General features: G+C 39.2%; 4 protein-coding genes across 8 annotated transcripts in view; 3 read left to right on the top strand and 1 right to left on the bottom strand.

Annotated features, from left to right (window-relative positions):
- The first annotated feature begins 5,515 nt into the window (after positions 1 to 5,515).
- Positions 5,516 to 33,195, top strand: LOC137291775 (15-hydroxyprostaglandin dehydrogenase [NAD(+)]-like). Of its 2 annotated transcripts, XR_010957281.1 has the most exons (8): positions 5,542 to 5,691; positions 8,288 to 8,411; positions 9,965 to 10,074; positions 14,323 to 14,419; positions 29,586 to 29,662; positions 30,106 to 30,251; positions 31,592 to 31,884; positions 32,761 to 33,193. XR_010957281.1 is itself a non-coding variant. In XM_067823297.1 (7 exons), the coding sequence occupies exons 1-7, from the start codon at positions 5,599 to 5,601 to the stop codon at positions 32,882 to 32,884; spliced, it is 771 nt and encodes a 256-aa protein (XP_067679398.1). In that variant the 5' UTR covers positions 5,516 to 5,598; the 3' UTR covers positions 32,885 to 33,195. The 2 variants fall into 2 exon arrangements, 1 of the variants encoding a protein (XP_067679398.1); XM_067823297.1 differs by lacking the exon at positions 31,592 to 31,884 and having other exon boundaries at positions 5,516 to 5,691; positions 32,761 to 33,195.
- Positions 33,196 to 43,319: 10,124 nt separating this feature from the next.
- On the top strand, positions 43,320 to 67,028 carry LOC137291793 (15-hydroxyprostaglandin dehydrogenase [NAD(+)]-like). Its single transcript, XM_067823325.1, has 7 exons — positions 43,320 to 43,507; positions 46,359 to 46,482; positions 47,626 to 47,735; positions 51,533 to 51,629; positions 63,824 to 63,900; positions 64,117 to 64,262; positions 66,590 to 67,028. The coding sequence occupies exons 1-7, from the start codon at positions 43,415 to 43,417 to the stop codon at positions 66,711 to 66,713; spliced, it is 771 nt and encodes a 256-aa protein (XP_067679426.1). The 5' UTR covers positions 43,320 to 43,414; the 3' UTR covers positions 66,714 to 67,028.
- A 7,087-nt stretch (positions 67,029 to 74,115) lies between these two features.
- Positions 74,116 to 101,606, bottom strand: LOC137291736 (upstream stimulatory factor 2-like). Of its 4 annotated transcripts, none has more exons than XM_067823243.1 (8): positions 101,434 to 101,606; positions 90,925 to 90,977; positions 83,956 to 84,066; positions 82,550 to 82,665; positions 81,822 to 81,984; positions 79,650 to 79,787; positions 78,556 to 78,662; positions 74,116 to 76,749 (listed from the first exon to the last, which is right to left on the bottom strand). In XM_067823243.1, the coding sequence occupies exons 1-8, from the start codon at positions 101,463 to 101,465 to the stop codon at positions 76,528 to 76,530; spliced, it is 942 nt and encodes a 313-aa protein (XP_067679344.1). In that variant the 5' UTR covers positions 101,466 to 101,606; the 3' UTR covers positions 74,116 to 76,527. The 4 variants fall into 4 exon arrangements, with proteins under 4 accessions (XP_067679344.1, XP_067679337.1, XP_067679362.1 ...); XM_067823236.1 differs by having other exon boundaries at positions 79,650 to 79,790; positions 101,434 to 101,600; XM_067823261.1 differs by lacking the exon at positions 83,956 to 84,066 and having other exon boundaries at positions 101,434 to 101,579.
- A 2,068-nt stretch (positions 101,607 to 103,674) lies between these two features.
- LOC137291730 (signal recognition particle receptor subunit alpha-like) overlaps positions 103,675 to 116,249 on the top strand; it is a 14,649-nt gene continuing 2,074 nt past the window's right edge. Inside the window, exons 1-14 of the mRNA XM_067823223.1 lie at positions 103,675 to 103,848; positions 105,683 to 105,766; positions 106,007 to 106,200; positions 106,336 to 106,451; positions 107,768 to 107,921; positions 110,202 to 110,352; positions 110,477 to 110,592; positions 112,303 to 112,421; positions 112,734 to 112,820; positions 113,214 to 113,386; positions 113,670 to 113,883; positions 114,546 to 114,631; positions 115,464 to 115,640; positions 115,973 to 116,249. The exon at positions 115,973 to 116,249 is cut by the window's right edge and continues 2,074 nt beyond it. Coding sequence (XP_067679324.1) covers positions 103,732 to 103,848; positions 105,683 to 105,766; positions 106,007 to 106,200; positions 106,336 to 106,451; positions 107,768 to 107,921; positions 110,202 to 110,352; positions 110,477 to 110,592; positions 112,303 to 112,421; positions 112,734 to 112,820; positions 113,214 to 113,386; positions 113,670 to 113,883; positions 114,546 to 114,631; positions 115,464 to 115,640; positions 115,973 to 116,098 — 1,914 coding nt within the window. The 5' untranslated portion in view covers positions 103,675 to 103,731 and the 3' untranslated portion in view covers positions 116,099 to 116,249. The remainder of the gene's footprint in view (positions 103,849 to 105,682; positions 105,767 to 106,006; positions 106,201 to 106,335; positions 106,452 to 107,767; positions 107,922 to 110,201; positions 110,353 to 110,476; positions 110,593 to 112,302; positions 112,422 to 112,733; positions 112,821 to 113,213; positions 113,387 to 113,669; positions 113,884 to 114,545; positions 114,632 to 115,463; positions 115,641 to 115,972) is intronic.

Genomic DNA, 116,249 nt, shown 5'->3' with positions numbered 1-116,249 from the left:
GGGTTCTAGTTCTAAAACAACATCAACCACAGGCTGCCAAACTACCTTGACTTGGGTCAATTGTGATTCTCCACAGCCTTTGTGCACTGCTATATCATCACAGACTGAGGAATCACTTCCTAGTACCTCAAAGTCGTCTTCTGATCACAAATCATCAGCATCTCAGTCACATTCAAAGTCTCAATCAACAGCTGATAGTCGACAAACGGTGAAAAGTAAACCGAAGCCAAAGCCTGATGCTTCAAAACAACAAAGTGGCAGAGCTCCCAAGGGGTCACAAAATAAAGTTCAATTGTTTAATAAATACGGGTCTCTTGAAGACATGGACGTTTCTGAAAACGTCCATTCTAGGGCACATAGCTTGTCGCCCTCCAAAAGAGTGCGGGGTAGATCCCCAATAAATCCCCCCAAAAGATAGTTTATTCCAACAATATTCTACAGTGGAACTGCAGAGGATTAAGGACTAATGTACATGAATTACAGCTATTAGTCCAAGATTTTACACCTTCAGCGATATGTCTCCAAGAGACATATTTAAAACAAACAGATATATTTGATCTTCGTCATTTTAATGCATATCATTGTTTTTCGCCTCCGGGTGATAGAGCCACTGGGGGATCTTCCATTCTAATCAAACACAACATTATCCAGAGCCCCGTTTCGCTAAATACTAATCTTCAGGCCGTTGCAGTACGACTAACTTTGCACGTTGCTTTTACATTATGCTCACTCTATATCTCTCCGTCTTTGACGTTTGCCAAAACTGATCTTCAAGCTCTGTATGACCAACTCCCGAAGCCCTGTGTTATAATGGGAGATCTGAATGGACACAACCCACTCTGGGGTAGTGTAACTACTAACGCTAAAGGCAAATTGTTGGAGGACTTTTGTTCTGACAATGATTTATGTATTTATAATGATGGTTCCAGCACATATTTACACCCTGGTACAGGGACTTATTCTGCTCTCGACTTGTCATTGACAAATTCCGAACTATTAAATGAATTCGAATGGTCCGTTCACGATGACCTCTGTGGAAGTGACCATTTTCCTACTATATTAAAAGCTGTAACTCCATCTGATGTTCCTCCATCATCAAGACGGAATTTTAAAAAGGCTAACTGGGCTTTATATGAAACACTGTGTGCTGAAAAACTTACACCTGAACGTTTTATTGACGTTCCTGATGCTATTAAATCTTTTTCTGATCAACTGAATTCCATAGCTGATGAGTGTATACCAAATTCCTCTGTAGTTCCACACATAAGAAAACCATGGTTCAACGATGAATGCAAACAAGCTAGGAAGGCAAGGAAAAAGGCAGAACATTATTTCCGTCGCCATCCTATGGTACATAATTTAAATAAATTTAAAATTTTAAATGCTAAAGCACGGCGTACTTTTAAACATAACAAACGCCAAACTTGGCAAAATTATGTGTCCAAAATAAATTCTCGGACACCCATGTCCAAGGTATGGAACATGGTCCAGAAAATCAAAGGTAAAGGTACTAAATCTACTGTCCATCATCTTAAAGATGGAGATCAATTGCTTACTGATAAATCAGATATTGCAAATAAACTAGGTGAAACCCTTGCTAAACACTCTTCCTCTTCCAATTATGTACCAAAATTCCAGCAATATCAAAAACAAGAAGAAAAGAAAACTATTAATTTCAATTCGGATAATGGGGAAGATTATAACGAAACTTTTTCTATTCATGAACTCCATACTGCTCTTGATCAGGCTCATGACACTGCTACTGGAGCTGATAACATACATTATCAACTCCTGAAGCACTTACCAGAATCCTGCATAGAAACTCTCCTGAATATTTTTGATGATATTTGGACATCGGGTAACTTTCCTCCGTCATGGCGTGACGCCATAGTAGTACCAATACCTAAACCTGGACGTGATCATACGGATCCATCCAATTATCGTCCGATTTCATTAACAAGCTGTGTTTGCAAGACCATGGAACGCATGATAAATAATCGACTTGTTTGGTACTTGGAAACTAATAACCTTATCACAGATATACAATGTGGTTTCCGGAAAAACAGAAGTACTGTCGATCACTTAGTGCGTTTAGAATCATTTGTAAAAAACGCACTGATTAACAAACAACACGCTGTGTCTATCTTTTTTGATCTTGAAAAAGCATATGACACTACTTGGAAATATGGCATTTTACGAGATTTACATGACTTTGGCTTGCGAGGTCGTTTACCTCAATTTATAGCCAACTTTTTAAATGATAGACAGTTTCAAGTTCGAGTGGGTTCTACCCTGTCTGACCATTACAATCAGGATCAGGGTGTTCCACAAGGCAGTATTCTGTCTGTCACTCTTTTTAGCATCAAGATCAACAGTTTATCAAAAGTTTTAAACGATTCAATTGATGGATCACTTTTCGTGGATGATTTTAATATTTCCTGTCGTGGTAAAAATATGCATACAATTGAACGGCAACTGCAGCTATGTTTAAACAAAATAAATAAATGGTGTCTTGAAAACGGCTTTAAATTTTCTAAATCCAAGACGAATTGTATACATTTTTGTAGACAATATAAGCCTCATAAGGACCCAGAATTATCTTTAAATGGCACCCCTATCAAAGTTGTAAAGGAGGCCAAGTTCTTGGGTTTAATTTTCGACTCTCATTTAACATTCTTACCACACATTAAATCCCTTAAAGCTAAATGCCTGAAGGCACTAGATTTGCTAAAAGTTGTTTCAAATTCAAAGTGGGGCGGGGATCAAGCTACCCTCCTTCACTTATACAGATCACTCATCCGCTCAAAACTTGATTATGGCTCCATCGTTTATGGTGGAGCATGTAAAAGCAACCTGAAACTTCTTGATTCTATCCACCACCAAGGTCTCAGACTTTGTCTTGGGTCCTTCAGAACCTCACCTGTTGACAGTCTCTATGTTGAGACTGATGAATCTTCTCTTACACAACGCCGTATAAAATTGTCTTTACAATATATCACAAAACTATGCTCTAACAAATCCAACCCTGCCTATAACTGTGTCTTCAATCCTCTTTATGAGGATCTGTATAGCAAAAAGACTTCACTTGTTCCACCTCTTGGGCTCAGAATAAAGCCGTTTATTGCTGCTGCTGGTATTGAGCTGGACAACGTAGCTCCTTTCCGTCTTCTTTCCTCTCCCCCTTGGCAGTTGGTCAGGCCACAGGTTGACCTAACTTTAACATCATTTAAAAAATCAGAAACGAATGAATTACAATATAAACAAGAATATAATCAATTGAAACATACATATAACAATTACAAATCCTTATTTACAGATGGGTCCAAGGACGGTGGCGCAGTTGCTTGTGCCACTGTCATTGGATCCAGAACAATATCTTCTAGATTACCAGATTGCAGCTCTATTTTTACAGCAGAAGCTAACGCCATATTAACAGCTCTTAAATATATTCAAAGACACCCTAAACGTAAACAGTATATAATATATTGCGACTCTCTTTCTTGCCTTCAGGCTATTAAAAATCTTTCTTGTAAACATCCACTTTTAATTGAAATTATTGAATTGTATAATACTCTTGCTACTGGCCAATACGACATCGTCTTCTGTTGGTTACCCAGCCATGTAGGCATTTCTGGGAATGTGATGGCCGATCTTGCTGCCAAGGCAGCACTCAACAAATCTGTGACACCACTTCTTATTCCATACTCAGATTATAAAGCCACAATAAGATCTTTTATCCGTGAACTGATGCAGAAGAAGTGGGACACACAAGTAGGTATCAATAAATTACATGCAATAAAACCTTTTATCGGTTATACTTACTTGGGTTGTCAGTCCAGATTTGAGGAGGTCATTATGCGACGATGTCGCATTGGCCATACGAGGTATACTCACGAATATCTATTAAAAGGTGAAGATCCTCCGTTTTGTATCCCTTGTGATGAAAGAATCACAGTCAAGCATGTCCTGCTTGACTGTATTGAATATTCCATCACAAGGGATAAATTTTTTAACTCACGAACCTTGAAAGATCTTTTTAATAATGTTAACTCTCATTTAATTATTGCATTTTTAAAAGACTTAGATTTGCTAAATGAATTGTAAATAGATAAATATTTTATTCTTGGAATTTTGAATTAGTAACTTAGAGTGTTAGTGGCCGTATCCTCGAGGGGGGTTAAAGCACTGTAAAATTATTGTCCTCCTGAGAGGGTACGTAAGTCCCAAAACATTTAAAGTACATCAAAATATTCCACTGTTTCTAATCGTAGAATACGTGTCCTTTTAATTTATGGCTAGATTTTCTGAATTGCTAACGGCTGAAGGGATGATGTAAATCCATCTAGGGTCCATGCAGGAAGCAAATGTACTGTAAGTCCCCATGGTCCCTAGCATGGTGATCTACCTTCTGTCGTTGGTGATATATAGCCCGTATTTTATATTGTGTTGTCCTAATAGTGATCTTAGTTTTAACTTTCAAGACTAGTTTTAAATTATAACTGTGATATTCTAGTTGTTTTACTGTCCTTTGCTGACAGGCTTATTTATGAAATATATATCATCCATTTCAGTGTTACATGTTCTCGTCACGATATGGCTGAAATATTGCCGATGTGACGTTAAATATTAACTCACTCACTCACTCACTCAACATCCGTGCCTGATTTAAATGTAGAATTGAGTGGGTGAGTGAGTTTAGTTTTACGCCACACTCAGCAATATTCCGGCTATAGGGCACCAGTCAGTAAATAATCGAGTCTGGACCAGAAAGCCAGTGATCAACGGGACGAGCATCGATCTCCGCAGTTGGGAACCGATGACATGTGTCAACCAAGTGTGCGAGCCTTACCACCCGATCCCGTTAGTCGCTGGAATTGATTGAATGTGTTTTGTGTCATAAAAACAAAAGACGAAAAAAACAAATTCCAACTATTTTTTCTTACCTAAAAGTCTCGTGCAAAATACAATATTGCCATGAGTTGTTTAACATTTTACCCAGTTGTCATCAAGAAATGAAACCCGGACATATGAAATGATATGTCTCATTCATTTTACACAGTGTATTGATGTGAAAGAAAATAGAAACATTGAATACTGATAATAAAAGAGAATATGTTATTGATTATAACAAAAAGGTACAGAAATATATAAAAGTCAATATGAGAAAATGAATATCGGAAAATAGTAACATAAAATACATATTGACATCTTATGACATGGAAGAAATAGCCTAAGGTCACATCACTGGACACCTCTCATGCTGGGCTAATTGCCTCCCAACAGTCTCAACACAAAAATGGCCTTACGTCTGTCAATTGGGGCGATTGTTCCACAACAGATTCGTTACATAGCAGCACAAGCACACATCTCGGGACACCTCACAACCAGGGGCGATTGTAACACAACAGCCTCAGGACACATCTCGGGACATCTTTCAACCTGAACTGATAGTTACATAACAGTATCGGGTCATCTCACAACCTAAATAGATGGTTACGTAACCGTCTAATCTCACAAACTGGGTCAGTTGTGTCGCAACAGCCTTAGCACACATCTCGTAACTTCTCATTCCACTGCACACCTGACCATTGAGGGACCATGCACATCAAAGGAAAAGTTGCCATTGTTACCGGTGGTGCAGGTGGGCTTGGCCAAGCAATGGTCAGAGCTTTGTTGGAGAAAGAAGCCAAGGTAAGGCAACAGTGATCAGTTTAATAACTGCCTTTTCAGGGTACTGTTTTTCACACTGTGTTCAAATGTGCAGTTTGAGTTACCGATGGCCTCGTTCAGTGGCGTCGCCACAGCTGTATCGTTTGTAGTTTTGCATCGTATATGCATTTCTCTTTTGGGAAGAGGTGTTTATCAATGCGTATTTTTCATATAACACGGACAACATTCAATTATTGAACTTCTATAAGACGTAGACGTTATTTAACATAAGTGAACGTTCCTCATTTTTCGTCAGGAGAACAGCGTTATCATGCTAAAGTACTGATATCACCGAAACACAGTCCAATGGTTCAACGAGACGTTGATCTAGAGCAATTACCCTGGACCCCGAAAACCGGGATGTCCTAGAATAGTTGACTGGGTTGCGATGATAGTTTTATGCAAAGATGATATATAGTTTCGTCTTGGTAATAAATAGAAAAATATAGTTATCTTTTAGCAATTAAAATTTCAGTTTATTGAGATGTATCAGTGTTTCACCACAAACACACCACTTTAATACAATCATTTAACAAACTTTCACACCTTTCTATGAATACGTTCAAGGTTGTTCTGATAGCGTTCAGTGATACGTTCCCATACTAGCGTATACCTTTGCAGGGCAATTTCAGACAAGAGAGTCGGTATTGTTGTTTATGATTGGTTGCGGATACTGATAGTTATTCAGATTGTTTTATCTGTCTCTGTCATAGACACTATCTTGCCGCTATTCTGATGTCGAGAGATCCTGCTCCCCGTGGAATGGTTGAAATGACATTTACTGGTTGAAATGACATGTAAATGCAAAAGTCAGCGTGCCAGCAGGGAGATGCATATCAGTGCAGGCAGAATGATCTAGTATCCACAGAGCCATGTCTTTATGTATGGCAGTTGATTGTTGACCTGTGCCTCATTACCAGTATATTATTCTAACACGAAGGAACATATGATATAAAACAGAAACAGAACCCAAAATAACGTACAATAGGGTCAAACAAAATCAGTGATTGGGAGGCTACGATTTCAAATTGCCTCCTCCTGGACTATTACCACTGGTCCGTCTGTGTCGGTGACTGTCGTTTCGAATGTCAAATGATACCTGTGAAATACTTTTTATAAACATGAACAAGTTTATGTCCTTTAGTCATATCTTGTGACCTTTTCCCCACAAACATCTATATGTGTGTGTTTTATACCTCAACAAATAAGCAATATTAAAGAAGTAATTAATTATCATGTAAAGTAGAATTGGACTCAGTGGTCATTACTTACTACGTAGCTGTCAAATCAGGCAAATCCTCAAAGATAATAGTATCGAATATATTGCATCGTGCCTTATAGATGAACAGATAGCAACAATTGGTTCACACTGGGAATAATGATATGTGGATCCAATGGTTTTCAAATCATGTAGGATAGATAAAGTATAAGGTAAAGAATAGTCTCACTGGCTGGTTTATACGGAAGTGGTACTCTGATTTAGAAGTATCATCTAACTAGAGATTCTATGAATCTATTAAACTTAACACTGATACTGAATCATACCTACAACATTTACCTGATAGACAAAACATTATTTTACATATCATGTCATCGATTACAGATTGAGACCGGTAGGTGGTATAAAACTGATATTTTTTTCACTATGTGTTTCAAATGATATTGGAGATGAACACCACTACTTGTAATTGTAATTGTAGTTATTTCAACGATCTGAGAAGGAAACTGCTCCCAACACTGTATATCAAAAGACTATCTGTATTTTAAATGAGTTTATTTCAAAGTAAGAAATGTGACGGATTTGATAATCTTGTCAACATGTTGTCGTTTTGTGTTATGCATTTTAATAGACTTTATGTCGCTATTACGTTCTTTATCTATTGACGTCTATAAACAATCATAATGCCATGTTGTAGCCTTCAGAGAAATAAAGTTCATTTCAGTCAAGGTGGCTACCATTCTTCAAAAACTTCAGTCAGTGTATGGCATGTACATGTACCTCCATCGCAATAAACGTCTCTCAGCATTTCCAAACTTCTTCGTCAGATTTCAGTTCTCCCGCCTTGAATTTACATTCTATGATGTGATACAAAATACTTATACCCTTTTCACATTCGTGAAAACAAGTCATTCATATGACCAAACGCTTCAAAAGCAGAGTGTGTAAGGCCACGTTTCTGATACTTCTCTGTAATGCAGAAGGCTGTAGTGTTGGGGAGCTCTCATATTCTCCAGAAATTTCTTGGTGGGTTTGGCTAGGCGGTGTTTCATTACAGAAGTCACATTCGCTATCTAGGCAGCGTGGCGAGGGGTCAATGTTTTAGAGCAGATGGAGAGCCTTACCAGCTTGACCATACCAGAATCACCCGAACCCACTCAGCTGTATTTTACTTCTATAACGCATACCAATTAATAGGAGGAAGGCCCAAATGACAGTCCTGTTGTCCATTGAAAGACCACTGCCAGGCAAAGCACCAAAAGTACCTCTGTTTGACACCTCTCCAGCAGGACCTATTCTAACCAAAATGTTAATTCTAAAACATCATAAAATTCTCGATATATCATTTGATTAACACAGGTGTGTATCTTTGACATCCATGCTGACAGAGGTGCTGAGATAGAGTCTTCTCTACAGAGTCAGTTTGGAGGAGACAACCTGTCCTTCTGGCTGTGTGATGTAACTAACGAAAAGGGTTTTAAAGGTATGGAGCGAAATAATCTTAATTCTTCACGTTATTTCCCGTGTCAGTGAAGTAAAGGGCGAGAATTAAAGTACGGTCAAACATTTCTGTGAATTTATCCACAAAACTATAATAAACATTCATAAATTATGGGATCAGTGAAAATGGACTTCAGGTTACCAGGGTGTTTACTTCTTGTCTACATGACCGATTCTCTTCATTCACAGTTGGGAACGAATACAGATTCACCGCTCTAAGGTTGTTGGTTTTAATGAATGTAAAGCTGTTATCTTGATGACATCGCCATACATGTTAATCGATCCAATGATTTCGTCCTGTTTGGTCAACCACATTTGGATTACATACTTCCACAGATACCTTCCATGTAAATGATGGTTTGGTTTTCAGAACTGACACGTCCTTCACCCAATTGCAAGAATAGATATTGATGCTTGATATTTGCTTAATGGCTCGTGGCCATAATTTATTTGCCTCTAAAATTATCGTGAGTTGCCAGTACTACAGTCATCGGATCCAGGACTGTCTCCTCAAGAATTCCCGACAATAGTTCCATTTTCACTGTGGAGGGCAAAACTATATTCACAGTACAGTTTTATGACCTATATGAAACAGCAGAAGTATTACCATGATTACTGTCATCATTTTTACAGACTTATTATCCTGCTGGGTCACGTCGGCATAGCAGGTAACACAAAGGCCGATGCTGCAGTTAAGGCACCTCTTTATAAAAATTAATCCTCAGCTTCACTGCTGATCCTGTACAGCAACATAAACCCACTATCAAACGTTATAGTCGGGGAGTAGTATACGTATTAGTGGGACGAGACCAGTTCAAACAATGCCACTATTACTTATACTACCGAGGCCTTATGTTAAAAAGGTGAACACACAAATAGGAAGAAATAGACTTCATGAATGGAAACCAACAGTTATATACCTACTTGGGTTGTCAGTCAAGACACGATAAGGTATTTTCATGACGATGTCGTATTGGCCACAGTCCATTTACCGATGGCTATTTTTGCTCAAAACGGATAGAGATGGGCTTCCCATCTTGCGATGCAGTGTTCAGAAAGGCTCATACACTGCAAGGGCTCACATTATGAGGTGATAAATCTGAAAGATCTGTATTTCCGCGTCAGCGGACATCTCATTGTTAGCTACCTGATGGAAGTTGATCTGTACCATAAATTGTAACTACATAAAGTGAATGACAGATTGCTTGCTTTTGAATTTGGTACTACGGCATTTCCTTTTCCCTCGTAATAATGTAATGACTATATAAGTTAATTTGCTTGTTGTCTACAAAACAACAACTCTTTTGGGACGATGTATTTAAATGTGTATGAATACAAACTTTATCTTATTACTATATGGCTGGTATAATGCTGATGTGACGTAAAACACAACTGAACTAAACTCAAAAGGTACAATTAACATTACAGATTACGTTGTTACTTTGACATGACTTAAAGAGGTTTGTTGCATGTATTGATACAGTACTGTTCTATCTGGTTTTCTGTCTTCAATACGTGTTCTTCTTTGTTTCTCAGAGGCATTTGACGGTGTCGTGGCGCGCCATGGACAGGTGGACATCATGGTCAATAATGTTGGTATCGTCAGTGAAAAGATAGATATTGACAAGATGCTTCTGGTCAACCTGGTAAGAGACCACAGTTGATTCAATATGACCCATAAATGATGGTCAAAGACATGAAAATGTATTTGTGCCTTATCCAATATTCCAACTTTATGACCGTGCTCTGTAAATAATGTTAAAGAAGCCGATGACTGGTGTAAAGGTCAGATAGCTTCTTCCTTTGTCATCTTGATGGCTGGAAACCAGCTCTTAGCAACATTTTCAAGGTTTATGCAGTGTTGTAATGCAGATAGTATATATGAAGATGTGCCTGGGACATTTTACTGCCCAACCAACTCATCACATGGACATCAGTTATTGAAAGTCCAGAGGATCAGTCGTGTTATCAAATGATTAAGAAAACCAAATAGTCTCCAAGCAGCCTTTAAACAAACAGCCACCAATATCTGAGATGGGGTGGCAGAAACTAAATTGCTGTCCTGTCACGCCGATGAAGGATTCCATGTAGCAGCTGTTGGGAGAAATTGAGGAAGAATCTCATCCATGTCCTTCTATTAACGATTACCAGTTGTGTTCTCTCGTGTCCACAAATTCCTCCCTACACAATAACACGGTTCCAACCAAAATGCATGACATCTTGAAAAACGTTCTGTTTCCCTTTCTGAAGTGAACACGCTGTTTCCATCAACTCTGTGATGCAAAAAGTGATGCTGGCCTCTTTTGTGAGGTCTGTAAATCTAAATATTGTTCATGACAGTGTAGACAAAGACTAGAGAGTGAAATATTGATGTATCAGATACTCATTCACCGTCCAATGATGTAATAGTGGTGTATTTTTAACTTCAGCCATTCAACAGATGATTTCATAGGCGAGATCTTCTTTTAAACATGCTTTTCCTGAATAAATGAGTTCATTTGCTTTATCAAGAAGGAAAAGAATATGTTTTGTTGGCTGAAATTCTTTTGATATTGTATGTGGTCCTATTCAAAATACGTTTTAAAGCATGATCTTCCATGATGCAATATTCCGGGTCATAACATGGATTGACCTCTGAGTCAGAGTCAAAGACATGGTGAGGATGGTTAGTTGAAGCATAGAGTCCTGCCTCCGTGTCTGTTTGACGTTTGTTTAAGAATCACTTAGTTATTATTGTAGATAAGAAAATTAGAAGTGATTGGTGCTGGGCAGCGCAAAGAAAGGCAAAGGATCAGTTGGATTTCTGGTCTGTTCCGCACACTGCATGTGCATGCAATGCAATGGTTTCTCAGGATGTTTCTTCACAAATGACTGACTCTGGGCAGGCTTCATGAATAACTTGTCCTGGTTTACTCCCATCGCTGTACTGTCCAGCAGAACACCAACAAAACAGACCTCAAATTTGAGATTCTGTGCAACAGTCGGCAATCGGTATCAATCACAATAATAAGGTGAAAAATCACCAAGTCACCACTGAGTGCCGCCAATCAAAACATCACCTTTGCCCACATTTGAACATGGGAGTCGTAAGATGCGCTTGCTCGACATTTCAACAGTCATCAGAGCACCGTAACTCGCTTTGAGTCCACATCCTGCAGGCCAATTTCATCAGAGATGCAGCCGTCCAAGAGTCACCACTCAGGTCTGCCACAACCCTGGTATGAGAAGAACGTTAGGAATCGACTGTGTGAAGTGTTGATTCGACCAAGAAGGAAGGCTGTTCCCCCTGTTTGAGAGACTTCAATTGAGACAATCACGTGCAGTGGTGTTGTAGTCAAGAACTGGAACCTTAGAAGCTGGAAGCGAGTCTGGTTCATAGGAAAGCAAGATACTTTATGTGTAACAACTTTTTATTAACTATATAATGCGACGTTAAGGTATAGATTGCTTACCTTTATCAAGCAAGAGTGAAGTACCGCAGCACAGACTGGACCTATATACACCAGTTTAGTGGGATTAAGTAATAACAACATGTAGGTATGAATTATGGGGATAACAAATATTAGACAATCCAGTGATCAGCAGGATGATCATCGATCTGCGCAATTGAAGATCGATGACCAAGTCAACCAAATCAGCGAGTCTGAATACCCGATCCCATTTGTTGCCTCTTACAACAAGCACAGTCGCCTTTTGTGGCAAGCATAGGTTGGTGCAGACTGTAAATAATGTCATTAGAGTGAGTTATTTAAAATTTATAGTTACATTGGCAATATTTCAACCACTTGAAATAGTGACTTCAAAGTTATAAAGTCATGATAGACACAATTAGATTTGCTTCGGCTATAAAAAATAAAGCTGCTCTCCGGTGTTCTTGATGATAATGTTCTGAATCCAAGCTACTGCGCCCCCGTCCTTGGACCCCTCTGTAAATAAGGGTTTGTAATTTCTATATATACTTTTTAATTAAAGATATTCTTGTTTATATTGTAATTCATTAGTTTCGGATTTTTGGTCAATGTGGTCAATGTTAGGTTGACGTGTGGCCTCGCCAGTTGTCAAGGAGGAGAAAGAAGACCGGAGAGAGATATATTGTCAAGATCAGTGCCAGCAGCAGAAATGAATGTCTGAATTCTACCACAAGAGGAGGGACAAGTGAAGACTTTTTATTATACAGATCCTCGTAATGAGGATTGAACATGCAGTTGTAAGAAGGATTGGATGCATTAGAATATTGCTTGTAATATTTATATGCAATATATTGTACAGACGATTCGATACGGCGGAGATTTTAAAATGACTCCTCTCCCTTGACGTAGAGACTGTCTACGGGAGAGGTTCTGAACGATGTAAGACAGAGTCTTAGACCCTGTTGATGGACAGAATCAAGTACTTTGAGGTTGCATTTAAGGGCCCCTCCATTTACGATGGGGCCGTAATCAAGTTTTGATCAAAAAGTGAGCTGTACAAATGAACGAAGGTAGTTTGGTCACTTTTTCACTTTGAATGAGAAACAACTACTCGACTGCCTTCAGGAAATTGGCTTTAAGATATTTAATATGACGCAAAAAGGTTAAATGTGAGTCAGGAATTCAGGACCCAGGAATTCAGCTTTCTTCACAACATTGATAGTTGTGCCATTTAATGATAGTTATTGGGTTTGTATTATCCACTAAAATGGATACTAAGTAGTTGGTTTTGGACTTAAACCCAGTTTTCAGACGCCATCTATGAATTTTGTAACTGTCTCCCACTAGTTAGCGTATTTTCACCACGACATGAAATATTAAGATCATCCACGAAAAGGGATCCATCAATTCAATCACTTATACGTTTTTGAAAGATTATATATTTATTACTAAAGAGCGTAAGAGACAAAACCGATTGATTGAGTTCGGGCCCATTCAAGCACCTGTCTAGGTGAAGTAAGGGCCGAATTGTTCTGTAGACAGCAGGAACACATGATCCTTGTTCTAGTGCCCTCAACCACCAGGATCTCGTCCTCCACTGACAAAGGGGCGCAACCCACGGCAAACAGGTTGGTGGATCAAATATGCCCCCGGGTCCAACAGGGGTTGACAAGCTGTTAGCGTTATACCAGCACCCACCTCGAGGAGGTGGCCTTTCACGGGTGCCTATATCGTCAGAGGAGCAATACGCTAACAAAAGTTTTGTCAAACACTCCGTGAATATTTTTTGTTGAGTATTCAAACATCTGATCATGCAGAAGTTTGGGATGGAGTATTGTGCGACGTTTGCAGAGCCATGAAGGAACATCACCCGTCTCCACGAGAGTATTGAAACAGTGGAGTAATGGTGTTTGGACATAATTTCCGCTCCCGGCTTTGAATGCCAACATCATTATAGTGCTTTACAGATTAAGATGAAAATGCAACAGAGAGGGTTTGGGAGATTCAAGTCCTTATCTTTTTCACACGCAGCCCAGACACAGAATAGAACTTGTCCCAGGAAATGCTGCAGAGTCCAACCGACCAAGAAATTTCCAGAGTGTATGAAGACTTCCCAACACTCCATCCCTCTGTATTATACAGACTGTTAGAAAGACTGTGCTCTCGGTGGAGAACCCAGGCACTCTCCTGCTATGATAGATGGAGGAAGTACCAAACAAGGGCACCGAGAACAAGCGGAGCCTGGCGACAGTGTACTTGGCTGTAAGCGAGACATTCCAATTGCGAGGCATGTTTAGCATACATTTGCTAATGATACGATAATGATATGACAATGACAAAATAGTGTGCTTTCGTGCATGTTATTGACAGACAGACAGACAGACAGACAGACAATTTTGTTCAGTAAACATCATTAGATTTCACTGAGCATATTTTAAGTTTTCGTGCATATTATTGAAACATATGAAACTGTCTCGGTCACAGGGTAGCATCATCAGAGGTTCGAATCTTGCCATCAAGCACATGAGGAAGGATGAAGGTGGAGCAGGTGGTGTGATCGTCAACGTGTCCTCCATTGCAGGTAGGTGGTGTTGTCTACGTGCGTCGAGATACATATGGACAAGGAAAATGATGAAGAACTACCAACAATATACTTCTGCATTGTATCGTTTTTGTTCTGTTGATATGGTTCAAGTGGTTTAAATCAGCCTTTTTGAGCGGTACAAGAAACTGAAGTGTTTTGATGAAGTTGAGGTGATGTTTTAAACATAAGGTGATGAGGTGATGTTTTAAAATATGACGTAACGGTGATATCTTGGACATTTGTCGAAGGGTGGCCAACTTGCTGGATTAACAATATATTATCTAAAACTGTGGGCTGTGAGGAGCATCACTTCACATCTCAAGAATGCAACATTCTCTTTTTTTCAAATATTTCACTACCCAGGCGTACGTTAGGGAAACATTAAAAGGCTATTTAAAATTGCTCTGAATTTTTTAGTAACAATCTGAAAATTTCAAGCTAATTTCAAGATAATTACCTACCTTGGTATATGTTATAGAGTTTACTCATTTCGTTAGTTCATAATATTAACTTTTCTCCTGTTTTACCTGCAAAATTACCTCTCAAGGTTCAAAACATGAAGAAACCCAAAGAAAGAAATGGCTCACAAAGGTTTATATTCTGAACCACGAAAGAAACGTTGCACCGATAAAGGTTTCTTAAAGGTCACATGCAACGTAAAACACAACTTTGCAGATTCTGGTACCTTTCGGTATGCACTTACCGAAACAAATCATTAAAAAATGCCAATTCAACCTATAAAGTTGAAAAAACACGATGAAAGAAAAGCCCGAAATCGGTGTTCAAACGTTTCACTAAATTCCGCCCAGTGCTGGGGGGAAAACTGGTTTCAGCAGCTGTGCTGCGCTGCGTTCATAACGCAAGCGCAGTGAAAAGGGTCGCGGAGCTTGACACAGTATGACCTGGAAGTCTGAGGTCGTGAGCAGTAGTCTAATCTTGGTTTTGTACACAAACATGTAAATAATCTACTCGTTACGTCACAAAAGCCTTGTTGATTGTGGCAAGCAGTCTCTGTCTCAGTGAAAGCTCAGTGTCTGGTTTATTCACACCTATATGTCTGCCTGTCTGTCTGTTAAAGACAACATGCAGTACACAGCTTCAACCATTGACCACGTGCAATTTGAACTTAACGCCTATCAGAATATACGACATAAAGAAAATAAGTTGATTTATGACTCGTGCACCCGAGTCCCGTCTCTGCCACATTATGTAATTAGGCACGTGTGATACACATGTCATGTTTTTTCGGATGAGTGGATCTGACGGAAACTGGTGCAAACTCTTGTCAGTTTCAAGTCCTGCTTTGTACTTGGACGAATGACAGATTCCAGCCACGCAGTAGTTTACCATCTCTACTGAGATGTTTTTTGATTGGATCGAGCGCAAATTCAGAGAACATGTATTTTCAAAACCTAACATCTCTATATACATTCTTCATGGATAACGACATCTTTTACTGTATATGATTTTGCCTCACAACAGTATATGAAGCCATACTTAAACGACGCATGAAGTATACAAACAAAAGGTGTTATCCATAAAGAATCTTACTTTCTTGTGACTCGCCATACTTCTAAAATGCCCATCAAACAGATCATCTTTCTGTACACACTATAAGTCCTCAGCATATCAGTAAATGCCAATCGGAAGCCGTCGTTACACTTGAGTGCACATCCACCCTCTACGACTGGGTTCGGTCTCCGGAGGGCTTCGTTTCGGGGGAAGTAAGCCCAAGTACAAAATATTGCACTTTTGAATCACGATTGTACGCTTATAATTTTGTTTATTTGTTTTTTTTTTAAAGAAGCAATGTATATTGTATATCACGAATAAGTGATAAATGTGTTTTAATTGTGTTTGATTTTTTGCTTGCATGTGATCTTTAAAGCACGCACTTTCATTCACTCTAATTAACAAGTCAGTATCACCTGAACATGGAATGAAACAGTTGGTGAAGGCCATAGGCACTTGGATACATACTCTGCAGAATGCTTGATCGAGTCCAGATGTCGGCCTTGATTGGAGGTTATTCAACCTTCTTTGAATCTCGCCCCAAAGGTGTTCTGTTGGTCTTAATTAATTCCGGACTGAATGCAGGCCATTGTAGGATTTGGATGTCTTGTTGTCTTAGGAAAACCAATGATGCTCTGGGCAGTGTGGGCACGAGGGTTGTCTTGCAGGAAGATTTCTGTGACGTCCTAAATATTGTACAACGTGGGGTCTTATGACTTGGTCAGTATAGCGAGTCACTTTCTCATCCTGGGTCGAGATTCTGGAACACCACGATGCCAACGTTCGGGTTCTCCATGATGCTTGAACCATCCCAAGTGTCTCTGTCAACAATACACTCACTGGGAAACGGTTCCCCATGCCTTCGCCATAGTCTCACTCTGCCACCGGCTGTCGAAACACAATGTCGGCTTTCATCAGTGAGCGAGTGAGTGAGTGAGTTAATATTAACGTCACATCGGCAGTGTTGCAGCCATATCGTGACGAGAGCATTCTTAAAAAAAGAACCTATGTATATGATAAAAACCTGTCGACGAAGGACAGTAAAACCACTAGATTATCACAATAAGAAACAAAACTAGTGTGGAAAGTTAAAACTAATATCCCTATTTAGACAATACAATATAAAAACAGGCTATATAGATCACCAACAACTGAAGGTAGATCACCATATTAGGGGCCATGGGGACTTACAGTACTTCTGCTACCTGCATGGTCCCTAGCTGGATTTACACCATCCCCTCAGCTGCTGGTGATTGTATGCAAGATTAGCCACAAATTAAAATAACAGAAATACTACAGCTAAAAAAATGGAAGATCAAATCTGACTTCAAATGTTTTGGGACTTACGTACCCTCTCATGAGGACAATGATTTTACAGTACTTTAACCCCCCTCGAGGATACAGCCACTAACACTTTAAGTTACTAATTCAAACTTCCAAGAATAAAATATTTATCTCTTTACAATTCATTTAGCAAATATAATTCTTTTAAAAATGCAATAATTAAATGAGAGCTAACATTATTAAAAAGATCCTTCAAAGTTCGTGACTTAAAAAAATTATCCCTTGTGATGGAATATTCAACACAGTCAAGCAGGACATGCTTGACTGTGATTCTTTCATCACAAGGGATACAAAACGGAGGATCCTCACCTTTTAATAGATAATCGTTAGTATACCTCGTGTGGCCAACGTGACATCGTCGTAGAATGACCTCCTCAAATCTGGACTGAGAGCCCAAGTAGGTGTAACCGATATAAGGTTTTATTTCATGTAATTTATTTGTACCTACCTGAGTGTCCCACTTCTTTTGCATCAGATCACCGATATAAGATCTTATTGTAGCTTTATAATCAGAGTATGGAATAAGAAGTGGTGTCACAGATTTGTTGAGTGATGTCTTAGCCTTCGGCCATTGTGTTACCAGAAATGCCAACGTGACTAGGTAACCAACATAATACGATGTCGCACTGGCCAGTAGCAAGATTATTGTACAATTCGATTATTTCTATTAAAAGTGGATGTTTACAAGAAATATTGTTAGTAGCCTGAAGACAAGAAAGAGAATCTGAATAGATTATATACTGTTTATGTTTAGGGTGTCTTTGAATATATTTAAGAGCTGTTAGTATGGCGTTAGCTTCTGCTGTAAAAATAGAACTGTTATCTGGTAATCTAGAAGATAATGTTCTGGATCCAATGACAGTGGCACAGGCCACTGCTCCACCGTCCTTGGACCCATCTGTAAATAAGGATTTGTAATTGCTATACTTATGTTTTAATTGATTGTATTTTTGTTTATATTGTAATTCATTAGTTTCTGATTTTTTAAATGTGGTCAATGTTAGGTCCACTTGGGGCCTGACCAACTGCCAAGGAGGAGAAGAAAGAAGACGGGAGGGAGCTATGTTTTCCAGCTCAATGCCGGCCGAAGAAAGAAATGGTTCAATTCTATGTCCTAGGGGCGGAACAAGAGAAGATTTCTTGTTGTATAAATCCTCATAAAGGGGATTGAAAATGCAGTTACATGCAGGGTTAGATTCATTAGAGAATAATTTAGTAATGTACTGTAAAGCTAACTTTATACGGCGCTGCTCAGGAGATGGTTCATCAGCCTCAACGTAGAGACTGTCAATAGGTGAAGTTCTAAAACAAAGTCTTAAACCTTGGTGATGGACAGAATCAAGAAGTTTAAGGTTGCTGTTGCAAGCTCCACCATATACGATGGAGCCGTAATCAAGTTTTGAACGTACAAGCGATCTGTATAGGTGTAGGAGAGTAACTTGATCCCCTCCCCACTTTGAGTTGGATACCACTTCCAGTAAATTCAGTGTCTTCAAGCATTTTGTTTTTAGTGATTTGATATGCGGCAAAAAGGTTGAGTGGGAGTCGAAAATTAGACCCAAGAACTTGGCCTCCTTAACAACTTTGATGGGAGAGCCATTTAAAAATAGTTCTGGGTCTTTATGCGGCTTATATTTTCTACAAAAATGTATACAATTAGTTTTTGACTTAGAAAATTTAAAACTGTTTTCTAGACACCATTTAATTATTTTGTTTAAACACAATTGTAATTGCCGTTCGATTGTATGCATATTTTTACCACGACAGGAAATATCAAAATCATCCACAAATAATGATCCATCAACTGAATCATTTAAAACCTTGGATTAACTGTTTATGTTAATACTAACAAGTGTTACAGACAAAATACTGCCTTTTGGGACACCCTGATCCTGATTGTAATGGTCAGACAGGGTTGAACCCACTCGGACTTGAAACTGCTTGTCTTATAAAAATTGTGATATAAAAAGAGGCAACCGACCCCTTAAACCGAAGTCATGTATATCCTTTAAAATGCCATGCTTCCAAGTGGTATCATATGCTTTCTCCAAATCAAAGAATATCGATACTGCATGTTGTTTATTTACTATTGCATTTTTGACAAAGGATTCTAGACGTACCAAATTGTCAATGGTACTACGATTTTTCCTGAAACCACATTGAATATTTGTTATAAGGTTATTGGTTTCCAGATACCAAGTTAATCTATTGTTTACCATTCGTTCCATAGTTTTACAGACACAACTCGTTAAAGAGATTGGTCTATAATTTGATGGATCAGTATGATCCCGGCCAGGTTTTGGAATGGGGACTACAATGGCATCACGCCAGGAAGATGGGAACTTCCGTGAAGTCCATATTGAATCAAAAATATTTAGCAGTGTTTCCAGACACGATTCAGGCAAGTGCTTCAGGAGGTGATAGTGGATATTGTCAGCCCCTGTTGCTGTATCATGAGCTTGCTCAAGGGCAGCATGGAGCTCATGCAACGAAAATAATTCGTTATAATCCTCACCGTTTTCTGAGTTAAAATTTAATCTTTTCCTCTCCTGATGTTTCTGAAACTTTTGAAACTGTGGGACATAATTTGATGAAGATGAATGCTTGGCGAGAGTTTCACCAAGTTTATTGGCAATGTCAGATTTATTTGTTAATAAATTATCACCATCTTTCAGATAGTGAACAGTAGATTTGGAACCTTTGCCCTTTATTCTTTGAATCATGTTCCACAATTTTAACATAGGCGTGCGTGAATTGATTTTCGATACATAATTTCGCCAAGTCTGACGCTTATTTTGTTTAAAAGAACGTCTAGCCTTGGCATTTAAAATTTTAACTTTGTCAAGATTATGTACGGTAGGGTGTCAGCGAAAATACTTTTCACCCTTCTTCCTACACTTCCTGACCTGTTTACATTCATTGTTGAACCATGGCTTACGGATATGTGGAACTGCAGAAGACTTAGGTATGGTTTGGTCAGCAATGTCATTCAATAAATCGGAAAACAACTGTACTGGATCTTCGCTGTTCACAAAAACATCAGGTTTTAAGTTATCATTACACAATATTGTATATAACGAGCAGTCAGCCTTGGCAAAGTTCCGTCTAGATATCGGTAGAAATGATCACTCCCACATAGGTCATCATGGACCGTCCATTCAAATTCATTATATAAAATGGGGTCAGCAAGTGATAGATCCAGGGACGAATATGTTCCCGTGGCTGAATCATCATTGAAAATACATAAATTGTTATTTGAAATGAATTCCTCCAGGAGTTTACCTTTGGTGTTAGTATGGACACCTCCCCAAAGTGGGTTGTGCCCGTTAAGGTCACCCATGATAAGACATGGCTTCAGAAGTTGATCAAAGAGTTTTTGAAGATCTGATTGTTGAATACTGGAAGAGGGAGGTATATACAAACTGCACAATGTCAGCACAAAGTGCAGAGTCAGACGAACAGCAACAGCTTGAAGATCCGTTTTTAGAGTAAGAGGGCTATGAGTGACGCTCTGATGGACTAAAATAGAAGAGCCTCCAGTAGCCTTATCCCCTCGGGGAGAGAAAGAATGATAATCAGTGTATCGCCTTAAGGTAACATTATCAGTATTTTTAAGATAAGTTTCTTGAAGACATAATGCTGACGGTTGAGGGTCTTGAATGAGTAATTGTATTTCAATGAAGTTATTTTTAAGCCCTCTGCAATTCCACTGAATTATATTATCCAACTGAGTCATGGTGGCTCAATTGGGGATCGTTCACGGGTACTTGAGGAGGAGCTGTTCCCCCGACTGCCTTGTGAGGAAGGAGTAACCTCCATATCCAGAGGTTCAAACGAGTTTTGTAGAGGGACCTCTGAAGGTGATGGGGCAATAAGTGGATAGTTTCTATTTAACCTTTTTCTTTTCTTCTTTCCTGTTTGGTCAGTAGCTGTTTTTGAATGAGCTGGCTGTGAAGGAGACGTCTTTGATGTCGAAGGCTGAATTTCAGTCTGAGACCCGGTAGTAGACTGAGTGACTGCTGAAGTAAGTGTTTTTCCTGAATTAACAGGTCTTTCTGACTGAACCCAGGTCAAGTCACTCTGACAAGCAGTCGAGGATGAAGCTACAGTGCGGGTGACTGCCGCAGAATAAGATATATTCAACGCAGTTGAAGTTTGACTTGTAAACAGTTTCTTGGCATCAAGGTATGAAATGTTCTTTTCGCATTTGATTTTCATTATTTTAGAATTCACGTATATAAACAGGACAGGACCTGGATGTAGCTGCATGTGGGCCTTCACAGTTTGCGCATTTTATGTCATGCTCACAGTCTGCACCCTCATGATGGTCACCACAGGGTTTCGACATGAGTTAGACCCATGACCGAAATGCTGACACTTATAACACCGTAGTGGATTGGGGACATACACATCCACCCCGATGTTAACATACCCTGCTTTTATTGACTGTGGAAGAGAAGATCGCGAAAAGGTTAAGAGGTAAGTATTAGTTGGAGTGATATTACCATCTTTCTTGAAAGTGAAACGTTTCACCGCAGTAACTCCTTGGTCCTCAAGTTCAAGAGCTATATCCTCCTCTGACATATCACAGAGACAACGAGCCTTGTCCCATATGATGCCACGGCAAGAATTCAATGTCCTGTGCACAGACACAGCAACCTCGATATTGGCAAAGTTCTTGACAGACAGCAGATTGAGAGATTGCTGTCTCCGTACACACTCAACCAAAAGCGAGCCACTACGAAGACGGGTAACGTTCTTTACCTCACCACAAATTCCAGAGATAGCTTTTGAAATTGCGAAGGGATTGAGTTTGATCGGTAGAAAGTCCTTAGACTCAATCACTAAAAATGGAGCCCAAGAATCGACATTTACAGGAATAGTTTCAGGTGTACAATCTGTTTCAACCAGACGTCTCTTTTTTTCATAGCGAGATGAACCAGCTTGTTGTCATGAAAGGAAGAGTATTCAGCACCCCTGCTCCCCACCCACCATGGAGTGTCAACAAGGACGGTGTCAAATAGCACCGGATCTCCAAGATGCAACACCAGGGATACTGGGATGTTATACTCCAGCAATTATGACGCAAATAGCAATACTTGTATACCAAAATTAAATGCCGGGGTGGTTCTGCCCTTGACGAGTAATTGGACACATATTGAATTTTGAGGAGGAGGTGGCTCGCCACGGATGCCGGCTTTCATCAGTAAAAGCACAGTTCTCCATTGTTAATAACGTCAATTTTGATGCTGAGTTGCCCATTGCAGTCAGCTTCAGTTGTGAGGACAGGACAAGACAACTATATGGTCTGTGACAGCAGAGGTTTCTTCCCAGCTAAAGTCTGCACTGTATGCAATGATGGGTCAGTAAGTCCCAATGGTCTGGAGTGCTGATTCCGTCGCTCTGTTTTAGCTATCCTGCAGTTAGTTGCCCACAATCTGTTGGTGTTGATGTGATTTTACTGGAGTCGCCTACTGCGTGTCTTGTCTACGGTCTTGGATTCAGTTAGTGCCCAGATACCGCTCCTACAGTCGGTAGATTGTCTTAACATGAACATTAAGATGATTGGCTACTCCCAGTGCAATCTTGCCAATTTGCAATCGTCCCTAGGCTTGGTTCCTCTGATCTCTCGTAAGTCATGGCATCGCGATTTTATCAAAACAAACATGACTTCACGCGAGTTTGCCCTCGCTTTCGTTGGAAGGGTTGCCACGGAATGTCATTTTCGACACTCATAGGCGCGAGCCACCTCCTCGTGGTGGGTGCTGGGTAATGCTAAGAGCTCGCCGACACCCCCGTTGTGGACCCGGGGGTGATCTTGGTTCAACCAACCCGTTTGCCGTGGGTTGCGCCCCTGTGTCGGTGGAGGACGGGAGTCTGGGGGTTGAGGACACTGGGGGCCTGTAATCGTGTTCCTTTTGCTCAACACACCCCTTCGACCCTTTCTTCACCTAGACGGGAGGGTGAATGGGCCCGGTTCAACCAATCGGCTGGTGATTCAAAGCCTTGTGCATAGACTATAAATTTAGTATGATTTGGAACTGATTTTGATTGATTTTGGTCTTGGCTTTAATGTCTAAAACATGTTTGATGTTGAATTATGTTGCTTTGAACTTTGCCTAGAGTCTTATGCTAGAAGGCGATGGCTCATGTGCCAATCTGGTAGACTACTTATTTCTAATTCTTCTACTGGAGTATATCATCCGGGTATCCTTGGTGTTGCAAGTTGGAGACCCACTTGTTTATAGCATTGTCCTTGTGATACTCCGTGGTGGGTGGGGAGCTCGGATGATGTACCTTCTACACTAACTATGGAATACAAAACCCCCAAAAAACGAAACAAACGTCAACTGGACAGTGATGATGATGACCAACGACCTTCTAACTCAACTGAATACTGGCCACGATTTTTAGTTCTTGAGACACTTGACAAGTCACCTTTAAAATTAAACCCGTTTGCAGTGTCAAAAGGTATACAAGGTATTGCAGGTGAAGTCCCAAACATCAAACGACTGCGATCAGGCTCTTTGCTCATCGAATGCAGCAGGAAACAACAAACAACAAATTTGATGTCAACACAGCTTTTGGTTGGAATACCGGTTTCGGTATCTCCATATAGAACTTTGAACACTAGGATATTGTCATCTCAATGTTGATACTTATATTCCTAACCCGTTGAGATGTTTCAAATGCCAAAGGTATGGTCATGGTGTTACGAACTGCACAAATGCTATTACATGCGCTCACTGCAGCGAAAAAACTCATGTTACTGAAGACTGTGACAGCAACTTTAAAAAATGCACCAACTGCTCTGGAACACATTCATCTTTTTCCAAAAGAATGCCCGATCTGGAAACAACAAATGGAAATTAATAAAATCAAATTCACAAGGAATCTTAATTTTGCTGGCGCAAAGAATCTTCTTGTTCACACATCAGAACCAAACGAGTCCTATGCTTCAGTTTCGAGAACATCAACAAATCAAACTGTAACTTCAACAGTGTCCACTTCATCAACGCAATGCCAAACTGATTTGACATGGGTTGACACTGTTGCACCCGAAATCTACTGTCCTGACCAGTCAACGCAAACTGTTGTATCTACATCAACAACTGTTAGAGAAGAAGTTCAGTCTCGGCCATCTTCCCAGGAACAATCATCATCACAGCCCATTTCCAAACCTTCCTCTGGGAATAATGGGCAGCAACTACCAAAACAAAAAATCAAACCAATAAATGAGTCTGCAAAAAATGCCATAAGGGCAGAACCTCAAAAGCGGCAGAAAATACAATCCAAATTTATAATAAGTTTAGATCTCTTGAAGATATGGATGTTTCTGACAACATCCTGTGTAGAGCTCGTAGCTTGTCACCCACAAAAAACACAAGGGGTAGATCCCCAATCAATCCCCCATAGAAACAGTTTCTCCATGTATTGTCAAGTGGAATTGTAGAGGACTAAAAACCAACTTTAATGAATTACAGCTGTTGATTCAGGATTTACAACCATCAGCTTTCTGCTTACAGGAAACTTACCTGAAGCAGGCAGACAATTTTAACTTACGTCAGTTCATCGGATATCATTCTCTTTCTCCTCCAGGTGATAGGGCCACTGGAGGATCTTCAATCCTTGTAAATCAGAATGTTATACACAGCCCTGTCTCACTTACAACTAATCTTCAAGCCGTTGCAGTGAGACTTACTCTTCATGTTGCCTTCACAGTATGCTCTTTGTATATTCCGCCTTCTTCAACACTTCAACTGTCTGATTTGCAAGCTCTCTATGACCAACTTCCAAAACCCTGTATAATAATGGGTGATCTCAATGGTCATAATCCACAGTGGGGTGGTACAAATATAAACACTAAAGGTAAAACACTGGAAGATTTTATTTTCAATACTGATTTGTGTATATGTAATGATGATTCGAGCATATATCTGCATCCTGCAACCGGCACCTACTCTTCTCTGGATCTGTCTCTTGCAGACTCTAATCTACTTAATGAATTTGAATGGTCAGTCCACGATGACCTCTGTGGAAGTGACCGTTTCCCTACTATACTAAAATCTGCCACTCCATCTGCTGTTCCTCCATCATCAAGGCGGAATTTTAAAAAAGCTAACTGGGCTTTATATGAAACACTGTGTGATGAAAAACTTAAACCCGAACGTTTTACTGACGTTCCCGATGCTATTAAGTGCTTTTCTGATGAATTGAACTCCATAGCTGATGAGTGTATTCCAAAGTCCTCTGCAGTTCGACATATTCGAAAACCATGGTTCAACGATGAATGGAAACAAGCTAGGAAGGCAAGGAAAAAAGCAGAACATTATTTCCGTCGCCATCCTATGGTGCATAATTTAAATAAATTTCAATTTTTAAATGCTAAAGCACGGCGTACTTTTAAACAGAACAAACGCCAATCTTGGCAAAATTATGATCTAAAATAAAGTCTCGGACACCCATGTCCAAGGTATGGAACATGGTCCAGAAAATCAAAGGTAAAGGTACTAAATCTACTATCCATCATCTTAAACATGGAGATCAATTACTTACTGATAAATCAGATATTGCGAATAAACTGGGCGAAACTCTCGCTAAACATTCTTCCTCTTCTAATTATATACCTAAATTTCAGCAGTATCAAAAGCAACAAGAAAAGAAAACTATTAATTTCAATTCTGATAATGGGGAAGATTATAATGAAAAGTTTTCCATTCACGAACTCCATACTGCTCTTGATCAAGCTCATGACACTGCTACAGGAGCTGATAACATACATTATCAACTCCTGAAGCATTTACCAGAATCCTGTTTAGAGACGCTCTCATCAATTTTTTATGATATTTGGACTTCCGGGAAATTTCCTTCATCATGGCGTGATGCCATAGTAGTACCAATACCTAAACCTGGACGTGATCATACGGATCCATCCAATTATCGTCCGATTTCACTAACTGGCTGTGTTTGCAAGACCATGGAACGCATGATAAATAATCGACTTGTTTGGTTCTTGGAAACTAATAACCTCATAACAGATATACAATGTAGTTTCCGTAAAAATAGAAGTACAGTCGATCACTTAGTGCGTTTAGAATCATTTGTTAAAAACGCACTAATTCATACACAACATGTTGTGTCTATCTTTTTTGATCTTGAAAAAAGCATATGACACAGCCTGGAAATATGGCATTTTGAGAGATTTACATGATTTCGGTTTGCGAGGTCGTTTGCCTGAATTCATAGCCAACTTTTTAAATGACAGACAATTTCAAGTCCGCGTGGGTTCTACCCTGTCTGATCATTACAATCAGGATCAGGGTGTTCCACAAGGCAGTATTTTGTCAGTCACACTTGTTAGTATCAAGATAAATAGTTTGTCAAAAGTTTTAAACGATTCAATTGATGGATCGTTATTTGTGGATGATTTTGATATTTCTTCTCGTGGTAAAAATATGCATACTTTTGAACGGCAACTGCAGCTGTGCTTACATAAAATAAATAAATGGTGTCTTGAAAACGGCTGTAAATTTTCTAAATCCAAAACTAATTGTATACACTTTTGTAGAAAATATAAACCGCATAAAGATCCTGAACTGTTTCTAAATGGATCTCCCATCAAAGTTGTAAAGGAGGCCAAGTTCTTGGGAATAATTTTTGACTCGCATTTAACGTTTCTACCACATATCAAATCCCTCAAAACTAAATGCCTGAAGGCACTTGACTTGTTGAAAGTCGTTTCAAATTCTAAGTGGGGAGGGGATCAAGCTACCCTCCTGCAGCTCTATCGATCACTGATCCGGTCAAAACTTGATTATGGCTCCATTGTATATGGTGGAGCCTGTAAAAGCAACCTAAAACTTTTAGATTCTGTTCACCACCAAGGTCTAAGACTTTGTCTTGGCTCATTTCGAACTTCACCTGTTGACAGCCTGTACGTTGAGGCTGATGAGCCATCTCTTGAGCGGCGACGTGTAAAACTAGCTTTACAGTATGTAACAAAATTATACTCCAGTGAGTCAAACCCTGCATATAACTGTGTTTTCAGTTCTCTGTATGAGGATATATACAAAAAGAAATCTTCTCTTGTTCCGCCTCTTGGTTTAACAATTAAACCATTTCTTTCTTCAGCCGGCATTGAGCTGGAATATATAGCTCCCTCCCGTCTTCTTTCTTCTCCTCCTTGGCAATTGGTTCGACCACAGGTTGACCTAACATTAACATCATTTAAAAAATCAGAAACTAATGAATTACAATACAAACAAGAATATCATCAATTGAAACATAAATATAACAACTATAAATCCTTATTTACAGATAGGTCCAAGGACGGTGGCGCAGTTGCTTGTGCTACTGTCATTGGATCCAGAACAATATCTTCTAGATTACCAGATAACGGTTCTATTTTTACAGCAGAAGCTAACGCCATATTAACAGCTCTTAAATATATTCAAAGGCACCCTAAACGTAAACAATATATAATCTATTCAGACTCTCTTTCTTGTCTTCAGGCGATTAAATATTTATCATGTAAACATCCACTTTTAATTGACATTATTGAATTGTACTGGCCAATACGATATCGTCTTCTGTTGGTTACCCAGCCATGTAGGCATTTCAGGGAACACAATGGCCGATCTTGCTGCCAAGGCAGCACTCAATCTGTGACACCACGTCTTATTCCATACTCAGATTACAAAGCGAACATTAGAACTTATATACGTGATCTGATGCAAAAGAAGTGGGACACCCAAGTAGGTATAAATAAATTACATGAAATAAAACCGCATATTGGTTACACCTACTTGGGCTGTCAGTCCAGATTTGAAGAGGCCATCATGCGACGATGTCGTATTGGTCACACCAGATATACGCATAAATACCTTTTGAAAGGTGAGGATCCTCCATTTTGTATCCTTTGTGATGAAAGAATCACGGTGAAGCATGTCTTGCTTGACTGCGTGGAATATTCCATCACGAGGGATACCTATCTTAAATCACGTAGTATGAAGGACCTTTTTACTAATATCAGTTCTCATTTAATTATTGAATTTTTAAAAGAATTAGATTTATTAAATGAATTGTAAATAGATACTTTTTTTATTATCGGAAGTTTAAATTGGTAACTGTGCTTGTTAGTGGCTATATCCTCAAAGGGGGTTGAAGTACTGTAAAACTATTGTCCTCCTGAGAGGGTACGTAAGTCCACAAACATTCAAAGTAAATTCAAACTTTCCATGTTTTTAATCGTAGAATAAGTTTCTTTTTACTGAATGGCTAGATTTCCCGAATTGCTGACTCCTGAGGGGATGATGTAAATCCAACTAGGGTCCATGCAGGTAGCCAAGGTACTGTAAGTCCCCATGGTCCCTAATATGGCGATCTACCTTCAGTTGTTAACAATCTATAGCCCATTTTTATCTTGTATTGTCCTCTATAGATAAATTGTTTTAGGTATAGGTACTAGTTTTATATTCTACTCTGTGATATTCTAGTTGTTTTACTGTCCTTCGTTGACAGGTTTTATAATAGGCATATATTTCGTTTCAGAATTAAATGTTCTCGTCACGATATGGCTGAGATACTGCCGATGTGACGTTAAATGTTAACTCACTCACTCTTAGACGCGATGTGTGTTTTTCTTCAGACAATGCACAGTTGTTTGTAAAAACTGTCCATTTGGATTGAAGATTATGTTAACAGAATGGTACATGTACAATCATAATACAAAAACGCCATCTTGTACGAACAAAATGTCCATCTAGGTTTGGGCATCCGTGGCGAGCCACCTCCTCGTGGTCATACCTTTTTAGGTGCGTTTAGTCGATATGGGTTTAGTTTCATAAAAATATGCACTGATGTTTGTAATAACTGTCAATTTGGATTGAAAAACGTGTCAACAAATTGGTAAAAAAACAACATCATGAAAGAAGAAAATTTGTACATGTATTTAGTTTTGAAATGTGGCGTCTTCTTGTGGTTCGGTATATTATCCAAAATTGTACTCTGCTTATATTTCACAGAAAATATTTCAGCAGAATTTAAACAATATTCACAAAATATGATAATACATATGCCCTGTTCAGCATCAGGCATGTACTGTACATGGTGATAACGACAATAACCGTCAGTGATAATCATAATTCCATCACAAAGATTATCAAGAATCGAAGAATAAATATTAGAGTAGAAATTGATGTACCTTGAGTTATGTGACAAAACCATAACTTTGGTGTGGTGTAGTACAGTATAATGATAATTTCTTATACGTGCTGATTTTAGAAAAAGCATTCTGACGGTTTTCTAGGTTTAGAGCCTTTCTTCACTGCCCCGGGATATGTAGCCGCAAAGACAGGGATAATTGGATTCACAAGATCATGGGCAGTAAGTATAGTCGTGAGACATCATCAAGGACTGCTTTTAAAACATTAAACAAAGTGTGCACATTTCATTCCGTCCTGAAATAAATTAACAGTACTAGCTTTGCATCCATCTTATTCAATTATTAATACAAAATAAACTGGAAGTAAAACAAAGTCGGGGACATTTTTAGCGCAACCCCCGCACAATTATCAGTTAATCAGAAAAACAGAAATCACATTGTAGACGGATATATAGACGAAAATATTGGTTAGCTGAGCATCATCTTTACGAATCGGTAAGGACTTGTTTACAGGATAAAGTACCTTCATATCATGATATCAAAACAAGCAACACAAAAACATATTAGGCCAACGGTCTAAAGCATGCCAACAAGTTTGACAACAACAACAGAGACAGTGGGCACCTGCCGAACAGATGCATTGTGAGAACGTTAAATGTTCCAGAGAAATCCCTATGTGAAAGACCTGGGCTTGAGGTTCTGCATAGTGTGCCCTACAGCCTTCATGTCGTTTATAATTCCTGATCCAGCGTCACAAGCGTTGTACGCTGAGGACTTGAAGAAAATTCATGGAAAGGATGGCTTCGAGGAGTAAGTATCCTCAGTACATGGTATTAATATGGTTGCCAGAAGCGTCTGGAATGTTGCAGAAATAGAAATATTTAATCTGGATTCAACTTACAATAACTTTTGACATGAAAGAAGTATTAGAAACGTGTCTCCAAAGCTTAGCTTTCTTTGTGATTGCAGTGGGCGTTTTAGTTTTTCACTCTACCAGAACGGACCAAAGACAATTTGAGAATCTCTCTAAAGAGATCGTTGTGATCTGAAAGACTCCAGAAGGACAAAGGTTCGCGATTCACGTTTCAAGGGCAGACAGCTAAAATTGATTCACTGAACAGCTTTTGCCAGGAACTATCTGGTCTGATTCCTTCCGTATTACAAATGTGGACCATGGGCCAGTGACAGCAGCGGTCAGGGACAGGAGGTCAGGGACAGGTCAGGGACAGGTCCACACACAAGTTGACTGTTCACCGAGTGGTTTACAACCGAGTGACCGCAGAATGACGAGAGAAGGACTCTTGAAAGGTTCTTAAGTACCCTCCTAAATTCCAGTAGAAGACTCCCATAAACTAACACCGTGAAAGATACTGCAACAAACAAGCGTTTTTCCACCAAGTGGCCACAAGATAACAAGAAACGATGACATATCTGACACCTGGTTGACCGGCCATGGGTATGTGATGTTTACCCATCAAGAGACCACAAGATAACAGAGGAGAAACGATGACTTCTGCTTGACCCCTGGTTTACCGGTTAAGGGACATGAAGCACAATTAACCCTAGACTCCGAGCCTAGAAGAGACGGACGGAGACAGACACAGTCTCGGCAGCAGTCCAGTGCACTCCCCAGCCAGTTTGGAATTAGACCTGGTCCTAAAGTCACTCTGAGCCCATGATGCGACAGATGTCCTGCTTGGAATAGAATATCCATCTCCTTGTACTTCTGGTGTTGTCTCTTACTTTGTTATACAATTAGTTTCAATTCAGTGACATCGAAGGAGATTATTGTAAGATTTTCACCTGCATTTTACCATTTTTCTTGATAGTTTTCAACTAAAATCTGCTCATTTCACATTTTGTAAATAAATGTCAATGCTTTCAAACTTACCATACCATACTTAGCAAAACTGAAAACTTGAGACTCGGGGTGTTTGGACTATGTTTTCATTTTTAGGTTAAAGACAATATTTTAGTTGTACGGTGTGACCTTGTCATCAAAGGGAAAAACAAAAGTCTCTTTAACAATTATAACATTCATGATGTAAAGGTACCGTCCAATATGAAGTTCGACTAATGTCTTCAGTGAGGTTTCTGACCTCCTTTAGCGTCTCCTATGCCTATGCCTAGATATGCTTGATTTTTCATAGGTCGCCGGCTGATGTGCGTGTACCACTGTCTTTTACTGACGTTAAGGTAGGGACAGATTTTCTCCAACATCTGTGTCTGTGCGGGCTCCTTTAAAAGCAAGTGGAACCCGGAGAACTTATTCATCCAGCCAGCGACCTCTTCGGAACCCGAACAAGTTGGTGTAGAATGACATTCTGATGGCTTCGGGCTCTGTCATGCTCCCAAGGGAGCCGGGCCAGTTTCAACAAGTGTGGTGAGGCAGTTATCCTGATGACATGCTGCTCAGCCCATTCCGACAATTATTTATACCTCGGTACGTTAATGTTCTTGTTGTCTAAATGATACTCGTCATTTTCTTATTTAGTTTAATCGCATTGTCAGTGAACAGGAACAATACGAGTGTTGATGGATTCCTTTCTGTTATCCTCCGGCTGCCGTACCATATCAGCACACAGAAAAGACCGTCCGATTCTCTGGCAGTATAGCAGGTTCCACACATCCATTACTGAAGGGAGCGTGAACCACCAGGGTGGCAAGAAAATAAGTTCTCTACGATCTGTCACCTGTGTCTTTGCAATGTCAAAAACGTAGCGGATGCCCAAGGATGGGTCGGGTATGTCTCAATTTTACCGATTTCAGAACACTTGGACATCACGTTACTCAACAAGGTGACGTTGAAGATCTTGCAACGTCTCTGTTGGATTGAGAAAAGAAAAATGTCAAATTCTGCTTCCCATCAAAAGTGGTAATCGGGAAGAGGAGCAGAGCAATAGGACAAGATGTTAAATTAACAATTGTCAACTTCTGGATGGACAGTCAGAGACAATGCACTGATGACTCCAGATCCTTTAAAACACAGAGGAGGCTGACGTTCCACACATCAACAAAAAGATGGTCCAACATAGATATAAGAGATAGATAGTGGTATCAATTGGTACTAATCCTAGTCGGTCCAACTCATCCCAAGCTTGTTCTGTGCTCGCAAGGTCCAGGGAAACAGCCAGTTATGATAGACAAACATAATGTAGTACATTCGCTGGTGTTTCAGATAAAGGTACATGATGCCAAGCGAATGAATAGTCATGTAGCTGTTTGGATATTGTCGATTGATTTGTGTAAACTCATAACTGTTTTTCATTGAATATCATACCAATGATTTTGAGTAATATTGATGTCTCATATTTTACAGTCCAAAGGACATAGCTGTGTCCGTGATTGGTCTGCTGGAGGATGATGACAGTAACGGCACCATACTTCACACGCGTCCCAAAGGGCGGACTCGCAGAGTAAAGATAGAGGTGACTGATGAATGAACTTTAGGAGTCACTCTCAAAGACACTGCCAAACAGTTGGTCAATATAGATGTTCGACTTGCGTGAAATTCGTTAAAGCAAAAGGTTAATGTTTTCTTTTGTGACTTTAAAGTTATGCTGTGAATACATATAACATCAGGCCAATCACATATTCTACAACAAGCTTAATTTATAAGATATTCTAAATGTCTATTTATCTTTGATTTCATATGTACATTCATGACGTAGAGCAATTGTTAACCAGTTCTCACTGTTCCAGCTGTGTGCTGATTCTGCATGAACCTTTACACAATAAAAATCAAATATTTCGAGCAACTCGTTCTGTAAACTGCTACCTTTCCAAGAGGTGATAACCAGGTGTGTCTCCAAAAGACTTCTGAAGCTAAATGACTGGATTGTTTGCTCCAGACTGGATTATTAACAGTCTTCAAACGGTTGGCAATACAGTTCTTCAAGTTTTGACCGTCAAACACAAAAACAATGGATTCTTTCATCAGTAATTTTTAATATTCTCGAATGAGGATACAACCTCATAGACTGTGATACTTCAAGTTACTGTCGTTAGTATCCCAGGAGCTAACATTCGCTTTCTTGAGACTAGGTGCTTGAGATTAACAACAGCTGTAACGAATTCTTGGGGACCCTAGGTTTTAGTCCACTATAGCCTTAGGAGCATTTCGAGTAAAATTTGCATTCAAATGTATATCAGTCCTTTGTATCAACTGGTTGGCAATATGTGTGTTCGTTGTAAGCGTGTAGCTATAAAAGCTATGAAGGTCTGTGATAATGATAGAATGAGGAATACTGGAGTACGTATTAATGTAACTGAATGATGTATCACTGACAGCGCTGATGATTTTGTGTCGTGTCGTATATTATTACACAAATGCAGATGCTGAATTTAGAATGAACATTTTGACATATCCTAGCCGTAAAATACTATAAAGAATCGGAATTTTTAAATATTGAACAGCATATTCACACTAAGTAAATGAACAATAATAACTCTGTATCATGTAATCTGTGACAGAAAAAGGACCCCCACAATTATCAGCCAATCGGAAAACACAAAACTGTTGGCGGTCGGGTCTATCATGAAACTATGGAGAACATAAACATGTCCGGTTAGCTAAATATTTTCATTGTAAATCACTTTGGATTTGTTTATGTAAAGAGCGTGACGTTGAGCGACGTTGTGACCTTGTGTCTAGCCGACAGCATCACACCTCCATCCCAAGATGAACAAATTCAACTCATGATTTAACATTGGGTAATATTGTTGCCTCATATATTACGTCCCAAATGAAATAGCTGTTTCTGTGATTGGTCTGCTGGAGGACGATAACAGTAACGGCACCATAATCCACACGCGTTCCAAACAACAGAAATGCAGAATGAAAATAGAGGCGACTGATGAATCAACTTAAGGTGACCAAGAAGTTGATCACCTTAGGGCTTCTGAAATCGATTGGCGTGAAATTGTATTTCATCTTTTTTCATAAAAAGAAAAGAAAAGAAAACAATATGTTGAAGCAGTATCACATACCTATTTTTTTCAAAGCATCTCGTGTGCTCCCTCATATTAAAATATCCGCAGAGTGACGTACTTACAATCTGGATTACATGTTGTCTTTCGTGTTACTGGCACCCGTGGCGAGCCACCTCCTCGTGGTGGGTGCTGGGTAACGCCAAGAGCTCGCCGACACCCCCGTAGTGGACCCGGGGGGATATTTGGTCCACCAACCCGTTTGCCGTGGGTTGCGGCCCTGTGTCGGCGGAGGAGGGGATCCTGGTGGTTGAGGGCAATAGGGGCCTGCAATCGTGCTCCTGTTGCTCAATACACCACTTTGGCCCTGACTTCGCCTAGACGGGTGGTCGAATGGGCCCGGTTCGACCAATCGGCTGGTCATGCCAAGCCCTGAGTATGTATATTCTAATGCATAAATTTCCGAAACTTTTTAAAGTTTCTCAAATGTCTTGGCTAAATCTTTATATATTTGAATTTCAAATGAGTCACTTCAATTGTGTGTTGTAATTTGCCTAGAGTCTTATGCCCAGAAGGCGGTGGCTCATGGGCCAATCTGGTAGAATATATCTTCTCAAGATATGTTTCTACTTGAGTATACCCTCCTGGTATCCTTGGTGCCATCTGGTGGAAATCCACAGATATGAGGCATTGTCCTTGTTGACACTCCGTGGTGGGTGGGGAGCCAGGAGGATGAATCATACTTAAAACAACCATGGCACCCCCTTACAAAAAACGTTCGCATGATCCTGAAGATTCATTCTCATCTGAGGATGATGATGCTTCACCATCACAAAATAATCAGAAGAATTGGTCTAGGTTTTTGGCCATGTCTGCTGCAGATGGAAATCCACTCAAGTTGAACCCTTTTGCTATAGCAAAGGGTATTGAAGGTTTAGTTGGAGAAGTGAAGGAGGTTAAAAAGCTCCGTTCTGTCTGCCTTTTGATTGAATGTAAGAAACAAATACAATCAAACATTCTCCTTTCAACTAAAGTACTGGCTAATGTTCCTGTCCAGGTTTCCCCTCACAGGACATTGAAATGTAGTAAAGGCATTGTCCGTGACACAATACGTTGCCTCTCAGACATGCCTGAAAAGGACATTCTGTCAGAATTGACATCACAAGGAGTCACTGATGTTAAACGCTTCACATTTAAAAGGAACAATGAAATTTTAAATACCAATACTTATTTATTCACATTTGGTGTCCCAACTCGTCCAGACTCACTTAAAGCTGGCTATTGTAAACTGAGTGTGGATGCTTTCATCCCTAATCCCTTCAGATGTTACAAATGTCAAAAATATGGTCATGGATCAAACTCCTATCGTAATCCAGCTGCTTGCCATCGATGTGGTGGAACTTGTGAAGATAGTACACAATGTGACAAATCTCCTTCTTGTGTTAACTGCTCGGGTAACCATCCGTCCTCGTCTAAGGAATATGTCCCTCGTGGAAACTGCAGACTAAAATCTCTCAAGTCAAACATGATCGTAATATAGGTTTTATGGAAGCAAAGAAAATTGTTCTTGCGCAAGAGCAACCAGGACCTACATTAGTGTTGCATCAGGTGCGCTCACTCATCCAAAACCAAACCTTGCATCTCTCAAAACCATAGGTTGCCAGACTGATTACACATGGGCGAAGACATCTGCACCCACGTTGTTATCTGCTGTAGTGAAAGTGCCGCCTTCACAAGAGACATCCAGCTCACAGACCGTTCTTACATCACAATCAACTCTTCCTTCTCAGAAATCTTGTGATACGGATTCGTCTTTAAGTGAGACACAGACGTCATCACAGCCAGTACGGCTGTCCAGATCAGAAACAAATGTACAACATATTGCAAAAAACAAATCTAAATCAAAAACCGAACCTCCAAAACAGTGTCAGAGTGGTAGAACCTCTAAAGGGGCTAAAAATCAGGTCCAGCTGTTCAATAAATTTGGATCACTTGAAGAGATGGATGTGTCAGACGCCGGCCATTGTCGGGCACACAGCTTGTCACCTTCAAGAAAGGTGAAAGGTCGATCTCCTGTTCATCCGCCTAAGCGATAACTTCGTCACCACTAGTCCAGTGGAATTGTAGAGGACTGAGAACTAATTTTAATGATTTACAACTATTAGTTCAGGACTTTAACCCGTCAGCATTCTGCTTACAGGAAACTTACTTAAAGCAGAATAACAATTTTGAGATACGGAACTATATTGCCTATCATTGTTTTTCTCCTCCAGGCGATAGGGCCATTGGCGGATCATCCATTCTAGTCAGACAAAACGTTATTCAAAGCCCTGTTTCACTTAATACTAATATGGAGGCTGTTGCAGTGAGAATTACTTTACATGTAGCGTTTACGCTATGCTCTCTTTATATTTCGCCGTCTTCGACGTTTGCCAAAACTGATCTTCAAGCCCTGTATGACCAACTCCCGAAACCCTGTATTGTAATGGGAGATTTAAATGGGCACAACCCACTCTGGGGTAGTGTAACTACAAACACTAAAGGGAAATTGTTGGAAGACTTTTGTTCTGACAATGATTTATGTATTTATAATGATGGTTCCAACACATATTTACACCCTGGTACAGGGACCTATTCTGCTCTCGACTTGTCACTCACAAATTCAGAACTATTAAATGAATTTGAATGGTCAGTCCACGATGACCTTTGTGGAAGTGACCATTTTCCTACTATTCTAAAATCTGTAACTCCATCTGATGTTCCTCCGTCATCAAGGCGGAATTTTAAAAAGGCTGACTGAAAGGCTTTATATGAAACACTGTGTGCGGAGAAACTTAATCCTGAACGTTTTATTGACGTTCCTGATGCTATTAAATGTTTTTTTCTGAGGAACTAAATTCCATAGCTGATGAGTGTATTCCAAAGTCCTCTCTAGTTCCACACATAAGAAAACCATGGTTCAACGATGAGTGCAAACAAGCTAGGAAGGCAAGGAAAAAAGCAGAACATTATTTCCGTCGCCATCCTATGGTGTATAATTTAAATAAATTTATAATTTTAAATGCTAAAGCACGGCGTACTTTTAAACAGAACAAACGCCAATCTTGGCAAAATTATGTATCTAAAATAAATTCTCGGACACCCATGTCCAAGGTATGGAACATGGTCCAGAAAATTAAAGGTAAATGTACTAAATCTACTATCCATCATCTTAAACATGGAGATCAATCGCTTACTGATAAATCAGATATTGCAAGTAAACTGGGTGAATCCCTTGCTAAACACTCTTCCTCTTCAAATTATGTACCAAAATTCCAGCAATATCAAAAACAACAAGAGAAACTATTAATTTCAATTCTGATAATGGGGAAGATTATAATGAAACTTTTTCTATTCATGAACTCCATACTGCTCTTGATCAAGCTCATGACACTGCTACAGGAGCGGATAACATACTTTATCAACTCCTGAAGCACTTACCAGATTCCTGTTTAGAGACGCTCTTATCAATTTTTCGATGATATTTGGACTACCGGGAATTTTCCTTCTTCATGGCGTGATGCTATAGTAGTACCAATACCTAAACCTGGACGTGATCATACTGATCCATCCAGTTATCGTCCGATTTCATTAACTAGCTGTGTTTGCAAAACCATGGAACGCATGATAAATAATCGACTTGTTTGGTACTTGGAAACAAATAATCTCATTACAGATATACAATGTGGTTTCCGGAAAAACACAAGTACAGTCGATCACTTGGTGCGTTTAGAATCATTTGTTAAAAACGCACTGATCAATAAACTACACGCTGTATCTGTCTTCTTTTATCTTGAAAAGGCATATGATACAACCTGGAAATATGGCATTTTAAGGGATTTACATGCCTTCGGTTTGCGAGGTCGTTTGCCTGAATTCATAGCCAACTTTTTAAATGACAGACAGTTCCAGGTCCGTGTAGGTTCTACCCTGTCTGATCATTACAATCAGGATCAGGGTGTTCCACAAGGCAGTATTTTGTCTGTCACTCTTTTTAGCATCAAGATCAACAGTTTATCTAAACGATTCAATTGATGGATCGTTATTTGTGGATGATGTTAATATTTCTTGTGTAAAAATATGCATATTTTATTTAAATAACAGACAATTTCAAGTCCGCGTGGGTTCTACTCTGTCTGATCATTACAATCAGGACCAGGGTGTTCCACAAGGCAGTATTTTGTCAGTGACACTTTTTAGTATAAAGATAAATAGTTTATGAAAAGTTTTAAACGATTCAATTGATGGGTCGTTATTTGTGGATGATTTTAATATTTCTTGTCGTGGTAAAAATATGCATACTATTGAACGGCAACTGCAGCTGTGTTTAAACAAAATAGATAAATGGTGTCTTGAAAATGGCTTCAAACTTTCTTAAATCAAAAACCAATTGTGTACACCTCTGCCGTAAATATAAACCGCATAAAGACAGAGAACTACTTCTAAGTGGCACCCCTATCAAAGTTGTCAAGGAGGCTAAGTTCTTGGGACTTATTTTTGATTCACATTTGACCTTTTTGCCGCATATTAAGTCCCTAAAAGCCAAATGCTTGAAGGCTCTCGATTTATTAAAGGTTGTTTCTAATTCAAAATGGGGAGGGGATCAGACTACCCTCCTTCACTCATATAGATCACTCGTGCGATCGAAACTTGATTACGGCTCCATCGTATATGGTGGAGCTTGTCAAAGCAACCTAAAACTACTTGATCCTGTGCACCACCAAGGCCTAAGACTTTGTCTTGGTTCTTTTAGAACTTCTCCTATCGTCAGTCTGTACGTCGAGGCTGATGAGCCTTCTCTCAACCAACGCCGTATAAAACTATCTTTACATTACTTACACAATTAGCTTCTAATGAGTCTAATCCTGCATTTAATTGTGTCTTTAATCCTCTTTGTGAGGATTTGTTTAACAAAAAGTCTTCCCTTGTTCCGTCTCTAGGGCTCAGATTTAAGCCATTTCTTGCTGCTTCTAGTATTGAGCTGGAAGATATAGCTCCTTCCCGATTTCTTTCTTTTCCTCCTTAGCAGTTGGTTAGGCCACAAGTTGATCTAACATTAACTACATTTAAAACATCAGAATCTAATGAATTACAATACAAACAAGAATATAATCAATTAAAACATAAATATAGCAAATATAAATCCTTATTTACAGATGGGTCCAAGGACGGTGGCGCAGTGGCTTATGCCACTGTCATTGGATCCAGAACAATATCTTCTAGATTACCAGACAGCAGCTCTATTTTTACGGCTGAAGCCAATGCCATACTAACGGTTCTTAAATATATTCAAAGACATCCTAAACATAAACAGTATATAATATATTCCGACTCTCTTTCTTGCCTTCAGGCTATAAAATATTTCGAGTCTGGACCAGAAAGCCCGTGATCAACAGGATGAACTTCGATCTGCGCAATTTGAAACCGATGACATGTGTCAACCAAGTGGGCGAGCCTTACCACCCGATCCCGTTAGTCGCTGGAATTGACTGAATGTTTTTTATGTCATAAAAACAAAAGACAAAAACACAAATTCCAACTAGTATGCATCGAATGTTCTCCTTTTTTTACCTAAACATCTTGTGCAAAATACAATATTGCCATGAGTTGTTCAACATTTTACCCAGTTGTCATCAAGAAATGAAACCCTGACATATGGAATGATATGTCTCATTCATTTTACACAGTGTATTGATATGAAATAAAATAGAAACATTGAATAGTGATAATAAAAGAGAATATATTATTGATTATAACAAAAAGGTACAGGAATGTATGAAAGTCAATATGAGAAAATGAATATCGGAAAATAGTAGCATAAAATACATATTGACATTTTATGACATGGAAGAAATAGCCTAAGGTCACATCATTGGACACCTCCCATCCTGGGCTAATTGCCTCCCATCAGTCTCAACACAAAAAAGGCCTTACTGCTAGACACATATTAGAAGGTCCTGCGCACTAAACGCATTTGTGACAAGAGAGGCGGTACAACGAATTGGGCGAGTACACGTTGCTGCTACAGGTAGCTTGACGATTATGCACGTGCAATACATGCTAACCGTGACATGAAATCATCACCGCTACTGATTAACACCTGTCTCGCTACTGTGTAACACCAGTCTCGCTACTGTTTTACACCTGTCTCAATACTGTTAAACAGATTTCAGTTGTAGTAAAAAATGTCCAAGTTAGGAAAACATGGCCAAATAGTTCATTCTCAGGCAAGGGAGATTGCATACAATGTTATCATGTATATGGACAAAAATTGTCCAACCAAAGCAGATTCTCTTTTACAAAGTAGCCTTGCTACTGGACTCTCAACGGCAACTATAGAGCGCATTAAGGCAGAAGGTGGTAGGAGTGCGATAGGACCTACATTTATCATTCCCACCAAGATGCGCAAACCCATAACTTGCAGTTACAAACTTGATGATTTCGACCGGTGTGCAGTCCGTCAATTTGTACAAAGTTCATATGGCGTAAAAAACAACTACCCACTCTGGATACGATGTATGATATGGCAAAGTGCCAGTAGAACTACAAGGGTTCTAAGGAAAGTTTTCGAAAAAATCTCAATGACATGGGGTTTAGGTGGCGAAAAACGCAGTCACACCGTAAACTTTTATTGGAACGTAAAGACATTGTTTCCAAGCGTTTGCAATACTTGCGTGCAATAAAGAAATACAGAGAAGAAAATCGAACACTCATCTTTATCGATGAAACATGGTTGCATGTACACCACATTGTCCCAAAGTGTTGGCAACTTGAGGGTGAAGTCGTAATAAATGGGGTTCAACCTCCGTCTGGCACCGCACCTCGGCTTATTGTGGTTCATGCAGGGGTGAAAACGGTTTTGTTCCAAATGCTTTGCTTGTTTTTGATTCCAAACTCAAATCAGCAGACTATCATGACGAGATAATTTTTCCAAATGGCTCCAGGATCCCAAACCTTCCACTGCATCGTTATGAATAATGCACCCATATCATAGCAAGCAAGTGGACAAATGTCCGACAACCGACAACAGAAAAGATGACATAAAAGCGTGGCTACAAAGACACAATATCTCATTTGATGAGAAAATGCTTAAAGCCGAACTATTGTTTCTTGCAAAATCCAACAAATCGGGCCCTGTCTACAGAGTAGACACGATGTTGAAGCAACATGGTCATGATGCACTACGTCTCCCTCCATACCACGCAGAACTAAACCCGATTGAGTTAATTTGGGCCAATGTGAAAAATTATGTCGCTTCACAAAACTTGCAGTTGACAAAAAGTTCCTTAAGAGTTGCCATAAATGAAAGGATTTCTGCAATCGTTGCAAAAGAATGGCTGGAATGTTGTAAACATGTTAAAACAGTTGAAGATGGTGACTGGCCACGCGAAATTGCAGTAGAAAGGGAAATTGACAGACTAGTGATTGACTTAGGACTTGCAAGTGATTCAGACACCGAGACTGATTCAGAGAGTGATAATTAAAGCATAAATCAGTAAGTCCGCCTAATTTTCCATCACTGTTGTGTCTTGTATAATAATTGACACATACTATATCAGGTTTTTACTGTTCCCATACTTTGTCATAAAAAAGAGTAATCTTTGGTGACTTGTCTGTATTTTATATTTTTTAGTCACTGATAAATCTACTGAGTCTGGTACTGAGTAATCCCCAAACCGACAGATTTGTGTACAAAGATATTTCTCACCGACATATCAATGTCAAAAGGTATTTACAGTTTTCTGTACACAATTTTGGTGACCATAATACAAATATGACAGAAATTTGGAAATATTGTTTGAATACTAACCATTTCTCTGGAACCGGTTATATAAATTTCCAAGACATGTATTCCCGGTCGATCACCAGCGGAATTATTGACGAAAGACAGCCCGTACAGAGAAATAGGAACAAAATTATGGGATAAAAATATTTCCCCCTTGCTACTCTGATTTAGCCACCACCATTCAGTAACAGATAACTTTTAACATATTAAAAAGTTAAATGAAACACAATTAACTATATGTAGTTATTATCTATTTAATATTTTGCAGACGAAAAGTCAACTTCACCCATTAAAAGAACACCGCATATTCCTTCGAATGATAAGACTGCAATTTCAGGCATAAGATACTGATATTCCACGCTAACCTTTAGTTAAGACGAAGACAAATAGATGATTGGGGCATTGACAAGCATTTTAGATATTCAACAATTTTGTTATAAAAAAAAACAGGAAAATGTCATTTCCTTCGTGAAATGGATCGGTGGTCCCAAACATATTTGTTCAGTATATTGTGTTGATTCAATTCATTGGGATTGTACCTGTTCCCAAATCGAGTGTGCTATAACAATTCATGTGTGAAACGCACGGGGAAAATGAACTTCAGACAACCTGTCTCCCTCTTGTTTCAAGTGGATCGTTCTGTGGGGCGTTCCCAAGTATGCAAATTGGGGTCATTTGTCAGGTCGTGGATCATCTTATATGTGTTAACCAGTACGTATGTCAATTGTGGCAATTGTTCCACAACAGATTCGTTACATTGCAGCATAAACACACATCTCGGGACATCTCACAACCAGGGTCGATTGTTACACAACAGCCTCAGGACACATCTCGGGACATCTCACAACCAGGGTCGATTGTTACACAACAGCCTCAGGACACATCTCGGAACATCTCACAACCTTAGCCGATTGTTCCACAATAGCCTCAGGACACAGCTCGGGACATCTCACAACCTTAGCCGATTGTTACACAATAGCCGCAGGACACATCTCGGGACATCTCACAACCAGGGCCGATTGTTACACAATAGCTTCAGGACACATCTCGGGACATCTTTCAACCTAGACTGAAGTTACGTAACAGTCTCGGTTCATCTCACAACCTAAATAGATGGTTACGTAACCTAATCTCGCAAGCTGGGTCAGTTGTGTCGCAACAGCCTTAGCACACATCTCGTAAATTCTCATTCCACTGTACACTTGACCATTGAGGGACCATGCACATCAAAGGAAAAGTTGCCATAGTTACCGGTGGTGCAGGTAGGCTTGGCCAAGCAATGGTCAGAGCTTTGTTGGAGAAAGAAGCCAAGGTAAGGCAACAGTGATCAATTTAATAACTGCCTTTTCAGGGCGCAGTTTGAGTTACCGATGGCCTCGTTCAGTGGCGTCGCCACAGCTGTATCGTTTGTAGTTTTGTATCGTATTTGCATGTCCCTTTTCGGGTGTTTATCAATGCGTATTTCTCACACAACACAGACAATCTTAAGTTATCCTATAAGACTTATTTGACATAAGTGGACGTTCCTCTTTTTGTCAGGAGAACAGTGTTATCATGCTAAAGTACTGATATCACCGAGACACAGTCCAGTGGCTTAACGAGACGCTGATCTAGAGCAATTACAATGGACCCCGAGTGGATGTCCTAGAATACTTGACTGGGTTGCAACATATGTCATATTTGGGATTTCACTTTCTTAGTAAAGTACAAATTCTAGTACTTTTTTCGGTTGAGTCCCGCACCCTCAGAGTCAGGCACCTAATCACCAGCACACAAAGTCAGCCGCCTAGCCCGCTCAGCCACCGCGACTTCCACAAAAATGAAAGTCGGACAACTGGTAGTCTAGACTGCGTACTTTGTGTACCCCTCTGATGAGTGTAAATTGGCATGGCTCCCACGGCCGAAAGCTATGATTACACGATGCCATTTAGAAAGTGGTCAAATGCAACATATGTCATATTTGGGATTTCACTTTCTTAGTGACTGGGTTGCGATGATCGTTTTATGCAAAGATGATATATAATTTCGTCTTGGTACTAAATGGAAAATATAGTTATCTTGTAGCAATCATAATTTCAGTTTTGATTACTGAGATGTGTCAGTGTTTCACCACAAACACACCACTTTAATACAATCATTTAACAAACTTTCACACCTTTCTATGAATACGTTCAACGTTGTTCTGATAGCTTTCAGTAATGCGTTCCCATACTAGCGTATACCTTTGCAGGGAATTTTCAGACAAGGGAGTCGGCTTTGTTGTTCATGACTGGTTGCGGAGACTGATAGCTATTCAGATTGTTTTATCTGTCTCTGTCATAGACACTGCCTTGCCGCCATTCTGATGTCGAGAGATCCTGCTTCCAGTGGAATGGTTGAAATGACATGTAAATGAAAAAATCAGCATGCCAGCAGGGAGATCTATGTCAGTGCAGACAGAATGACCGAGTATACACAGGGTCATGTCTTTTTTTATGGCAGTTAATTGTTGCTCCAACACCTTTACCTCATAACCAGTAGATGATTCTAACACGAAGGAACATATGATATATACCAGAAACAACCCAAAATAACATACTGACAATAGGGTCAAACACAATCAGTGCTGGGGAGGCTACGATTTCAAATTGCCTCCTCCTGGACTATTACCACTGGTCCGTCTGTGTCGGTGACTGTCGTTTCGAATGTCAAATGATACCTGTGAAATACTTTTTATAAACATGAACAAGTTTATGTCCTTTAGTCATATCTTGTGACCTTTTCCCCACAAACATGTGTGTGTGTGTTTTATACCTCAACAAATAAGCAATATTAAAGGAGTAATTAATTATCATGTGAAGTAGAAATGGACTCAGTGGTCATTACTTACTACGTAGCTGTCAAATCAGGCAAATCCTCAAAGTATCGAATATATTGTATCGTGCCTTATAGATGAACAGATAGCAACAATTGGTTCACACTGGGAATAATGATATGTGGATCCAATGGTTTTCAAATCATGTAGGATAGATAAAGTATAAGGTAAAGAATAGTCTCACTGGCTGGATTATACGGAAGTGGTACTCTGATTTAGAAGTATCATCTAACTAGAGATTCTATGAATCTATTAAACTTAACACTGATACTGAATCATACCTACAACATTAACCTGATAGACAAAACATTATTTTACATATCATGTCATCGATTACAGATTGAGACCGGTAGGTGGTATAAAACTGATATTTTTTTCACTATGTGTTTCAAATGATATTGGAGATGAACACCACTACTTGTAATTGTAATTGTAGTTATTTCAACGATCTGAGAAGGAAACTGCTCCCAACACTGTATATCAAAAGACTATCTGTATTTTAAATAAGTTTATTTCAAAGTAAAAAATGTGACGGATTTGATAATCTTGTCAACATTTTGTTGCTCTGTGTTATGCATTTTAATAGACTTTATGTCGCTATTACGTTCTTTATCTATTGACGTCTATAAACAATCATAATGCCATGTTGTAGCCTTCAGAGAAATAAAGTTCAGTTCAGTGGCTACCATTCTTCAAAAACTTCAGTTAGTGTATGGCATGTACATGTACCTCCTTCGCCATAAACGTCTCTCAGCATTTCCAAACTTCTTCGTCAGATTTCAGTTCTCCTGCCTTGAATTTACATTCTAAGATGTGATACAAAATACTCATACCCTTTTCACATTCGTGAAAACAAGTCATTCATATGACCAAACGCTTCAAAAGCAGAGTGTGTAAGGCCACGTTTCTGATACTTCTCTGTAATGCAGAAGGCTGTAGTGTTGGGGAGCTCTCATATTCTCCAGAAAGTTCTTGGTGGGTTTGGCTAGGCGGTGTTTCATTACAGAAGTCACATTCGCTATCTGGGCAGCGTGGCGAGGGGTCAAGGTTCCAAAGCTGATGGTGAGCCTTACCAGCTTGACTGTACCAGAATCACCCGAACTCATCCAGCTGTATGTTTACTTCTATAACGCATACTAATTAATAGGAGGAAGGCCCAAATGACAGTCCTGTTGTTCATTGAAAGACCACTGCCAGGCAAAGCACCAAAAGTACCTCTGTTTGATACCTCTCCAGCAGGACCTATTCTAACCAAAATGTTAATTCTAAAACATCATAAAATTCTCGATATATCATTTGTTTAACATAGGTGTGTATCTTTGACATCCATGCTGACAGAGGTGCTGAGATAGAGTCTTCTCTACAGAGTCAGTTTGGAGGAGACAACGTGTCCTTCTGGCTATGTGATGTAACTGACGAAAAGGGTTTTAAAGGTATGGAGCGAAATGATCTTAATTCTTCACGTTATTTCCCGAGTCAGTGAAGTAAAGGGCGTGAATTAAAGCACGGTCAAACATTATCGTGAGTTGCCAGTACTACAGTCATCGGATCCAGAACTGTCTCCTCAAGAATTCCCGACAATAGTTCCATTTTCACTGTGGAGGGCAAAACTATATTCACAGTACAGTTTTATGACCTATATGAAACAGCAGAAGTATTACCATGATTACTGTCATCATTTTTACAGACTTATTATCCTGCTGGGTCACGTCGGCATAGCAGGTAACACAAAGGCCGATGCTGCAGCTAAGGCAGCTCTTTATAAAAATTAATCCTCAGCTTCACTGCTGATCCTGTACAGCAACATAAACCCACTATCAAACGTTATAGTCGGGGAGTAGTATACGTAATAGTGGCACGAGACCAGTTCCAACAATGCCACTATTACTTATACTACTCGGGGCCTTATGTTAAAAAGGTGAACACACAAATAGGAAGAAATAGACTTCATGAATGGAAACCAACAGCTAAATACCTACTTGGGCTGTCAGTCAAGACACGATAAGGTATTTTCATGGCGATGTCGAATTGGCCGCAATCCATTTACCCATGGCTATTTTTGCTCAAAACGGATAGAGATGGGTTCCCATCTTGCGATGCAGTGTTCAGAATGGCGCATACACTGCAAGGGCTCACATTATGAGGTGATAAATCTGAAAGATCTGTATTTCCGCGTCAGCGGACATCTCATTGTTAGCTACCTGATGGAAGTTGATCTGTACCATAAATTGTAACTACATAAAGTGAATGACAGATTGCTTGCTTTTGAATTTGGTACTACGACATTTCCTTTTTCCACGTAATAATGTAATGACTATATAAGTTAATTTGTTTGTTGTCTACAAAACAACAACTCTTTTGGGACTATGTATTTAAATGTGTATGAATACAGATCTTATTACTATATGGCTGGTATAATGCTGATGTGACTTAAAACACAACTGAACTAAACTCAAAAGGTACATGACTTAAAGAGGTTTGTTGCGTGTGTTGATAAAGTACTGTTCGATCAGTTTTTCGGTCTTCACAAAAACAATATTGAATCTCTTCAATACGTGTTCTTCTTTGTTTCTCAGAGGCATTTGACGCTGTCGTGGCGCGCCATGGACAGGTGGACATCATGGTCAATAATGTTGGTATCGTCAGTGAAAAGATAGATATTGACAAGATGCTTCGGGTCAACCTGGTAAGAGACCACAGTTGATTCAATATGACCCATAGATGATGGTCAAAGACATGAAAATGTATTTGTGCCTTATCCAATATTCTAACTTTAAGACTGTGCTCTGTAAATAATGTTAAAGAAGCCGATGACTGGTGTAAAGGTCAGATAGCTTCTTCCATTGTCATCTTGGTGGCTGGAAACCAGCTCTGAAAAACATTTTCAAGGCTTATGCACTGTTGTAAAGCAATAGTTTAAATGAAGATGTGTCTGGGACATTTTACTGCCAAACCAACTCATCTCACGGACATCAGTTATTGAAAGTCCCGAGGATCAGTCGTGTTATCAAATGATTAAGAAAACGAAATAATGTCCAAGTAGCCTTTAAACAAACAGTCACCAATATCTGAGATGTGGTGGCAGAAACTAAATTGCTGTCCTTGTCATGCCGATGAAGGATTCCATGTAGCAGCTGTTGGGAGAAATTGAAGAGGAATGTCATCCATGTCCTTCTATTAACGATTACCAGTGGTGTTCTCGCGGGTCCACATATTCCTCCCTACACGATAACATGGCTCCAACCAAAATGCATGACATCTTGAAAAATGTTCTGCTTCTCTTTCTGCAGTGAACACTCTGTTTCCGTCAACATAATCATTTTCACCAGACCCTCTGCCTGTCTCAACCTCTAAAGGTGGTGCTGGCCTCTTTTGTGAGGTCTGTAAATCTAAATATTGTTCATGACAGTGTAGACAAAAACTAGAGAGTGAAATATTGATGTACCAGATACTCATTCAGAGGCCAATGATGTAATCATGATGTATATTAACCTCAACCATTCAACGGATGATTTTACAGGCGAGATCTGCCTATAAAGCATGCTTTTCCCGAATCTTACTAATCACATTGCTGTGGAAAAGGACATAATATCCTGTAACATTGGCTGTATCAAGAAGGAAAAGAATATGTTTTGTTGGCTGAAATCCTTATGATATTGTATATGGTCCTACTCAAAATACCTTTTAAAGCATGATCTTCTACGATGCCATATTCGGGGTCATACCATGGACTGACCTCTGAGTCAGAGTCACAGGCATGGCAAGGATGGTTAGTTGAAGCAAAGAGTCCTGCCTCCATGTCTGTTTGAAGTTTGTTTAAGAATCACATAGTTGTTATTGTAAATTAGAAAATTAGAAGTGGCTGGTACTGGGCAGCGCAAAGAAAGGCAAAGAAAGGCAAAGGAGTCATTTGGATTTCTGGTCTGTTCCGCACACTGCATGTGCATGGAATGCAATGATTTCTCAGGAGGTTTCTACACAAATGACTGACTCTGGGCAAACTTGATGAATAACTTGTCCTGGTTTATTCCCATCGCTGTACTGTCCAGCAGAACACCAACAAAACAGACCTCAAATTTGAGATTCTGTGCAACAATCTTGGCAATCGGTATCAATCACAATAGTAAGGTTAAAAATCATCAAGTCACCACTGAGTGCCGCCAATCAAAACATCACCTTTGCCCACATTTGAACATGGGAGTCGTAAGATGCGCTTGCTCAACATTTCAACATTCATCAGAGCACCATAACTCGCGTTGAGTCCACATCCTGCAGGCCAATTTCATCAGAGATGCAGCCGTCCAAGAGTTACCACTCAGGTCTGCCACAACCCTGGTATGAGAAGAACGTTAGGAATTGACTGTGTGAAGTGTTGATTCGACCAAGAAGGAAATCTGTTGCCCCTGTTTTGAGAGACTTCCATTGGGACAATCACGTGCAGTGGTGTTGTAGTCAAGAACTGGAACCTTAGAAGCTGGAAGCGAGTCTGGTTCATAGGAAAGCAAGACACTTTATGTGTAACAACTTTTTATTACCTATATAATGCGACGTTTTGGTATAGATTGCTTACCTTTATCAAGCAAGAGTGAAGTACCACAGCATAGACCGGACCTATATGCACCAGTTAAGTGGGATTAAGTAATAACAACATGTAGGTATGAATTATGGGGATAACAAATATAAGACGATCGAGTGATCAGCAGGATGATCATCTATCTGCACAATTGAAGATCGATGACCAAGTCAACCAAATCAGCGAGTCTGACTACCCGATCCCATTAGTCGCCTCTTACAACTGGCACAGTCGCCTTTTGTGGCAAGCATAGGTTGGTGCAGACTGTAAATAATGTCATTAGAGTGAGTGATTTAAAATTTATAGTCACATTGGCAATATTTCAGCCACTTGAAATAGTGACTTCAAAGTTATAAAGTCATAATAGACACAATTAGATTTGCTTCTGCTATAAAAATAAAGCTGCTCTCCGGTGTTCTTGATGATAATGTTCTGAATCCAAGCTCCTGCGATGGGGCCGTAATCAAGTTTGGATCAAAAAAGAGCTGTACAAATGAAGGAAGGTAGTTTGGTCACTTTCCCACTTTGAATGAGAAACAACCTTTAACAAGCTGACTGCCTTCAGGCATTTGGCTTTAAGATATTTAATATGACGCAAAAAAGTTAAATGCGAGTCAAAGATGAGTCCCAGAAATTCAGTTTCCTTCACAACATTGATAGATATGGGGTTTGTATTTTCCTTGAAAATTGATAGTTGGTTTTGGAATTAAGCCCAGTTTTCAGACACCATCTATGAATTTTCTAACTGTCTCCCAATAGTTTGTGTATTTTCACTATGACATGAAATATTAAGATCATCCACGAAAAGGCATCCATCAATTCAATCACTTAAAACCTTTGAAAGACTATTTATTTATTACTAAAGAGCGTGACAGACAAAACCGATTGATTGAGTTCGGGCCCATTCAAGCACCTGTCTAGGTGAAGTAAGGGCCGAATTGTTCTGTAGACAGCAGGAACACATGATCCTTGTTCTAGTGCCCTCAACCACCAGGATCTCGTCCTCCACTGACAAAGGGGCGCAACCCACGGCAAACAGGTTGGTGGATCAAATATGCCCCCGGGTCCAACAGGGGTTGACAAGCTGTTAGCGTTACCCAGCACCCACCTCGAGGAGGTGGCCTTTCACGGGTGCCTATATCGTCAGAGGAGCAATACGCTGACACAAGTTTTGTCAAACACTCCATAAATATTTTTTGTTGAGTATTCAAACATCTAATCATGCAGATGTTTGGGATGGAGTATTGTGCGACGTTTGCAGAGCCATGAAGGAACATCACCCGGCTCCACGAGAGTATTAAAAGAGTGAAGTAATGGCATTTGGACATAAGGGAACAATTTCCACTACCTTCTTTGAATGCCATCATCATTATAGTGCTTTACGGATCAAGATAAAAATGCAACAGAGATTCAAGTCCTTATCTTTTTTCACACGCAACCCAGACAGGGAATAGAAGTTCTCCCAGGAAATACTGCAGAATCAAACCCACCAAGAAATTTCCACAGTGTATGAAGACTTCCCAACACTCCATCCTTCTGCATTATACAGACTGTCAGAAAGACTGTGCTCTCGGGCGAGAGCCCAGACACTCTCCTGCTATGCGTCCATAGATGCAGGAAGTACCAAACAAGGGCACCGCGGACAAGTGGAGCCTGGCGACAGTGTACTTGGCTGTTAGCGACACATTCCAATTGCGAGGCATGTTTAGCGTACATTTGCTAATGATACGATAATGATATGACAATGACAAAATAGTGTGTCTTCGTGCATGTTATTGACAGACAGACAGACAAACAGACAGACAGACAGACAATTTTGTTCAGTAAACATCATTAGATTTCACTGAGCATATTTTAGGTTTTCGTACATGCTATTGAAACATAATAATGACACACTGTCTCGGTCACAGGGTAGCATCATCAGAGGTTCGAACCTTGCCATCAAGCACATGAGGAAGGATGAAGGTGGAGCAGGTGGTGTGGTCGTCAACGTGTCCTCATTTACAGGTAGGTGGTGTTGCCTCCATGCCTCGAGATAAATATGGACTAGTAAATGGATGGAAAACAACCAACAATAAGTAAATGGATGGAAAACAACCAACAATATACTTCTGCATTGTATCGTTTTTGCTCTGTTGATATGGTTCATATGGTTTAATTCAGCCTTTTTGAGCGGGGGAAGAAACTGAAGTGTTTTGATGAAGTTGAGGTGATGTTTTAAACATTTTTATGACGTAACGGTGATATCTTGGACATTTGTCAAAGGGTGGCCAACTTGCTAGATTAACAATGTTTTATCTAAAACTGTGGGCTGTGAGGAGCATCACTTCACAACTCAAGAATGCAACGTCTTCTTTTTTTCAAATATTTCACTACCCAGGCGTACGTTACGGAAACCTTAAAGGGCTATTTAAATTTGCTTTGAATTTGTAAGAGACAATCTGAAAATTTCAAGCTAATTTCTTGAAATTTGAACTGAGTCATTTCAAGATAATTACCTATATTGGTATATTTTATAGAGTTTACTCGTTTCGTTAGTTCAAAATATCAACTTTTCTCCTGTTTTACCTGCAAAATTACATGTAAAAGTTCAAATCATGAAGAAACTTAAAGAAACAAATGGCTCACAAAGGTTTATATTCTGAACCACGAAAGAAACGTTGCACCGATAGAGACTTCTTAAAGCACACACTTTCATTCACTTTGATTAACAATCAAAACAGAGGATTGAATTCAAACTTGACGATTATGACACATTTTTATTTAGACACAAACAAATTCACCAAACATGGTACTATTAAGATACCAGAAAGTCAGTATCACCTGAACATGGAATGAAACGGGTGGTGAGGGCCATAGGCACTTGGATACATACTCTGCAAAATGCTTGGCCTTGATTGGAGGCTATTCAACCTTCTTTGAATCTCGCCCCAAAGGTGTTCAGTTGGTCTTAATTCCAGACTGAATGCAGGCCATTGTAGGATTTGGATGTCTTGCTGTCTTAGGAAATCCAATGATGCTCTGGGCAGTGAGGGTTGTCTTGCAGGAAGATTTCTGTGACTTCCTAAATGTGATACAACGTGGGGTCTTATGACTTGGTCAATGTAGTGAGTCACTTTCTCATCCTGGCTCGAGATTCTGGAACACCACGATGGCAACCTTCTGGTTCTCCATGATTCTTGAACCATCCCAAGTGTCTCTTTCAACAATACACTCACTGGGAGACGGTTCCCCATGCCTTCGCCATAATCTCACTGTACCATCGGCTGTCGAAACACAATGTCGGCTTTCATCAGAAAAAGCACAGTTCTCCATTGTTAATAACGCCAATTTTGATGCTGAGTTGCCCATTGCAGTCAGCTTCAGTGGTGAGGACAGGACCACCATACGGTCGGTCACAGCAGAGGTTTCTGTAACAAAGTATAAGCAGACGACAACCAGAGGTTTTCAAGGAACGACTTTTATTTATCCGCGTGACCCCACCACACCAATCTTGTCCCCCATTAGTGTCGGGCGAGACGTTGGTCTCTAATACCCGATAGGGCAAGTCACAGTCAGCCAGATTGCAAGGCAGCATTCATGTCGCGCCTGGCCTACCCCCCATTGTGTTACATTTGCCCCTTTGTATTCTGAAATTTTTCGGCAGAAAAATTTCATTTCGTTTACAAGGTTATATAGTCTTTGCGTTGTGTTTTCGGCCGGATACGTATGCTACAGTCCGTTATCACTGATTACAAATTCTCATGCATTCCCACACTATAAACACATTTGGGAATAAACCGAAAACTGGTTGTCCATGAGTCCTTCCTTGGACCCTAGTTGGGACACAGCACAGTCTGGTTCATGTCACTGTCGTCATTAGTTGTGGTTAGCCAGTCACATCCAGACTTGGGTAGAACTGCCGCACTACGGTAGCTGTTCCCGTCCTGTCCGTCCTTCCGGGCACGAGTGGTGCAGAGGCTATCCGCTCCCTGTCGGTGGTAACCGCACCTTCCGTTTCAACAGGTACCAGCTCAAACTCGGAAGTAGCATGGGTGTGTTTTCCCCTCCTAATTCTTTTGGCTAGCCAGGGTTTGATAATTTTGGAATAGACAGTAACTGACACCATTATCAGGGCAAGTGACAATGCTACCATGACAAAAGACCATAAATAATTCCCCGTCCCCATTTCCTCAACGGTATCCATTGACTCTAATTGCTCAACCAAGTGTCCCATTGGAATCTTATCGAGGTGTCTTAATTTCTTTAGTAATTTAACCCTTGTAAGATCAAACGTCCTTCCTCGTAGGGGTTCCAGCAAAAGCATTTCCGTTATATTCAATGTATTGACCATGTTCAGGAATTTGTCCTCAACATTACATCTGCTCTCATTTTGATAATAGGGCAATAGGGTCATATAGTCATTTGATGCAGAACAGGACTTTTTTAACCTTATCACATCCAAGGGAGGTTGCGCCGTTAGGGCATGGGGTCGTCTGACGTCACTTTCGCAAACTATGGTGAAGTCCAATTTAGTACACGTTGCTATGACCCACTGTCCCGTAGCCAGATATTCAGCTAGAGGTAGAATAGCCTGAGGCATCACTTCTGTCCTGCAGAATCTCTTTTCTTTTGCTCATTTTTCATAGAGAGGGCAACTATACATAGCTGACAGAAGTTTATGGGGTATGCAGGACTTTGAATTTGACAGTAACCGACCATACTGGCAGTACACTCATGCTTTTCTGTTTCTTTCAATAGCATGTACTTAGTACGCTTAGCGTTCACTGCTATTAGTTCCGCCTCCAATTTGTATTTAGCTATTGAATTTTGGAAACCATTTTCAGTGCTGTGAATTTCATTGGCCAGGATAGGAATGGGTAGGTTATGGGCTCGATATATCTCTACATGACCATCTAGATCTAAGAGAGGTAGAGAGACAACTATAACTATCTTATTGTCATAAAGCACTGTAGTACACTTAAGGGTCCTATAGAAATTCCATAACTCACTTTCGGGATCACCGGCTAACTTGAACCTTGGGGGGAGATGAATTTTGACCTCTTGTAAGATAGTTAGCAACTGTGTGGGCGTTATTGTGCTAGGCGACATATGGCCCAGGGATAGCATGTTTAGTTGTAAATGAAGGTGTTCCTTCAAGTGGCAAAGTTTCCTATCGTTTGTCTTAGTTCCTCTATTACCAATTCTATTTGTAGATAAGTTTTAACAGCCCACTCAAGGCTGTCTATGCATACTCGGAAATGGTTGGTGACATTCCGGATTGAGCTGTCAACTTGTTGTAAGCTATCTACTATATTATTTATGGCATGACAATTTTCCCCAATTTGGACTCTGGATACGTTCAGGATGGTTAATCCTTCCTGCACTACATCCACTAAACGAGCTTGGTTAGTGGCTAACTTATGTACATTCCTTTTTATACTACCCAGGTCCTCATCTGACACTGTTCCGAAAAGGAAACTCAATGCTTTCCCGACAAAGGGTAAAAGCGACCTTTTAGGCCTCAACAGGTAGTGATATGCCACAAAGTTTTCCTGAAGATTACTCAATGTGATATTCAAACTATTTATTTCTTGATCCAGTTTTATGAACATGCCGTCTATTCCAGCATAAGCAGCACTATAGTTCTTGTTGATTACCTTATGAATAACTAATGCCACGTCTGCAATAATCATTTGACATTTGGATAGATACATTTGGTAAGGTTTTAGGTCTATAACAAAGGTGATTAGCCACTTAGATCTGGTGGTTGTCACGTCATTCAACTTTTGAAATATGATATTTTCAAACATCATGGTACCACTGGCTAGACCGATACATACAAAAAGAATTAGGACACCCATAACGATTCTCTGAAAACACAGAGGATAACAGATTTGTCTCGCAAAATACATGAGTTATAATTAACAGCCAGAACGATTCCTTTATATATGTATATATGTATATATATGTATATATCTGTATATATGCATATGCAGCTTTTGGTCAGTTGTCATAAGAAATCGTCCAGTGAATAAACATATCTATATGGGCATGTATATGTAGCATTACTAATATGTACATTGCAGTCGTAGCTAACCATCTATTGTGAAGCCTTACAATAGTTGGGCTACAGCTTCTAGTAACTTCTTAACGTGGTTACCAGGCTTAGGTTTCTTATCCGTTTCACCTTTCATGGTGACAGGGTTGCTATTGACGATGTTCACCACATCTTCCTGATGTGTTTGTGAGCTATCAGTATACTGGTCAGAGTCATAACCCTTGGTTATTTCTAGTTCCCGCTTCTTGCTCCTTAGCCGCTTCACGGATGTCACCCTCATCCTCAGAATTGGATCTCTCCTGACGATATCATCGCGCGATTCTAGCTAAAGGATCCCATGTCTTGGCGTCTGAACTTTCTTAACTTGATTCAGAGGAGGGAGGGACAACATAGGCAGTCTTCCTGTTAGGTCGACCACTGGTATCCTTCGGGATATCCCATTCGTCTATATCAGCTATCCTCAGATGCTCTGCTTGGGCTTTTGTCGTTGAGCCATCAAGCTGACATCGGATGATATAGGTGACAGGAGAGGTTTGATCTATGACCCTGTAAAATGGCTTCCATTTGTTTTGCAGTTTGCTCTTCCGCTGATGGAGCCTGTTCGGCTTCCTGTTCCTGTCAGCATACTGATTCTGTCTGCGTTTAGCCTTTTTCATATTCCTATGAGCCAGTACGAAGGATTTGTGTTGTTGTAACCCGATCTTGTGTTCATCCTCTCCGGTGTACTTTCGCCTCTGCTTGAGTAGATTATCAATGGGTAACACAACATCCCGATTATACAACAAGAAGAAGGGCGAGAATTTGGACGACTCACTGATGTTGAACCTTATGGCGGCCAATGTCTGGTTGAGGTACAAATTCCAACTGGTCAGGTTGTCATCCAGCTTCTTAGCGAGTACATCGTGCAAAGTCCGATGGAACCGCTCAACTCGACTGTTGGCCTGTGGGTGATAGTATGAGGTCTTCACGTGATTTACCCCCAGCGCCTCCAGAGTTTCCTTAACTATTCAGTTTACATTCTCCGTGCCATTGTCCGTGACGATCTGAAGCGGGTCGCCAAAACGTGGAAAAATTTCCTCGATCAGTAAGTGGGCCACGGTTTCTGCTGTTTTGTCTGGGACGGAAAACGCCTCGGGCCAACCACTAAAATGATCCACAAAGCTTATGATGTACTTGCTCCCAGACAAGGAAGTAGGGTATGGTCCAGAAAGGTCCATGCTAACCTTGGCAAATGGGTAGGGTGGCATATCTGTGTCTTGTAGCGGCGGCTTCTGTGCTTTCATCATACGGACTTGACAAGTGATGCATCTAGTGATGTAGCTATACAGTTTTTTGTATAGGTTCGGCCAATAATGTTTGGTTTTTATTGACTCAAATGTCTTGTCAATTCCCATATGTCCATTCTCGTCATGATACTGTGTCACTACATCTTACTGCAGCTGTTCAGGCACATGGTACTGGCTCATCGTCTGCATCACTCATAAAATAAAGTAACCCATCAACCCATCTATGATTAGAAATCTTCTCAGTGGTGATTCATCTCCACCTTTTCCAGCTTGGTTTTGATATCCTGAATGTTCTTGTCCTTCAGCTGTTCGGATCTCATGTCAAGACCCTGTTTACAGGTTTTGAGAATCTCATGGGCCTCACTTTGTTTAGGCTCAAAGCTAGCAAACTCTTTCGTAGAAAATTTGCCAGAGTCGAAGACATTAATCTCTAGGGCATTGTCAGGACCATCTAGAACTATTTCATCCTCAGGATTGGTATCAACTCCTGGGTGGGTAGGTACTCTTGACAGGAGGTCAGCACAGGTATTGGTCACTCCTGCAATGTACTCAATTTCGCAGTTGTAGCCTGCAATCCCCAGTGCCCAAAGCTGCACTTTCTTATTCTGCATCGGTGACTCCAGAAGGTACTTCAGAGGTTTATGGTCTGTTCAGATGATGAATTTGGCATTATGCAGATAGTGGTCAAGTTTTTGTAAGGCATAATGGATAGCGTACGCTTCTTTTTCAATGGTTGACCACAGCGTCTGGGTATCTGTCAATTTGTGTGAGAGGAAATGGATCGGCTTCTCAACCCCTGCGGATGTACTGTCATCATAATGTACTTGTGCTAGGCAGGCACCCACACAGCTGTCGCTGGCGTCTGTATAGAGCACATATGGCTTCCTAGGGTCTGGATATGTCAGCAAGGGTACCACCATGAGACTCTTCTTCAAGAACTGAAAGGCCTGTTGACATTCGTTTGTCCAAGCGAATCGAGCATACTTCTTAGTTAGTTTTACAATTGGTTCTGCTATCTTCGAGAAGTTTGGTATAAATCTCCTGTAGTAACTGCACATACCAACAAAACTGCGGACTTCTCGAACTGAGGCCAGGGCCTCCATGGATCGGATTGCCTCGACCTTTTGCCCATCAGGTTTGATCCCAACCTGATTGATGACGAACCCCAAATAGTTAGTTTCTTTTTGCATGAATGAACATTTTGACAATTTTAGTTTCAATGAATGCTACCGCATTCTGTCAAAGACCAATTGAATATGTTTCAGGTGTTCTTCCTTGGTTTTAGAAAAGATAAGGACATTGTCAAGGTAGGAAATAGCAAAAGCCTCAAGATCCTCTAAAACGATATTCATTAGTTCTGTAAAGATTGACGGGGCATTACATAAGCCAAATGGGATTACGGAAAACTCAAAAAGTCCTCAGTGACAGGCGAATGCACTTTTCTCTTTGTCCTTTTCATCCATCGACACCTGCCAATATCCGAACTTTAAATCCAGGGTTGTAAAGTATCTAGAATCTCCTAATTGGGTGAGGATGTCATCGATCAGAGGTAAAGGCGTTGAATTCAGGCGACTAATACGGTTCAGCGATCGGAAGTCGACGCAAAACCTTTTGCTGCTATCCTTCTTGTCAACCACTACTATTGGGAAACCCCACGATGACCTTGATCGTTGTATGATTCTAGCTTCAAGCATTTCATTAATTGCCTTATCAACTACCTGGCGCTTGTTCAACAGTGTTCTATAGGGCTTCATTTTATTTGGGGGATGGTCACCAGTGTCTATTTTCATCGTCACCGTGTCCTAAGTCAATGTCATTTTTTGCAAAGAGGTCACGGTTACGTTTAACTATGTCACAGACATTATCCCTGTGTTCTGGTGGTACGTTAATGTCAGTGTCCTTGTCATCTAGTATGTCATTGTCTGGCAGGTCTGACATCTTGACCAAGTTCTCCAAAGGAATGCTTTCTAACTTCCCCATAACGCACCCTCGTTTAAGCCTAATGGACTTGTTTGTGTTATTGACTAACATGATGGGGATATCCCTGTGTTAATCTACCCTTACAATGGAGGTAGTAACTAGGACACCAGGTTCACTTGCCAAATAACCAGTATCAATAGCGGTCAGTTGATACACATCATCAATCTGCATGCCATCCCTATTCTTCACTTTAGTTCTCAAGACATTTTTACTTTGAGGTTTTATTGTTACATCGGCTGCTAGCCTCACTGCAGAGGAAATGTGAATATCTTCCTCTAAGATAACATAAGTCTTGCCAATCCTTAAGCTACCAAGATCAAAGTAAAGTCGAACACCAGCCTGGGTCAACCAGTCATGGCCAAGTATCATATTCCGATTCATGTTACAGACAACATAGAACGTATGATTGAGAGTGACACCCCTAAGCTTGAAAGTGAGATTGACACTGCCATCTACTTCCAGAGCATTTCCATTGACTCCCTGTAGCAAAATCTTTTTCTTATCAAGTTTGCAAAATCCCTTAATTAGCTCAAAGATTCTCCTATGTATTATTGAAACTTCTGCTCCTGAATCCATTAAACACCTGACCTTTCTTTTACCTATCTTTATGCTGCATGAGTTTGGTCTTCCTGCTAGATTAATTGAGTACCTCCTTTCACTCTCTTCCCCAGTGGCTTCCTTGTGGGGAAGAGGTTCTAGTTTAAAGCTCTATCATTGGTGGGGGCAAAGGTCACCCTGCGTCTAGTCGGGCATTCCCTCTTAACATGTCCCGGTTGACTGCATAACCAACACACTATGGGTTTTGGGGAGGGTGGACGCCCTGTCCCTACTACTGCATGAATTCCTCTTCTCGACTGTAACCCACTCTGACTAGCTGGGATCCTACAATCCCTAGCCCTATGCCCTGTTTGGTGGCACTTGAAGCATTTCCTGTGCTTTAAGTGGTCTATGTCCATCGCTTCTTCCCTTCGTTCATTTAGGAACATTCCTTCCCTTCTATTTCCCGGGGTCCTGCCTTTATTACCGCTTCTTCCTAACCTCAGTTCAATACGAGCCCTAATGTTCTGCTCATGGATAGCTGAGGTGACAGCCGTCGCCAGATTGGGGGGATTTTCTCGCATTAATTTCTTTTGTAAGTAATCAAAAGCAATCCCGTCTATAAAGAAACCTACAAGTTGCCTCTCTACAGCCATACCATTACCATCCTGTCCTAGGCCGGCATAGGCTTCCTCAGCCAAATTTAATAGGTGTGCAGCAAATAACTGCACACTTTCCCCAGGTTTTTGATGTAGTGATCGAAGCAACATAAAAGCATGCCGCGGGTCGGTTATTTCTGCAAATCGCCTGGCTAATTCCTCCTTCAACTCCTCCCATGTTGCCTGTTCGTGGTCATTCATAAACCTAAATATAAAATCGCTGACGACCCCTGTGCTGGTTTGATAAGCTATCGTTTTTGGGGGGTTTGAACCTGAATTGGTCAATACTGAATATTTTTCTATGCCTTTTATCCATTCCTTATACCTCTTAGGGTCCCAATCAAAATTCCTAACTACCGCCGATATTCCTTGAGTCCCAATTTTAGCTGATAAGTTAGCTAAGTGTCCTGAAATTTGGTTGGTCAAACCTTGTTTGAGTGGCATTTTAGAAGTTGAAGTGTACAAATAGGACAAAATGAAGTATCCTTGGTCACGGTTGATGGTGGGCTTGTGGCGTTTGATGTGAATGGCTTCGGTGAGTTTGCATTTGGTGAAGTCCGTTTGGTTGTTGGCTAGGATTGTGATGTCACCGAAGCCATTCACATCAAACGCCACAAGCCCACCATCAACCGTGACCAAGGATACTTCATTCCAGCTGCTTATGATGCACTCCTCTACCAAGCCCAATCTATTGTATAAACATCTCATCCTCCTTCATTGTAACCCCCCTTTATTTGTACATGTCTGGCTTCCATTCACTATCCTTTGTCTACTACTGGCTTCTCCGGCTTTCTGTTTCCACAATTATGGCATTATGTTGCTCCGGTTATCAATTGTGTTTTCTTTGTATACTATGTTATCCCATTGTTTGTATTAGTATATATATATAAGTTCTGGATTTTATGCATCATTCATGCTTGACAACGGTACAAGAATCTGCACCGAAACGTCGCTACCACGCAATAAAGAAGTTGTTATCCATACAATTTGTCCTATTTGGTCAAACCTTGTAAGAATTCACCTATCTCCTGATTAACCATCATGAATGTTGGAGAGTACTAACAAAAACCCTGTCTACTCACTCGTTTCTCGTTGGGCCAGTCTCCACGTAACAGCACCGTGTCTTTTCTTGTCGGCAGTCCTTTACTTTGATGAGGATCCGGGTCACGGCACCAGTTGAAGAACCCACTGCATAGCCTATACTTGTAACAAAGTATAAGCAGACGACAACCAGAGGTTTTCAAGGAACGACTTTTATTTACTTCATAACATCAGCCGGCAGGTCGACCAGGGGCATCAGAGGCAGGGAGAGGCAGGCATCAGCAGGAGGGGGCCCTCTCCGCAAACTGTACTGTACTTAGCGAGCGTCAGTTCATGTCTGCTGGAGTGTGGGGTCTGGCCCCCCTTTTTATCCAGCTCATCCCCCGCTTTGATTGACACAAGGGGAAAGGGTTGGTCCGCGTGACCCCATCACACCAATCTTGTCCCCCATTAGTGTCGGGCGAGACGTTGATCTCTAATCCCCGATAGGGCAAGTCACGGTCAGCCGGATTGCAAGGCAGCATTCCTGTCGCGCCTGGCCTACCCCCCATTGTGTTACATTTCTTCCAAGCAAACGTCTGCACTGTATGCAATGATGGGTCAGTAAGTCCCAATGGTCTGGAGTGCTGATTCCGTCGCTCTGTTGTAGCTATCCTGCAGTTGGTTGCCCACAATCTGTCGGTGTTGATGTGATTTTACTGGAGGTCGCCTACTGCGTGTCTTGTCTACGGTCTTGGATTCAGTTAGTGCCCAGATACCGCTCCTACAGTCGGTAGATTGTCTTAACATGAACATTATGATGATTGGCTACTCCCAGTGCAGTCCTGCCAATTTGCAGTCGTCCCAAGGCTTGGTTCCTCTGATCTCTCGTAAGTCATGGCATCACGATTTTATCAAAACAAACATAACTTCAGGCGAGTTTGCCCTCGCTTTCATTGGAAGGGTTGCCACGATGTGAATGTGCATTTTCAATTTCACGAATGTCATACGGAATGTCATTTTCCACCCTTTTAGGCGCGATGTGTTTTTTTCATCAGACAATGCACTGATGTTTGTAATAACTGTCCATTTGGATTGAAGAACATGTTAACAGAATGGTACATGTACAATCATAATACAAAAACGCCATCTTGTACGAACAAAATGTCATTTAGTTTTGGGCATCCGTGGCGAGCCACGTCCTCGTGGTCATACAGAACCTTATTCCACCTTTTTAGGTGCGTTTGGTCGATATAATTTTTTTTCATAAAAATATGCATTGATGTTTGTAATAACTGTCAATTTGGATTGAAAAACGTGTTAACAAATTGGTACAAAAAAAACACCATCTTGAAAGAAGAAAATTTGTATTTAGTTTTGAAATGCGGCGTCTTTTTTGTGGTTGAGTATATTATCCAAATTTTGTACTCTGATTATATTTCACAGAAACATATTCCAGCAGAATTTAATCAATATTCACAAAATATGATAATACATATGCCCTGTTCAGCATCAGGCATGTACTGTACATGGTGATAACGACAATAACCGTTGGTGATAATCATAATTCCATCACAAAGATTATCAAGAATCAAAGAATAAATATTAGAGTAGAAATTGGTGTAATTAAGAAATACAGTTCGCTCTGCCACCATGTATAGTGTCATAAAGCACACTTTCGCCCTGAACTATTATAGTTAAAGCACGAGGCAGTCTAAGTAAACTTAGTCTCAGTGTATTTCGTTACACTCCTTTGAGCACGAAGATGCTTGCGTCAGAGTGCTTTAATGTTATAATAGTTCAGGGCGAAAGTGTGCTTTATTACACTATACATGGTGGCAGAGCGAACAGCATTTCTTTTCTAAGATACCGTATTCAATAACTTTAAGCCTAATTTCCATTAATCTATGGCAGAAAACAAACAACCGTGTCTGTGACCTAAATTAAGAATCCTCGCACAGGGCTAACAGACGCGCTGTTCTTTTGACGTGTCAGCCCCCTACGTTAAGATAAAGGTTACTACAAAAACAAATGATGAACAGTTTGGTGATGGTTTATGTTCGGGTTAAATATCTTCTCTACGTCATTTTAATTACATCTGTGATTCTCTTAAACCATACAAGGCAATATGACCGCCTCATTCCTACGACCAACGAAAGTTTAGATCAGTACATTCAGAGGAAGCTGATAAATCAAGCGACATTCCACGATTGCATTGTGGGAATGAAAACATTGCCAACATTACCGTGTCTCTGTAAGATTTTGAGTCGAACTATGAGACATTTTATCCGTCGGAAAAGATAAACGTAATGTTTCCACAGTGATGTTGGCTATGTGGTTTACTGCAAACCAAGAAACGGGATGCGACGAAGCAGTTTACTGTGGAAAGCTGTACGCGGCGATGGCAACTGACGTCCATCGTGACGTAGGTTACATTGTGACGTAATGCAAAAAAAGTTCGATTACGAGGGGCAGGCTGGAATTGCGCAGTGACGTCAACACATTGTGACGTAATGCAAAAAGTGCACATTATCGTCTGATAAAGTATTGTCTGCGCCTTTGATCTTTTGCCGAAGCATCTTATGTGACAACCGCATAACTTTGGTATGGTGTACTACATTATAATGATAATTTCTCATAAGTGCTGGTTTTAGAAAAAGCATTCTGACGGTTTTCTAGGTTTAGAGCCTTTCTTCACTCTCCCGGCATATGCAGCCACAAAGACAGGGATAATTGGATTCACAAGATCATGGGCAGTAAGTATAGAAATATTGGTTAGCTGAGCATCATCTTTACGAATCGGTAAGGACTTGTTTACAGGATAAAGTACCTTCATATCATGATATCAAAACAAGCAACACAAAAACACATTAGGCCAACGGTCTAAAGCATGCCAACGAGTTTGACAACAACAAACTGAGAAAGTGGGCACCTGCCGAACTGATGCATTGTGAGAACTTTAAATGTTCCAGGCAAATCCCTATGTGAAAGACCTGGGCTTGAGGTTCGGCGTAGTGTGCCCCACTGCCTTCACGTCGTTTATAATTCCTGATCCAGCGTCACAAGCGTTGTACGCTGAGGAGTTGATGAAACTTTATGGAAAGGATGGCTTCGAGGAGTAAGTATCCTCAGTACTTGGCATTAATATGGTTGCCAGAAGCGTCTGGAATGTTGCAAAAATAGGAATATTTAATCTAGATTCAACTTACAATAACTTTTGACATGAAAGAAGTATTAGAAACGTGTCTGTAAAGGCTTAGCTTTCTTTGTGATTGCTGGGGGCGTTTTAGTTTTTCACCCTACCAGAACGCACCAAAGACCTTTCGAGAAGCTCTCTAAAGAGATAGTTGTGATCTGTAAGACTCCAGAAGGACAAAGGTTCGCGATTCACGTTTCAAGGGCAGACAGCTAATATTGATTCACTGAAAATAGCTTTTGGCAGGAACTATCTAGTCTGATTGCTTCCCTATTACAAATGTAACAAGATCAGCCCTGTGGACCATGGGCCAGTGACAGCAGCGGTCAGGGACAGGAGGTCAGGGATAGGTCAGGGACAGGTCAAGGACAGGTCGACACACAAGTTGACTGTTCACCGAGTGGTTTACAACGGAGTGACCACAGAATGACGAGGGAAGGACTGTTGAAAGGGTTTTTAAGTACACTCCTAAATTCCAGTACAAGCAAAAGACTTCCATAAACCCCAGTGACAACACCGGTGAAAGATACTGCGACAAACAAGCGTTTTTCCCACCAAGTGGCCACAAGATAACCGGGCAGAAACGATGACATATTTGACCCCTGGTTGACCGGTCAAAGGTATGTGATGTTTACCCATCAAGAGGCCACAAGATAACAGAGGAGAAACGATGAGTTCTGCTTGACCCCTGGTTAAGGGACATGAAGCACAAATAAACCCCAAGACTCCGAGCCTAGAAGAGACGGACGGAGGCAGACATAGTCTCGGTAGCAGTCCAGTGCACTCCCCAGCCAGTTTGGAAATAGACCTGGTCCTAACGTCACTCTGGGCCGATGATGCGACACATTTCCTACTTGGAATAAAATACCCATCCCCTTGTACTTCTGGTGTTGTCTTTTTCTTTGTTATACAATTAGTTTCAATTCAGTGACATCGTGGGAGATTATTGTAAGATTTCCCCCTGCATTTTACCATTTTTCTTGATAGTTTTCAACTAAAATCTGCTCATTCCACATTTTGTAAATAAATGTCGATGCTTTCAAACTTACCATACCATACTTAGCAAAATTGAAAACTTGAGACTCGGGGTGTTTGGACTACGTTTTCATTTTTAGGTTAAAGACAATATATTTAGTTGTGCGGTGTGACCTCGTCATCAAAGGGTAAAACAAAAGTCTCTTTAACAATTATAACATTCATGATGTAAAGGTACCGTCTGATATGAAATTCGGCTAATGTCTTCAGTGAGGTTTCTGACCTCCTTTAGCGTCTCCTATGCCTACGCCTAGATACGCTTGATTTTTCAAAGGTCGCCGGTAGATGTGCGCGTACCACTGTCTTTTACTGATGTTAAAGTAGGGGCAGATTTTCTCCAACATCTGTGTCTGTACGGGCTCTTTTAAAAGCAAGTGGAACCCGGAGAACTTATTAATCCAGCCAGCGACCTCTTCGGGACCCAAACAAGTTGGTGTAGAATGACATTCTGATGACTTCGGGCTCTGTCATACTCCCTACGGAGCCGGGCCAGCCTCAACAAGTGTGGTGAGGCAGTTATCCTGATGACATGCTGCTCAGCCCATTCCGACAATTATTTATACCTCGGTACGTTAATGTTCTTGTTGTCTAAATGATACTCGTCATTTTCTTATTTAGTTTAATCGCATTGTCAATGAACAGGAACGATACTAGTATTGATGGATTCCCGACAGGCACCCTTTCTGTTATCCTCCGGTTGCCATACCATATCAGCACACAGAAAAGACCGTCCGATTCTCTGACAGTATGGCAGGTTCCACAGATCCATTACTGATGGGAGTGTAGACCACCAGGGCGGCAAGAAAATAAGTTGTCTACGATCTGTATCGTGTGTCTTTCCGATGTCAAAAACGTAGCGGGTGCCCAAGGATGGGTCGGGTATGTCTCAATTTTACCGATTTCAGAACAGTTGGACATCACATTACTCCACAAGGTGAAGATCACGTTGAAGATCTTGCAACTTCTCTGGTGGGTTGAGAAAAGAAAAATGTCAAATTCTGTTTCCCATCAAAAGTGGTAATCGGGAAGAGGAGCAGAGCAAACATGATGTAGTACAGTCGCTGGTGTTTCAGATAAAGGTACATGATACCAAGCGAATGAAACGTCTTGTAGCTGTTTGGATATTGTCGATTGATTTGTGTAAACTCATAACTGTTTTTCATTGAATATCATACCAATGATTTTGAGTACTATCGATGTCTCATATTTTACAGTCCAAAGGACATAGCTGTGCCTGTGATTGGTCTGCTGGAGGATGATGACAGTAACGGCACCATACTTCAGACGAGTCCCAAAGGACAGACTCGCAGAGTAAAGATAGAGGTGACTGATGAATGAACTTTAGGAGTCACTCTCAAAGACACTGCCAAACAGTTGGTCAATATAGATGTTCTGCCTTCGACTTGCGTGAAATTCGTTAAAGCAAAAGCTTAATGCTTTCTTTTGTGACTTTAAAGTTGTGCTGTGTATACATATAACATCAGGCCAATCACATATTCTACAACAGGCTTAATTTATAAGATATTCTAAATGGTTATTTATCCTTAACTTCATTTGTGCATTCATGATGTAGAGCAATTATTAACCAGTAGGTCTCCAACTGTGCGCTGATTCTGCATGAACCTTTACACAATAAAAATTAAATATTTCATGCAGCTCGTTCTGTAAAATACAATCTTTCCTCGAGGTGATACTCAGGTTGTGTCCCAAGAAGACTTCTGGGTCTGTCAAGTCTGAATTTTCCACTTTGTACAAGGTGATGATAACTGCATCTCGAGGATCTTGAGATAGCTCGACATGCGCCCAACAGCATACAAGAATCTCGTGGAATTGGCATTTAGAGTTGGGCATCCATGTTTTCAGATTCCAGGTTGTTTTTAGTTGTTCTTTGGCATAGTTGTCTTCTTCAGCTATAGCAGCCTCCTCCAGTTCAGCTTTCACTTGACGTTGTGAAATACGGAAAAGAGCATCATTGTGTACGGGGCGGTTGGTGTTTGATAAGCCATCTGATCAACCGTGAAGGAATGTTTCATCTGTTTGTGAAAAGGATACAACCATTTGCGCTGAGCAAATTGCTGTGTGGTTAAAACCGGCTTTCGGGTTCCATAGCATCCCTCGTTGTCGCCATAGTTCGTGAAGCAATTTCTCTTTGTTCATTAGGGTTCGAAATTATAGCAAGTTAAAGACCTGCTGCACTTCATTATCAAGTTTTATCAGTACTGGTCAAACAAGGCCATGGTGCTACTACTGCATTCAGTAAAAAGAGGTATTTTAGACTGGATCTATTTCGTGAAGTATCCAAAGTTTTCTAAGCTTGTGCTGGGGCTCACTGCAGGCAAGACTGAAAGCTGTTTTGGTCATATTACTGGCCAGATTGGCTGAGCCTCCTTTACCATCAATCCCGGGATCTCCTCTTTTTATAATCGAATGAGCGAGTGCGCGAGTTAAGATTTACAGTCACATTGGTTGTATTCAGTTGTTGGCGATGAAAAGCCCATTTTTTCATTGTTTTGTCCAAGAAAAGTTTTTGACTTTTAAAAATATATGCTAGCTAGTTCTAACTCATTTTGTGATAATCTAGTATGCTATTGTTCTTCGTTGAACGAGTTTTATATATTATATGTATGTATTAAGAATCTAGGGCCAGTTTTAATCAGGATACGGCTGAAATATTGCCACTGTTACATTAAATCTTAACTCACTCACTTAGTCACATCAAGAGGATGAGAGTTGCAACTTCAAAACGAACCCGAACAATATAAATGCCTGTTGAGAAAGAACAGTATAGCTGTATGGTCACGGATGTACCCTTAAAACTAACTTGTAATCATAAAAAGGTATTTATATACACAACACTATGTGAAAATGAGCTATAAATTGCCAACAAGTAAATAGATAACTATACTGGGGACCATTCGGGCTTACACTGCTTTTGCTACATGAATGGACCCTTGCTGGATTTATACCATCCTTTCAGATGTCACAGCCTTTGAAAAATTCAATGATGGAGCACATATTAGAAATTAGAAATATAGTACAAATAAACACAAGTTGAATGTTGTGGTCATATGTACCATCCCAAAAGGACAATAATTTCACAACACTTTTCACCCTGATATCTACCCCTTCACCCCTTCACATGACACATTCCAACTCCTAGTGGAATGGCTTTATCAGATATTATCCAACTGAATGACTGACACAGATCTAAACACCACCCAATGCCATCAATTTGGATGATGCAGACATTGTCCAGGCAGTTGATCATTCTTTGATGATAATTTCATCCAATATCATAACACAACATTCAAGGCACATATTAACTTTTAAATTGTTTATTTAAATGTACCGACATTAAGTCAAAACTGTGATAAAGTTAATCAAACATGTTAAAATATTTTGATTTACCTTGTAGGTAATATGTACAATATATGTAACAACTTCATCAGTCTGGGTACCATCAACACAAATCTTGTGTGCAGAAGTACACCCTTTGTGCACCAGACATGGACATACTGATACTGACAATAAATCACTATGAGACCACTTTAGCAAAACATAATCACTACATCTAAACAGCATTTAGTTCTCCGATATTTGCATCCAGTAGAACATGGTTATTTGATGCAGATTTCATACATTGTAAGAATTAAGAAAAAACAAAGGTATTGTTTCTCACGAACAGTGTGTTAATTTCAGATCTGTTCATTTTCTTTTATGGCAAATAAAACATTTTCAGATTTTCTGCATCCCAGGAGCCTGAGCTGCTATCCATGGACAACAAAGGACTGTCTATTAATGACCATTATTTCTTTAATTCTTTACAGGGCAAATATATTTCAACCATCCCCTCACATTTTAATGAAACAAAAGTAAGGTCCTTCTACCTTTCTCAGGTTCCTGCCTGTAATGATGGAAAATGGCAGTGGCTTTTCAAGTCTTAGGTAATCTTGCACAAATTGCACCAAAACACATTCTTCAAAATGTATACAAATGAATAAAATTATTTTTGTGCATAACAATTTGAAAACTTCAGAAATTCTTATGTTGAAGAGAGTTCATTAAGCGGTTGTAGAAAAAGTACAAATTCCTGTTTCTAAACTCAACATGTTTGTCTCTTATTTGACAGCAATTCAAATCAGCAACTAAGAGCTAATCTGTCCGACAATAACATGATCGTATTTTGTACACTTTGGTACCATGTACGAGCAGCATGCAATCTAAATATGTTGTTGCAAGAAACACAACATTTTGTCATATTTCAGAGGTGTATCCAAGAGCAATTGAAGTCCATGCCTAATTATGATAGAAACAGATTTGATTTTAGAGGTATACTTTAGGTATGCCAGACAGGAATGTCAGGATGGAATTCAAGGATGTCTTCAATTCTTTACTAACACTGTTTCAAGAAACAAATATCTGGATGGAAATACACATTTTTAGACCAAGGTGAACTCTGGGTCTCAAATCACCTATTCTTCCAGAACATCTAACTTGTCATGTACTTGCATGTTTCTGCATCAATGACATGTAAATGTTTTTAGGCAAAGTCAATGAGGAAAGGACAATTGAATGTGCCAAGTTTGACAATTCATGGTTACATGTGATTCTTGGTTAAACATATAACTTATAAATATGTGCAATATTTCTGTGATATGTAAGGAAGCAGTATTTAAAACGGAAAAGTGAAAACTGGTATCAAAAGTTTCTTCTAATATACTTTTTCCGAACATGTCCACTGTCAGCTGATCAATTGTAGTCATGCTGAAGAAATACCAGTGTGGACTATCAAAGAAACAGATGCTGCTAAATAATGGACACATGGTTATGATGTAAACATTTTCTCAACATTTTTTGAGACAGAATGTTAAAACAAATGATATGTACCAACACCCTCATAGTTTCTAACTTAGCACTATTTAATACTTGTGTAACCCTTTTCTCTTATTACCTCTCATTAGGCTGACCTCTTATGAATTTGGAGGCGAGTTTCAGCTTATCAAAAACATATTTAAAAAAATATAATTTTGTCGCAAAGAGGCTTGTGACAAATATTCCGTACATGTACATTCAGTCACAGATTCACTTCACAAAACGGGCTGATTAAAAAGGTGAAGAGGGCTGAAATGATAAGACCTTAGGATCTTAATCTGACAACATCTAAATTATGTAAAGTATGGTACCTATTTCAAATTCCAATTTAGCCCCTCTCTGACAAATTAGGGTGAAAGTTGCTTTCTTTTAAATTTTAAATGAAGTTCTGGGGCCAACAGTGTTGAGGCCTCATCTACTTGCCAGTGACACAAATTGATTCTGCTAAGCCATAACTGGATTTGAATATTTTTGTAACTGATATCTGCAAATTTTATCCAATATTTGCTTAGGGTCAGAAACTGGCATATGACTAACCCCAGACTATACCTCCTTTTCAAAATGAATATTTACAAAGGAAACGAACTACTGGATGCAAAATCCCTTCATTCCAGGATTCAGTGGTGATGCACAAAAACAAGGCAACAGAACTGCAATTAAACGCATCTGTCAACCCTGTTTTGTTTCATGATGGCTTCAAGTAGGAGGGAAACCAGACTGGATGCAGGTCATTTGTGCTTACAACATTGGTGAGACGTTAGCATGTGTTGACATACTCAATCAGTCTTCTGGCAAACTCAGCATGGAAGTACAGTGCTTCTGACAAATAGGACATGCCATGCTACAACTGCAGATGGACAAACACACAAAACTTGACCATTCTGATGACTACAAACCTGTCATGTTGGGAAGACAACTAAACATATCCTTAAACACTTTCTGTGACAATGACGCATATTCTTTTATGAACATGGAAGAGACAAGTTTTTCATACCATCTGTGTAATCCTCAGTCCACTGGTTCAATGCCTTTATTAATGGCATTCCTACCACCGCAGGACATGTTAGCTTCATGTGGGTCCTAATGTGGTGCTAAAGCCTTTCATTCAAGAATTCAGTAGTGATAGTAGCTGTCTTGGACTATTTCAGTGCAACCAGTCAGCTCTGTTGGACAGTGTGCAAAATTGCTACTGGATAGCTAGCCCCTGGCTGGTTAAAGTCCAGTCAGGGCAATAAATGTCCAGAATCACTGGCCTGACTGGCCAGTAAATTTTTATCTGGTCATTTCGTAAACAAACCACTCTCTCCGACTTCTCAAGTTACAATACACTTTAAAAGTATGGCCTTTTAAGAGCCACTTTTGCAAGATTATGACCTTATAAAAACGTTCATCATATGCTACCCATCAAAAGTTATACTCAAAGTACTCACATTTCACATTTCACCTGCGATTTACATCATTTCTTGACTTCATGACAATAATCTTTTCAAGTTACAAATTGTTTTTTCAATACATCAGTTTATGTGTAAACAGTACCTTTAAACAGAATTAAATATTTTGCAAAATCTAGTTTAGAACAGACGACTGAAGTAAGTGACTACACTTCCACAAGTGAGTGTTAACTTTTGATGGGTGGTATACTAACAGCTTAATGATGAAATCCATGCCTACATTTAAGTTTCGGGCAAGCGAATTTTCAAGTGGTCTAGCAACTGTCAGGCTTTGCTTTCATGACTGGCAAGCAAAATTTGGAAATTATTTTGCACACTGAGTGAGGGACTGACAAACCTGGAAACAAAATTAGGTTGAGACTGACAAAACATCCAAAACAGTTAACATTTGTGCATAAGACAAAGTGACCAATGATGTATCAGTACAAGTCCCTCTGCTTACTACACTGTTATTGTCAACACTAAGAACTCCACATACCACAGAAATGAACCATAAAAGAATAAAACCCATTGTACTAAAGTTGAAAAAATCTGTAAAATATTGCATGGATTTACCAAAATACACAAGGTACAACAGATATTGTAACAATCAAATTCCCAGTTGAACAGCCGTTATATTTCAAGAAATGAGATGACATAAAATATTTTTATCAGCACTAAGTGGGTCTTATTACTTAAAGTTGTCTTAAATACATTGTACATAATGAAATGTGCTTGCAAGCTATAAACATCATTCATCAAATCATCCTATGGCAAAGTTCAGAAAATTCTTACAATGGAATAAGTACTAATATGTCAAGTGTAAAGAGAAACAAAACCTTGGGAGTTAAGTGATATCATAAAAGGTGCCAGGTTTTGTACACACTATGAAGAGGTGCCAACCCCAAAATTGTGAAATCAGGAATCTGAGCTCCCTTAGAATGAGAAGATTTTGGAATATTCCCAATAAATTAGGGTTTCCTATAAATTGTTGCACTCAAGGAATGAAATTCCTTGATGCCATTACACACAGCGATCCCTATACAACAAAAAACGGTTTGCAGTACTTGGTAGCAGTGTTTGTGAACGTTAAGTGAATACAATAAACAGTACATTGAACTTACCAGGCAGTCTAACGAACTTCCAAATTACTTTCTTGTGTAAACAATTTGAGAACTTCTGCACATAAAGAGTTATATCTATTTAATAGTCATTACATATAGTCAAAGAAGATCCTTGCTTCCAGTAAGTCAAACTACCTATATCTTTGTTATATTTTGAAATACATTGGAATGAATTAGCTTTGTCCATATTTTCAGGAGGGTTGGCATTTCTGCACTATGTTCCTCCAGTGTGTATGGATACATGCAGGAAAAAGACACTAAATCTGCTATTAATAAACAAGACACCATGATCTCTGCATCAGTTGTGTATCTGTTGTGTAAATTTCACTTCTGAAAAAAGGGCCACTGTCACACTGTCAACCGAGCTGACTGGATTAAAAACTGGGAGTATAAGTGTCAAAACTGAAGCCAAAAACATAAATATTCTTCAGCTCTCATTTTTGAGAGTGGACTTTGTTTTTCTTTCTCTTGAAAAAAATATGACCAGCAGATCCATAAAACATGAAATAAAATTGGACTGGCCAATTTTTGGAGTGCATACTGCTATGTGGCAGTGATATTCTGTGTGAACAATGTTCCAAATGTGTAACATTGAACTTATCTATAGTTACTAAAGGGCAGTGATATGCTATATTTAGACGTGCTATATTTAGACAGAGTTCTGGATGGTACTACAGAGTACTACAACCCTATGGTCTATTCTAACCTGATCTTTTCGGGATCTTTTCTCAGCCATACATGAGCAATTAACTCCTGCCTTTCATCAGACATTACATGTCAATGGAAGAACACTTATTGTGTGAAAATTATTCATACCTTAGATTATCAGTTTAGCCCATTGTTGCAGTATGGAGAATATTACCACCATTGTCTTTTTTAAAATATGTTATACTTGAGATTACACTTTCCTAGTAAAGGATATAGTACTTTTGTTGGATTCGAACCCACACCCTGATTCTGGCACCTTATTGCCTGCTGGGGCATAGTTACCATAACGAAAAAAAGCACGGACTTACACATGGTTTGTTTGCTAAAAAATCAATTTTCTTCTCATGCTTTCAAAAATACCTACAAACACTTTATCAGAACATTGTAAAAAGTGGAAATCCCTCACTGAATCATACTGACTATTCTTTAATGACAAAGCATTACAAATACAGTAAAGATGTTATTCTTCATATCATAAATCTGAAAGGTGTCTTACTTTCAGTGGTTATTGCTTTTCCAATGGACATGAATGTGAACGTTTAGTTACAGTCATGAGTATACGTGATTCTTAACTGAAATGCAGTTACTTTCAATCACCCTTCTATGTTTATTTTTCACTTGTTTATCATTTCATACAGAGAAGTTCAGGTTTCAAAAACTCGATATGACAACAACATTTTGGAGTAAATGACATCATCAAACTCCAAACGATAACACTTCAGGTCTCACAAAATTCAAAATTGGATAACACTCAATACCACCTAAACATTAAGCTTTGCAGTCTATCAGGCTTACATGAGGAAAAAGAGGCTTCTACACACTTGGCCAGCACACAAGCCAGCTGTTTAACCCACTCAGCCACCACAGCTTCCATGCAACGGAAGTACTAGAATTTTTGTATTATGAAAGTGTAATCTGAAATATGAAAATCCCTTTCTATATGGCATAACGTAGTCATTGTCTTTATCATGAGCACTGATCTATGCTTGTGGGAAACAATGACACGTCAACCAAGTCAGCAAGTGTGACCACCTGATCCCTTTGGTTGCCTTTTACGACAAGCATGTTTTGCTGAAGACCACTACTAACCAGTATTGTCAGGGGTTCTTAAGTTCTGTGTGGGGAGTGATTTGGCTTTCAAGTATTTCACCTTTTCAGCAGGCTCTGAAGTGGGGAAAGACTCCTATTCATCAGTCCCTACATCAGTTTGGAAATATCAGTAGGCCCCTATCCCAGGCCAGTTGTTCAACTTGACTTATCCTTTGGGAGTGTTACGGTTTTAAACTTATTAGCAATCATGAAAACAGTATTTTATCTGTTGATCATTTCTGGATAATATCCTGTTTCTGGGTTTCAGCTGCTGTTTGTTGGTAATGATACATCACTCACACATCAGCTGTTGTGACAAAGGAGTGATAGCCTTATCATCAGACAGTGGCTTGTATGTTGAAGAGTGACTTGTAATTGATCTTAAAAGGTCTAAGTATATAAACATATCACTAACCTGATTTCCATAGACAAAATGAATGTTCTAGCACTGTATGTCTTGTGCAAAAATCGGTCTTGTTGAATGTGTGCTTGTTATTGTTGACTTTGGGGGAAAATTTCTACTGGTAAAAAATAACACAGATCAATCTTGTATATTCATTTGCAATGTGGGGATAAATTTAAAGAACTTGACTATTATAGCTTGTGGTACATTTGGACCGGTCTTGTTCTTTTGGAAGAATCTCTATATTTGAATGCTTTCCACCAGATTAACAAGCATACAACCACTCCAACACTTCTGATAAACACCATGGAATTCCTGTTTATTCCCACCAAACCTGTCTTCATTACTTATGAAAGTCTCAATCCAAACTTCACTCTACCCGTCCAGAAAATTAAAAAGTAACTTCATAATGGTATGTCAAAGAGATTTATGAACGCTTCCACCAGTGTTGCTATCATATATGATGAGTAGACACTTGGCTCCAGACACAAGTGTTTAAATACAACCAATAAATACTGCTATTAAGGCTGGATAAAAAGATTGATAGTCCGAAATATGATTCATGAAAGAATTATTAATGGTTAAGTTTTAATTTACCAAAGACAGACTTGTGCCAAAGACAGATGGCACACATTAAGCAAAAGAATGAATACAATACTTACTTGCATCTGAAAGTAATCACGCATAAATCTGTCACTATTCATCAGGGATATAAATGGACTGATTTCTTTCAGACTTCTTTTAACTTCAGTTCATATTTCCTTCAAAGAAATCCTCTGGATCATATATCAATAACTACAGTCAGTACCAATATCAATATCCAGCCCTAATTGTTCAATGAAATCAACAAGAATCCCCAGGGATAGTAATGAATATTACTGTGCAAGTAACCAATTTCACATCTGATGAAGAAATGATAAGGGATCTATTCCATCTAGTTGTGCAATCTGCCTAAGTAGTCTTCAGGCATGCTCTGGTCCATGACTTGTCTCTGATTGTAACGGCTGATCATGCAACACAGGACATGCTAAGTCAAAAGAATGGCTCCCTCCTGTAGAAGACAGCTTTTCTGTGTCAGCAACCATTACAAGGATGTAGACTTTGTACCTCTGCCAAGATGTCACCACGACATAAGGAACAGTTGGAACATGTATATATGTAGTGCTTGACGATGAGGTGCACTTCGTCCTTCAGCATGTAAACTGTCATGTGATCACGTTGGGACAGAACATACAGTATTGCAACTCAATTTTTTCATCATAGCACAAAAATCATCCCTTGATTGAACAATGTAACACCAGATGATTCCATTTCTAAAAACCACAAAAATAAATATATGAGATGGATTTCCCAAAATTAAGATTCAGAAAAACTCATCTGATTTATGTTTGTCTGTTCCATGCAGTCAATTTTCTGTCATATTGTCCGTCACTTATATACACATAGAACTGATGACATCATCACCGAAGTTTGTACAGTTTTGGACCACCATGAATAACAACAAGTAACAAGCACATGACGACTGCCTATGTCGGATTCCCTGCCAGATCTTGAGGCACAATCCCATGCTGCTGAAGTTGTGTACGTAATAAATGATTTTCCTGTTTAAGCTCCTCACACTGTTGTCGAAGTAGTTCATTATCTATGGATATTCTATCAGTTTCTTTTAAACTCTCAGCCATTCTCTGGTTGGCTGTACGGAGCTCCTGTATATAATCACATGCCTTGGCTAGGATTCCTCCCTTGCTCTGAAACAAAATAGATCAACATCAGAAAATGCTTGGGTCTTTATAGTAATAAACGTAACAAGAAAACAATTATCACCTTCCCCTGCTTTGGGGCAAGCTAGAATTAAGTTGTTCACTTAGTAATGAATACCTGAGTAAATGTTTGTTACAAACAAGAGTCATCAGAAGATGACATATCCCACCAGCCACCACATGTTTAAAAGGACAAATCATCATCATTTTTTTTTTAGACTAAGTTTGAATTGTTTCCATGTAATTCATGAAAATTATAAATACCATATATCTGTAATCAGCAAAGTCACAATTTCAAGATCTGTCTCATATATCTGCCAAGATCTGTTGAAAGATATGAAATGTTTTTCGAGTTGCGCTCTAGGAATGAGAGTGGCATTAAACAACATTTTGAGACTAAGTCCGAAACGTTTCCATGGAAACCAAGAAAATAATACATCACAAAAACTTGTAAAAACCAAAAGGCACCACTTTGGGGTCTGCCACACATATCTGCTAAGTTTCACGGACAGATGTTAAGAAGTTTTTGAGTTCTGCTCTGGAAACGAAACACACCTCTCACTTTTCAGACTAGGTCCAAAACGTTTCCATGGAAACCGAGAAAATACTAAATCACAAGATCCTGTACATAGCAAAAGGCACCACTACAGGTTCTGATTGATATACCTACCAAGTTTTGCAGAAAAAAAATGAATGTTTTTTTAGTTCTCAGGAAACGAAGTCCATTTCTCCATTTTGAGAGTCTGAAGCGCACCCTACCATAAGACTAAGACCAAAATGTTCCATGGCAAAACAAAAAAAATTATAAAAGCCAAAAATCTCTAAATAGCAAAAGGCACAACCATAGGCTGAGATTACTATGTCTATCAAGTTTGGTCTAAATATTTTGAACGGTTTCTGTGTTTTGTTGCGGATACAAAATGATTACGGACAGGCAGACGGACAGACGGACGAAGGGAAGGACGGTGGATGGACAGACAGACGAGGAGTCATGCCGGGGGGAAAAAAAGGGTCCTGTCATCTCTTATGAACACGAAGACAATACAGTCCAACTGACTCAAAAGTGGACCAATGAAATGCCATCGAAAAGTAAAAAACATGAAATGCTCAATGAAACATTGATCATAATCAAAATATTAGACCAACTCAGTGAGGTTTTTGCAGAAGTTAGGTCATAAAAATATAGAAGTTGTTTAACAAACTGCCATCAAAATATTGACATAGTTCACTATTTGTTATGAGGGAGAAATGCTGAGAAAGGGGCAGCCAGGTGTTTGATTAGTTAGATTAGATAAGTTTGATCGAGTAAGATTACAATTCATAACTCACTTGTCTAGGGTGAGACCAGATGTATCACAGGACTGAAGTCCTAGAAACTCTCAGGAGTCAAGCTGTCACCCATCTAAAGCCTCTCTACGCTCAACACAACCTACCTTCAACTGTGACCTGGGTTCTATACACAGATACTATTCTTATGTCTGTACATCAAAATAACTTGAAATGTAATGAACCGTATGTATTGCAATACGCTTGTTATATTTTATTGAAGGCCTTGTGTCGTGATACAGTGCAATACTGCCCTTACACCCCTAGCCAGTGTGGGAAATTTCCAGATTTTGCCAGGCAGTTGTGCTAGCAATGCCTGGAAAATGGCCCCATGGAAATTCACCAGCTAGTGATAGTGGAGATTTGGATTTTTACAAGCCATTGGTTAGCGGGCCAGTGGTTATTTCACCACTTCTTCACTGCCACAAGCGCCTTTGCATCCTTCTGTGTGAGAAGTTAAGTACATACACTTGCTGACACTTGGCCTGACTTGGTGTGTTCCTGGGCACAGTCAGGGACCTGCTTTGATAGCTGAACAATCCAGTTGTTAATCTTGTCCCTGCGACGTCGTTCAACTGAAACAGTAATTTAATACTTGCTAAGATGATATTCATTTCAAATTTCAAATGATCACCAGATGGTGTGCCATGTTGGGCGCGAGCGCACGCACGCACGCACGCACGCACGCACGCACGCACGCACGCATGCACAAAAAAGAGAGTAAAGTAAAGGAAGATACAGGGTTTTTAGAAAAGTTACTTGTTCAAGATCCATTTTGTTAAAAATTATCATTGGGAAATTGAGCAAATTTTGTTTCATTTCTTGTTTATTGCACTCAGCAATATTCCAGCTATATGACGGTGGTCTGTAAATAATAAAGTGTGGATCTGACAATCTAGTGACCACTGCATGAGCTTCAATCTACACAAGTGTCAGTGAGTCTGACCACTCCTGTTAGTCACCTCATGTGACAGGATTGGGTCTCTTGAAGATCAATTCCAACCCGTAACTTTCTGGGTGGAAACTGTGAATACGAATACACACATTAAGTTTTGACATTATGCTGAAGTCCCTTATGTTCACATGAACAATAAAGAGTCTAGAAATCCCATCTTAGATCAGGTTTATTACTTTCTTTTCAGCAGAATGATAGTAAGGATATGTACTGGATTTTGTGTGCATCAGTATTGCACATAATGACATATTGTAAAAATAAAATTTTCAATTCACATACAATCTGATACATGACTGCAAGAACTGAAGTTCAAAAATAGAGCAAAACAAGGGCGTCATTTGTGACAGATGGCAATGTTTGATTTCTCAGTTTTGTCATCGTTTAATGACTGACCACATCAAGTTTGCAGATTTCCACTTTTTAATTACTGAAACATTCAAAAGGTGTTTGCCAGCTGTAAAACAAAAAACACAATAAATAATCTAAATTGAAACTACCTGATGTACCAAGTATCATATACATGAAAAGAATGAACCACAACATGCCAGTGGATGATCAGTTGTATGCACTAAGCCGATCCTTCCATTACCAATTATGCAAGTCTTACCCTCATTATGAGTGGCCCTCCTGCGGTCATCCCGTGTTGACCGACCTTCCATCTTGGGGCTGAAGGTTGTTCGCGGAGCAATGTTTCGCTGCCCCTGTAGCACATCTTGAGGGGACATCATCACATAAAACTGGCCAGCTGCTGATGCAAATAAACCTCATCAATACATGTCTTAGCTGAACCACATGGGACTATTGACGAGTTGTATAGCCATCTCTGTTCTGTGATAATCCAGCTTCTCAACATGTCAAAATCTTCATAATAATACTTCAACGTAGTGTCAAGTTGACAGTCAATCTCTAAACAGGACAAATAATGATTGCCAGCCATGATATCCAAAACTTAAATCCCTTGTTGGATTTGTTTTGTGTTTGTTGTTTAATGCCACTCTCAACAATATTCCTACTATATGGATGTAGTCTGTAAGTTACTGAGTCTGCACCAGACAATCCAGTAATCAACAGAATAAACATTGATCTCCACAACACTGATATGATGACACATATCAACCAAGTCAGTAAGCCTGACCACCTTATCTCATAAGCTGCCTCTTATGACAAGAATGGTTTTCTGTAAACCAATTCCAAACCATATCCTGATGAGTTCTAAATTACAGGTAAAATTGGCGGAAATCATGACAATAACCTGACACATATTGTTGGCTGTTAATTATGTCCTGATAAATCTCCATTATACCCTTGGCTGGCTTTTTATCCAATCAGGTGTCTACACTGGGATGTACCAATCCCCACTTACTTTCGTTTTTCAAATTAAACCTGGCAACACAAATGATGCAGAGGTGCTCTGAAAGAGGTAGAAGGAGTTCTTGCACACAGGTTTTTAAAGTTTCGGATATGTCAATTTGTAGGTATGATTTCCCCCCAAAATCTAAGTCGCTCTACAAACAAACCACCGTGGTGGTGACCACGATCAGTGTTGACTGTCACAAGGTCTATTATAATGGTGGCTTAGCTAATTGCCTGCTGTGAGTATGCAGAGCCAGCAAAGAAAGGCAATAAAATTATCAGGCCGAGCCATAGATGCAGCAAGCGTATTGTGGAGATTTAACATATACCATGGAAATTATCAAGGATGCATCAGTGAGTGGGATCACAGATTTGGTTGAAACAGTTGAGCAGTTGAAGTTTACCACCACATTCAGCAATATTCTACCAATATCACAGCTAGAGGACACCAGAAATGGGCTTCACACATTGTATCCATGTTAAGAATCATACTCGGGTCTTCAGCATGACAAGTGAACACTTTAACCATCAGGCTACTCTATCGCTTCCGAGTAGTTTTGAAGAAGGAAAAATGTTGTTTTGTGATAACAAACATACATGCTTCCAAAATTTACATACATTTTGTAAGCTTTTAGAGAAAAATAGAACATTATGTTTCAAAATATAATGAAAAAAAAACAGGATATATTTTCATTTAAATTTATGAAATATGAAAATTTAAGGGTATTTTTTTCGCATTTTAACGAGCAATAAAATACCCTTAGTTCATGTATCAATGAATGTCAATTTGACACAGGCCAAGTTAACCTCAACTCAATAAACCATCTGTTTTCAATCAATTTTGAATTTTTTTTCTTACTGTTTTGTGCTTCTTTTGTAATGCAGCCTGGTACAAGAAACTACAGTAACCTCAAAGCTAAAGTTTCTTCAGTGATGCTTTGAATTGGAGTAAAACAGTCTGTGTTGCTAAATCAGTGGGCTAGCCTAGGGGTTAAAGCATGTATTCATCATGATGATGACCAGGGTTGGATTCTCCACATGGGTACTCTGAAGCCCATTTCTGAGTCGCCAAGCATGATATTGCTGAAATAAAACTAAAATTTAACTCACAAAGCTAGAGAAATGAGTCTGAAGAAGATTTTCTCCTAACATGACACCACCATGAGGTTAAAATGTACTGGCACAATGCATCAACATAATTTCTGTGATTTATTCTGCAACTGTGGAATCCAGGAGGGACTGCTTTATACATCCAATGAGTGATGCCTACAGGCACAGATACAACACATAATACAGAGCTTTAAAATGTTCACACGGAACTTCAATATGGTCTTCACAAGTATAAGTTGCCAGCTGCCTTTTTGGAGTAAAACCTACATTAAACACTGATTATAGGGAGTCAGGATTTGAATAAAACTATCCATACCTCCAGCTGCTGACACTGGTCCAATAGCTGTTGCCCCAGCAACAGCATCCCCTTGTGTGCTGACTGCATTCACTGGTTCCCCTGACCCTGCGAAGTAGGCAAACCTTGCCTCCTGATTGTCTGGTGTCGGGCTCCCTCCATTGAAAGGGCTCTGTATCACAGTCTACAACAAACATCAAAAGTGCTGTTTACAAGAAGTTAGTTTGGTTGCTTGGTTGTTTAACAATGCACTCAGCAACATTCCAGCTGCAAGACAGCAGTCTGTCAAAAATCAAGTCTGGACAAGACAATCCAGTGTTCAACAGCATGACTTTGTGTAGAATTTTGTTAATTGTTTATGATGCTCATACATTTTTGTAGTATATTTCATAAAGTAATAAATGTCATGTGAGTCCTTCCTGGATCATTTCAAAATTTAATGGGGATTTTTTAGCTTTATTTTTGAAAATATATTGTCAGCATGTCTTGTTTAATGCCATGATTAATGCATGGTAAATTACTACTGCATGCAATGACATAGGTCCACTCCTGTGATGGACTATTGGGAATTATCATGGTAATTTATCGCACCTGTGTCTCAATACATTGTAATATGTGTAGTCAGTGTCCTGTTACCATGGTAATGTATCTCACAGCATCCTGTTACCATGGTATTAAAGTTCACCAATGTCCTAAAACCACAGTATTATCTCTCGCCAGTTCCCTGTTATCATGATAATATATCTCACCTGTGCCACCTGTGAAGTTGGAAATGCTGAAGTAGTGACGACCTGTGCTGTGGCTTCCTGGCCATCTTGGGACACCTGCACAACCCGATATGTGACCTGACCTGCAAGATTCAGATCTGTTCCACTCATTAGAATGCCCTTGGTAAGTGCACAGCAAATGACAAAATGGAACACAAATCTTTTTGTTTCAAGACAAGAATTGATTTTGAAACCCCTGTGAACTACTACAACTGAAAAATGTCAGTCCTCATAGCAGTGTGTTAGGACTAAAATTCCCAACCAGTTTTCAAAGTTTCAGTTTTGTTACAAACTGGAACAGACTTACAGAAAATAGAAATGTTTTTCTCTTGTTCAAGCAGGACTGGCTAAACTGGTGAAATAAGTTGTCCAGTCTTAAAAATGCCAAAACATTTCTAAGGTCCATTGTGTCAAATCCCCATTCCATATTTGACACAGAACCGATACGTCAGGTTGAAGAGATATGCAGAAGTCTCATAAAATTACCCATACTCTATCCTGTCATCAGCCATATCTCATTGTTTATTAAGAAATTTTAGAAACTTTAATGAGACAAATTCATTTTTAGAGTTTAATAACACAATGACTTCCTAAATACTGAGGAAAAAGAACAAGGCTGTGCCTATCAGAACTTAAGGATTCAGTAAAACAAAACCATTTGTAAAACTACAAGGCAAAACAAGTCCTCAGTCTGTAGGACTATTTGTTGGGAGAAAACAACTTGTCCTTACGACTAGTCCTCACATATAGTCATGACTAGTAAGCTCACAAAACGTCTGGACTGTCTGTTAACATTTCACCCACAGCTTTTAAAACTGTCTCAAGGATGCATCAGTTTATCTACAAGCCAACATGACTACAAATATTGTAAAGGAAAGCATATTTCGAGGCCAAAATACAAAAATAAGGCTAATAAAACCGACAAAGCAAACAAAAGTTTGTTCTTTAATGTGCTTACACAATCTCCGATATCTTCCAACAATATGGCTGAGACCAGTAGGCAATTAAAACAGGTCCAGATAGGGCAGAGACAGGTATTCTGAACAATGTGCTACAGGGCTGAAGTTGACATGCAAGCACTGAAGTCACTGTGCTTAACCACATATTCCACAAGCTTCTTACAAGTACAGCCTCTTAGAGACATAAACCAACTCTGAATTCATTACATTACTGTTTCAAGAGTAAATGAGTTTAGTTTGACGCTTCATTCAACAATCTTTCAGCAATATCACCAGAGGACACCAAAAATGGGCTTCACACATTGTACACATGTGAGGAATCAAACCCACGTTTTCAGCATGACGAACAACCGCTTTATCCACTAGACTACCTCACCACCCCTTTTACTGTTTCAATAATGTTGATATTTAGTGAAAAATGGTATGAACCTTGCGTGTTGTCGGCACGGAACTGATACTGTACATTGGGGTCAAGGGTCAGAGTGCCCTGATTGGCTGCCACACTGGCAATAGCTGCCGCCTGTTCCTCTGTTGTTTCCCCTGCAAAACACACAAACAAATTTAGAAAACCTTGTTGAAGAATTAACAATAACAACCAACACCCAATCTTTGTTAGAACTTCAGTGTACACTCTACCACTTGTCAGGTTGCAAGAAAGGGCTGAAGGGCAAGTTGTTTTCTCCAAATACCTAGTTCTGTTGTAAACAAGTTTCAGTGTTCAAACATTGGGAAATGATAGGATTCTTACAATAAAAGCAAGACACTGTCAGAAATGTTGCTAGTCTTTCTTTAGTTCCATAAAAGTCTTGTAACAGCGCTCTACAATTATCTCCATGGTATGTGTTCAAATAAACATCCACTGGTACCCTGGATGCATCTAACGTCTCAGCCCGATAATTGTATTACCCCCTTTTGCTGGCTCCCTTTTCTCACAGTAGCCAATAAGATAAACCATTACAACCGAGCTTGCCAGTGTCAACAAAGATAGTGGTCGTGGACGCAACGGTTTCTTCACAGTGCGATTCAGATTTATGGGAAAAAAGCACAGACAAATTCACACCGCCCAAAAATACATGCAGCAACTCCTTCTACTTCTTTTAGGTACGCTGCAACAACAGTTTAATCTCTTAGATAAAAGAAGCCTTGTGAAACAAGCCTTGTGGTTGGTATGCTCAAATTCCCAGCAAAACGCTCGATTGGATAAAAAGCCAGCAAAGGGAAGTAATAGAATTATCAAGCCGAGCCGTAGATGAGGGAATATATCCTAGAAACAAACTATCAGGGCCTACGGGGATGTTCAGGTTTATGTGCATGATATATTAGTCATCACGCTAAAGTAGCAAGTTGCATCATTTTATCTTAGATGTCAATTGTCATGCAACGGCAATTTGAGCTGTTTCTAAAAAAACAAAAACAATAAAGAATCGTGTTATACTGACCTGCAAAATCTGAAAAATTATGCTAACCAATTCTTTCTATGATTGCTCGCTTGTTGGTAATGAACCAATCTTGAATTGTGACATTTCAACCAATTCCCAACACTAGTATGTATACCAATAATATGTGTGCAATACAATTTGTACCCCAAAACAGCACGTTATTTCATAAGCTACACTGCTATTCCAAATGCCTTGATAAAAGAGCTGATTCATATCTTTATTCATTTTTTAAATATCATGGACTGCACGTCCAGGTCGAATGACTGCACCAGAACCAGGGGTATACAATGTTACTGTAACACAACACAACAGTTTTGTAAAAGATTCTCAAAATATTATCATACGAGTCAAGCTTATCTCAAGTTTCATGACTGCTTTTCAGAAATCAGTTAAAAAAAATCTACTTGAAAAGCAAACAATGATAGTTTCCATGGGGAATTTAGATTTAATTTAACTATTTCTTTCAATTCATGTTAATAACATGACAGTGAATATATCCTAAGCATGACTTTGTTATGACTGCATTGAACAGTTAAATATATACTAGTTATTAACCAATGGTAACATTTAAATGGCAATACAACACAAAACACAAAATCTTAGCAAAACTCTTGCTTTTTGATAGACACAAGTAAATATTACGCTATAGTTTTCATGACTCCCAAATACTGAACATGACTCCCAAAAATAGAAACTGGAGTCAGCATGACTCTCTTTTTTCCAAGTCTGTGTAAAGCCCTGACCAGAATTAGCTGTCAAATTAAATTACTCAGCTCTTTCATGACTAAAACAAACAGCATTGCCTTGAAAGCCAGATGCACCTGAAAAAACCATCAGAGTTTGGCTAAGGCAAGACAAATGGGGTCTCCTGTCTAAATGCATTATGCATCTCAGGATATTTACAAGCATTTATATATATGACAACCAGCATTCAACTTGAAGCTTGTCAACAGCACATCACAAAGTCTAGGAAGGATATAACTCTGGATATCCCAAGCTGCATGTGAGGTGCTATAAGGCTGATAGTTACGATTTATGTGAATGAAAACTAACTAATAGTTACCATTTATGATTTATGTGAATGAATTCTAACTCTAAACAGGTGGCACTTACAGAGTTGGAGTGAGTGACACTCAGAGTCTTATGACACACTCATCAATGTTCCACCTGACAGCACTCTGTGAATAATCAAGTCTAGATCAGACAATCATGTGATCAACAGTATGAGCACTGATCTGCACAGTTGGGAACCGATGACATGTGTCAACCAACAAGAGTCTGATCAGCTGATCCTGTTTGTCGCCTCTTTCAACAAGCATAGTCACTAAAGACCTAAACAGTCATTCCAGAATGTATGGTGTCAGAATAAACATTTTATTTGATCAAATTCAATCCCATTTGTATTCATTAAAACTGTGGACAGTAACAACGGAGACATTGCGAGAGAAATGGCATTACCCCATTCCATGTGCACACAACTTACGCATACCATATTCATGAGGATCAGTTTTCCGTGCCTAACGCAATAGCACCAATTTTACTCTATTCTTAGCCATCACACAGAGACTACAACCTAGTAATCCATGGACTTCAACACCCATGTTACTGACTCATTGAAATCATATCTGACAATTAAGTTACCAACATTTTGTTTTTACTATCAAAGTACCGCAGCAGTAAGCCTTGACTTGTCAAACTTTGTTATGTGAAATATGTTTGTGGAAAACATGCATCATATACTAATATGACAGCAATATATAATATATCTGTTACAATGACTGCTTAATACATAAATTATTCTGATAATGGAATAGAAATTCTTTGATGTAATATTATCAGATCGTTTTTAACTGAATCACCAGTACATTGGACCAAAACATCTGTGCACAGATGATCATTATTTCCGGCTTAGTTGAATAACAGGTAGCATAACAGGAACAACAATTGAATTATCATGTCTGGTGCTTTTTGATTGCAAGCTTCCCGTACATATATAATATATATGATTTTCATTTTGAAAGTTCGTTTCTTTTCACTTTCAACAATATGATATAATTTGGCACAATACACAAAATAGCAGTTTTGTTATGACCTTGGAAAATATGATTTTACTTGGCCTTAGTTCCACATTATGTAACGCGCATGTCTTGAAACATGGGGGCTCATCTGTGTGCCCTAAGACCCATGTTATGGCAAGGGATGACTGCATATCACATGGGTATTTATATAGCACTATACTCCTTCAAATCTATATACATGCTCAAAGTGATTTGTTTTTTCCCTCAATCATTGGATATCAATCTCAACTCCCTCAGTATCATACAACTCTTGCAGCCGACATTTGACATCCAGACTTGGAGTTACTGACATCCTCGCACAATTTTAAAAATGCTTATTCTTCAACATATAGACATTAACAAGCAAATTCCGTGCATTCAATGTATATATGTGAGGGTTGAGATTGCGATCTGGTAGAATCTTTGATTCTTAGAGATTGTGATCGGAACCTGTACCAGTAGAAATTGCGATCAGAGTCTCTACTGGTAGAATCTCCCATCCCACTACTAGAAATTGCGATCGGAGTCTCTACTGGTAGAATCTCCCATCCTACTACTAGATATTGCGATCGGAGTCTCTACTGGTAGAATCTCCCATCCTACTACTAGATATTGCAATCGGAGTCTCTACTGGTAGAATCTCCCATCCTACTACTAGAAATTGCGATCGGAGTCTCTACTGGTAGAATCTCCCATCCTACTACTAGATATTGCGATCGGAGTCTCTACTGGTAGAATCTCCCATCCTACTACTAGATATTGCGATCGGAGTCTCTACTGGTAGAGACTCTGATTATATAAAATAACAATCACAATCTCTACTAGTAGAAACTCAATCTGTCAGGGTAGAGATTGCAATTCTACACTTATGCATGCCAGTGAATATTCAGAAAAACAAAGATTAGTTTCATATTTTGTAAAATGAAAACATAAAACAATACGTCACACCTCCTTTACTTGCTGGTGTTGGCTGGTTTTTAGGTTGCTGTTTGATCTTTTAATTGTCAAGAAAAACTTGGTGATTTACTATTTTCCTGTTGTTTACAGTGAGATGTTAAATGCATGCTGTCTTTAATCCTCCCAACTCCTACACCTGAATGTCTCAGTTAAAAGTAGGAAGTTCGAATTCATTCAGATGTAATTCAACTAATGATCGCTAATCATTATATAAACACTGCTTTCCAGTGAGGTGGGGAAATGACCAGGCAATAATATTCTTAGGTGGGTAATGGCCAAGTGGGGAATTGCCCTACTCCCTCCTTCCAGAATGGACACAAGGGTCAAATGTATGTGCTTGTAAGGGCTCTGATTGCAGTTCCTACTAGTAGGATTGGAGATTCTACCAGTAGAGACTCTGAGTTGAATCTCTACTACTAAGATTGGAGACTCAGAGTCAAACACCAGAAACTACAATCACATTCTCTACCAGCAGAAACTCTGATTGCAATTTCTACTGGTAGAATCTCGGATTCTACTAAATTGCAGTCTCTACCCTGACATGTGTATACACCGTCAAGGTTGATCAGTGTGCTAACTAATTTTTATTATATACGTGTGGAAGACTGCTAATTCAAGGTAAATATTCGCCAAGGGATCTACCTATCAACATGATAGGATGCTAGTAACACATGTTCAGAGCATCTCTTTAGCATACAGTAATGTGTTAATGTGACTTTCACATCCTTACAAGGTACCCATTGAAATCCATTATTGTATAATGAGAATCAGCCAGGTCACACACCATGTCCTGATTCTTGGATACAGACAGAAAATGTCTTCAAAATCTTGCAGAAATCTCTAATGATACAGAAGAATGTAACAAATTAAAGATTGATCAAGTCAAGGAAATGTCAAAAGCAGCTGACTTCATTATAAAAATTGGTTGGCTCAGTCAACGCATGCAGCACTATATGACCTGGTCTTCTTCTTAACACAAGCTCTTGTGATCCTTATACATGACATTTATAGCTTCTGTTTTTTTCTGCCATCTTTAGCTTAATCTTCATGACACCTGCATCTTATGTATTGTTCTCCATAACACCGGCATCTTGTGGCCTCCGTAACACCTAGATGACTGTTGCATCTTGTGTTCCTCATGACAACTGTAGCTTGTGTTCCTTTGAACACCTCCATAACACCTGTAGCTTGTGTTCCTTGTTACACCTGAGACACCATAAGTTTTTCTTCCTCGTTACACCTCCATGACACCTGTAGCTTGTGTTCTTCTTTCCATCTAAGACACAAGAATCTTGTGTTCCACGTTACACCTCCATAACAATTGTAACTCATCTTCCACATTACACCTCCATAACAATTGTAACTCATCTTCCACATTACACCTCCATGACAATTGTAACTCATCTTCCACATTACACCTCCATAACAATTGTAACTCATCTTCTCCATTATACCTCCATGACAAATGTAGCTTGTGTTCCTCATTACACCTCCATGACAACTGAAGCTTGTGTTACTCATTACATCTCCAAAAACTGTAGCTTGTGTTCCTCATTACACCTCCATGACAACTGTAGCTTGTATTTCTCGCTACACTTGCATCTTTCAGTTCCTCATTACACCAGGCTGTGGGGCAGTTTAGTGGTTAAAGCGTTCGCTCACAATGCTGAAGTCCTGGGTTCGATTCCCTACATGGGTATGATATGTGAAGCCTGTTTCTAATATTCCCTGCAATTATACTGCTGGATTATTTCTAAAAACAGCGTAAAATCAAACTCACTCACTCACTCATTACACCTGCAGCTCAAGGTGGAGGGAAAACCCTTTAGAACAATTTTGTAAATGCAGGTGTGTTAATTGTTATGCTATGGTTTATCATTTCAATAATCGTTTGAAAACTGAATGGGATTGAGGCCTCTTCCTTTTTAGGTCAACCCAAATGAGCATCAATTACCCCAAATAACTATAAGAACCAAATAGTGGTGATCAAAATGAATTGCAAATCCATTGAAAGAAGGATTAAAAATAATTATGGATTGGAGAAAGCATAGTTTCAATTATACAAAATTTTGTTGTTTTAGTATAACATGCTTGAATTAAGTAACCTAACAATTAAATTTAATGAATCCTCACAAGCAAACATGCACTCAACAGCGTAAAGCTAAGCGTACTGTAAAACTGCAAAATCACTTTTATTGTTCAATTACAATTCCAGCGTCTTTCTTGCATGCATGCACAGGCAAACTGTAACGCAAATGGGGTTGCGCAGCATAAAGAATATGACCACTCTTCTTATATGCGAGCAAAGCAAGCAATGGTTGGGAACGTACTTCCCTCAGGTTGGTTCGAAAAATATTTTTCATATCAAAATACAACATCACTACCATCTGTTCTCTCAGATATGACATGAAAAATGTTTCTGTCAAACTGAATTGAGGGAAGTATGTTGCCAACCTTTGCTTGCTTCGCTCACATAAGAGTATAAGAAGACTGGTCATATTCTCTGTGCTGCGCAACCCCATTTGCGCTACAGTTTGCCTGTGATGAATGCAATTTCATTGCATGACTCTATTAGTTATAAAAAACATTGATTAGAGAAATCCTGAAGGGAAAACCCTTACGATTGGTGACTGCATTAAAAAATGTAGGTATTTTGACTATAATAGATAATCGTTCACCACAAATCCTCCAAAAATCGATACCGGGCTTGGTTTCCAATTCCCAACACGAGCATCAAATCTGATAAGTTGCACTGACATTGTTGGCAGACATGGCTCTGCACATCGGTCTCTGAAAAAAGTCACTGATCGTCCTTGGCCTTGTTCCACAGGGTAGTTTTAGTATTGAGACTACTTAACTTCCTTCTGTTAATACCGATGTAGATCTAACACAGAATCTTGGAAGGTGATGCCTGACAATAAGGATGGAGTCAATGTACTACTCACCTGACAACTGTACTTGGTCATCTGAGTTGGGAGAGTCAGCTCCTTTATCGTGACTGGAAAACAGACATCATCGAATCAGTTTCATTCAATGTTTAGCATTACGCAAGTTCACAGTATGACATCTGGCTAAAGCCATAACCAGCACAACTCTGTAACTCATTGGTGCCGGGTCAGTAGGCATATAGTCAAGGTACATATCTGTGCACAAATGATGCCACAATTAATCATGTGGCAGATAATATTCAGTGTTCACAGCATAACACTACTGCTGACTTTTCTCTTATACAATATACAGAATAATAATCGAATCTCAGTAGTCAATCATTAACTGATCAATAATCGAATGTAACTGTAAATATCACAACAATAACAGGTGATGATCAGTAAATTTTGCAAACATACCAGGGCCCCTATTCTCGAAACGAACATAGACCTAAGAATTCTTAACTTTGATCGTAGCCAATGTACTACAAATGGGCTTAAGAAGTTCGTAGGGCTGCAAACATTTTGAGAATAACTAGCCTGCACCATTAACAATACCATGGATCAAGACCATTAAGGATACTTCCTGCTGAAACACGCGCATGTTGTTGACACTGCAGTCTCATGAGTCAGATAACAGCACCAGCTTGACTTAAAGGTCACATGCAACGTAAAACACAACTTTGCAGATTCTGGTACCTTTCGGTATGCACTTACCGAAACAAATCATAAAAAATGCTAATTCAACCTATAAAGCCCGCGAAATGGGAGTTCAAACGTGTCACTAAATTCCCCCAGCGCTGGGGGGAAAACTGGTTTCAACAGCTGTGCTGCGCTGCGTCCATAACGCATGCGCAGTGAATAGGTTCGTTGAGCTTGAAACAGTATGCATGCCCAGCGTCTGAGGTCGTGAGCAGTAGTCTAGTCTTGGTTGTGTACACAAACAAGGAAATAATCTACTCGTTACGTAAAACAACTTTGTGGTATGCAGTCTCTGTCACAGAGAAAGCTCAGTGTCTGGTTTATTCACACCTATATGTCTGCCTGCCTGTCTGCTAAAGACAACATACAGTACACAGCTTCAACCATTGACCACGTGCAATTTGAACTTAACACCTATCAGACTATACGACATAAAGAAAATAAGTTGATTTATGACTTGTGCACCCGAGTTCTGTCTCTGCCACATTATGTAATTAGGCACATGTGATACACATGACATGTTTTTTATGTCTGTGGGTTGCAAACAAACCACATTCACTTTTTTCGAATGACTGGATCTGACGGAAACTGGTGCAAACTCTTGTTAGTTTCAAGTCCTGCTTTGTACTTGGACGAATGACAGATTCCAGCCACTCAGTAGTTTACCATCTCTACTGACATGATTTTTGATTGGATAGAGCGCAAATTCAGAGAACATGTATTTTCCAAACCCAGCATCTCTATATACATTCTTCATGGATAACGACCTCTTTTAGTGTGTATGATTTTGTTTGACAACAGTGTTGACAACGACGCATCAAGTACACAAACAGAAGTTGTTATCCATAAAGTATCTTACTTTCTTGTGACTCGCTATACTTCTAAAATGCCCATCAAACAGATCATCTTTCTGTACACACAACGAACCCTCAGCATATCAGCAAATGAAACAGCCAACCGGAAGCCATCGTTACACTTGAGTGCACATCCACCCGCTATGACTGGGTTCGGTCTTCATTTCTGGGGAAGTAAGCCCAAGTACAAAATATTGCACTTTTGAATCACGATTGTACGCTTATAATTTTGTTTATTTGTTTTTTCAAAAGCAGCAATGTATGTTATATGTCATGAATAAGTGATAAATGTGCTTTAATTATGTTTGATTTTTTAGTTGCATGTGACCTTCAACAAACATAAAAATACTTTCTAAACTTTTATTGATATTTCACTTTTACAAATATCAATAAGTCTTGTAAGTTCACCAAAAATCACTGACACAATCGAAATCAATCGACTGACCGATTATTCGCTATAGCATTAGTAAACAATGTTAGCAAAAAGCATATGCTATCAACACATGATATAATGCAGTAATATTTGTAAACCTTAGCATGTGATAATACTCATTCCTATCTAAAAAACAAAAAAACACACTTTCCACTCATTGTAGCATACATGGCTTGTAATATGGGAACACATTCCACTCATTGTAGCATACATGGCTTGTAATATGGGAACACTTCCCTCTCATTGTAGCATACATGGCTTGTAATATGGGAACACTTTCCACTCATTGTAGCATACATGGCTTGTAATATGGGAACACTTTCCACTCATTGTAGCATACATGGCTTGTAACATGGGAACACTTTCCACTCATTGTAGCATACATGGCTTGTAATATGGGAACACTTCCCTCTCATTGTAGCATACATGACTTGTAACATGGGAACACTTTCCACTCATTGTAGCATACATGACATGTAATATGGGAACACTTTCCACTCATTGTAGCATACATGGCTTGTAACATGGAAACACTTTCCACTCATTGTAGCATACATGGCTTGTAATATGGGAAGACTTCCCACTCATTGTAGCATACATGGCTTGTAACATGGGAAGACTTCCCACTCATTGTAGCATACATGACTTGTAATATGGGAACACTTTCCACTCATTGTAGCATACATGACTTGTAATATGGGAACACTTTCCACTCATTGTAGCATACATGGCTTGTAATATGGGAACACTTTCCACTCATTGTAGCATACATGGCTTGCAATATGGGAAGACTTCCCATTCATTGTAGCAAACATGGCTTGTAACATGGGAACACTTTCCACTCATTGTAGCATACATGGCTTCTAATATGGGAACACTTCCCACTCAGTGTAGTTAGACCACAGGTTTCGGGTATTTAGTGGGATTGTATCACTTTGAATGAAAAGAAAGGAACTTTATATGTGTATTTATCTAGTTTGTGAACTTGCTGAGTATGAACATGAAGCCGGCCCTTGTCTCACATTTCAGTTGGCATCATAATCATCACTGTGGTTTACCAGAATAAGGACTGGCCAATTTTATTTCTTGTTTCACAGATTTTTGTCCTCAGAAACCTAAAGGTAGGAAGGAATAAAAAAAAAATCACCACAGTAATAGTCATTCTGAATATTAAAAATATTTTACTTCTGGCAAGTCAAGGAGTATATATGGGGCAAAACAATTTTAAATTTGCATTTCTGGCCAATAAAAACATATGGCTTTTAATTTTTAAGTGCGGAATGTTAACTTCTCATTTCTTTTTCTTCTTCTTGAAAAAATATGACCGGCGGATCCATAAACAAGAAACACAATTGGCCTGACCTACAATACATGTATAAAATAAGGTTACCGGTACATTCTTGCCCTCAGTGACACCTATCCAAGACCCATTCTCTGTGTAAAGCAATTCCAGAATGGATAAAAAGTAATACATTACAATGTTTACTAGAGTGATGTGACAGGTTTGTAAACAATTTCAAATATATCACACAACAGATGCAGTGTGTACCATAGTTTCCAAACTTTGCTATCAAGTCGACCTAGCCATGCCCATTAGTTACTAAACAACAAAATAATTCACAAGCCTGAAATCTGAATGCTGAAACTAAGCAAAAGGTGACAAAAAAAATTAAAATAAGCTATGGTGGGTATGGCACAGGCTTCATCATCAAGCTACTAACATGAACTTTTTCATCAGGCCATAATCTTGCATGATTTAAGTGTAAATATCTTCACAGGTCAGAAAGAGTGATATATTTACAAAATGACCCTGTGAAAATTCACTGACTTGTCGTCATGTCGGACTAGCCTTATTTACTGGCCTGAATGTATTTTCACTAGCCCCAGGCTAGTAGACCTGTGGCTACTTCTCACACTGACCAGTTCTGCCACTTCAGCAACTGGTTCAGTACCCAAGTCTTGTTTATTTAGATTCAATAATATTAAGATTAGGTAGTTACATTTTTTCAGCTGATAGTCATCACCAACATACTTAAGGAAAAGATGTTTACTGCTTTTTAAGTATTTGTTTTAGGCATCTTCTGCAGAAAGGTTCCGGGTTATAATACATGAAAAATACTGTGCTGCATCTTACAAACATAAAAAAATGTTTCAAATGTTCTCCTATCTGAAGACTATGGTCTATTTGCAGTGAAAAAATACTGATGAATTTTACTTTAAACCAAAAAGTAAAACACATAAAATGAATAAAAAAGGCAATTCCAAACTTACTTCCAGAAAAATGGCAGCCATCTCGGAATGCACAGATTTAGACATGATTCCATTCCTTGAAATTTTAGAAAAGCTGTAAAAGGGTTTTTTAAAATGACGCTACGAAAGCTGAAAATACTGGATCTTAGGATTCCATTATAGTCAGCCAAAGGCCGAATACCATGGTTCTACCAATGTCGCCACATACCGTTTCACCCCTAGTGAACATTGCTTAAAGAGGCTTAAAATCATACTCACAGATAAAAGATAGGAAGATAACTAGACTATCAATAATCAATCTTTTAATGTTAAGTTTGTGGAGCCACTATCATTTCTGAGTGATCAGAATTTTTCATTATATGCAAAGTTGTTGAACATCATCTGTGATGAAAGATTAGGTATCTAAACATAGCAGTGATGATTATGACTGTTACATCATGTCATGTCATGTCAAGTCTATATACAGCGCATCTGCTCCTGATAACCATTATAGTCACTGTGACTTGTACAATCACAACAGGAAGATATCCAGTTAAGCAGAAGCCATGAAATCTTGTGTTTCAAATCACTACAATCTGCTTGGTCAGAAAACCAACGATCACTGAAATTTGAGCATCCCTACATACTGGGCCAATAGCGCAGGTCAATGTTCATGCTGTTGATCATTGGACTGTCTGATCCAAACTTGATTACCTACAGACTACCAACATGTAGCTGGAATATTGCCGAGTGTTGGATAAAACTAAGTTCACTCACTTACTATACATTCAAAGTAAACAAATAGCTCTTAGGCCTGTTTCATAAAGCGATCACAGCACTATGACTGTCATAAGTCAATGTTAAAGTATGGGAGTACCATCACCTTTATACTACTATTGCTTGGTGAAATGCTGCCCAGGTCAAGCACTGCCTCTTGCAAAATTCCTGCAATGTCATACTTGGGAACACAAGGTGCAGGCTTCACAATGTACCAACTGGGAATCTAACCCATGTCTTCTATGTGATGAACAGCTCAATTACTAAGACAACCACCATCACCGATATACTTTGTCACGATGCAAGAACTTCAACCATCAGTGTGTTAGTGAGTGAATCAGGTCGAACATGGTTGTAAATGGTTAGTTAAACCAAAGGGTGTGATGTGGGTCTCAGATCATGTACCCATCTCAAAAAAAAACTATGAATCCAATCTTTGCATGATGTGCATAAGGATCTCAAACTCTGCAGGTAGTAAACTGTTTCTGCAATAGGGAAGCTCAACCCTAACGAAGCAAGGCCAAATTTTCCTCAGGTTCTGAACCTCTGATAGAAAGGGGCCCCTTTTCAAATGAATTGTGCTTCTGTCAAAACTGTATACAGTCTGGAACTAAGCATTAGTAAAAAAAATATTGCAGGGCCTTAGATGTCTGAGATATACCAAACCCTTTGCACAATCTGATTCTCTGTTGGGATGTCACCATCACATAACTGGGATACTGAGGAAGTTGAACAATGCCTTTGGCATAAAAAAACAATCATCATGACTCCCTGGTGTCATGAGTGGGAGTCATGGACATGTTTTAGGAAGTCAACTTCAGTTTGGTACTTTCATCAAGACACTAACTGTGGTTGTCTACTGAAGCCAAACTAAGTACATGTAGTTGAATTAAACGTACGTAGCAAAATACAATATATCTGAACTAAGCTTCTAAATTTACTGTGTATTTGTCATTTCAAATATTTTGTGCATCAAACATTCTGGTTTCCTGCATCATAGCAATCACTGAATCTGACATGCACTGTCAGTTGTAATATGTGGCACAGAGAACTTGGGGCAGTTACCCCTGAAAAAATCAAATGACTCTCTTTCTGGATAATTTACAGTTTCAAAGGTCATTACAGTCAGGCCACGTTAGTCCGGACCCCGACAATCCGATTCCCACAATATCTGAACAGTAGCTGGCTGTAACCAATCTTGTTTACTATATAAACTCATTACTTGTTGATTCATTCATCCGATGCTTCAGTCTCCGTATCCGGACGTTAATTAGTGGTAACAGATTGGCTAGTTACACATGGTTTTGCTTCATTAATCTGGCGGTACATCAAAGAGGTTCGGATAATAGCCTTACCTCGTGAGCACCTGCGATTAGCGCTGGTCTTCTTCACCTGACTTCAATTGTAATTGTTAACTGAGGTGACACTTCTGAGTTGAGCATGTCATTAGTTTGTGACTTTAATCAGTTAATAGGTTTCACTTTTGCTTAGTTTGAGTAATACCTGTCATGTTTCCTTGCTGTATAAAATACTGATCGCGTCAAAATGAGATCAGCTGCACTTGACACTTGCCAGTCACAATGGCAAGTCCTGCCCCTAAGCGTAAAACGATGGGAAATTAATGCCGCACATAAAAGAGAAATTTGTAGATACAAAGAGAAAAATCCTAAAGCCAAATGAGAGCCTATATGGACTCTATGATAAATTATTTTGAGTGTGTTGGAGTTGACAAAAACTTGGAGACAATGGTCAGCATGCGTGCGTCTTTCAAGCCACTCTCCAAACAGACTGTTATTGGAGATTTCTTTCAACACAAGTAGGTGACTGGTATGTGTAATACTATAAATAATCTATTCAGACATTGCATTGATTGATTGTTATGTTAATATTCAAGTTGATATGTCTACAAACTGTAATAAAGTCATTTGATGCATGCATACGTGTGTATGTTCTTTTCTCAGTATGTCAAAGGGAAGTAACTCTCCTGAAGTGGTGTTTGCTTCAGTAGTCCGTACGTTTCACTATCCAAACGTTTTTGATGAAAAACAGAAGTGTTCGGATTAATGCGGCCTGACTGTATTTCAAATACTGTACCAATATTTTGAATTTGTAGGGATACACTGATCACATATAACAAAGCACAAAAACTCTGCTATCAGACAAAGTTTAAAAATCAGATGTACAAGGGTCATATATTATAAACAAAAGAACTTGGAATTACATTCCTGATATGAATTCATTCATAAGAACCATGTAACATGACCTCCATTCCTGACACCTTCCCATTCACATGAACTGAGTCACATGACAAACTTCTTCGAACGCCTTCCCACCACCTTCCCATATGTACTCACATTGATCTGAAGCTCTGCAAGTTATCAGAATGCACCAATCTAGAATATAAGCGGAGGTCATTACACTAAAATACTTTGAAAGTAACTTGGCGGACACTGCCAAGACATGAATTTCAAATTTCAAAGTGGACACAAATCCTCTTCAAACATTCTCGAAGGGACAATAAATGCAACATTTGACTAAACATATACCAGAAGGGTTTTACAAAGACTTTGAAAACAGAGTCATGGTGACTCATATTTATTTTGGGGAGTCATTTCCAATATTTGGGAGTCATGAACATTTTTGTGTAACACTTATTTGTACATAATAAAAAGCAAGAGTATTGCAAAGATGTTGTTTTGTATTGCATTGCCATTTATATGCATATTATATTTTTCACTGTTCAATTCAGTGATAACAAACTGCAGTATACTGAACAAATAATCGTGTTGCTGATTTATTCACTGTAATGTACAGCTTTTAACATGAATTGAATGAAACATCTATGTTAATGAAGACCTCACAAAACCTATCATTGTTTACTTATGAAATTGATCTTATTGAACTGAATTTTGAGGGTGAAATCAACTTGCAAAACCTGCATCAAGCTCAACTCATATGATATATTTTGAGTCTTTTACAAAACTGTTGCATCAAATATGCAGGAATCATGTGTCATGTAAAACCATGGTTACAAACATCATGACAGCAGCCATAAGACTGTAAAATGAGTGAGGACCATGCAAACCAGTGGCTGATATCATGAACAATACCTAAGGGTACAATGACCTGTAGTCAACTATGTATGCAAAGCTTGCCCTAGGCATAAACATTTAGGAGTCAAGAGTTCCTGGTGTTGCACATTTTCATGTAAGACAGAATTTGATGCCTGGGTTGTATTGGGTCAGGTAAGTCAGGTCACATGCATCTCGATTTAAATAAACTATAATCCAATTTTTTTATAAGGCAAACATGACTAATATTCATACAGAAAACATCTCCTTCATCATTGTGCTTGAAAATGAATGAGAAAAGTGTAAGACTTATAGTAATATCTCAGTTACATTGTTAACTTAATGAGGGAGAAAAGCCCATAGTGACCATGGTGACACAGGTCTGAGATGTTTCTTACTGACTTACTGAAATCCACATGCAAACATATCGAGGCAGCAAACTTTGAAGAATAATCAAAGAGAGCTTGAATTTGAAAACACAATTACACAAAAGCTTGTCATCAAGGAAGTAAAGGTGTGATTCATAAAAAGAGGCTTTTGATATTTATCAGTGGTATTAAAAATATGGCTAAACTGAAATTAATGTTCATTTTCCACTTTTGCAACAATTACAGTCAGCAGATTCATAAACCAAGTATTGAAAAAAGTATGGCCTAATATATATGGTTTAACCAAAACTTAAAACTTGTGACGTGTGTAGATTCAAAAATAATCTTGAGGACATGACCCTGGTGATTTCTGCTGGTACAGAAACAACATATGTTACGTGTGAGATAACATTACTTACTTTCAACTGTGTGTTCAAAAAGTAATATAGTCCAGTAGTTATCATCTGAATCAAAGCACAGATCTTAACAATAGTTAACCTAAACATGATCTTACTCTTTATAGCATGTGTGCAGTAATACACCTTAATCATCCTGTCAAAAATATTTTATTTTTAGGTAAGTATTGATATTAGTTTTCAGCTATGGAATTTAAATGAAATATGAAAACTGCTACTTTCACTACTAGTCCAAAGCCTGAGTCAAATAAATAGCTGCTTAATCTGCTAACCTAACAAAAGTCCAAAATAACAATAAATCTACTGACAATGATGGTACAAGACATCTTCAAACAGGTCATCTCAAACGAGTCAAAGCTGTATAGCAAAGTCTGAAGAAATTTTAGTGAAATTTGTATTAAAGTGAGATACATTCACATGGTATTATTTCATTTTCTTTAGACTTTTCATCAGTGTTCCTTTATTTGAACATATTTCATTCCGTACTTAAATGACTGGATACGAGTTTCTTAATTTATCATGTCAACTCCCAAAAACTTTACATGTAAAAATGTTATGGACAATGAACAAGAGCACAAAGACATATTCTTTTACAGCAGTTTTCTGTCATGGCAGTTACATTATAGCAATATTCCAGATATATTCAAATCTAAACCAGGAGACTGAAAAGAGTCATATAATTCACATCATAAATCAAGTCAGCAAGAATGACAAGACAATTCAGGTTGAAGTTGGCTCTTACACCACATTACAGTTTCATGAGACGTGTTTGAACTTATAGTTTAGGAAAACATTAAGTGGAACAGCGGAAAATTATACTACTGATATCAAAATAATATCTCCCAGTGTATTCATTAAAATAACATAAACATGTTTTTTGCAAATTACCTTTTGAATATATAAGTGTTCATTTCAAATATTAAACACTTCTACTTTAATAAACATAAACAAAACGTTTTTCACCTTCATTTTCTTTTCATAAGACAAAACAGGAGAACTGAGGCCGACTGATATGGTAATGGCAATCTTCATCACCAAAAATTCAATTAGTTATCTCCAGAAAAATTGAAATTGTGCTCCAAATTAATATCACTGCAAGTTATAAAAAAAAGCCCAAGTTATTAATAGACGTCAATATTTTCAGTCACTGTGGATTTGCTTATCAACCGACCACGCCTTCTGGCTTCCACTGGTTACACCCCTTTTGTTTCCCGGTAAAGAATGTCAAAATATCGCAAATATTTCATCTTGAGAAAAAATAAGTTTCAAAATATGATTGTACGATGGTTATGATAAGCTGTTGTTGAGATGGCAATTTGAAATGACTGGATGTTTTACACCTTGTTTTCTCAAAAACATGAAACTAAGGCCACTTAGCCCTTCAACGCGGATATGAAAGTGGAAAACATCGACGACCTACTTATTTTAGTTCGTGTCATGGTGAAAAATGAAAGGGTCAAATCATGGTTAATTTGCCTGGAATAATTAATAATGATTATGATTATATAATCATGAAACATAAACAACATCAACACGCGCACATGGCACGGCACCAGTCATGGGGTGATCTTTCCCAATCTAAATATCCTTTTCAGAACATGACAGCTTTTCATTTGAAACATTCTCGCGAAATTAGGCCTATATTTCCTTATTTTATCTCATATTACGTCTACCCACCTTGATTCGAGTGCCTGATCTAACATATCCATGTGGCTTTTTGGTGGATGTTTGAATTTGCCAGGAAATAAAGCAAGCTTGATCACGGGGCCAAACAACAGGTCATGTGAGATGGAAAAATGAACATGTGACAAAGATGGCGTATTTCAGTCCAGAGCGGTGCGCCTATTAACATAATTTCCTACTCGTGTGATGCGGTCATAACTACCTGCCCCTTTTTACATCCTAACATATATTGTATCTATACGTTCTTGGTCGTCACTTCAAAACCAGATAATATTAGATCGTTTATTTTGGGGCACATTAATAAAATTGCGAAACAAATACGGACTATTTTCCGTTGCCTGAGAAAATGACGTCATTGATACATCTGCTGAGACGAATCGGTGACGCGCATAAATGCAGTAAAGCCTCATATAAATTCATAAACCCTTAAATAAAATTAGTATTTCGAATTTATTATTGGGCTATCGGGACAAGGAAAATAATATTTGACGTATGCAGGTATAGGTATATGTTTGCTCTCTGAAGTAGAGAAATAAACGCTGTACCGATTTGCATGAAATATACTCGAAGGATTTTATGCCGCTTCAAGAAATATTACAACAGTGTCTCGAAGTAGAGGAATTATAGTATGAAAGAAAATGCATCAACTTTCCCATTTGAATATCCCAGAGACCATATCGGTATATGGTCTCTGGAATATCCCAACTACTGCTATAAATAAACACGAAAAATGAAAAGAACAACCCGTTTTGGTTCCTGAACTTAAGGTTTAAAATATTTAAAAATAAAATTGATGATCCTATGTCATGCAGAACCAAAGGTGAGTATACATTTATATATGTATATATACCATGCCTACCGTACTGTAATAGTGTTTGAAAGTGACCGGCGAATCTTCATGAACGGGGACGGTGGGGTAGCCTAGTGGTTAAAGCTATCGCTCGTCATGAGTTCGATTCCCCTGGGTACAATGTCCGATGCCCATTTCTGGTGCAGTCCACCGTGATATTGCTGGAATAATTAAGTGCCGTGAAACCATACTCACTCATTGACCCTTAATAAACGGAGCAAGCAACATGAGCATGGTGTGAAGGCCATTTCCTTACCTTGGCGACAAAGGAAACGCAATGTTAGAACTAGTATACCTACTGGTTACTGCTGTTAAAAAAGTTCATTTAGAGAAAACATAAATAGTAACAACAACAAAATTGAAAATACATCCCACCCCCTCCTTCTGAAACACTCTAAAAGGACAGAAGCCAAACACACACACACACACACACACACACACACACACACACACACACACACACACACACACACACACACACACACACACACACACTACCTCCGACTCCCAAATTTGTTTTAAAAATATTGAAAACTGAAAGCTAAAAATCAATTCACATGTTAAAACGATCTACATTTAAAATGTGATGATCACACTCTATAGACAAAAAGGTCATAAAAACAAAACAAAACTGACATGGTGTGTAAATCTGCCACAATCGACCTATTCAAGTCTGTATACATCGGTATCTTTGCACCCAGAGGCCAGTCCCCGCAGGCACTCGGATCATTGCCTGGCGACTCGGATCACTGTCTGTCGATTTGCATTACATTCCTGATGTTTATGACACGGGAATACGTTATCAGCTTACTTTGGGGACCTACTGAAGCTTGAAAAAGCGCAGAGAATTTTTTATTGAATTAAGTATATTTACATACTATTCCAATAATTCCATTTTGAGAAAGAATACATTTATGTTTCATACTTATATCAGGGGGTATACACAATTCTAATAAATTGACGAAAACATTTGTTGACAAGAAAAAGATCAAAAACAACAATTTTAAATTGTGGGAAGTACAAACTGACTGACTGGGTTAGATTTTCTGGGTTCTTTTGGTATTCAAGTAGAAGCGTTATCACAGAGCCGATTGCGCAATGGAGTCCAGTTATGTCGTGAGCATATATTTGTTTCAGCAGTACATGTATTACAGTTGTACTTTGTAAGGAATCAAAGAATTTCCTCTTGAATTGTTTGTTGAAAATATTTAAACTATGTCGTTGAATCGATGCGCCTAGTCGTTTTATCGTCATTGGTCATTATTTGGTGAAGAATACTTTCCTAATTTGCAACCGTTTTCATGACAGGAATCATTAATTACTTTACGGTAAACGATAACCAATCGGTATAAATCGACGTGAACTCGGGTTGTTCCGGCATAATCGACTTCCGGTTTGCAAAGGAAACGCGTGAACGGAGAAGCGGAGACGAAAGTTTCAAGATGTTAGACTTTTTCACGATTTTCAGCAAAGGTGGAATTGTTTTGTGGTGTTTTCAGGGGACATCTCAGTTTTTTACACCGTCCGTCAACGCTTTGATAAAAAGTGTGATTTTACAGGTGGGCTTTTATTTACATTTATAATTTCAGCTGTTGACTATGTGAAATCACTGGTTTCAGTGGCCTTATGGTGACAATATTACTTGCATCAGAATGTAGTGACCAGGTTGCCTACTAGGATACTGAATTTAACAGTAGTTACGGACCGTTATTTGTTTCGACATTTTCTGCCGATGATCATAATGTGACGGTCAGGCTTTTATTGAGTGACGTTTCTCATGTGCCAACATGGTTTCCATCTTAATAAACACGTCCACAAATAGAAACCGGGATTTCCCTCTCTGTTTCGTTCATATAATCTAAAGTCCTGATTTCCGGGCTGTTTTAGAAGAATCATGTTACTCTTCAGCAGATATAGATATTTCAATATGTTATATTCACCACCCGGAACACTTTTATAATTTGTTGACATCATTGTGAATCATTCAATTTTTATGTTCTTAGAAAGACAGAGGATCATAGATATAACCGAGGAAAGATAGACTAACGTAATCCCCATTTTATTCCTGACGCTCTATCCCTGAAAAAACTTATCTCTAACCAGGCCTCCAGATACCTTTTAGGGATGTGGGTGTACTTACACATGCATACCCCTTATCTGTAGCCCTGCTATCCTTAACTTTAAAGCCCAAACCCTAAAACCTCAAATGATTCTGATTTATGAAATACATATCAAACAGGGGGTACCTGCAAAACACTTACCCATATCTTAGTGTGGTATGTGTTAAAAATAGTTACTTACTAGGGCTTTTTGCAACCTTCGAAATACCATCTGGAAACCAGAACCATCTGCCGCCCCCACCTACATCACTCTTTAACCTAATCCTTATGATAAACCACACATGGCATTGTTATTAAGTTACCAACTATCCTGGAAGAACATAGCAAAGTGACAATGACAGGATGACTGGGCAAAACACATTTTCAGAAGAATTCAAAATTTCCTGCAATATGATGAAATAAACACATGATTACAGAAATTGAATATTTGTTTCTTAACAGATATATATGATTCAGGTCATTTGATGCCATAGAACAGTCTAGTAAATCTTAATCTGTAATCCAATTTTCAACATGTATTTATCTTGTCTGTATATGTAACTTAGACAATACTCATGATGTGAGTAGACAATGTTGGTCGGTAAAGATTCTTGTGAATGTGTATATTAACATAATAAAGCGAAAAAAACAGTATCACAGAGTACTTGGAACCAAATGTATTGGGTTCAGTTCAGGTGTAAGAGAATGTAAATAAAATATTGAACCATACCCATAGGAAGAAGTTTAGCTGGTACCATTATCATTTGTAATATATTGTTCAGGAAAGTTCTTATAAATCCTCAGAGCTAAAATAATTTAGTGGGATGATACTTTCAACATTCAAAATTCAAGTTCAAAGTTTATATACTCTACTTTGATTACAGCAAACTTTTATTGAAGCAACGTTGAATGGCCTTATCGTATGACTCCGTTCATGTCATGATCATGATGTTCGTAGTTCAGTGGATACAATGTCTGCCTATGCAACTTTGGTGGTTCTAACCTTGGCTAAGGGGTGGTGGGGTAGCCTGGTGCTTAATGCATTTGCTTGTCACACTGAAGACCTGGGTTCGATTCCCACATGTGACAATCTGTGACTTTAAAGCCCATTTCTGGTTTTCCCTGCCATGATATTGTTGAAATATTGCTAAACACTGACATGAAACTAAACCCATTCTCTCACCCTAACCCTGGCTCAGTTAAACCCAAAGATGTTAAGAAGATTTATTCTGATAAAATACCCCCTTCCATCCTTTTTCTCCCAGAATAACTGCATAACTTGTGTGTGTTTCAGCAACGAACTGGAAGCAATCAGTTCAACCACGATCAGCTGACTCTCAAGTACAAGCTTGACAATGAGTTTGAGCTGGTGTTTGTGGTGAGTTGTCTACAGTCTACTACATATGAGTAGAATGGTGAAGTATTAATGGTAATAATATTATCGATATATGCTGTGAAAAAGAAATATTGTAATACATGAGAACTGGTAAATTGGGCAGGGAACATATATGAAGCTTGGCAATTTTCTTTAAGGTGAACATTTCTGTTGTCCCCCCATATTCATGGAATATTGCTAAAATTGGCATAAAACCTCCTTCACTCACTCTCTGTTTCCCAGGTGGCATACCAGAAGATCCTGCAGCTGTCATACATCGACAAGTTCCTGGATGACATTCAACTGGAGTTCCGCAACAAATACAAGGATGAACTGCTTCGAGGCAACATGTCCCACAACTATAACTTCTCAGACGAATTCAACCTCATCCTCAGAGTCAAGGAACAGGAGAGCAAGGCAAAAGCTCTCAAACCACGGTTTGTTTTTCTGGCAACATTCATAATTTCTGGCTGTCGGGGGGAGAGGTAATGATTTAAGGAGGGGTCAGTGGCTTGGTAAACATTGTAAAATTGTTTGCTTACTTCACATTGAGTTGTGTACTCGATCCACAGGGAAATGAGGACCTTTGAAAAGTCTGACAAATCTAAGAAGACCGTGGCATCAATGATTGAGAACAAGAAGGATGAGAAAAAGCCTGCCAAGGGGAAAGAGAACAAACCAGTTAAAGGTAAGCAACTTCTATTGACAAGGTACTCCAAAGATTCAAGTTGTGGTGGGGTTTGGTATGAAGAATCCAGTCAAAGGTAGGCCACACCTGTCAACAAGGAAGTGCTTAGAAGACTCAGGTTATACTTGGGAACCTTGCATATAGAAGCAATTGAATGGTAAGCACCTCTGTTGACTCAGAAATTCAGGTTGTCCCTTGGAGTAATGTATGAAGAAGTTAGTTATAGATCAGCCACCTCCGTTGACCATGTTGACCAGGAAGTACTCAGAAGACACAGGTTTTACATTGGGTTTATGCTTGATAAATTCGGTGAATGATAAGTCAAATCCATTGGAATTACTCTGAAGACTATTCCTGGGAACCATGCATTTAGAAGTCATTCAATGGTAAAACAGCACTGTTGACAAGAAAGTCCTTTGAAGACTCCGATTTAGCTGAGGTTTCTGCAACAGTGAAATTGTTCACTGAGGTTGTTGACAGCGATCACCAGTGGAACTTCGTCCTGGAGCACACTGGTGAGGAAGACATTAGTCTGGACTTGTAAACATTCACACTGTACACATGCCATTATCTTCTCCATGGTGTCAGATCACTGCTAGAAATATTTATCATTCTGTGCAGTCAGTTTCAAAACTAAGGAAAAGGTGTGAAAAAAAATAGCCATTTACAAAAACAAACATGTAGTCTGCTTTTACATAATACTGATGTAATGGAGGCAAATTATTGGAATGAAATTATCAACATGAGTGAAATGCACAACATGATTTGGGTATTGAGGGAGGGGAGATTTGCCCATGAACAAAGAACGTTTAGCAAAGAACAGGTTAGCTGTGTATCTGCATTAATTATGCAAATGTTTATGTGAAAACTGAACTCATACATTTGAATTGTTGTTAGTTCTCAGTAACTTTGATGTTACATGTGTACACATAAAAATAGATAACTGAGATATATTGAGAGGGTCTATTTCAGCACATGAACTTGACAATTTAGTCTTTCTTATCAATTCACACATTACAGATCAAATAAAAGTAATAAACATGTAAACAAACATTTAAACTTTATGTTATTTTTACAAATAATGGAAAATGGCAAAACACCCAAATGAGTCGAGTGAGGTGGGTACGTTTTATTTGGTTACTCAAAGGAAAATTAGGATACCTAATTTAGATAAACACAAGCTAGTACATAATGCAGTGACCGAAAAAGTTACCTGTAGCTCTGTTGATTTGTTGTTCTACAGTGGACTGACCAGTTTGGAATGCTACATGTTTGTGTATAGGTCGGTATTCACTAGTCAGTTACTATGGTTGCAGCGAAGGCTAAGGTTCAGCCCACCCCTGAGCCTGTAGTGGAGGCAGCAACCCAGGAGACTGAGAAGTTCACAAATGGTGAAGTAGACGAGGAGACTTTGAGGAGGAACAGGGAGAAGCTGTTCAACCGAGGCAAGAAGAAGCAGGCTACTGAAACGTGAGTGTGAACAGTCTTTTTTGCAGGAATGCTTGTCATAAGATCAGGTGGACAGGTCACTGACTTGGACGCATGTCATCTTACCCCATTTGTGTAGATCAATGGTCATGCTGTTGATCCCAGGATTGTCTGGTCCAGACTCAATTATTTACAGACCACTGCCACATGGTTGGAATACTTCAGATTTCTGAACAAACCATTTATGGGATTCAGATATGGTATATCCAGGTTGCACCATTGCTCATCAAATGTTGCTAGTGCAAGTAGCTTTACCAGTCCAGTCTTGCATTATGCCCTTAATTCAAGGTCCAGCCTAAGATAACGAAAAGTCCAAGGACTAGATTTTCGAGGCGTACTCAGTGCTAAGATAGTCATAAGTTATTGTTAATGTATGGGACTTAGGACTATCTTAGCACCAAGAGAGCTTCCAGAATCCAGGTCCTGGCTGTTAAGGTGCTCCATCCACCAGATAACAGATCCAGCATATGAAATTAATGTCGGGCAGGCACAGAGCCGACTGAAAATACCTCGAACCGACATTTTTGTTTTCTGCATGTCTTTATGACCAACAGCTTAGTTATTCTTAGTAATGGAGATTATTATTTTTCTAGAAAATATCAATCAGTAATTTCAGGTTTTTATCTCGATCAGCAGCTGTCGCCTGTAAGTGAAACTGCTGTCATTTCCGAGGAAGTAATGTAGATTACAGAGATATGATCTTTTGTTTTAGCCTTGAAAAAGCTATCCTACTGCATAAACTCTTTAACTCAGTTAGCTAGTTGTCACTTTTTGTTTTTTCTGAATAACATATATTGTTGCTAAAATATAGGATCTACTTACTCTGATCAGTACCCAGAAGTTTTTATGGTTCTGGATGGGGGGCTTTTCAGAGTTAAGGACAAACACTGAACAGAGCCAGTCAAGAATGAATCTCACCAAAAGTGGAGACATAAGTTTTTAATTTTAAGCAAATACAGAAATGTTTTATTCAAGGTCAGTCTAAGTTAACTTAGGCTCAGTATTATTCATTACACTGCTGTACTGAGTCTAACAAACCCTAGTGAAAGGTCGCGTCAGCTTTACCTTACGTATCACGGATTTGACCAATCGGAAACAGCTATCATTCTGCAGGATTTACAAACTGTTTTTGTTTTTTTCTTCCATGGTCACTGACACTGACCTGTCAACTAACACAATCTGCACAAATCACAGATTTTTCTGTTGAATGGCTACTGTTAGTTTTTATTACCTACGAGGACGAACAGATCGGGGTTCATATTTTTTTGTACAATGTCTCCAGCAAAATATCACATTGTCATGGTGATGTGACATCATGAACAATTTGCTATGATGTCACATTCCTTCTGTAACGTTGTGTTCTACATGTTGTGGCAGCGGGTAGCCATCCTATGTATGGAAGTAGATATGGGTTTGTTTTACTCAATTTGACAACTTTGTGCCCCTGTTATACTATATTTACGACATTCGTCCCTTGCTCTCGCTCAGGAAGTATCAACATTTAGGCACTTATGTTCAAAACATAGTATGACAAGGGAACTCCCATAATATCCTCTAAACATTTCCTCACCATTACAGCCTGAAATATTGACAAAAACACTGATTTTACCTGACTCCTGTTATATGTCTGTTACCCTTTCCTTCAAACGGTAAAGGGAAACTTGAATCCCTATGTTCCCAGAAGCAAACGTGAAAACACTCATCCAGTTGTCTTACCACCCTTCCACTTTCCTGCTAGTGCATCACGTGACCAGCACAGTGACATGCTCTTGTGCAGCTGACAGTTGCGCTGATTACCTCACGTCCATTTGTGGCTTATATCCTTTGTTATCTTTAGGCTTTTGAGTGAAAGAATGAAGTTTCAACTTATATACAATGTAAAGAAGTTCAACCTAGATTATCTTTTGAACTGGACAAGTTCAAAATGTTACACTTGCCTCAACTACATTGGCTCATCAGTTCCAACGATTGTGTAGCCAGCATAGATCTACAGAACACTTACCTGAGCATACCGATACATCCAGCACTGGAAGTATTGCAATTCCTGTTCCGGGGACAACATTATCTGTGTACATTATCAGCTCAAACTGTATGTGGGAATGTTAACTTTTGCCATTTCATAAACTGTTTTCTGATTGGTTAATTCAAAATGTTAGCTGACATGATCTACTAGACTCATTATAGCAGTGTATCAAACCCAAGTGTATCAATGTGATAGTTTATCGATCCATGTTTAATGGTTGATGTGATGTCTGTTGTCAGTAAGAGTCCCGAATCTCAGAAGAAAAAGGGTAAAGCAAAGCGTGTGTGGGACAATGCTGGGACGTCCAAGGACATGGAATCCCTCAATTTCAGCACCGAAGGGGGCAAGGAAGAAGAAATGAATGGCGAGACCTTGACAACTGAAGCTGAGGTGAGACTTAATTTATGGAATATGTTGGACGCATCTAATTCTTAGAAATTCATAAATTTTCTTTTTGTCATTGAACATTATTTTATTAAATTTTGATAATTCTGATTCTTTTCATGTTGGACAGAGAAGTCAAGTGGGTCAGTTGGCTGGAGAACTGCGGGATATTGAGCCAGAGAGTAGCGAGGAAGAGGAGGAGGAAGATGAATCAGAGGAAGAAGTAACTCTGGCTGCATCCAAGAGGTGAGACTTTCTCATCTGTCATTAGTATAGGCTAGGAGTGGGTAATAGGATTGAAACATTTGACCCTTGGTCGGAGACAAGTAAAATTCAGACAGGATAAGTGACATATTCACATTTACTGCATCACCTTTGGTAAGTTTAACTCTGTAGCTCTTTCATATCCTAGTTAAGTGCAGTAAACATGGCCAAAGTACTGTGATTATGTGTCCCAGTCCACACAGCTGTGAATGGGTACCTTGTAAGGATGGGAAATCCACATCAACTTGGTGCACCGAGTGGCTCTATGAGTTGTGGGATTCCCAGGGAGTTGAGATTGATAATGCGATATACCATTGAGATTGACATCAAGAGGGGCACCTTTGATTAGTTGAGCTGGATATTGGTGTAATAGTATAATTAGTATAACAATACTAATAATACTACTACTAATAATAATTAGTATAATATAATAATAATATAAAAATTAGTATAATAATGATAATAATAGTAATAAGTGATTTCATGTGACATGTTGAATTGTATTCCATGGCAGTTCTGGGATCTGCTGATATGGGCTGTCTCTCTGAAAATAACCAGACACTTTATTACAGAACTTGCAAATGTTAAAACACAGCTTGATCATTTTTCTCTAATTCACCGTTAAAAGAAATATTGAAACCAAAAGTCATTTCACATGTATAAATAAAATGTTCTCAGAACACATTAATCATTAACATATTTCGCTCAGTCTTGCTAGAAATAGGTTATTTGCCATTAAATGCTCTTTTTTAGAAACTGCAGATAAGGTTTCCCTTGAGCTGTATGCCTTTTGTATAGAGGTAGAAAGTTAACTCGACTGCATGCCAGTTTGCTATGGAGAGTTGTGTGTCCCTTTCCAGAAATCTGCTTGTGACTTCATATCTTTGTCAGAGGGTGCCCAAACATTGGTAGATCTATATTTGCCTTGAACTTTACTATTCAACATTATCAAAAATAGACCACAATGACTGGAGTGTGTCTTTTAATGATGTATAGTACCTTTGAAGTATTGGTTGAAAGACATCCGCCAATATGCGTGTCATCATAAAGCGCTAGCAGTGAAAATCTCACTTCATGTTCCGTAACATCTGAAAAGTATACAGGGTCGCTTGATTTTTTAGCATGAGTAAATCATTTAGACATGACAACAATCATGAACAAATCAGTCATCTTCACAACAAATATCTCTAGAAAAACGTTGGATTACCTGACAGTTAATACTACAAACTGTCAACCCCCTGGACAACAAAATCCTCAAAGTGATTATAGTGCTAAGACAGTCATAACTCCCATACTTTAACATAGACTTACAACTGTCATAGCAGAAAGATTGAGGAACAGGACCCTGGGCTTAATCTTCAGGCTTGGACTTAACTCTTCATTCTTCATTCTTCAGATCTGGACTTAACTCTTTTAGGTGGAAATAAATAGCATGTTATATTTATTTAATGATGGCAGTGAACGCATGGTAACTAGGATCTTACATCTGAGGTAATTTTTGTAAAAAGAGGCTCAGACAATAATGAAAATATATGCAGCTGTATTACAAAATTGTGAACAGGTGAATTTACTTCAGACTGTAAGGTCCCACAGAAAATGTACTTTATAGCCAACCCAAGATCTACCTGACACAGACCTAAGAGCAGGTGCTGACATTGGGCACTGACTGATGCATGTTGCCTACTCTTACAGCCAGGCCAAATCTGGAGGCTACAGCATGTTCTCAATGTTCAAGAACCTTGTTGGATCAAAAACTCTGACGAAGGAAGATGCCAAGGCTGCTCTGGAGAAGATGAAGGACCATCTGATAGGTGAGACAGTCCATGCGCTCATACCATTGTGTGTTATGTATTCAGTTCGGTATATGAGACAGGACCATAATGCAGAAAATTGACAAGAACCCAACCGTACATTATATCATGACATGAAAACAAATTAGCGATGATATTTGTTATTTTGAATGAACTAAACTGCCATTTTATGACTAGACAAAATAGCAGTATGAAAACAGAAAATGCGAAATTTATTAATTGCCCTAGAGTATACCGAACCAAAGGCAAATTACCACCTTTCTACTTTCTACAGAATGTGTATGTTTATAAGGACTTGCTGTATGTTTGCAGGCAAGAATGTTGCTGCCGATATAGCCATTAAGTTGTGTGAGGACGTGGCCGCAAAACTTGAGGGGAAAGTGCTGGGAACTTTCGAAGGTGAGAAATGGGACGGTTCAGGGATTCTGCCAACATGGTTCAGGGATTCTGCCAACATGGTTCAGGGATTCTGCCATAATGATCAAGTTGAAGGATGAAAGTAGATTCTCACCAATGTTGTTTATTTTTTGGTTTTGTTTTGTGTGAATGTTATTTATATCCAGATAAGAATTGGTCTGCTACAGTCAAGGCTTGTCACAACAAGTTATCAGTTGGTCAGACTTGCTTGCTAGCTTGATGCATGCTATCATGTTGATTGTATAGATCGATGGTCATACTGCTGATCACTGGACTGTCTGGTCCAGACTTGATTATTTACAGGCCACCACCACATAACTAGAATATTGCTGAGTGTGGCAGTAAGGTGTATGCATTTTGTTCTTGTTACTCCAGGTGTGAACTCCACTGTGAAGAATGCCCTTCAGGAATCCTGCGTCCAGATTCTGTCTCCACGGCGACGAGTAGACATCCTCCGCGATGCTATGGATTGTAAACAGAAGAAGCGGCCTTACTGCATCACCTTCTGTGGTGTGAATGGCGTCGGGAAGTCCACCAATCTGGCCAAGGTAGATCTTTAGCAGCAAAGTAGAAAATTTGTCATTGACAAGTGAATATGTTCAGTGGGGATGTCTTGCAGGATACTGTATTACTGGTTTACGGCTGTATGCTTTTTAAGGGGTTGTAGTGCAGTGAGGTTCTTGAGAGGCATTTAGAAGTCTGTATTCTAATATACAATAAAATGTTATGGATGTCAACTTCTTTTTAGTTTTTACCGATGTTTCTGGGCTATTCCTTGCCCCTTCATCAGGTGGATGACTCACTTACTCACTCAAACTTTCCTGTTTGCAGGTGTGTTTCTGGCTGGTAGAGAATGGATTCCGTGTCCTGATTGCTGCCTGTGACACATTCCGTGCAGGTGCCGTCGAGCAACTCCGCACCCACACACGGAAGCTGAATGCTCTTCATCCCCCAGAGAAGCACAGCGGCCAACAGATGGTACAACTGTATGAGAAGGGATATGGCAAAGACGCTGCTGGCATTGCTATGGAGGCCATAAACCATGGTAATAGATTTCTCCAAACTTTACTGCAGTATGTATGTTGGGGTACTGGCATTCTACCAAAAGATATTTCAATGTATTTTGTCCTGCTGGCTTTCAAATATTAAGTTGTTGGTTGGCTGAGTCAGTTTTGGATTTCTCTGAGTAGGGATCACATGTTATCTTGCAACCTGTCTCAGTGGGCAGGCTCCATGAAAACTGCATTGTTAAGGAAGGATGCAAATATTGTGTGTAATTCTTGGTTTGCTGATGTAGCCTTACTTTTTTACTAATTTTGTATCGTTGAGGGTTTGACTTTCAATGGACATGCAACAGTATGTCTCGTTGGAGATCGGGTTTCGAATGTGGTCTTCAGCAACATATGTCTGTCTCAAGAGGCAACTAACTAGATCCGGCGGTCAGACTTGCTGATCGATGCTGTTGACCACTGGATTGTTTGGTCCAGGTTCGATTATTTAGCTTTAATGTAGCATTAAACAAGAAACATAGTTGTTGCTACCATTGCAGCAAATCTACTTGGAGACAAATGTACAATACAGTGTTGACAGTGCCACAGCATGTTGGTGATTTGATTTTCCTCCAAACTTGTAGGAGTTGAATTTGTTTTGTGTTCATTTGAACCAAGTGTATAAGTCATGTTTACCGAGATTCTTGTATGGTTACAGCCCGTGACAGCCGCATTGATGTGGTGCTGATTGACACTGCAGGCAGGATGCAGGACAATGAGCCTCTCATGAGGGCTCTAGCAAAGGTGAGACCTCATTGAATACCACATACCCATGGAGGTCTGGGTTAGCCTTGAGTAACCCATGCTTGTTGTAAGAGGCGATTAACAGCATCAGGTCTCGTCCAGACTTGATTATTTACAGACTGCGGGTCGAAATTATGCTTCCCACTTGTGATAGGCTCATTCACTGATGTGTTTCAACTGTTTCTTGTTGGTATTAAAATTGAACAGGATGTTAAACTTACCTTGACTGTATGGTTTTCTTACACATGAAGATCCATTTTAGAATCCGTTGTCAGTAACCCATGCTTGTTGTAAGAGGCAACTATCGAGATCAGGTGGTCAGCCTCACTGGCTTGGTTTACATATGTCATTACTTACTGCCCATCTGAACTTTGTCCTCGTTGGCATTGCCTCGATGATAGAGTGGTCAGATCATCCATCCGAGGTGGGGAAGGTCGTGGGTTTGATTCCCAGCCACCTCATACCAGACAACAGTGGATTATGGTACCTTTTGGTTCCTGCCTGTTTCTTGGCATGAGTGGGGCATTCATGCTTAACTTGCATCTCAGGGAGCTAGCACTATAAAACGAGCTTAAGTCTGGGCTGGTACAAGCAGCAACACATACACGTGCATGAACATCATCATATGAGCAGCTGTTGTTTGTCACCATCTTGTGTGATTGTTAGACACGCAAACTGAATGACTTTGGTAGATCAACTTCAAATTTCAACAGGAAATGGCTAAAACATATTCACTGAAGCTGACCAAAGTAAGTGTAAAATTCTGTTTTTGTTTTTAGAAAAAAAAGAGTTATTTCTATGGAAGGACTGTATTGTATCTCTCCTGTTTCAGCTAATCAAAGTGAACCAGCCGGATCTGGTTCTGTTTGTTGGCGAGGCTCTGGTTGGGAATGAGGCTGTGGATCAGCTGACAAAGTTCAACCAGGCTCTGGCCGACCACTCCAACATGACCAACCCCAGACTCATCGACGGTATCATCCTCACCAAGTTTGATACCATTGATGACAAGGTAAGATCTCACTTTACTTTGTAAATTCAGTTTGTATGAGCTGAAGTTAGAATTGGTCTTCTGCAGCCCACATTTGTCCTTCTCAATGAAGACCCATGCTCATTGTTCCCATGGAGACAAAGATAGAGTTGTCATTGGCAACACATGGTTGTCAGACCACATGAACATCAGGGCCGGAAATTCCGAGACCTGCCATCATGTAGCGTGAACATTGCTCAGTCTGAACTTGTAAAATAAACAGTGTTGCCCCTTGACTAATTGTTTGAGCCTTCATTCCACACTTCTTTGTTTGATGCCATTTTTTGACAGTCTTGTTTTTTTTTCAATTGCAGGTTGGTGCTGCAATATCTATGACCTATACCACAGGTCAGCCAATTGTATTCGTGGGAACGGGTCAGACTTACACTGACCTTCGCAACCTCAACGCCAAGGCTGTGGTTCACGCTCTCCTCAAGTAATAACGCACAGCTGCACCATGTTACTCCTATTTTAACTGTTTTCTTTTTGTAGCTTTTCACACAGGCTACATTACATGTACATTGTTTTATATTATTGTTGAAATATAAGGTTGTTAGATGATAGTTGCAAATTTATCGTGTGAGATAATTT

The sequence above is a fragment of the Haliotis asinina genome, chromosome 1, assembly GCF_037392515.1.
Source record: "Haliotis asinina isolate JCU_RB_2024 chromosome 1, JCU_Hal_asi_v2, whole genome shotgun sequence".
Taxonomy (NCBI): domain Eukaryota; kingdom Metazoa; phylum Mollusca; class Gastropoda; order Lepetellida; family Haliotidae; genus Haliotis; species Haliotis asinina.
The sequence above is the reverse complement of the archived record's forward strand: the minus strand, read 5'-3'. Positions and strand labels throughout refer to the sequence as shown.

Coding starts and splice junctions, on each gene's coding strand:
- LOC137291793 (XM_067823325.1), top strand. CDS start 43,415: ATGCACATCAAAGGAAAAGTTGCCATAGTTACCGGTGGTGCAGGTAGG. Junction 51,630..63,823: donor CAACGTGTCCTCATTTACAG/GTAGGTGGTGTT, acceptor ACGGTTTTCTAG/GTTTAGAGCCTTTCTTCACT. Junction 64,263..66,589: donor GGAAAGGATGGCTTCGAGGA/GTAAGTATCCTC, acceptor CATATTTTACAG/TCCAAAGGACATAGCTGTGC.
- LOC137291736 (XM_067823236.1), bottom strand. CDS start 101,465: ATGGATATGTTAGATCAGGCACTCGAATCAAG. Junction 79,791..81,821: donor ACCAGTGTCAGCAGCTGGAG/GTATGGATAGTT, acceptor TATTTGCATCAG/CAGCTGGCCAGTTTTATGTG. Junction 76,750..78,555: donor CAGGCCAAGTGTCAGCAAGT/GTATGTACTTAA, acceptor ATTTTGTTTCAG/AGCAAGGGAGGAATCCTAGC.
- LOC137291775 (XM_067823297.1), top strand. CDS start 5,599: ATGCACATCAAAGGAAAAGTTGCCATTGTTACCGGTGGTGCAGGTGGG. Junction 8,412..9,964: donor TAACGAAAAGGGTTTTAAAG/GTATGGAGCGAA, acceptor TTTGTTTCTCAG/AGGCATTTGACGGTGTCGTG. Junction 30,252..32,760: donor GGAAAGGATGGCTTCGAGGA/GTAAGTATCCTC, acceptor CATATTTTACAG/TCCAAAGGACATAGCTGTGT.